A 127,786-nucleotide genomic window follows, 5' to 3' on the forward strand; every position below is an offset into this window, starting at 1 on the left:
TCTCTTTCGTATGGCTCAAGGGTCAACTGCTCCTGCGGCTTCATATTCTCCTGTTGCATCTTTTTCACTTCGGAGGCAAACACGGCCTCGGCTGAGGCTGTGGAGTCAATGCAGTTGGCCTAAAGAGGAGAAAGGACTAATGTCTACACCAGGGCTTTGGGCTGTTTTCCTCTTGTGCGCTCTTTAAACCAGATGTTTTCATTATTAATTCAAGTAAAACTCAGTGCTATGGTTCTAATGTGTCCTCCAAAGTTCATGTGTTGGAAACTTAACCCTTAAATGCAACAGAGTTGAGAGGTGGGACCTTTGAGAGATGATTCAGGTCATGAGGGCTCTCCCTTCCTGAAGAGAGTAATGCTATTATCACAAGAGTGGGTTCCTGATTAAAAGGATGATTATGCCCCCTTTCTATCTTGCTCTCATCCTTCTGCCAATGGATTACAGCAAGAAGGCCCTCGCCAGATTCAGTCCTCCAGTCTTGGACTTTCCAGCCTTTGGAACTGGAAGCCAAATCAATTTCCATTCATTATAAATTACCCAGTCTAAGGCTGGGCGTGGTGGCTCACGCCTGTAATCCCAGCACTTTGGGAGGCCGAGGTGGGTCAATCACGAAATCAGGAGATGAGATCATCCTGGCCAACACGGTGAAACCCTATCTCTACTAAAAATACAAAAATTAGCTGGGTGTGGTGGCACACACCTGTAGTCCCAGCTACTCGGGAAGCTGACGCAGAAGAATCGCTTGAACCCAGGAAATGGAGGTTGCAGTGAGCCGAGATCGCACCACTGCACTTCAACCTGGTGACAGAGTAAGACTCCATCTCAAAAAAATAAAAATAAAAATAAAAAAATTACCCAGTCTATAGCATTCTGTGATCGCTGCATAAAATGGGATAAGACACTTGGGTTTAGGAAATGTGATAAAAGGCTTAATTAAAGAAGTTTTTGGCTGGGTGCAGTGGCTCGTGCCTGTAATCCTAGCACTTTGGGAGGCTGAGACAGGCAGATTGCCTGAGCTCAGGAGCCTCCAGACCAGCCTGAGCAACATGGCGAAACCCCGTCTCCACTAAAAATATATAAGTTAGCCAGGTGTGGTGGCACACACCTGTAGTCCCAGCTACTTAGGAGACTGAGGCATAAGAATTGCTTGAACCTGGGAGGCAGAGGTTGCAGTGAGCTGAGATTGTACCACTTCACGGCAGCCTTGGTGACAGAGCGAGACTCTGTCTCAAATTTAAAAAAAAAAAAGAAAAGTTTTTAGTTTGTTTTGGATTTGAAGCAGGAAGCCTTAAACAGTCCTATTTATCTAAAAGCCAGTGCTTAAATTTTATACCCAGGAATTGTTCGGTTTATTTCTACTCCCTCTTCTTTAATAATAGTAATAATGCAGTTGAGAATAAAACAGATGTAGCAAAAGGCTAACAAATGGTGAACCTTGTGAAGGGTGCATGGGAGAGTTCTCCATTATTTCCAAATAAAAATGTTGTGAAAGATGCACCTAGCTTTTATCTAGTATCTATTCTATGCCAGGATCTTTTCTAAACGCTCCATATTATACTGACTAATTTGATCCTGTCATCCACCCTGAAAAAGACTAGACTAGTATTTCTATTTCATAAGTGAGGAAACTGAGGCATATAGGTTAAGTAACTTGCTCAGTCACACAGCAGGCTGGAATTAAACTCAGATGGTCAGACTCAATTTGGCACTTGACCACTGCACTCTCCTGCCTCTTTAAATCCAAAGCTATAGTTTTGCAGACTTGGCCCCTCTGTTTTGGGTGGCTATTTGACAGATACAGATAGAGAAGATACCTCCCTAGAACACTGCCACCCCATCTCAGACTCTTCCAAACCCCGCACCTTAATGGAAATCACAAAGTGTCCTCCATTACGCAGGAAGGTGTGGGCATTCAGGGCCACAATCCGGGTCTGGTCTGGCTGGGCCACATCAGCAAAGATCACATCCACCATTGCTAAGGAGAAAGGAGCAGCAGTTAAAAGTTGGAGTCACAGGGATCACCCCAGATCCTCCCATGGGGCCTATGCCCATCACCAGCAGGTTCCTGGGAGATTCTCCCTGCCTCCAGTTTCACTCCCCACCTCCACTGGTCCCCCTCCCTCCAGTGTCCCAAGATGAGTCCAAAACCCACAGTCACATCATTCATCCACTCTTCTTGTAAACCATGGTTGCCACCTACTCTGTGGCCAGCCCTGGGCCGGGCGTGGGGGACATAGAGACGAGTCAGACCCGGACCCTGCCCTCGAGACGCTCCCGGGTCTGGTGGGGAGACAGACACGTCATCAAAAAGACAAGTAAGAGTGAGTGAGCACTTATAGGCAAGAGTGTCCGCAGGACTGTGAAATGAAAACAAGTTGCAGAACAAAGGGGATGGTATGAGTGCATGGGAAAAATAAAACACAGAAAGAAAAAGGAGCAGAATGAAAAATAATGTTTGTAAGGCAGTGTGACTTTTCAAAAATGAAAAGGTGGTATAATGAAAACTGATTATTTAAAACCTGGGAAAAGGAGACATCAAATTGTTCTCATCAGTTACTTCTCGGGGTGGTTTATAAGGCTTTTCAACTTTTATATTATACCTTTGAATGTTTTTTTAAACCAAGTAATTAATATTCACAGTGAGCACCTCCAGATCAAGCCATGCTTAGTTTTCTGGGCTATGCTCTCACCAGACAACGATAAGGACCCCCAAAAGGAGGCTTTTTATGCAGGGGCAGTGTAATAAATACAGGACGCAGGAAGTACAGGAGACCTAGGAGATGGGGGGGAGACTGAAGGAGAGGAGGTTGGCCCTCCAAGGGTGGCTTCCAAGACTCTGAAGCCAAGCTGCCACCTCCACAACCTCACCTAGCTCCCCTTACCCCTTTCTATTCCTGCAGACTCAAGAGGTCTGCTCATCCACTCCAACTCCATCCGAATCAGAGGTCCACTGGCTTCTTCCAGGAAGCCTGCGGTGGCCTGTCTTACCCCACCGGGGCCACCCCCAGACCCCTCACCGATGAGCATGCGGTATTTGTGCGGGTGTCGAGCATCCTCGATCACAGGAATGATGTTGGTCCTCTTCTTGGCCAAGTTAATGAGGTCACGGCCAGAGCGGTGGGAGAACTCGACTGCATAGACTAGACCATCCTAAAATAAATTAAAAATTAATGAACAGTGATGCTAGTTCTCATGCATGGAGTGCCTACTTTAGGCCCATACACTATACACAGCATCTCTTCCAACCCCCAAATCAAAACCCTACCATATAATGACTATTGTTATCATGTCCATTTTTCACATGAATAAACTGAGGTCCAGACATAAAGTCACTGGCCAAGGGTTATTCAGCAAGTAGCAAAAGTACCCAATCCCATCTGCCTGAGAGCCCAGGTTCCCAATAGAGGCTTAAAACCAGGAAGCCAAGGCACAGAGATGATGTAACAATGGGCCAACCACTGCTCTAAGCACCTTTCAGAAATTAACTCATTTAATCTTCACAAGTCTATGTTCCAGACAGGTAAACTGAGGCTTGGATGGGTTAGGTAACTTGCCTGATTAAAGTCTGAGGTTTTTGTTTTTTTTTTTTTTTTGAGTCTCGCTCTGTTGCCCAGGCTGGAGTGCAGCTGTGCGATCTCAGCTTAGTGCAACGTCCGCCTCCTGGGTTCAAGCAATTCTCCTGTGTCAGCCTCCCGAATAGGTGGGACTACAGGCACACGCCACCACACCCAGCTAATTTTTGTATTTTTAGTAGAGACGGGGTTTTACCATGTTGGTCAGGCTGGTCTCAAACTCCTGACCTCAGGTGATCCACCTGCCTCGGCCTCCCAAAGTGTTGGGATTAAAGGCATGAGCCACCTCGTCTGGCCAAAGCCTGAGGTTTTAAGGCACTACACTTAACAGCTTATAAACACGTAAAGTAACAAAGGGTAACAGAGTGGGACACGTGGGTGCCAGGGGCCCTCTAAATGGGAAGCCTATACAGGCTCAGAAACCATGAGATCTCCTGGTTCTTTCTAAAGAAACCAGAAGAGCAGGTTTTAGCAGCATAAAATTTTAAAGAGGCCCATCAAATCAAATAGTCTGGTATCTATACTCCCAGTTGTCTAAGGTTGGTCACCCCACACCCACGTCTCTTCCCTTGAGGCCAAGAACCCAGGAGTGAGGTTGAGTGACATTATCTGGTTTAAGCCACTCCTTTTACTCACAGGCACTGTGACAGAAAAGGGCCTGGCCCTAAGTCACACAGCACAGGCAAGCAGTCAAACCCTGATATTCCAAGCTGGCAGAGGGGAGGCAGCCTTTACCTCCTGCCTCTCCATCTACTCACTCACCGGACCAACGATGTCAGAGACATGGGAGACCGTGGTGCCCGAGGCAGCCCCGAGGTAGAGAACCTTAGCCCCCGGTTTGATGTGGATCTGGTCCACACCACCCAGGATTGCTGCTGCCAGCTTGGAGCGGAAGGGGTTCCAGGCTCGGTACTCAATTTTGTCATCTCCTTCCTAGATGAGAGATGGGGACGGAAGTCAGTGCTAGGCTCTTCTGCAGGACCTCACTGCCTTTAACCCTAGGACCCTTGAAAGGAACTGGGCTGTCCTATCACTGCACAAGAACTCAACATGAGTAAAGAGCAGTGACCATGCACATGCTGTCGCTGCCCTCTCATGGAGGTGACTAACCCAAAGGGCAGCAACAGAGAATAAACACAAACAGTAACAGTAAAACCAGCACTCGTTCAACAAACATGCACTGTGCCAGCACCTACTGTGTGCCAGACCCTGCTCTAGGCGCTGGGGATACAAAACAAGGATCCCTGCCCAAAAAGTGTAAGTATTCACCGAACTAACTAAATATAACATGGCATATGAGATGGTGACAGGTGTTAAGGAGAGAAGACAAAGCCAGGAGAGAAGATACGAAGTTTGGGAAGCAGGGCAAGGAGGAGGTGAAAATGGGAAAAGGGGCCAGGGAGGGGCTGAAAGGCAGATTCCAAATCAGACCTGAAGGAGGCAAGGGGCCCTTCAAGTTATCTGAGGAAGGACATTCCCACAGAGCGATTAGGAAGGCCCCAAGGCAGGCACGCCCTGGCCTCAAAGAAAATGACATAGGATAACAGGACAGGGGAGGGCGGCGAGGGATGCCTTGACCGGCAGAGTGGTATGAGGCAGCCTGGAGAAGCAGATGATAAGGACGCAGCCTCCCACAGAGCTGGGAGTGGGAACAGCAAGGCCAGGGTGACTGGAGGACACTTGGTCAGAGGGTTAGTGAAGGAGACAAAGCCAGGGGGGGCAGGGAGGGGGAACTAGAATGCACAGGGTCTTGGAGGCCTGAGTGAAGACTCACGAGTCTAACTGGAAGGCAGTGGGGAGTCACAGAAGGCGGATGAGGGAGTAGACAGTGTGGTTTACATATTATGACAATCCTCCAGCTGTCACATGCAGGACACATGGTGAGGGCAGACACAGACTACTGGCTACACCCTCAGCTGCGACCCTGGTGGCTTGGACAGGGACCCAGTTCTCACCGAAATCGAGACTCTCTTCTCTCCATAAACTGATTCCCCAGGGACCAGGTTCTTGGTGACCAGTGCATCTTCCTTTCCTCGACAAATGAAGACACCTGGGTGAGGGGATCAGAGCAGGGGTGAGGACCCCCAGCCTCTCCCTGCCCCGAAGCTCAGCCGGCTCCCTGCCTTCCTCACTCACCCTCATGCCGATGCGGCTCCACCATCACATTCTTCCCCGACTGGTTTCCTCTTTTTCCTCCCCGACCACGACCCCGGTTGCCACCAGAATGGAAGCCTCCACCTATAAAAGAGAGGTACAACAGGAAAGAAAGATCCTGAATCTCTGCCCTCCCCACTCCCCGCCTCAGGAAGACCTCCTCTGTAACCCCTAGCCAATCTTACCACCTCTTCCTCCTCCTCCACCGCCGCCGCCGCCGCCGCCTCCACCTCCTCCTCGTCCACGACCTCTAAAGCCTCCGCCTCGACCTCGGCCCCCGCCAAAGCCCCCTCGGCCTCCACGACCGCCACGGTCACCAAAGCCCCCTCGGCCGCCAAAGCCACCCCCACGGGGACTGAAACCTGTGGGGGAAACAAAATAGGAATCAGGGCAATGAAGCTTAAAAGGTTAAACCACCTTGTACCCAGGAATACCTCTCAGGTGAGAAACCTGAAATACATGTGCCCGTGTACAGCAGAACACATTTCCAAGAATGTCCACAGCAAAAGAAAAGTGAAGACTAACCCAAATGCCCATCAATAGAATGGGCAAATAAAATAGAAGACATTCACAATCAAGATCACGAAAATGACCTTCAGTTATACACAACAGACTAATAAATGTTAAAATCATAATAATTTTTTTTGCTTAGTGCTTTTTTTTTTGAGACAGGGTCTCGCTGTGCCGCCCAGGTTGGAGAGCAATGGCACAATCATAGCTCACCACAGCCTCGAACTCCTGGGCTCAAGCAATTCTCCTGCCTCGGTCTCTGAAGTAGCTAGATTACAGGTGTGTGCCACTACTCCCGTAGTGTAGAGATGGGGGTCTCACTATGTTGCCCAGGCTAGTCTCCAGCTCCTGGCTCAAGTGATCCTCCTGCCTTGGCCTCCTGAAGTGCTGGGATTACAGGTGTCAGGCACCACACCCAGCCACAATCATATTGCCCAAGAAAAGGAGCAAGGGAATGAGAAATGTAAAACTCATGATATTGGTGAATGGGAAGGAGATATTAATATGGGGTTGGGATAGGGGAGTACATGAATAGATGTAGGTTACTGTTAATATCCTGGTTTCCTTGGTTGCATAGCAGATTCACAGAATTCATTCCATGTCAATATTAATTACTGTGAAGAGTGAGCCCTGCATACGAGCACATGCTATGACAATAGGGCCCCCTAGACTCTGCAAATGTCTTCATGCTCTCCCACTCCTGACCTTAGAGCTGGAAGAAAAGTATTAACCCCAGCCCCAAAACAGAGGGGAATACAGGATGATGTCAGCCCTAACTCATCTCCCTGCTTCCAAGCTTTAAGAAGTCCCTCTCAGCTCAGGGGAAAAACAAGAAAAAGCAGAACAAACTGTCATTTAAGGATAGGCTGCACTTTACAAGTAGTTTGCGATTTGTCAATAAGATCGAAATGTTTAAGAAACAATAGACTCAGACAGGCTTTATTCTTACCAGTTCAGGACAGCAAACACCATTAGCACAAAACAATGTTTAAAACAGAACTCTGGTGCTAACAGATTCAATATTTTCTGTGATTTGATTTCAAAAACTCAGAAGTACTAAATCACACAAGTTAAAAAAAAAGTTGGAAAACTAGTGGTTTAAAATTATCTCACATTCTCACATGATGTAATCTATTCAATCATAAGCTTGCTTTTTTTTTTTTTTTTTTTTGAGACGAGTCTCACTCTGTTGCCCAGGCTGGAATGCGGTGGCACGATCTCGGCTCACTGCAAGCTCCACCTCCCGGGTTCACACCATTCTCCTGCCTCAGCCTCCCAAGTAGCTGGGACTACAGGCGCCCACCACCACGCCCGGCTAATTTTTTTGTATTTTTAGTAGAGATGGGGTTTCACCGTGTTAGCCAGGATGGTCTCAATCTCCTGACCTCTTGATCCGCCCGCCTCAGCCTCCCAAAGTGCTGGGATTACAGGCGTGAGCCAGCGAGCCGGTCTTGCTCATGTTTTTTGTAAAGATACATTATGATCTCGTCCTACGAACCCTTCATGCACCTTAATGGTATTAAAGATAAAAAATGTGTCTTAACAGCCATTCCTAATTTAATCTTTAAAAATGAACGGTTTCATTTTCAAAACTCCCAAACATAACCAAAAGTTGTTTACTTTTAATCTTCTACTCCCTCTACAGTCCACTTTTCACACAGCAGCTAATACATGCTATTTTTAAAACAGCAAGTAAGAGCTCATCATGCCCTTGCCCAAATCCCTCCAGTGGTTTTCCACCACATCCAAAATGAAATAAAAATTCCTTTCCCTGGCTTACAAAGCCTGAAATCAAAGCCTAAAATCTTTAGGCTTTAAATTCTGATTTCATTGTTCTGGGCGCAAGGTCTTCCCCTAAAGCTCTCCAGGTGACTCCAAGGTGCAGCCCACATTAAGAATCATCATCCTAAGGATCTGGCCTGTGCTGACTTCCCTGACTTCATTCTCTTTATGCTGGGCCCCATGCTCTTCCCCACCGAGCATACACAGTCCAGCTTCTAAATCTTTACCACATGCTGTTCCCACTGCCCGGCTCCTGCAGACGTGTGCATGGCTCACTCGCTCCTTCACTGCATTCTGGTCTCTGATAAAATGTTAGTTCCCCAGAAGGGCCTACTTTGGCCACAATACCCTTACCCTGCTTTATTTCCCTTCGAATCAATTATCACACATGGCATTTTTAATATTATTACTGCCTGCCTCCCCGACTAAGATCAAGCTCCAAATGGGCAAGGATTTTTAACTGTTTTGGTCACCATCGCATCCCCAAAACCCTGCACAACATCTGGCACAAACTATGGGCTCAATAAATGTTAAATGAGCACTGAGCTGATGATTCTTAAACCCTGGGCCCGGCCTCAAGGAGAAAGCACCTTCTGTTTGTTCAGAAAGCACATGATCCATCAGATGGTGACCAGGGAAGTGCCGGTCACTCCCCTCAAGTATCCCATATGGAGAGATAGGCAATGTTGTTGCCACTCTCAACCCTAGTAAGGAAGGTTCATAGGGGTCTTGAAAATTTCATCTGTAAGACATGGAGACAATACAGTGCCAGGCCACGCGCCGTGGCTCATGTCTGTAATCCCAGCACTTTGGGAAACCCAGGCAGGCGGACAGTTTGAGGCCAGGAGTTCAAGACCAGCCTGGCCAACATAGTGAAACCCTGTCTCTACTAAAAATACAAAAAATTAGCTAGGCGTGGTGGCGCTTGCCTGTAATCCCAGCTACTCAGAAGGCTGAGGCACAAGCATCAATTGAACACAGGAAGTGGAGGTTGCAGTGAGCTGAGATGGTGCCACTGCACTCCAGCCTGGGTGACAGAGAGAGATTCTGTATCAAAAAATAAAAATAAAAAAAATGCAGTGCCCATCCTATAGAGTTGTAAAGATTAAATGACTTGTACACACAAAGCACTTCACATATATACTATCTAGCACCTACTTTGAACATCATCATTCAAACTCAGGGGAAAGAGTCTCCTCTTCCCTCTTCCTGTACCAAATGTACCAAAAGTACCCACTCCTCAGAAAAAACACATGTTCACACAAACTTTTCCAGTTAGTTCTTTTTTCATCTTTCTATTAAAGATGAAAATGTAACTTTTAATAGCTACTCCTAATTTGATCTTTTAAAATGAACAGTTTCCTTTTCAAAACTCCAGAACATAACCAAGAGTTGTTCACTTTTTATCTTCTACTCCCCCTACAGTCCACTTTCCACACAGCAACTAATAAGCGCTGTTTTTGAAACAGCAACTCATGATATCAGCATTTTCTTGCCCAAACCCTCCAACAGTTTTCCAAGGCCAGGACCTTCATTTAGGGGAGATGCCACAGCTAGGCTTATGAAAGTCTTAACCCAGGCCTAACAGAAAGGAAGTATTGGCATGTGCTTGGGGCGGAGTGGGCATGAGTGTAAACTTTCAATCCCAGATACTCAAAACATCTCAATCCATTTCAGGTCCTGGAGCTTTTGGGGAAAAATGTACCAAAAGTACCCACTCCTCAGCAAAAACACATGTTCACACAAACTTTTCCTGTAAGTTCTTTTTTTGGGGGGAGGGGTCCACAAACCCCCTGATTTAAAATCTGCTCTCTTTCCACAGCCTTCTCCATCTCAAAAATGGCAATTCCATCCTTCCGGTTACACACCCCCAAACCCTTGGTTATCCTTGACTCCGCTCACACACCCACATACAATCTGTTGGTTCTGTCTTCAAAAGCATGTAAAACTGTCAGCATGTCCACTGCTCCCATCCTGGTCCACCACACCATCTCCTAGATTACAGCAACAAGCTTCCCACCAGTGTGCCTGCTTCCACTTTTGCCACCCTGAGGTCTTTCACATATCGAAGCAAGAATCCCTTTTAAAAATGTCAGACTGCACCACGCCTCTGCTCAAAAATCTCCCAAAGGGTTGTTTTCTCACTCAGGCTAAAATCCTTACTAAAGAGCTAACACCTGACAACTTTTACAACTTCACATTCTACCACACAATGGAGGAAGGCTGGAAGAAGGGGTATCCTCCATTTATGAGGGAATCACAGACCAGAATGCCTGCAGGCAAGCCAGGATCTCAGCATACCTGGCCTACAATCCCCCACCCCACTTCATCAAGAAATCCCCAAACACGGAAGAGAAAGGGAACTTGGGAGAAGGGCACAGACCCACAAATCTCCTGCCAGGTGACCCCCATCTCTCCACACAAACACACACGCAAAAGAAAAAGAAAGCCTGTACTAGGAAAACAGACCCTTTGGGCCATGGTGGAAATTCTCCAAACTCAATGAAGCAAGTTCTCACACAGATGAGTGGGGGTTGGGCAGGCCAGATAGAGGAAGTGCTCAGACACCACCGAGGATTCTAATTTTGTTCTCTTTGAGAAAGATAAAGGTAACAATTAGAGCCAATACTATTATATGTCAAGCACTGTGCTATTTTTTTTTTAACGTCGCTTAATCCTAACTGGCGCCATTTTATTGATGAGAAAACAGAGGCTCAGAAAAGTAAAGCCACTTGCCCAAGGTCACACAGCAGGCTAAGAAGCTGAGCAAGAGCTGAAACACTGAACTGAGGCCCTTCTGCTGTCAAAGCCAGGACCCCCTCATCATTCCACCGTGAAGGGAGTGGGTTCAGCAGAATCTAGTGGAAAATCGAAAGAATAAAACTACTTACCTCCTGTGACAACCACCCGCCCCACCACCCCACTCTAATGCCAAGCTTGTTAAATCTCGCCCCGGAGGTGGAAATCTTAATCCCCAAATCTCCACTCCATCCCCGGGGATCCGCCCCCCTGTAAGTGCAGAAGGCGGGAAAGTGAGCCGGAGAGCGCCGCACACGGCCAACCGGGGAGTCCTCATCCACTCCGGCCCACTCGGAAAAGCTGGGTTGCGGGATAAGGGGATGGTGGTGGTAGCAGCAACAGGGAAGGCAAATGGGGACTTCCCACACACAGCTCCAGGACCCAAGGTCAGGAACTCTCCATCTCCGACCCACGCCTGATTCCCAAAACACGCCCAGTGATCCAAGACTCCAGATGCCTGGATCCAGACTCTAGCCCAAGACCCTTGAGTGCCGCCTCCTGCCCAATATCCAAAATCCCCATTAGACGGCCTCAATGAGACGAACCCCACGTCAAGACCCCCAATGCCAGGCCCACGGCCTTCTTCGACTCACGACCGTGACCTCTGAAGCCAGTCACAAACCCCTAGACCTGCTGGAATCAGAATCCCCCTTCCCACATGAGACTGGAACCCGTGCTCAGAACCCCTGCCCCCAGGCCAAGGCCCCACCCCTCCGATTCTGGCCTGGCACCCGGACTCCCGCCCGGCCTCCGTCCCTGACCCCGGACCCTCACCCCAGCCTGACCTGGCTTCATGGCGAGCCCTGGTTTGTGCGGCTTCGGAGTCCGCGGCGTTCACAACTCCACGAGTCCGGGGCTTTCGCACGTGGAAAAGAGCGCAGGCGCGCAGGGAGGTACGCCGCGTGACGCAACCACGTAGCCCCGCCCCCGGGCCCCTTCCCCCGCCCGGAGCTGGGCGCACGCGCAGTGGGCGTGGATTCTCGAGCCTATGGAAACGCTGTCCGCTGCCCTCACGCTCTGCTTTCCCAGCCTTTGCCTGTGCAGCGGTCGCCCTGAACTCGCTTCCGGTTTCCTCTTCCCCCGTGCGAGCACCCCAATAATCAGGGCTCATAGCGAGGCCTTCGCACGGGCTGTGCCCTCTTTTGTATTCCTAGCTAAATCCCTCTGGCCCCTGTACACCCAAAAAGTCTTCCCCGATAGGTTTCCGGCTCCAAGAACAGTGACCGACTCTGGGCTTCCATTCATACATCTGAAAAACATTTACAGTGCACCTCGTGTGTACCAGGCGCTGTTCTAGGAGCTGGGAATACAGCGGTGTACGAGACATAAAAATCTCCACTCTCCTGGAGTTCATCTTTTTAATGGAGGAAGTAGACACCAAACATGTTGAATGTTAGAAGGCGATAAGTGCTTTGGAGAAAATAACAGCAGGGAAAGGGGATAGAGATTTTGGAGGGCAAGTGATTTTTGTTTTTTTGGCACGGTGGTCAAGGAATGAATGCATCAGGAGACTTTTTTGAGCTAAAGAGCTGAAGGAAGTGGGAGTGAAGCATGCACCTATCTAGGGGAAGAGAGTTCCAGGCAGGGAAGAGATCTGCAGATGCAGAGGCCTTGAGGAAGGAAAGATATGGGAAGTTGGAGAGACAATGAGGAGGGTGGGTGGGGCAAAGTGAGCAAGGTGGAGAGTAAAGTGGGTGGGGCAAAGTGAGCAAGGTGGAGAGTAAGAGGAGATAAGGGCGGGTAGCTAACAAGGGCAGATTGTGCGGAGCTTTGTGTGGACATAATGAGGACTTAGATGGAACCATGGAAGGGTTCCAAGCAGAGAAGGAATGTGATCTGACACAGGTCCCTCTGGCTGCATGTGGGAAGCAGACTCAGGCGTGAGGGTGGAAGCAGGAAAACCAAGGACTGGCTGCTGCCGTGAATCAGAAGAAGACAAGGATGGACAAGATCAGAGTGGGGGCAGAGAGCGGCGTCAGGGGTCAACAGATTCTGCTTAAGTATTAAGAATTGTGTGCTTTGTAATTGTATAATATCAATATCCATCCCTATATTCATTCTGCAAAGCAAGACAACTGCTGTGATGAGAAGTTACTGAAAAACTCCAGAAGAACCTACCAGTCCAGAGCCTAGATGTTGACTCTGTTCCATTCACTGCTCTATCACTCTAGGCCTAGGACAGGCCTCTGGGTGCCCAGTAAATGTTTGTTGAATGAATGGATGGCCTCATACCGTTGTGAGTTCTCTGTGTACAGTGTTCCAGCTGTGGAATGCCACCAATTTGCACAGAAACATTCCTGAAAAATTCTTTAGATATTATGATGGAAAATCTGCTTAAACTTTTCAGAACCGGTCGGGGCAGTGGCTCACGCCTATAATCCAGGCACTTTGGGAAGCCGAGGCAGGAGGATCACTTGAGCCCAGGAGCTTAAGGCCAGCCTGGGCTACAGAGTGAGACCTTATCTTTACAAAAAAATTAAAAATTAGCTGGGCATGGTTGCTTGCACCTGTAGTCCCAGCTACTCAAGAGGCTGAGGCAGGAGGTTCCTTTGAGCCCAGTAGGTCGAGGCTGAAATAAGCCATGACTGCACCACTACACTCCAGCCTGGGTCACAGAGCAACACCCCTGTCTCAAAACAAAAACAAAAACAAAAACAAATTTTTAAAACTATGAGATGAAATAGTTGAGTCTATTCTGGATTTCTAGATGTGCAATGATTCCAGTGGGTCCAGTTCCAGATAATGTTACCTATTTCACATGGATTTTACTATTTGCTTTCTAATTAATACTTTTTTTTCTAAAGGACAAAAGTACTCAGAGTGCAGTGCAGGTTTAGGGGATTCCAGCCCTATTTCTTGGAATCCTGGCACCATCTCCTGCTTCTGAGATACTTTGCCTGCCAGCTTGCTCTGAAGACCTGAAATTGGCTCTATCGGTGAGTAATTAGTGGTGGAGGTGCCTGCTGGTCTTGTGCTGGGGACACAATGGTGGCTAAAACAGCCCCGGGTCCTGTCCTCCTGGAGCTGCCAGTCCAATAGGAGAGACAGACAGGTTCCCAGACAGTGTAAGCCCAGAGGGGTCGGGGCTGGGACAGGCAGAAGGGTGGGAGGGCGATGGGGGAGGCCCAGGCAGAGAGGTGGGAGGGGGATGGAGGAGACACTGGCAGGCAGGGCAGGGCAGGGCAGGGATAGTGAAGCCCTTGAGGGCTTTTCCCAATATTCCCCATTTCCTCAACTCCCTCTGAACCTTCCTGTGACCTTCTTGCTCTAAGCAGGACTCTGCCCTGAAGACCTCCCTTTCCAAGCGGGGCTGTTTTCTCCTTCTCGGCCCTCATGTCCACTGGATCTGTAGATGGGAGAAGAGCGTCCTTGCTCCTCACTGGCACTTCTAAACCATTGTCTCTGCCTCCTCCCTGAACCCCTAGGTCTGAAGCTTACACAGTCACACTGTAGCACCTGCTCCCCTTTGTGCTGCTAGACCCATTGACTCCCAAGTCACCTCTGCTCACCTTATTTAGCTCCAGGCTCACTGTCACCCACACCACTCCCATCATTATTCTTGGTGATTTTCAAATTCAGGTAAATGATCCATTTACCACTCTGGCCTCTTGGTGCCTTGACCTCCTCTCCCTCACTGCGCTTGTCCTCCACCCAACCCTTCTTTCCTATGATCACACCTAGACCTCGTGCTGGGAACACACAACAACACATAACTGTGACAGCCCCAGAGGTCCCAGCCTGGTGGGGGAGAAGGACCCATTCTAGATGGCAACAGCCCCATAAACCACAGCCCCTACAGAATCTCAGCTCCATGCATCTCACGCTCTGCCCGTCACCTCCTGTCTCTCCAGCTCACTCCTTCTAAAGATTGCACCAGGGAGCCTTCAGCCCTAACCATCCATTAAGCTGTCTGAGTTGTTGCTATCCCTCCCCGCATCATGGCCACACCACTCTCAACTACCCAGCCAGATTCCCCACCATCATTATCACCACACCTTTGCATACCTCCAAACTATGAATTGAATTCAACCCTCCACTTATTCTGCACCTGCACCCCTGGCAGCTGAATGTGGATGGAGAAAAATACAGAATCACCCTGGCTGGTCTCAGTTTTGATTCATGACTACAAACCCAAATGCTTAATGCTGACCAGCAATCCTATCACTTGCCCCTAGTCTATTCATTCTCCATTTTTTCCCACCCTGTTAATGATATAGATAACACGTTGCCATGGGCTGAATTGTGTCTCCCCACAATTCACTTGTTGAAGTTCTCACCCCCATTGTTATGGTATTTGGAAGTGACAGCATTGGGAGGGTTTAGGGTTGGAGGAGGTCATGAGTGTAGAACCCTCATTATGGGATTAGTGATTTTATTATTATTTTTTTTTTTTGAGACGGAGTTTTGCTCTTATTGCCCAGGCTGGAGTGCAATGACATGATCTCGTCTCGCGGCAACCTCCACCTCCCAGGTTTAAGCGATTCTCCTGCCTCAGCCTCCGGAGTAGCTGGGATTACAGGCATGAGCCACCACGCCCAGCTAATTTTGTATTTTTAGTAGAGACGGGGTTTCTCCATGTTGGTCAGGCTGGTCTCGAACTCCTGACCTCAGGTGATCCACCCGCCTTGGCCTCCCAAAGTGCTGGGATTACAGGTGTGAGCCACCGTGCCCGGCCAGGATTAGTGACTTTTTAAGAGGGAGAGAGGGAGAGATGCAAGACAGGAAGAGGGCCCTCACAGAGAATCACATCAATCAGCACCTCCATCTTGGACTTTCCAGCCTCCAGAGCTGTAAGAAATAAATCCCTGTTATTGGAACCATTCAGTCTATGGTATTTTAAGACAGCCCACACAAACACACATGTATTAATTTTTTAAACTTCATTAAGGTATAATTTACATACCATAAAATTCACCCATTTTTGCTTGGCGCGGTGGCTCATGCCTGTAATCCCAACACTTTGGGAGGCCAAGGCAGGCGGATCACAAGGTCAGCAGTTCGAGACCATCCTGGCCAACATGGTGAAACCCCGTCTCTACTAAAACTACAAAAATTAGCTGGGTGGGATGGTGCGTGTCTGTAGTCCCAGCTACTCAGAGGCTGAGGCAGGAGACTCGTTTGAACCGGGGAGGCAGAGGTTGCAGTGAGCCAAGATCGCGCCACTGCACTCCAGCCTGGCGACAGAGTGAGACTCCGTCTCAAAAAAAAAAAAAAATTCACCCATTTTAATTCTATTGTTCATTAAATTTTGATAAATTTACAGTTGGGCACCCATCACCACAATCCAATTTCAGAAAACTGCCAACACCCCATTTCATACAAATGCAATCATACAATATGTAGCCTTTTTTTTTTTTCACTTAGCATAATGTTCCACATTGTTGCAAATTTCTTTTTTATGGCTGAGTATTTCATTCTCTGGAATTTCACTGGTCTGTTCATCTGTTGATGGGCTTTTGAGTTGTTTCCAGTTTGGGTTATGATGAATAATGCTGCCATGAACATTCATGTACAAATATTTGTGCAGATTTACTCTAATTTTTCTTGGGACAAGCCCTAGGAGTAAAATGGCTGAGTCACATGCTGAGCATGTTTACCTTTTGAAGAAATGGGAACACTTTTTTCCAAAGTGATTGAACCTATTTTATTTGTTTTAGTTTCTTTTTTTTATTTTTTTGAGACAGGGTCTTGCTCTGTCACCCAGGCTGGAGTGCAGCGGCATGATCATAGCTCACTGCAGCCTTGATATCCAAGGCTCAAGCAATCCTCCTGCCTCAGCTTCCCAAGTAGCTAGGACTACAGGCGCGCGCCACCAGGCCTGGCTAATTTTTGTGTTCTTTCTAGAGACGGGTGTCTCACTATGTTACCCAGCTGGTCTCAAACCCCTGAGCTCAAGCAATCTGTCTGCCTCGGCCTCCCAAAGTGCTGGGATTACAGACGTGCACCACTGCACCCAGCCCAGACCCATTTTTTTTAAGAATTATTTTACACTTTCTCCTCTTTCTTCAAACCTTAAAACTTTCTCCTCCCTTCTCACTCTTTGTTGTTGACCTTGCTTCCAAGGAGATAGAAGCAATGACAAGAGAACACCAACATCCTTCTATCCCAATACCTATCAGCAACCCCGCACCTGTTACCGTGTATGCTGGCTTCCCATGTGTGACTGTGGATGACTCTGTTACCCATCGCAGTGCCTAGCTGTGTGCAGGTTTGTTATATAGGTAAATCTGCACACGTACCCCTTATATAGGTAAATTGTGTGTCACGGGTTTGATGTACAGACTATTTTGTCACCCAGGCAATAGGCATAGTACCTGATAGATCGGTTTTCTTTTCTTTTCTTTTTTCTTTTTTTGAGACGGAGTCTTACTCTGTCGCCCAGGCTGGAATGCAGTGGCGTGATCTCGGCTCACTGCAACCTCCGCCTCCTGGGTTCAAGTGATTCTCCTACCTCAGCCTCCCGATTAGCTAGGACCACAGGCACATGCCACCACGCCTGGCTAATTTTTAAAATTTTTTTGTAGCAATGGAGTCTCACTGTGTTGCCCAGGCTGGCCTGTAACTCCTGGCCTCAGCCTCCCAAAGTGCCACATTGCAGGCATGAGCCACCACTCCCAGCCATAACATTCTGTATTTTGGCAGAGGTTTGGGTTCATTTCAAAACCACAGATTTATTCTTTAGATGTGTACATTTCACTGTATGTGAATTTTACCCCCAAAAAGGAACTGTACACAAACTTGAGCTCCAGTTAATGCTATGTGTGCTGAAGTATTTAGAAGGAAGCATAATGATGTCTGCAATTTATTTTGAAGTGTGTGTGTGTATATATATACAAATATATATAAATATATATACACGTATAAATATACATATACATATATAAATATATATACACACACACATATATATATATATATTTTTTTTTTGAGATGGAGTTTCGCTCTTGTCGCCCAGGCAGGAGTGCAATGCTGAGATCTCAGCTCACTGCAACCTCTGCTTCCCAGGTTCAAGCGATCCTCCTGCCTCAGCCTCCTGAGTAGCTGGGATTAGAGGCACCTGCCACCACACCCAGCTAACGTTTGTATTTTTAGTAGAGATGGTGTTTCACCATGTTGGCCAGGCTGGTCTCGAAAACCTGGCCTCAGGTGATCCGCCTGCCTCGGCCTCCCAATGTGCTGCAATTACAGGCGTGAGTTACCACACCTGGCCTGAAATGTGTATTTTAAAAGAGGGATCAAAGGCTGCATGAAGGGATGGATCAACGGATGGATACATAATAAAACCAGTATAGCAAAATGTTAATTACAGACTCTACATGGTGGGTAGATGGGTTGTCTCCATTTATTTTGTGCTGCCATAACAGAATTCCTGAGACTGGGTGATTTATAAGGAAGAGAAATTTTATTTCTCACAGTTCTGGAGACTGGGAAGCCTAAGACGAAGGCACCAGCATCTATCTGATGTTGGGTGAGGCCCTTCTTGCTGTGTCCTTACATGGCGGCAGGCAGAAGGGCAAGCAGGGACGAACACTGTGTCACCTCATGGCAGAAGATCAGGAGAGAAAAAATCCAATCCCAAGGATTACAGCAGTGTTAATCCACTCATAAGGATGCAGCCTGAGCCCTCAGGACTTAAACACCTCCTATTAGGCCCCACCTCCCAACACTGTTGCACTGGGGGTTAAGTTTCCAACGCATGAATTTTGAGGGACACTTTCAGACCATACCAGGAGTGCTGACTGTATATTTCTTCAACCTTTCTGCATGTTTGAAAAGGGAGGAGAGGGCCGGGCATGGTGACTCACACCTGTAATCCCAGCCCTTTTGGAGGCTGAGGCAGGTGGATCACGAGGTCAGGAGATTGAGACCATCCTGGCTAACACGGTGAAACCCCATCTCTACTAAAAATGCAGAAAATTAGCCGAGCGTGGTGGCGTGTGCCTGTAGTCCCAGCTACTCGGGAGGCTGAGGCAAAAGAATCACTTGAACCCAGGAGGCGGAGGTTGCAGTGAGCCGAGATCATGCCTGTAATCCCAGCTATTTGGGAGCCTGAGGCAGAAGAATCGCTTGAACCCGAGAGGCGGAGGTTGCAGTGAGCCGAGATTGCGCCACTGCACTCCAGCCTGGGCAACAGAGTGAGACTCTGTCTCAAAAAAAAAAAAAAAAAAAAAAAAAAAAAAAAAAAAAAAAAGAAAAGGGAGGAGAGGGATTTAAATAGGTGCAACACAGAGAACTTTTAAGGCATTGAAGCCATTCTGGATGTCACTCTAATAAAGCATGCACATTATGACACAGAACGTGCACCACCAAGAGTGAACCCTAATGTAAGCTATGGACTTTGGGTGATGAAGACTGTCAATGTGGGTTCATTGATGGTAACAAAGGTGACACTCTGGTGCTTGACACTGACAGCAGGGGAGGCTGTGCATGGGTGTATAGTATGGGGCCGGAGATCTAGGGGAACTCTCCATATGTTCCACTCACTTTTGTTGTGAACACAAAATTGCTCTTTAAAAAAGTCTTATTTTAAAAATTGGACAGGTGTGACAGCTCATGCCTGTAATCCCAGCACTTTGGGAGGCCAGGAGAGGAGGATCGCTTAAGCCCAGGAGTCCAAGACCAGCCTGGGCAACATAGCAAGACAGGAATAATCTCCCTGTCTCTACAAAAATACAAAAATTAGCTGGCATTGTAGCACACACCTGTAGTCCCAGCAACTCGGGAGGCTGAGGTGGGTGGATTGATTGAGCCCAGGAAGTTGAGGCTGCAGTGAGCCGAGATTGCACCACTGCACTCCAGACTGGGCAACAGAGTGAGATCATGTCTCAAAAATATAAATAAATAAAAATTTTAAAAATAAAAATTTACCTTCAAGGCCAGGGATGGTGACTCCCACCTGTAATCCCATTGGATGTCCAATGACCAAGGCAGGAGGATTGCTTGAACCCAGGAATTTGAGGCTGCAGTGACCTGTGATAGCAACACTGCACTCCAGCCTGGACAACAGAATGAGACCTTGTCTCAGGAAAAAAAAAATACATTAAAATCCACTGGAAAACAACAAGGACAACTTTTCTTGGCTTCACGTTCTCCTCTAGCCATCACCTCCATTTCTCTGGGTTCTTTTTTTTTTTTTTTTTTTTTTTGAGACAGATTCTCGTTCTATTGCTCAGGCTGGAGTGCAGTAGCACGATCTTGGCTCACTGCAACCTCCACCTCCCAGATTCAAGCAATTCTCCTGCCTCAGCCTCCTGAGTAGCTAGGATTACAGGCGCCCACCACCACACACCACACCCGACTAATTTTTGTATTTTTAGTTGAGATGGGGTTTCACCATGTTGGCCAGGCTGGTCTCAAACTCCTGGCCTTAGGTGATCCACCCGCCTTGGCCTCCCAAAGTGCTGGGATTACAGGCGTGAGCCCCCCCACCCGGCCTCGCTGGGTTCTCTATAACTAAACTCCTTGAAAGAATTTTCTGTACTTAACTGTCCTCACTTCTCCTCATCTTTTCTCTTGGACCCATTCCAGTCAGGCTTTCCTCTCCATCACTCTACCAAAATAGCTTTTCTCAAGGTCACCAAGGTCCTCCATATTGTTAAAGCCAGTGATCAATTTCCTATCCTCATCTTCCTTGACCATCAGTGGCATTTGACACTGCCTCCTGCTTAATATGCTTTTTCCACTTATCTTTCAGGACTCCCACTTTTTCCTAGAGCCCTCCCACCTCACTAGCCACCGTCTCTATTTCTTCACTAGCTCCCCTCATCTTCCCGGTCTTGTTTCCTTAGGGTGCCCCAGGGCTCGTGCTTCAGCCTCCTTCTCTTTTCTATCCATACTGCTCCTCTGATGATCCAACCATTCTTTTCATTGTATTAAAAACTGGCAACTCCCACATTTATCTCTCAAGCCTAAACTTCTTCCTTGAATTCCAGACTCACATGTCCAACTGCCTAATTGACATTTCTACTCTGATGTAGACATGCATTAACAAATGCATGTAGGCCGGGTGCGGTGGCTTATGCCTGTAATCCCAGCACTTTGGGAGGCCGAGGCGGGTGAATCCTCTGAGGTCAGGAGTTTGAGACCAGGCTGGCCAACATGGTGAAACCCAATCTCTACAAAAATACAAAAATTAGCCAAGCACGATGGCAGGTGCCTGTAATCCCAGCTACTCGGAAGGCTGAGGCGGGAGAATCGCTTGAACCTGGGAGGCAAAGGTTGCAGTGAGCCAAGATCACACCATTGCACTCCAGCCTAGGCGACAGAGCAAGACTCTATCTCAAAAAAACAAAACAAAACAAAATGCATGTAATTTGCATGCACTTGGTGGTTTAAACAACAAATTTGCTGTCTTAAACCAACAGAAATTTATTCTCTCAAAGTTGTGGAAGCAAGAAGTCCAAACTCAAGGTCAAGGCAGCGACGCCCTGCCTCACTGCCTTCAAAAGCTCGATGGGAAAGTCCATTTCTTTCCTTTTCCAGCTCTTAGGGACTGCTGACATTCCTTGGTTTGTGGCGGCATCACTCCAATCTCTGTCTCCATCTTCACTTCGCCTTCTCTGTGCTTGCTTCCCTCTTACAAGGATACACGAAATTGGCCAGGCACAGTGGCTCACGCCTGTAATCCCAGCATTTTGGGAGGCCAAGGCGGGTGGATCACCTAAAGTGATCCCAGCTACTCGGAAGGCTGAGGCAGGAGAATCGCTTGAACCCGGGAAGTGGAGGTTGCAGTGAGCCGAGATCGCACCATTGCACTCCAGCCTGGGTGACAAGAGCTAAACTCCATCTCAAAAAAAAAAAAGACAAGAAAAAGGATACAAGTAATTACATTTAGGGATCACCCAGATAATCCAATCCAGGATAATCTCCCTGTCTCAAGAGTCTTAGCTTAATCACCCCTGCAAAGACCACTTACCCACATAAGGCAATATTTGCAGGTTCGAGAGATTAGGCTCTGATATCTTTGCGGGGGTGGGTGCATTTTTCAACCTACCACAAAACATCTCAAACTTAATAGTAGGTGCTCAAACACATTTATTTATTCATTGATTTATTTTATTTTTTATTTTGTACAGATGTTGTCCAGGCTGGTCTCAAACTCCCAGACTCAAGCGATCCTCCCACCTCATCCTCCCAAAGTGCTGGAATTATGGTGTGGGCCATCGTGCCTGGCAAAAACACATGTATTGAATGAATGAAGGAATGTCCACAGCAGGGTCATAAGAGCTAGCATTGAGTACACCTGTCAGCAAAAGATCAAATTAGAACCAAGTGTGCAAAACTTTGTGGAGGCTGTTATGACTAGGACCTTGATGACTTGATGAATTTTCTTTTTAACTTACATAACAAAATTTTAAACTTTTCACAAAAAGTAGAGAATATGAGAAGTCCCCATTTATTCGCCACCTGGCCTCAACAACTATTAACATGTAAAACAGCCTTGTTTTATCTATTGCCCCTCCATCTTTTTATTTTTTTCTGGAGTATTTTAGAGCAAACCTCGATAATATGCCATTTCACTTCCAGGTACTTAAGTATGCATCTCTTAAGAAAAAGAAGAGAACATCTTCTTCCATTATCACACCTAACAAAATTAACAAGAAATCCTTTTTATAATCTAGTAGCCAGTCTATATCCATATTCCCTCAATGGTTTAAAGTATGTGATTTAGGCTGGGCACGGTGGGTTACACCTGTAATCCCAGCACTTTGGGAGGCTGAGGGGGGAATGGATCACCTGAGGTCAGGAGTTTGAGACCAGCCGGGCCAACGTGGTTAAATCCCATCTCTACTAAAAATACAAAAATAAGCTGGGCATGATGGCAGGCATGTGTAATCCCAGCTACTCAGGAGGCTGAGGCAGCAGAATCACTTGAAGCTGGGAGGCGGAGGTTGCAGTGAGCCAAGATCGCACCATTGCACTCCAGCCTGTGCGAAAAGAGCAAAATTCCATCTCAAAAAAAAAAAGAAAAAATGATTTAAAAAATTACTGCTGGCTAGGCATGGTGGCTCTCATGCCTATAATCCCAGCACTTTGGGAGGCCAAGGCGGGTAGATCACTTGAGATCAGGAGTTCGAGACCAGGCTGGCCAACATGGTGAAACCCCATCTCTACTAAAAATACAAAAATTAGCCAGGTGTGGTGGCGCACACCTATAGTCCCAGCTACTCTGGAGGTTGGGGCATGATAATCACTTTAACCTGGGAGGCAGAGGTTGCAGTGAGCCGAGATCACGCCATTGCACTCTAGCCTGGGCGACAGAGACTCCATCTCAAAAATAAATAAATAAATAAAAAATTACTGCTTGTTTAAATCAGGATCAAAACAAAGTCCCTTCATTTGGTGTGCTCTCTCTTGCATGCACACATACATATAAGCTTTTTAGCCAAGAGTCTTCAGAGATTATAATTTATTTATTTGTTACATAGAGACAGGGTCTCACTATGTTGCCTAGGCTGGTCTTGAACTCCTGGCCTCAAGCAGTGCAACCTGGCCTCCCAAAGCGCTGGGAATACAGACAGGCATGAGAAATGCCAGGCTATAATTTATTTACTTTAGATCTTTTCTGGGGGGAGTACAACATGCTAAGAGAAAAGTACATGTAACTATGGTTTTATGAAGTATCACAAAGGGAAGAAACCACATGACCGCCACTCAGGTCAATAAAGAGAACATGACTAGTACCCCCAAATTCCCCTTTTGGCTCTACTCTTAGGGGTCTTTTCACGTGTACACTGTTCTAACCTTGCTTCCTTCACTTCATAATATATTATGAAGATCACCCCAGAACAGTTTATAGAGATCTTTCTTATATTTCATTTATCTGGATAGTAGTCTGCTGTGTAGATGAAACGTCGTTTAGTCAACCAGTCTACAAACAGAAAATTGACTTAGTTGTTTCCAGTCTTTTTTCCTTACAAAGAGTGTTGCAGTGAGCAACCTGGGCTCATTACTGGTGGAAGGTGTCCAGGTTCTGGGCGTTTTGAACAAAGAATTGGACAAAACGCACCAACGAAACAACCAACAAAAGAATGAAGCGAAGAAAGCATACATTTATTGAAATGAAAAGTACACTCCACAGGGTGGGAGCAGGCTGAACAGACACACTCCAGAGACCAGGAAGCAACCAATCAGAGGCTGAAGTGAAGGTACAAAGTTACACCCTATGCAAACGTCTGATGGGTCGCGGGAGGGGACCAATCAGAGGCTGAAGTGAAGTTACAGAGTTACACCCCTATGCGAATGAAGACTAGGCCCATGACCAGTCTGACTGGTTGTGGGAGACTACCAATCAGAGGCACTTTCCATCTTTCATTGGCCACGCAGAAAGGGGAAGGGAGGGGAGGAGAGGGGAGGGGAAGCCCGCCTGGGTTGGGGGTTGCAATGGGAGTAGCCTCTGATCCTTTTGTTACTTGGGTGTGGAAAGTTGGGATTTTCCTTTTGATTCCGTTCTAGGAAGTCAGTGCAAATCAGCCTTAGGTTTCCTGCCTCTAGACTCTATTCTCCTGCCTCAGCTTACATCCTTTTATTGCCAATGTATCTTTAAGTTGGATTCCTAGCAGTGAGATCACTGGATCAAAAGATAAATGCAGCCGAGCGGGGTGACTGCTCACGCCTGTAATCCCGGCACTTTGGGAGGCTGAGGCGGGTGGATCACTTGAGGTCAGAAGTTCAAGACCAGCCTGGCCAACACGGTGAAACCCCGTCTCTACTAAAAATACAAAATTAGCTGGGCATGGTGGCGCACGTCTGTAATCCCAGGTACTTGGGAGGCTGAGGCAGGAGAATCGCTTGAACCCGGGAGGTGGAGGTTGCAGTGAGTCGAGATCCCGCTACCACACTCCAGCCTGGCTAACAAAATGAGACTCCATCTCAAAAAAAAAAGGAAAAATTTTAAATACACCTGCAATCTTGTTAGACACTGCCAAATGTCCCTTACGCATTGGACTTACACATTGTGCATTCCCACTGGTAACACAGAAGAGTGTTCTTTTTCTCATAGTCTTGTCAACAAATTATATTGTCTAATTTTTGTGACTTTGCTAATGGGTGAGAAGTAGTATCGCAGGGTAGTTTAATTTGCATTTCTCTTTATATGAGCAGAATTGGACATTCCTTAGGTTTTGTTTGTTTGTTTGTTTTTGGTTGTTGAGACAGAGTCTCGCTCTGTCACCCAGGCTGGAATGCAGTGGCACGATCTTGGCTCACTGCAACCTCTGTCTCCCCGGCTCAAGCAATTCTCCTGCCTCAGCCTCCTGAGTAGCTGAGATTACAGGCGTGTGCCAGCATGCTCGGCTAATTTTTGTATTTTTAATGGAGACGGGTTTTCACCATGTTGGGCAGGCTGGTCTCGAACTCCTGACCTCAGGTAATCTGCCCACCTCAGCCTTCCAAAGTGCTGGGATTGATTACAGGCGTGAGTCACGGCACCCAGCCACCTCCTTAGGTTTTAAGGCAATTTGTATTTCCTTTTCTATGAACTATTCCAATCGTTTGCATATTTTTCTATTGGAATGTTGCTTTTATTCTTTATTTTTAGGACCTCTTAATTCTTTTTCTCAAAGGGAAATTGATCCCAGGCAATGGTTGACAGCAAAATTCAATAGAAAGCACTGGCTATGGTAGAGGACACATCTGGATTCAAATCTGGGCTCCATTATTTACAAACTGTTTGCCCTTGGGCAAGTTATTTAACTTCACTGAGCCTATTTGTCTATTCCCGTTTCACAGAGTAATTATGAAGTTCAGAAATGCTGTACACAAAGAACATGACAGATTGTATGCATTCGACATGTTTAGATTTCTCCCAATTGCCTGTTTATATCCTCAACCCATTTTTTTCTTTTCTTTTTTTTTTTTTTTTTTTTTTGAGACAGAGTCTTGCTCTGTTGCCCAGGCTGGAGTGCAGTGGTGTGATCTTGGCTCACTGCAACCTCTGCCTCCCGAGGTTCAAGCGATTCTCCTGCCTCAGCCTCCAGAGTAGCTGGAATTACAGGCACATACCACCACGCCCAGCTGATTTTTGTATTTTTTAGTAGAAATGGGGGGTGTCGCCATGCTGGCAAGGCTGGTCTCGAACTCCTGACCTCAGGTAATCTGCCTGCCTCAGCCACCCAAAGTGCTGGGATTACAGGTGTGAGCCACCGCACCTGGCCAACCCAGTTTTTTCTAATTGGGTTCTTGTCTTTCTTATTGAAGGATCTCTTTGCATATTGTGGATATTAATCTTTTGTTAGGTTTGTTGCAAAGCTTTCCTGCAAGTTTGTTTTTACTTATTTATTCATTCATCCAATATATACTGAGCACCTACTATGTGACAGACTGTGCTAGGAGCCGCAAATAAAGTAGTGAATGAAGCAGATACTGTCTCTGCCCTTAAGTTATTTCTAATTGGAGAGAAAATCAAACAAAATTAATTATAAAGTGTGACAAAGGCTAAGAAGGAATTTAGCAAAAGGGTGGGACAGAAGGGGATCCACTTTTGGTGGGGTGGTCATGAAAGGCCTCTCTAAGTTAATTAACATTGAAGATGACATTGAAAGATGAGAAAAAGCCAGTCATGTCATGAGTGGAGGGACAAGCATATTATAAAGGACTGAAGTGGCAAAATTTGGCACATTCAATAAATTGAAAGATCACATTCCCAAATCATAATTGACAAGGAGGATAGTGATAGGAGATGAGTCAAGAGGTTGGCAGGGGCCTCACAGGACAAGGTGAAGAAATTTGATTTTATTATAAATGTATATAATTATTATACATATTATATAATATATATATTTATATGTATAATCATTTTTTTTTAAACGACAGGATCTTGCTCTGTCACCCAAGCTAGAATGCATGGCGCAATCATAGCTCACTGTAACCTCAAACTCCTGGGCTTAAGCAATCCTCCCACCTCAGCCTCCTCAATAGCTGGGACTACAGGCCTGCACCACCACGTTTGGCTAATTTTTAAATTTTTTGTAGAGACAAGATCTTGCTATGTTGCCCTGGCTGGTCTTGAACTCCTGGCCCCAAGTGACCTGTTTATATTTTAAGGAAGATTCTCATGGCAGCTGTGACAATGGATTACAGAAGAGAAAGAGCGGACAGTAGGCTACCGTGTTGTTGACAGAAGTTAGGATAATGGCTTGTACCAGGTGGTGACAGTGAGCATAATAAGAAAGGTAGATTTCAGGTATGCTTTTTGTTTGTTTTTTTGTCGAGATAGAATCTTGTTCTGTTGCCCAGGCTGGAGTGCAGTGGCACAATCTTGGCTCACTGCAACCTCTGCCTCCCAGGCTCAAGCAATTCTCCTGCCTCAGCCCCCCGAGTAACTGGGATTACAGGCACCCGTCACGATGCCCGGCTAATTTTTATATTTTTAGTAGAGACAGGGTTTCACCATGTTGGCCAGGCTGGTCTCGAACTCCTGACCTCATGATCCGACCATCTGAGCCTCCCAAAATGCTGGGATTACAGGCGTGAGCCACCGTGGGGCCTTGGGTATGTTTTAAAACAGTTCAACATGATTTGTTAAGGAACTGAGTGGAGGACAAAGGAGAGGGAGAAATCAAAAATAATTCCCCTGGCCGGGAACGGTGCCTCACGCCTGTAATCCCAGCACTTTGGGAGGCCGAGGTGGGCGGATCACAAGGTCAAGAGATCAAGACCATCCTGGCCAACATGGTGAAACCCTGTCTCTATTAAAAGTACAAAAATTAGCTGGGCGTAGTGGCACTTGCCTGTAATCCCAGCTACTCGGGAGGCTGAGGCAGGAGAATTGCTTGAACCCAGGAGGCAGAGGTTGCAGTGAGCCAGGATTGTGCCGCTGCACTCCAGCCTGGCGACAGAGCGAGACTCCATCTCAAAAAAAAAAAAAAAATAATAATAATAATAATAATTCCCCTATTTTCTTGCTGCTGAACTTACTGGGTGGTAATTGTGCTATTTAAGGAGGTAGGGAAGACCCTCATGGGAAGGGGACAGATTTGAAAGGAAACCAAGACTTCAGTGTTTTACTTGTTGGTTGCATTAACACATTAAATCTTCACTCCAGCTATATAAGTACTATCATTAACTCTACTTTAAAGATGAGAAAACTGATCCAGAGAGAAATTAAGTAACTTGCTAGGGTTATAAGTGATAAAGCCAGAATCTATTGATCTTTCTCCATTTTCCACTCCTTCCCTCCATCCAATCATTTATCTTCTCTTTTTATTGAGACAGGGTCTCACTCTGTTGACCAGGCTGAAGTGCAGTGGAATAATCATGGCTCACTGCAGCCTCAACCTCTCAGGCTCCAGTGATCCTCCCACCTCAGCCTCCCAAGTAGCTAGGAATACAGGCAAGTGCCACCACGCCCAGCTAATTTTTATATTTTTTGTAGAGATGGGGACTCACTATGTTGCCCAGGCTGATCTCAAACCCCTAGGCTCAAGCAATCCTCCTGCCCCAGCCTCCCAAAGTGCTGGGATTACAAGCATGAGCCACTGTGCCTGGCCATTTATCTTCTCATCCATCCACTCTTCTAATCACCTATTGCCTCATCTTCCTAGTTCTCCACACACCATTTTCTCAATTCACCCATCCATCTCTTCATCCACCCATGCAATCATCCATCCATCCTCCCAGCCCCCAATAAATATTCATCACGTGCCAGATTCCCCAGGCACCTGATACCTGCTGTGCAGGAGGAAAGTCAGGGATGAGAAGGCATGAGACAGACACAATGACATGCAGCTTAGCTTAAGATATTTATTCAATGCTCTCACATTTGGCCTCTGTGACCCAGAAAAGCGGTAGAGCAGGGTAGGAGCACATGATGCATCCTTCAGCCACTGCAACCTCCAGAGGGATCAGGTCTTCTTCAGGAAGTCTTCATTCCTGGTGGATGACTGATCAGCCATAACTGATCAGTCATAACTGCAAGAGACAGACATTTAGCACCTCTGCTTGCAGACTAAACACCCATCCTGACTGCCCTCATCCCATGAGGATCCAGGTGCCTTTGCCCCAAGAAGCCTGGTTTCCATACTACATCCCTCACCATGGGGAGAAGTCCTGTGCTCTCCATTTCTCCATCACTGGCTTCTCCTGGGAGTCATGCCAATCATTGGTCTGGTCCCCGTCGAAGTTTCCACAGGCCCCACACAGTTTCCCAGCATGGTCATCGCTGACAATCACAGCCACCTTCCCGTTGGCTCCAAGCCACACCTGGACCCCTGCCTTCTGGCGGACTAGCAGGGAGCCATCAGGTGTACGACTCACGGACACAGATGCTAACTTCTCAGCTGGGAGATCCACTCGGAGACCATTCACCTGGTGGGGGATGCCCAGCAAACACAGAGGTGAGGCCACAGCCACAGAATAGCGGGGTGTTACCAGGATGGAGGATGGAGACCCCAAACAAGATAAGTTCATGGAGCTAAATCAAAGAGGCAGGTGCTGAAAGAGATGAAGACCTGGATGTCTGCACTATTTGAAGCAATGGATACTTGAGAAGATAGCTGGAGATCTGGATAGACGGATAAAAGGATGGAAAGAGGAGGGATGGAGAGAGAGACCCATGGATCTACATAACACCCCAAAGTCGGTGGGGGAAGCACTTTGTACCAGACAGATAAGCAAACAAACAGACAATCAAACCCCAGGGTCATCCTTATGGTTCTAGTTTTCTTTTTCTTTTCTTTTTTTTTTTTTTTTTAAGATAGGGTTTTGCTTTGTCATCCCAGCTGGAGTGCAGTGGTGCAATCACAGCTCACTGCAGCCCTGACCTCCTAGACTCAATCAATCCTCCCACCTCAGCCTTCTGAGTAGCTGAGACTACAGGACTACAGGTGTGTGCCACCACACCAGGCTAATTTTTGTATTTTTTTGTAAACATGGGGTCTCACTATGTTGTCTAGGCTGGTCTTGAACTCCTGGATTCAGGTGATCTGCCTACCTCAGCCTGGTTCTAGTTTGCAAAATAAAACAAACTTTGAGCACATCCTGTAAGTTACTGGTTCCCTAACCAAAACAGTGTTATCTTTTATTTTTGCAATGCTGATGTCTGAAGATAAGTAATGACTTTAGCAAATATAATAATCGTGAGAAAATTACTTTTTCTTCATCATAGGCTGCAGATCCAGTAACTTTGTGAGTTTTTTCCTTTACATAACTGTTGTCTATGTTAGTTGGTGAATTAACCCTTCTAAAGTTAGATTCCCTAGAGAAACTTCCTTAAAAGACTTGTCTTTTTTTTTTTTTTTTTTTTGTAAATCCTTCTTTTGTTTGTTTGTTTTTTGTTGTTGTTGTTTTGTTTTTTGGTTTTGGTTTTAGTTTTTTTCCTGAGATAGAGTTTTGCTCTGTCGCCCAGGCTGAAGTGCAATAGTGCGATCTCAGTTCACTGCAACCTCCGCTTCCTGGGTTCAAGCGATTCTCCTGCCTTAGCTGGGACAACAGGCATGTGCCACCATGCTCAGCTCATTTTTGTATTTTGAGTAGTGACAGGGTTTTGCCATGTTGGCCAGGCTGGTCTCTAACTCCTGACTTCAAGTGATCTGCCCGCCTCGACCTCCCAAAGTGCTGGGATTACAGGCATGAGCCACCATGCCTGGCCCTCTAAATGCTTTTGTATCTGAGTTTTCCTCTGCCAGATGACTGGAGAGATAGGTAGATAGGTCTGAAAAGACAGATGGGTGGTTGGGTGGGTGGATGGATGGAGGGATGGAGGGATGGAGGGGTGGATGGGTGGATGGGTGGATTGGTGGGTGGATGGATGGATAGATGGATGGGTGGGTGGATGGAAGAAAGAAGGAAGGGAAGAAGACTAGAAGGAAGGAAATAGGAAAAAGAGAAAGGGGGTAGAATAGATGCTGGAAGGAAGGAGGGGAAAAGGGAGGATGGGTGTAGTGAAAGACAGATGAAGACTAGTGGATGGAAAGTCTCAGTAGGGTGCAAGCTTTCCAAGTATAATGACTGAGTCCGAGTCATCTCTGTTACCCAGCACATGGCCTGGCACAAAAGGAGCAGGGCTGAGTTTATTCACAAAACCAACCTTTTACTGAGTACCCTCTAGGTGCCATGCCCTGATCTGGGTACTGGGAACAAACTGGTGACCAAGATGGACAAGATCCCTGCCTACCTGCGGCTTATAGTCCAGTGATGAACAAAGATGCTGAGCATCTTCTGGGAGTTTCCTTCTAGGAGTCTGGAATTTTGGTAGGTGGATACCAAAACCCCAGGCACTGAGACTCTAATGAATTTCCCTGGCAGATGACATTTCATGTTTCAACACAACTTTGTTGCTGGAGGAATTAAGCACATCCTGTGTGACTCTACCGAGAAAGGGCTCTCGGAAGCTTGCACCTGATTTCCCCTGGACTTTATGTGATGCACCTTTTCCCTGTGTCAATTTCACTTCGTATCTTTTCCCTATGATACATCTTAGCCCTAAGTACAACTAATGCTGAATCCTGTGAGTCCTAGTGAATCACTGAACCTGGGGGTGGTTATGGGAAACCCTGACACATTATGTGACCCCCACCCCCAGCCTTGGACAATCACAGAACTTCCTCCCTAAAGTCACAGTGATTGGCTCCAGGGATGGGCATGTAACCCAAACTGGCCCAGTGAGATATCATCCTGGGTCTTTTATTGAACCATTTTCTGTTAAGGTAGCTAAGCTGGTGGGGTGTAGGCCTGGACAGCTGGGCGGGGGTCATCTTTACCCCTGTAAGTGGAAAGCCTGTTTGAGAATAAAGCTGATTTGCCAAATAGCAAGTCTCAAAGATGGAAGTACAAATTTCTGATAATATTGCCAGGGCACCTAGAACCAGCCATTCCTGAGGCTCTATCCTGGGATTTTCTAGCTACATGGACTAATAAATTCAATTTTGCTTAAGGCAGTTTGAATTTGGTTTTAAGTCACTTGCAACCCACAGAGTCTCGATTCATACTAATGTCAAAACTATTAAGTTACTTGAGTATGTTTTTGCTCCTCTAGAACTCAGCCAGAACAGAGGGACCAAGTTTGAAATATTGAGATAAATACAAATCCAGAGACTAAACCGAAGAGACCTGGATAAAGAAAACAGATCGCAAGACAGAAAGGAAGCCAGGAATGTGGGGACACTGTAATCAGAAGAGCAAAAGCCCAGGGAAGACATTCCCTACCCCCTACTCACAAACTTACCCACACACCCTTGTTTGGAGTCAACGTCACCATCCCATCCTGGAAGAAGATGTGGACCTGGCCCACAGCCTCAGTTTTGCCATGGCAGATCTGGACTTCAGCAAGTACACGGTACCAGGGGATGGTATTCTGTAGTCCTGGGCAGCGGGAAGAGAGCTCATAGACACCAGGAGAGGTGGTGGCACCACGGGCCCCATCAAAGGTGGTGAGGTTGGCACCCACAGACAGGACACAGAGACCACGGGTGGCCCAGCAGTTCCGGGCTTCAGCCTTGACCTCACATACACGGCCTGGTGGGCAGCCAGCTGCCTGGCATGTCAGGCCGGAGCTTGAGGAACAGGAACAGTGCTCGCTGCAGTCTGAGGTCAGCAGGGAGGAGTTTACCTGCGCACAGAAAGGGGCCAGGTTATGGTGGTGGGATGGATCGCAAAAATGGCCACACTCCTTGAACCCTCTGTATCCATGCAGAGTGACTTTACAGACTCCCATTAAGAAATAGTTTATTTCCCCCTCCCTATGAATCTGGGTTGGCCGTTAGACTATATTTAGGTCAATGAAACACAGAAGAAGCAATGTTGTGACATGTTTAAGCCTAGACCTCAAGAGACCTTACAGCTTCTCTTTCCTTCTCTTTCTCTCTCTCACATACACAGAATCCTGCCCAGCCACCATGAGAACAAGCCTGGGCTAGCTCCCTAGAAGATGAGTGACCCCATGGAACATAGATAACTCTTCCAGCTCAGGCCACCCTAGACCAGGCAGCCTTCAGCTGACCCACCAGGTGACTACAGATATTATACATGAGTAAGCCCAGAGGATAGCAGAAGAACCACCCAGCCAAGTCCAGCCTAAACTGCAGTCACAAAATTGCAAACTAAATGAATAATTGTTTTAAGCTACAACGTTTTGGAGTGATCTGTAACCCAGCAAAAGCTAACTGATACAGGTAAGAAATGAAGAAATGTAATTAACAAAATAAATGCCATCTCTACAATGATGATTTCCACATCTCTAGGCCAGACCTCTCCCACGAAGGCCAGACTCACAAATCCAAGACTTCTGGCATAGGCAGAGGGGTCAGGGCAGAGATGGGGAAGCATAGGGAGCTGAGGGGTTCAGAGGAGGCACATAACCCAGCCTGGGGGATCAAGGATGGCTTCCAGTAGGCAGTGAGACCTCAAGGAAAGAGCAAAATTTGGCTCCATTTGCAAGCAATGCAAGTTAGTGCTGCATGTTAATGGCTAGCCTCGGGCTGGCTTCTCCATGTCACAATTTCTTCATCTGTAAAATGGGGAAATAGTCATAGTATCTATTGCATAGGATTGTTGTGATTATTAAATGAATTAACATCCAGAACATGGCCGGGAGAGGTGGCTCATCCCTGTAATCCCAGCACTTTAGGAGGCCAAGGCAGGAGGACTGCTTGAGCCCAGGAGTTTGAGACCAGCCTGGACAACATAGCGAGATCCCATTTCTACAAACAAATTAAATAATTAAATAGTTAGCCAGGGATGGCAGTGTGAGCCTGTGGTCCCTGCTCTCAGGAAGCTGAGGCAGAAAGATCACTGGAGCCCAGGAGTTTGAGGCTGTAGTAAGCCGTGATCATGCCACTGCACTCCCGCCTGAGAGACAGAGTGCAATCCTATCTCAATAAATAAATAAATAAATAAATAAATAATAACACCCATAACAAACATGGTGCATAGTAAGAGCTCAAAAAATTATTAACAAGAATAAATCCTTCAATTTAATTCATATTATTAAACAATTATTAGCTGGGCTACCTATTTGCACTGTTGTAAACTGCTATTTCTTTTCTTTTTGACATGGAGTCTCCATCTGTTGCTCACGCTACAGTGCAGTGGCACAATCTCGGCTCACTGCAACTTCCACCTCCCGGGTTCAAGGGATTCTCCTGCCTCAGCCTCCCGAGTAGCTAGGACTACAGGCGTCCGCCACCATGCCCAGCTAATTTTTGTATTTTTAGTAGAGACGGAGTTTCACCATATTGGCCAGGCTGGTCTTGAACTCCTGACCTTTTGATCCGCCCGCCTTGGCCTCCTAAAGTGCTGGGATTACAGGTGTGAGCCGCCGCGCCCCGCTGTAAACTGCTCTTTCTTTCTACCGAGTGTGATGAACATGCAGGGCAAGGCCCAGCGCTCAGTGGGTATCTTTCCTGTATAATCGGGCCTGATCCTCAGACACCTATGGTACAAAGATGGTTATCAGCCCCATTTTACAGGTGAAGAAAATGAGGTTCAAGGAGGGGCCAAATGATGCCCCCGCCCCAAGGTATCAGGTCCTAATCCCTGTAATGAGTAAATGTCACCTTATATGCGAAAAGTGTGTTTGCAGATGTGATTGAATTAAGGATCTTAAGATGGAAAATTTCTCCTGGATTATCTGAGTGAGCCTTAAATGCAATCACGTGTATCCTTATAAGAAGGAAGCAGAGGGAGATGCTATGACACACTCAGAAGAGGAGGCAGAGGTTGGCGTGATGTGGCCACAACCAAAGAAAACCTGCAGCAACCAGCAACTGGAGGAGGCAACGAACAGATTTTCCCCTAGATTTCTTTTTTCTTTTCTTTTTTTGACATGGAGTCTCGGTCTGTCACCCAGGCTGGAGTGCAGTGGCGCGATCTCGGCTCACTGCCACCTCCGCCACATGGGTTCAAGTGATTCTCCTGCCTCAGCCTCCCGAGTAGCTGGGATTACAGGCACGCACCACCACGCCCGGCTAATTTTTGTATTTTTAGTAGAGACAGGGTTTCACCATGTTGGTCAGGCTGGTCTTGAACTTCTGACGTCGTGATCCGCCCGCCTCAGCCTGCCAAAGTGCTGGGATTACAGGTGTGAGCCACTGTGCCTGGCTCTTTTCCTTTTTTCTTTAGAGGTAAGGTCTTGCTCTGTCACCCAGGCTGGAGTGCAGCAGCATGATCATAGCTCACTGCAGCCTCCAACTCCTGGGCTCACGCCATTGTCCCACCTCAGCCTCTTGAGTAGCTGGGACTATAGGTGTGCACCACCATGCCCAGCTAATTAAAAAAAAATTATAGAGATGGGGTCTCATTATGTTGCCCAAGCTGGTTTTGAATTCCTGGGCTCAAGTGATCCTCCCGCCTTGGCCTTCCAAAGGGCTGGGACTGCAAATATGAGCCACTGGGCATGGCCTCCCCTAGATTTCTCTGGAGGGAGTGCCACCTTGCCAACACCTTGATGTCAGCCTAGTATTCCTGATTTCTGACTTTTGGCCTTCAGAACTGTGGGAGAATGAATTTCTCCTGTTTAAGCTGCCACGTCTGTGATAATTGGTTACAGAAGCTGCAGGAAATTAATAGGGGGAGGCTGCCTGCATCAAGTCACACAGCTGGGAGATGGCGGTGCCTCCTCTGTCCCCAGCCTTGAAGAGATCAGCACAGAAGCTCTGGGTCTCTCTCAAGCTCTTCTACCCTCTCTGCCCACCCCAAGCCCCTACTCACCGGCAAGTATCGGCCATTATGGGTGCAGCCACAATCTTGGACAGGGATGCAGACACCCTGGGAAAGCAGGAAGCGGTCGTCGCACTCACAGCCCTCAAAACAGCGGGTGGTGCAGCCTGTGAGGCCAGAGAGAGCCGCACAGGAGCCCTGGCAGGTGCGTGTGCAGATGGAGTAGTGGCTGTGGGCAGGGCACTGGAGCGCTGCAGAGAGAGGAGGCAGGGCCAAGTCACACCTCCAAAGGGTCCTGGATGACCAATGGGGCCTACTGCACACCCAGCCCTGTTTTAGGCGGCGCTGCGGACACAAGTATTGAGAAAAGCCTCAACCCCAGTCCTACAGAGCTCACTTCCAGTGGGACAGACAGGAATAGCCCAAAGTGAACATGCTGCATCAGGGAGTGTAGACAGAGGGGTCAGGGCAGGGATGGGGAGGCACAGGCAGAGGGGTCAGGGCAGGGATGGGGAGGCACAGGCAGAGGGGTCAGGACTGGGGTTAGGGGCACAGGCAAAGAGGTCGGGGCCAGAGTGGGGCGCAAAGGCAGAGGGGTCAGGGCCGGGATGGGGAGGGCACACACAGAGGGTTGAGGGCCGGGGTAGGGGGCACAGGCAGAGGGTTCAGGGCCGGGGTCGGGGGCACAGGCAGAGGAGTCAGAGTTGGGACAGGGGGCTGTATGGACCCAAGGGAAATATCTGTGGTAAGTCCCTGGTCTCTGGCTAAGCAACTGGTGGATGGTGTGGCTGTTCTGCAATGCCCCCACCAGGTTTGGGGAATGAGCATCAGGCTGGGGGTGAAATGCTGACTTTTATTTGGGAACACAGCAGGTAAGAGGGACGGTAAGGACACCCAGGGGAAGGTGTCCTGGACACCCTAACAATTACCACAGACTTTGTAGCTTAAACAGGAGAAATTCATTCTCCCACAGTTCTGAAGGCCAGAAGTCAGAAATCAGGATCACTGGGCTGACAGTCAGGAGAGAGTTCAGGGTTTGAGACAGACAGACCAGGTCCATGGTCAACAATGAGAACAAATCTAAGGCCGCGGGTGTGGGCGACAGCCCTGGGTATAGGTCCTGCCCAGGGGAGACCTGGCTCTGACCTGGAGCCGAAGGGGCCATTGCTTTTTCCTGAGAGTCTCTGGTGATGTCCCTCCCATGGGGAATTGAATGAGAGGTACAGTCCTAGTTTAGGGGGTGTTTAGTAGCCTGCAGCCTTGTCTTGGGAGGATCCACGGGGATATGGTCTTGTCGGGAGTAGAAGGAGGGTCTGTGTGAGCCATAGATCTCCCAACCCATCCAACTCTCCCTTTCAGGTCACTGCGGAAAGAGTCCAGAATAGAGCACTGGGGAAGAAGTGAATTTGAGGTTTGAGGAGAGTGGGCTCGGATAGGAGGCTGAGAAGGAACAGTCAGAGGGGCAGCAGGAAAGCCAGTGGACTATGCCGTGGGAGAAGGAGGTGTGTGCGTGTGGGGTGGGAGGGGGTGGGGAGGGAGCGCTTTTACAGGGAGAAACCACTCTGACATGCAAATAGAAGGAATGGGCCAGGAGGGGCCCCTACACCTGGTCTAGAGTCCTGTGAGGGACCCACAGACACTCACGGCAGAAGCTGTCTGTCCTCCAGGGCTTCACGGTCATGCCAGCTGCCTGACAGGCCGCCGTGTAGGCTGCCAGGCTGCGGCACAGGAAGGCTTTGTCACCCTTTTGCGCACACAGGTCATATACGCATTGGCGGAAGTACTCAGAGGGACTCAGCACCGCCTGGCAAGTCGCGAAGGGGCCCTGGGGGTTCCGGAGCTGCCCGCAGGCCTCGTTGCTCTCATAGGGTGCAGTCTCCTCTGCCAAGCACACTGGGCAGCCTTGGGGCCCGCAGCCCTCGCCACAGCCCTTGGAGGAGCCGGGCGCCCGCCATGCAGCCCCGAAGGTCTCCACACTGGACGCTGCCGAGCCATTGGGCAGGACAAAGTCGTCACTCCAGTTGCCATTGAAGTTCCCACAGAGGCCACAGAGCCGTCCACGGAAGGGGCTGGGGATGGACATGAGGAGGTGGGCATCGCCATCAAAGAGAAGCCGCAGCCCCTTGGTCGTCTGCAGAACCATGTTTCGGCCCTCGGCGGTCACCCGCACGCGGCCCACAGCCACAGGCAGGGCCACAGCCTCGCCGTCCACGGTGACCTGGGTGGAAGGGTCGGGTGGGTCAGGAACTCACAGAACCACGGGCAAGGCTGTCCTGTCCCACTCCCAGGGCAGAGCTGCATCTCCCTCAGTCCCATTAACGTCAGGTCATGTTTCCCTTAAACTTCTTGGGCCCCAGGCCTGGCGTGGTGACTCACACCTGTAATCCCAGCACTTTGGGAGGCCCAGACAGGTGGATCACTTGAGCCCAGGAGTTCGAGACCAGCCTGGCCATCACAGCAAGACCTCATCTCTACCAAAAATAAAAAATTAGCTAGGCAAGGGGGGCTGAGGTGGGAGGATTGCTTGAGCCCAGCAGGTTGAGCCTGCAGTGAGCTGTGATCACGCCAATACACTCCAGCCTGGGTGACAGAACAAGACCCTGTCACAAAACAAAACAAAAATCTCCCAGGGTGGGACCATTCACCAGACCTTCCAGGGTAGGGCCCAGAGTTCCCAGGTTGGAGGAATGTCCCTCTCATACCTACAGGGTGGGGTCGTATCTCCCTCAGAACCCCCTAGATGGGGCTGTGTTGCCTTCAGACCCCCAGGGCAGGCTCACATGGACTCACCTGCTGCCCCCGAGCTAGGCTCACAACCTGGCCAGCCACAGTAACCAGGAGGCGTTGGAGATCTCCAGCTGCATTCTTCTCAAGCACGATGGAAAAGTCCTCGTCCCCAGGCTTTGGGTGGCAGACTTGGGCCAAGACATAGGAGCAGGAGCCATGCAGGTCGTAAACACGGCCATCAAGGGTGATGTAGTGGATGCCCCCATTGGCCAGGCAGCGGCCACAGCCCGTGGCATGACAGGCCTGGACACCATCCTCTAACCGGCACTCCTCATGGGGCCCACAGGCCGCGCCCTCCTGGCAGGTGACATGGCCACCTGACCCACACTCACAGCGCCGCTCACACTCAGGGCCCGGGTAGAAGACCTCACCCAGCGGGTAGTAGCGGCCATCGTGGAGGCAGCCACACTGGCCCACGGGTACGCAGGTGTCACCACTGAGCACGAAGCCAGCATTGCAGACACAGCCTTCACGGCAGGCCGACTCACAGCCCTCGGGTGCCGAGAGGCTCGGGCAGCTCACGGGGCAGGAGTCACCGCAGAGCTTGTAGTGGCTGTGGGCAGGGCACTGCAAGGCTGTGGGGACAAGGTGGGCATGAGCCAGGTAGGTGTTCGAGTCGGGTCTGGGGAGGCCCTGAGTGGGAAAACTGCTCAGGTCAACTTGGGTGTCTCTGTGTATGCACATGTGATCCAGGACATCTAACTGGGGGACTCAGTGTGGGACCTGGAATGGGAGGGGACATGCCCTGGTCTCTCTGACCAGGTTATGTGTTAGCTTGACCAAATATTTCTAAAGATCAAATGACTCTGCTCGCCTGATTTTTATTTATTTATTTTTTTTTAAATTTTTTTTTGAGACAGGGTCTCACTCTATCTCACCCAGGCTGGAGCGCAGAGGCGCGCTTACTGCAGCCTCCACCTCCTGGGCTCGAGTGATCATCCCGCCTCAGCCTCCCAAGTATCTGGGACTACAGGCATGAGCCACCACATCTGGCTAATTTATTAGTAGTTTTCTGTAGAGATGGGGTCTCACTCTGTAACCCAGGCTTACCTGGGAGAAATGGATCACTTATATCTGTTTGGGATATTCAAGATCAGAACAGACGATGGTTATCTCAGGGTGTGAATGTGACTGGGGTATGGGGCCACACGTATCTCAGGGTATGACTCTGCATGAGGGAACCCAGCTGTGGGTGTCTGACCTGGAGCATCTCCCAGAGTCCTTTTGACATGGTCTGTCTCAGGGTGTGCCTGGGTAAAGCTGGCAGAATACAAGTGACCAGGAGACCTTGCCTGAAGGGAACCACCTAGGACTATCTAACCATGCATCTGTGTGGATCTGCCCGGGGTTATGTAAGGGTCCTGATTCTATCTGAGTGTATCTAACCAGTTAGTCTCAGTATAAAATCTGAGCAGATACCACTGAAGGTATGTGACTTATTCTATGTGACTAGGAGGATTTCAGTGTGTGCAACAGACCAAGGGCCTCTGACCAGCAGTAACTCACTAGGTCTTCCTAACCAGGGGTACCTTGCTGTGTGACTGAGGCAGGGTCAGCCATCCCAATCTACATGCCTTGGATATCTGAGAGCATGGATCACCAACCCCCAAGAGTGTCCTGGACCCCAGGTTTCTGACTAGGTGTTTCTTTTCTTTTTTTCTTTCTTTCTTTCTTTTTTTTTTTTTTTTTTTGAGATGGTGTCTCACTCTGTTGCCCAGGCTGGAATGCAGTGTGACATCATGGCTCACTGCAACCTCTGCCTCCTGGGTTCAAGTGCCTCAGCCTCCCGATTAGCTGGGATTACAGGTGCTGCCACCACGCCCAGATAAATTTTGTATTTTTAGTAGGGACGGGGGTTTCACCATGTTGACTAGGCTAGTCTCAACTTCCTGACCTCAGGTGATCCGCCCGCCTCGGCCTCCCAAAGTGCTAGGATTACAGGCGTGAGCCACCATGCCCACACTCTGACTAGGTGTTTCTAACTGACTCTTTCTCACTGCAGTACCTGACTTGGGGCATTTCAGTGTGTGAGTGCCAAGGTGTTTCCTGACAGGAGATACCGAGCTCAGAGGAAGGAAGGAAGGTGGCCCCGCAGCCCCATGGAGGAGGAAGGGGCTGCTGTCCTACAGTCCTGGGAAGGAAAGGGAGAGACCCGACCATGTGGACCATGCATGGAGCAGTACTCACGACAGAAGTCCGGCCGCCTCCACTCGCGGAGTTGGGCCCCAGCGGCCTGACAGGCTGCCACGTAGGCGGCCACTGCAGGACAGAGGCCTCCAGGATGGCCCTGAACTTGGCAGGCGTCCAGCAAGCAGCCCTGGAAGTACTGCGCGGGCGGCACAAGGCCGTGGCAGGGCGCCAGCGGGCCGTCGGTGGCGGAGATCACGCCGCAGGCATCCGGGCCGCCGAAGGACTCCTGCTGCTCTGGGGTGCACGGCGACGGGCATGGCTTGGACACACATTCTCCGCAGCCCTGGGCGCCGCCCACCTGCCATCCGGCGGGCTTCCCGCCCACAGGCTTCAGGTCGTCTGCGGGGTCCTGGTTGTAGTTCCCGCATAAGCCACAGAGGGAGCCCGCATATGCCGCCGGCACGCGCAGGCGCACGAAGCTGTCCCCATCGAAAGCCAGCGAGAGCCCTGAGGTTGTGGTCACCACCACGTCGGCGCCGCTCAGGTGTGCGTGCAGGAGCGCGTCCAGCTGGAAGGGCAGAGCGACGAACACGCCGTCCACCTGCGGGCAGGAGGTGGAGGGGGGACGGTGAGTGGAGAAAACACGGGTTTGAATCCTGGCCCCACCAACTACTAGCTGTGGGACCCAGAGCATGTCACCTCCCCTCTGAAAATACTAATGAGCATCTATAGTCCAGGCCTGGTGGCACAGCCTGCAATCCCAGCACTTTGGGAGGCTGAGATGAGAGGATCGCTTGAGGCCAGAAGTTCAGACCAGCCTGGGCAACATGGTGAAACCCCCATCTCAACAAAAAAAATGAAAAATTAGCCAGCGTGGTGGCGTGCGCCTTTAGTCCTGCCCACTCGGGAGGCAGAGGCCAAGGCGGGAGGATGGATTGAGCCCAGGAGTTCCAGGCTGCAGTGAGCCCTAATCCTGTCACAGCACTGCAGCCTGGGCAACAGAGTCAGACTAAGAAAAAAAAAGAAAAGAAAAGCAAGAAAGAAAAAAAGAAAAGAAAAACAAAGAGCCTCTATAGGCTCATGTCACTGACTCCTCATCCTTCTCTAAAACAGGTACTTATCTTAGACCAGTTGACAGAGGAATACACTAGGCTCAGAGAGGAAGAAGCCGCTGTGCCAAGCCATCAGGCTCCTAGACCTATACTCTGACCCTTCCATCATGCCCCAGCTAAGCTGTGAAAGGTGCCCAGGGGAATGGTGAAGCCCTTACCATCTCAGGCAACCCCAGAGCTGGCACCTGCTCCTGTCTGGCCCACAGCCCTCCTCACCTGTAGCTGCCGGGGCCAGCGGGCACTCAGTGTCAGGCTGTGGTTGTAGATTTGCAGGGTGACACTGCGGGTGTAGCTGACAGCCTGGCTGCCCCGGTGCTCGTTGGCTACAGTGACAGTGAAGTTCTCAGCCCCCAGGGGTTGTCCGTGGCAGGGTGCACTCAGCAGGTACTCGCAGGTGCCTTGGAAATCGAATCGGTGCCCATCCAGAGTGATGTAATGGGGGTCACCCCAGGCCTGGCACTCGGCTGTGCTGACGGGCTGGCAGCCGTGCTGGCCGGATGGCAGGAGGCCACACACTTCACCCAGCCCACAGCTGGCAGGTGTGCAGACCAGCGAGCCACCCCCAGGCCCGCAGCGGCACCTCTGGGAGCAGGTGCCATCAGCCCAAAACTCACTGCCCGCCTCGTGGTAGGTGCCATTGGCCCAGCAGCCGCAGCCGTTGTTGAGGGGAACACAGCGGTCAGCACTTAGCACGAAACCCGCGTCGCACTGGCAGCCCTCCACACAGGGGCCCTCGCATACGGCTGGGGTCGTAAGGGGTGCAGGGGACGGACAGCTAGCCGGGCAGGGTGGGCCACAGACCTCATAGTGGCTGTTTTCTGGGCAGGTGATCTCTGTGGGCAGATGAAGGAGCAGGAAGGAGAGAAACAGAGAGAAGGGTGTCAGGGGTGGGGTCCCAGGACAGGGTGGGAGGAGACAGAGAGAGACACCAGGGAGCAGACAGAGAAAGGGGGAGACACAGAGCAAGACACAGAGAGAGGACACAGAGAAAGAAATGGGAGAAGGTGAGACACCAGGAGACCCAAGCAGAAACTGAGGGAGATAGAGAATGAGAAACAGACAGATAGAGACAAGCAAAGCGAGGCCCAGAGACGATCACCAAGAGACAGAGAGACAAACAGAGAAAAAAGAAAACAAAGAGACCCAGAGGGACCAGAGTGAAACCAAAGCAGCCCCGAAGAGACGGGAGCCCGCCCCCGACCCCGCCTCTGCTCCCCCAGCACTCACCACAGCCGACCTGTGCCCGCCAGTCTTCGATGACAACCCCAGCAGCCTGGCAGGCAGCCACGTAGGAAGCCAGCGCCTTGCAAAGAATGTCATGGGCCCCACCACCCATGCAGACGTCCAGAACACAGCCCTTGAAGAAGCTCTCAGGTGGCACATGAGCATGGCAGGTGGTGAAGGGGCCCCCTGTGCCAGGGGCCAGGGGTCCGCAGAAGCCAGGGCCCTCGTACTGCTCCAACCGGTCCTCAGGGCACGTTGGGCAGGACCCCTGACATTCGTCCCAACACAGTGGGTCCCAGCCTGGGGCTCGCCAGCTGCCGCCCCAGATGGGTATGGAGGGAGCCAGTGTGCCATTAGGGAAGACCTGGTCATTGTTGGGGTTGCGGTCCATGTTACCGCAGAGCCCGCACACTGCGCCATGATAGCTGCTGGGCAGGGTCACGTCTACCCGCCAATTCCAGTCATAGCTGACTTGCAGTCCAAAGTCAGCCACCAGCAGTGCCTTCGATGCACCCTGGGTCACTGAAATCCGCCCGTCGGCCACGGAGACAGGCAAGGCTGTCAGCACACCGTTCACCTGGGGGAAGGAGGGAAGGCAAACGGGTCACTGGAGGTTTTACAGACCCAGCTCTGGCCCTCTGCCTCCCCTTCTCTCATCCCACTGGGGGCTGGGAGAGGCGAAGGCCTTCGCCCGATAGTTGGATTGTCATCTGACACACTGTGGACAGTTGTTCTAGCCCAGGTCTTGGGGAATGCAACCTCACTTTACTTTTTCTAGATCTTCTCCCTTCATCTCTATCTCCCTCCCCTGTCTCTGTGTCTCTGTCTCTCTGTCTCTCTGTCTCTGTGTCTCTCTCCCCCTGTCTTCACCTAAGGCTATATCACTTGGTCTTCTCTCTCTCTCTCTCTCTCTCTTTCTGTCTCCTTGTCTGTCTCTCCCTCCTCTTCCCTTCCTCCCTCCCACCCTCATTCTCTGTGTGTCTGTTCCACTCACTCACCATCATTTATCCAGTGTCCACTCTGTTCCATCCCTCATTTTCTCTCTGTGAGCTACCATCAAGCTCTATCTCCATTTCCCCGGGCAGAAAGGATAGCCCATCTGTCTCCTCTGACCTCCCTACATATCTCCCTTCCTTCCTTCCTTCCTTTCTCTCTTTCTTCCTTTCCTTTCTTTCTTCCTTTCCTTTCTTTCTTTTCCTTCCTTTTTTTTTTTTTTTTTTTGAGACAGATGCTCACTCTGTCACTCAGGCTGGAGTACAATGTGGAAATCCTGGCTCTTGCAACCTCTGCCTCCGGATTCAAGTGATTCTCCTGCCTCAGCCTCCAGACTAGCTGGGATTACAGTAGCGCTACCACACCCAGCTAATTTTTGTATTTTTAGTAGAGATGGGGGTTTCACCATATTGGCCAGGCTGGTCTTGAACTACTGACCTCACGTGATCCACCCACCTCGGCCTCCCAGAGTGCTGGGATTACAGGCATGAGCCACCGCACCTGGCCCGATCTCCCTGTATTTTTCTCCATGTCCTGGTCTCTGGGCCTCTCACTTGTTCCCTCACAGACACTCAAACGACTGTTCACCTGGACTAGACTCTGAGCTCAGCATGTGACATGCACCACCTTGCTGTGGGGCAGGCCCTGATACGATGCCCACTTCACAGATGAGGCCTACCAAGTGAACTGCCCAGCATCACACAGCTCATAAGGAGGAGAGGCTGGATTCAAACCCAGGTCTATAAAAAAGGCAAATGCTGAGGTCCTACGTTAAAGCCCTTAGCAAGGGGCTAGGCTCCTTTAATTCCCAGTAACAGGGTGATATTTTTGCTGCAATTATTCTTTTTGTTGACAGTTTGTTTCAGGCCCAGGTGAAGACAAAGAGCCTTGAGCTGCTAACTGTGGTCGTCAGGATCCCTCCTGCCCTCCCGGGGACCTCAGGGGACCATCCTGCCACACATACCCGGACTTTGCCGATCTCGTCCTTGTGGATGGAGATGTTGGTGCCGAGGGCAGTCACAGTGACGACTCTCACGTAGGACACAGCAGGGTTGCCCCGGTTCTCGTTCTTGGTGGTGACAGTGAAGGGTGTGAGGCCCTGGGTGCTGACCCCCGGGCAGCCAGTTGTTGCCAGCACATAGTTACAGGTGCCCTGGAAGTCAAACTTCCGGCCGTCAAAGGAGTGGTAGTGTGGGTCGCCCCATAGCCAGCACGTGGCCTCATAGTTGGGCAGGCACACGCCCTGGCCACCCTGCTCCTTGCACGTCTCCTGTGGCCGGCATGTCACGCCGTGGCACGGGTCTGGGGACAGAAGAGGGAGGAGGACCTTGAGGGGCTGCCCATTGTAAAGGATGGCCACTCCCTCCACATCTACCCCAGTCTGTACCAGGGATCTCAGGGTTACTGCAGGCAAGACCAGATTCCAGAGTCCTCATGTCTAGGACCTACTTCCTATAGTTTGCTTTTATATTTTCTTTTGTTTTGTTGGTTTTTTGAGATGGAGTCTTTGTCTGTCACCCAGGCTGGAGAGCAATGGTGCAATCTCAGCTCACTGCAACCTCTGCCTCCTGGGCTCAAGCGATTCTCCTGACTCAGCCTCCTGAGTAGCTGGGATTACAGGTGCCCGCCAGCATGCTTGCCTGATTTTTGTATTTTTAGTAGAGACAGGGTTTCACCATGTTGGCCAGGCTGGTCTCAGGCTCCTGACATCAAGTGATCAGCCAACCTTGGCCTCCCAGAGTGTTGGGACTACAGGCGTGAGCCACCATGCCCAGCCTGCTATTTTCAAGACCAGCCCCTGGGAGTCCCACACGTCTGACACTGAGGCCCCATGGTGGACTGTGTCTAAGTCTCGGCTGTCAAAGGTCCCATACCTGAGACCCGGGCCCCAGAGGCCCCTACAGCCAAGACCCAGTACCTAGAGTCCCCCTACCTCTGAGACTGAGGCCCTGCCATTTGCTGTGTGAGACTGAGGTCCTGGAGTCCATGCACCTAAGACCAAGGCAAAGACCAAGGCTCTGGGTCTGTGTTTAAGGTGCAGTTTCCATGGTGCCCTTGCTTGAGAGTTCACCCTGTTCTTGTATTTTAAGTTTTATAAGAACCTCACCCTCTTCACTTACATAGGCTACGGCTGCTTTCACACCACAGTGGCAGAGTGAGTAGTTGTGATCTAGAAGGTATAGCGTGCAAGCTTAAACATTTACCATCTAGCCCTTTAGAGAAAAGGTGCACTTGACCCCAGTTGAGATCTGTGCCCCAGGGGTCCTTGTGTCTGCGATGCCAGCGCTGAGAGCATTCATGTCTGAGACGCCAGCCCCAGGGTTCTCTGTGTTCAAGACCTGGGCCCCAGGCCAGGTGTGGTGGCTCAGGCCTGTAATCCCAGCACTTTAAGAGGCTGAGATGGGAGGATCGCTTGAGCCCTGGAGTTTGAGACCAGCCTGGGCAACACAGTAAGACCCCATTTCTACAGAAAAATTAATAAATGAGCCAGGCATGGTGGTGTGTGCCTGTGGTCCCCCACTACTCGGGAGGCTGAGGTGGGAGGATTGTTTGAGCCCAGGAAATCGAGGCTGCAGTAAGCTACACTACACTCCAGCCTGGGCGACAGAGTGAGACCTTATCTCAAAAAAAAAAAAAAAAAAAAAAATCTTGGCCTCAGGGTCCCCCATACCTGAGATCTCAGCCCCCTGGACGTCTCCACATTTGATAGAAATTGGTCTCCAATTTCTCCAGGTCCTGGAGGCCTCTGTGCCCAAGACTAGGGCCCTGGGTGATCTTCTGGCAAGAGCCCAGTGCCAGGGTCTCAGCAGGATTTGAAACGTTTGAGACCCTAACTAGCTAAGTCTCATGGCCTGGGTCTTCCTCAGTGCAAGACCCCATCCCTGAGGGTTGCTGTATTCAAGACGGTAGCCTTGAGGGTGTCTCACTGCTGAGGCCCTGTCCTGGAGGGCTTCTGTGTCCGAGACCCTGTTGCTACTGTTACTACATCTGTGACCCCAGCTTGTGGAACCCCTGTGTGGGAGGGGCCAGTCTTCAAATGTCTCCTTCCTCCTGTGTCCATGATCTATGTACCTCCTCTCAGCTTCAAATACACCCACGGAGTTAAGCTTTGTCAACAGAGGGCGCTGGAGAGTCACTGCAGGAGGGAGGGGCTCCTGGTCTGGCTTCCAGCCAGTTTGGCCCTTCCAGCTCTGGCCAGGGTGTGGGGCCACACTCAGCGAGTTCCACTGGCCCCAGCTGGCTTCCCAGTGAGGGGTTCCCTTCTTGCCAAGTCCAGCCTGCAGAAACCTCTGTGCCACCCAGTGGGCTACAGCTGCAGTGAGACTGGACTCAGCCTTGGGGCTGATTCTCCCCTCCTTGAAGAGGAGGGGCCAATGTCTCCCTTCCATGAGGCCTCTACCTGAGCCCTAGAGTGGGGGCTACTTCCTTTGTGTGCTTTGGTGGTATTCCTATTTAGTGTTCTCTTTACCGTTTCTTATTTCTGTTTATTTATTTGTTTGTTTGTTTGTAAAGAGACAAGGTCTTGCTGTCTTGCCCAGGCTGGAGGGCAGTGGTGCAATCATAGCTCACTGCAGCCTCGAAATCCTGGGGTCAAGTGATCCTCCTACCTCAGCCTCCTAAATAGCTGGGACCACAGGCGTGCGTCACCACGCCTGGCTAATTTTAAATTTTTTGGGGAGACCGGGGTCTCGTTATGTTGCCCAGGCTGGTCTCAAACTCCTGGCCTCAAGCGATCCTCCCAAAGTGCTGGGTGTGTGAGCCACCGCACCAGGCCCTCTTTACCCTTTAATAGTTAATCTCTTATTAATAAGTAAATGATTCTTTAATTAAACTTTCCTCATTCAAATGGCCGTACACTTTTTGTCTCTCAACTAGATGTTGAGTGATATACCCCCCATTCCTGGGAGTCCCCATTATCCTGCTCATCAGCCCTGAGAGTCTTAGCCCCCACCCCTTGGTGCTGGAGCTCCTATTCTCTTATCCTTGGGGGGAGGAGGGTTCTCTGCTCTTCACCCTAAGAAATAAGCCCTGGAGGTGGCTGTGTCCCAGATTTAGTCTGAGGGGTTCCCACATTGGAGACTATACCCCTAGAAATCCTGATCTTCCAGTTAAGAGGGGTCCCCATATCCAATGTCCTGCCTTGGTGGGGTCTCTGTGCCTCAGACTCAGAACTCTGCTCTCTGTCCCTGCTCCTGGGATACCAGTCTTTCCCCTGCCCTGTGCTGCTAGTGTCTGAACCCCAAGCCTAATCCCACACATCAGTGTTCTGCTCACGATGGCCCTCTAGGCTGCTGCTCTTGTATTCTAAAGTCTTATAGGAGCCTGACCTCTTCACTTACATAGTCTATGGCTGCTTTCATGCCACAATGGCAGAGTGAGTAGCTGGAACAAGAACGTACAGCCTGCGAGCTTAAACATTTACCATGTAGCACATTAGAGCAAAGGCGCGCCTGTCCCTGCCTTATACCGAGGGTCTCTGACATCCACCCTGAGAAAACTACCTCTGAGGGTCCCCACAGCCTGGATTTTCCCTAAGGGTCCCTACCTCCCAAAGTAGGTGGCCCTGGCCCTGTGAAACCTGGTCTAGGGTTCCCCAGGTCTGAGACCTCAATCATTAGTCCTGTACACCTCCCGCCATGGACACCCCAGTTACACTACCCTCAGCCCCAGAGTCGCCGTCCTCCATCCCTAGTCCCATCAGCCCCAGTCCCAGCCCAGCCCAGCACCTCTGGTGACGCAGCTCAGGATGCCTCCGGAGGGCTGGCACACCTGCCCCGGCTTGCAGCTGTGTTCCTGGCACACCACGCCTTTACCCGCATGGCACGTGCACTGCTGCCGACAGTTGTCAATGAGGACTGTCTGCTCCGGCTGTGGGGAGAGAGGGCATGGCCATCAGGGACACCACGGGTGGGAGCCGACTCTCACATCTCTGGCGTTCTGGGCACAGAGGGGTTTGGCAGACATCACAGACAATGGACATCTCTTAGCAGGATGGCCCGTTGTCTGTGAAGCTGAGGCTTTGGGGTCGTTATTCATTTGTTCATTCACTTTTCTTCATTTACTCATTCATTCCAAAATATCCGCTCAATGTCTGCTGTAGGAGAAATGGTGTGACATAGTAACTAAGAGCAGATTGCCTGGGCTTGAAGCCCGTTTCTGCTGTTTCCAAACTGTGTGACTCTGGGCAAGTTACTTCACCTCTTTATGGCTCAGTTTCATGATCTGCAAATTGCAGATGATAGTAGCGCCTGCCTATGGAAGTATAACTGAGTTAATAACACATGTAAAATTCAGATAAAATGAAAAGGGTAGGCTGGGCGCGGTGGCTCATGCTTGTAATCCCAGCACTTTGGGAAGCCGAGGCAGGTGGATCATGAGGTCGGAAGATTGAGACCATCCTGGCTAACACGGTGAAACCCCGTCTCTACTAAAAATACAAAAAATTAGTCGGGCGTGGTGGCGGGTGCCTATAGTCCCAGCTACTCGGGAGGCTGAGGCAGGAGAATGGTGTGAACTCGGGAGGCGGAGCTTGCAGTGAGCCGAAACGGCACCACTGCACTCCAGCCTGAGTGACAGAGCAAGACTCCATCTCAAGAAAAAAAAAAAACAAAAAAAAATAGAAAACGGTTTCCTTTAAAACATTGAGATAGGAGAGATACGTGGGGTAAACATCAAACAAGATCCGGAGAATGTGGCTTATTTTTGAAGCTAATCACGTGATGGGTAAGTACATGGACAGTCATTGCACTATTCTCTTAATTTTTGCATGTTTGAACGTTTTCAGAATAAAAAGTTTTTAGATATGTAATGCATATATAAAAATATGCACACATAGCACTTAAAATGGTATCAGATACATAGTAAGCACTATCTACACATTTTCTGTTATTATTAATATTATTTATGTGAGGAGAACAACAGAGAGAAGGTTCCACCCCTAGGAGAGCTCACAGTCCTGCAAGGGAGACGGACATTAGACAAATACATGCTCCAGTCAAAGAAAAAGGACCAACAGGGACAGAGTGGGAGAGGGAAAGAGAGGGTGTTAGCAGCTGGTATAACCCATGAAAATCTTGTCTTTGTGGTCAGAAAGGCTCCCTTCGTCCAGACCCGGAAGTCAAAGCCACAACTTGACCCGGGGAGTCAGGGGAGGGTTTAAAGCTTCAGAGCCCATGGTCATATTTAGAAAGATCTTTACCACTGCCACGTGGAGGGTGGACCAGAGGGAGCAGAGGTAGGAGCTGGGAGGGACCCAGGTGGGAGAGGACCAGCTGGACCAAGGGAGGGCCACGGGGACGGGGAAAGGAGTGGGTACAAGAGACATTGAAGAGACTGAGTGGACTAGCTGTGGTGGCTCATGCCTGTAATGCTCGCACTTTGGGAGGCCAAGGCAGGAGGATCACTTGAAGTCAAGAGTTCGAGAGCAGCCTGGCCAATATGGCAAAACTCCACCTCTACCAAAATACAAAAAATCAGCTGGGCGTGGTGGCACGTGCCTGTACTCCTAGCTACTCGGGAGGCTGAGACAAGAGAATTGCTTCAACCTGGGATGCTGAGGTTGCAGTGAGCTTGAACCCAGGCAGCGGAGGTTGCACTCCAGCCTGGGCAACAGAGCAAGACTATGTCTTAAAAAAAAAAAAAAAAAAAAAGAGGCTCAGTGGGTCGGGCATGGTGGCTCACGCCATGAATCCCAGGACTTTGGGTGGCCAAGGTGGGAGGACGGCTTGAGGCCTGGAGTTCACAACCAGCCTGAGCAACATAGTGAGACGCCCGCATCTCTGTGTCTCCACAGGAAAATTAAAAATTCGCTGAGCTTGGTGGTGCACGCCTATAGTCCCAGGTACTTGGGAGGTGAGGTGAAGGATTGCTTGAGCCAAGGAATTCGGGGCTGCAGTGAACTATGATCGTACCACTGCCCTCCAGCCTGGGTGACAGAGTGAGAGCCTGACTCTAAAAGAAATAAATAAGAGGCCAAGTAGGCCGTGGGGCTGATGAGCAGTGGGAGGGGTGAGGCCCCATATTCTGCCCCAGATGACTAGGTTCCTACCTCATAGTAGACACCATTGTGGTAGCAGCCGCATTGCTGGATGGGCACACAGGCTTGGCCGTTGTAGAGGAAGCCGGAGTCACACTGGCAGCCCTCAGCACACCCATCTGGGCACTGCAGAGGGGCACTGAGAGCCGAGCAGCCCAGGGAGCAAGTGTCCGCGCAGAGCTCGTAGTGACTGTTCAGAGGGCACTCCATGGCTGCAAGGAGGGGTTGACGATCAGAGCCCTGGGGAGGGAGGGGCTGCAAGGCCCAGGGTCTACACCTTCTGTGCCTCAAGCTCTCCCCTCCCTGCCCCGCCGGCTCTCCCTCACTCACGACAGAAAGTTTCAGTCCTCCAGGGCTTCACGTGGCCTCCAGCCGCCTGGCAAGCACTCACATAGGCATGGATGTTGCTGCAGAGAATGCTCAGGTTCCCACCACCCAGGCAGAGATCAAAGACACAATCTTGCAAGGGACCCTGGGGATCCACCAGCTTGTGGCAGGAGGCCAGTGGCCCTGTGGGGCTGGAGAGGAGCCCACAGAACTCCTCCTTCTGATACTTCTTCTCCAGATCGGGAGGACACTCGCCACTGGGGTCGCAGCCCTCGCTCCCCGGCGGACAGGGGGTCGGCGGCCGGCAGGGAGAGTCGGGCACCACCTCCTCCCAGGAGTTGCCGAACTCATTGGCGTTGCCTGCCTGAGAGCCATTGGGCTTCTGGAAGTCATCCTTGGGGTCGCCGTTGTAGTTCCCACACAGGCCACACATCTGCTGGTAGTAGTTTCCGGGGACGGTGACCCGCACATAGTACACAAGGTCGTAGGCCACACGCAGGCCGAAGTCGGTCTCAATCACAACATCTGAACCATGCTGGGAGGCACGGATCTGGCCGTTGGCCAGCACCACGGGCAGCTTCATGTCCACACCGTTCACCTGGGAGGCGAGAGAGGCAGGCCACGCTTCAGAAAGTATACTTTGAGTGGGGGTGGGACCCTAGTTCAAGCCCATGCCTGATGCTGAAGATCTGTGTGACCTCACCTCTTGGGGCTTCACTTTTTGTATGTCTAAAGTTGGTAGAATAACAGGGCCTGATAGTCGATTGAATGGTGGTCCATAAAAGACATATTCACCCAGAATCCCGTAACGTGAGCTTACTTGGAATAAAGTTCTTTGTAGATGTAATCAGGGTAATAATCTCAACATGAGATTATCCTGGATTAAACTGGGCCCTAAATCCAATGACTAGTGTCCTTATAAGAGCCAGAAACAAAAAGACACAGAGACACACAGGAAAGGCCAGATGAAGATGAAGGCAGGGATTAGAATGGTGTTGTCACAAGCCCAGAGAACCTGGAGTCTGCAGAGCTGGAAAGGGAAAGGAAGATCCCCAAACCAGTGTCTTTTGAAGGGGTGCAGCCCTGCCGACACCTTGATGTTGAACTTCTGGCACCCAGGACTGTGGAACGTACATTTCTATTGTTTTAAGCCACCAAGCTCGTGGTAATTTGTTATGGCAGCCAGGGGAAACGAATACAGGTCTCGATGAAGTAACAAGCCTCCAGCTATCCTTTATGTACCACTTGCTGCAGTCATTAATAAGCAATGATCGCCCCCAGAGCCACTTGCCCAAGTTCAATTTCCCCCTTTACCCTCTTTGTGACCTTGGGCAAGTGAGTCACCTCTCCCTGTTTCTGTTTCCTCATCTATGAGGCGGGAATAAGGTGTTTGCCCCACGGAACTGTTGTCAGGATCAGATACATTAATATTTGTGAAGTGCTGAGAAACGTGGCTGGCATGGCATGCAGGCTTCAGGAGCATTTGCTGTTATTAGCAGCTATGAGTGGAGGTTTTTCTTTTGAAGAGTAAACAGACACCATAGGTTTTTGCTTTAAAGCATCAGCGAGTGGAAAGTTAGGCTAAATTCTTGGGGAAATGAACTCAAACCTATGAGCTGAGGACCAGTGGTTTCAGTTTAAGGTTAATAGGCACCAACAAAGCCTTGTAAATCCACCCCTGGGCTGGGCACAGTGGCTCATGTCTATAATCCCAGCACTTTGAGAGGCGAAGGCGGGAAGATCACTTGAGCCCAGGAGTTCAAGTTCAGCCTGGGCAACATATTGAGATCCTGTCTCTACAAAATAAAAAAGAAAACAAATTAACTGGGCATGGTGGTGCATGCCTGTAGTCCCAGCCACTCAGGAGGCTGAAGTGGTAGGATTGCTTGAGCCCAGGAGTTCGAGGCTGCAGGGAGCTAGGATCACACCGCTGCACTCCAGCCTCAGTGATAGAGCAAGACCCTGTCTCTAAAAAACTAAATAAATCAACCCCTGATTAACACGCTTGCTCACCCTTCCTTATCACAGATAGTGCACACTGGATTCTTCTGGAAATGTGAAGAATCAGAGGAGAAGGCAGGAGAAAGACATGCTCCTGGCTGAGTCTCCTAAAAAGATGGTCAACTGCCACACTTCCCAAGCAGGGCTGGGAGGTGGGTAAGGGCAACTGACTTAGCCTTGCCTCAGTTTCCTCAGCTGTAAACTGGGAGATAATAAGAGCTCCCACATTTGTAGAGAAGCTGGGGGATTCAGTAAGTGTGGGGAAAAGAAAGAGAGATCAGACTGTTACTGTGTCTACGTAGAAAGAAGTAGACATAAGAAACCCCATTTTGGGGCTGGGCGGGGTGGCTCACGCCTGTAATCCCAGCACTTTGAGAGGCTGAGGCAGGCAGATCAAGAGGTCAGGAGATCGCGACCATCCTGGCTAACACAGTGAAACCCCGTCTCTACTAAAAATACAAAAAAAATTTAGCCGGGCATGGTGGTGGGCCCCTGTAGTCCCAGCTACTCGGGAGGCTGAGGCAGGAGAATGGCGTGAATCCAGGAGGCGGAGCTTGCAGCGAGCCAAGATCGTGCCACTGCACTCCAGCCTGGGTGTCAGAGTGAGACTCCGTCTCAAAAAAAAGAAAAAAAGAAACCCCATTTTGTTCTGTACTAAGAGAAATTCTTCTGCCTTGAGATGCTGTTAATCTGTAACCCTAGCCCCAACCCTGTGCTTGCAGAGACATGTGCTGTGTTGACTTAAAGTTTAATGGATTTAGGGCTGTGCAGGATGTGCTTTGGTTAAATAGTGCTTGAAGGCAGTATGTTTGATAAAAGTCATCACCATTCTCTAATCTGGAGTACCCAGGGACACAATACACTGTGGAAGGAAGGCCACAGGGACCTCTTCCCAGGAAAGCCAGGTATTGGAATGTCTCAGTGTAAAAGCCAATTGTATGTTCTATTTACTGAGATGGAGAAAACCGCCTTAGGGCTGGAGGTGAGACATGCTAGTGGCTATACTGCTCTTTAATGCACGGAAGATGTTTGTGTACATGCACATCAAAGCACAGCACCTTTCCTTAAACTTATTTATGACACAGAGACCTTTGCTCACATGTTTTCCTGCTGACTCTCTCCCCACTATTACCCTACTGTCCTGCCACATCCCCCTCTCCAAGATAGTAGAGATAGTGATCAATAAATACTGAGGGAACTCAGAGACCAGTGCCCGCAGGGGTCCTCCATATGCTGAGCGCAGGTCCCCTGGGCCCACTGTTCTTTCTCTCTACTTTGTCTCTGTGTCTTATTTCTTTTCTCAGTTTCTCATCCCACCTGACGAGAAACACCCGCAGGTGTGGAGGGGCTGGCCCCCTTCAGTAAGAAGCAAATACAAGAACACCAACAACTCCTATGTATTTAGGCGCTGTATGTCAGGGGCTATTCTAGGAGCTTGGGAAACATTAGGGAATATATTCAATTAAGTCCTGCATGTCGGCCAGGCACAGTGGCTCATGCCTCTAATCGCGGCACTTTGGGAGGCTGAGGCCGGCAGATCACTGAGGTCAGGAGTTTGAGACCAGCCTGGCCAACATGGCGAAACCCCGTCTCCACTAAAAATACAAAAATTTGCTGGGCGTAGTGTTGCGCACTTGTAATCCCAGGTACTCTGGAGGCTGAGGCAGGAGAATCACTTGAACCTGGGAGGCAGAGGTTGCAGTGAGCCGAGATCACGCCACTGCACTCTAGCCTGGGTGACAAAGCGAGACTCTGTCTCAAAAAAAAAAAAAAAAAGTCATGCCTGTCCAGTTCACCAGATTAAGTCAGTAATTGATCAGCACCTTCGCCAATACTGCTACTAGAAAAACAGCTGCGTGTCTGTGTTTCAGTGGGGTATCAGGGGAAACCCGTCCACTGTAACTCAGATGCCAGTCTCCACATGAGACCAAATCTTCTCGGTAAGAAAAGCACTGCAGAGCAGCACGGGGTTCAAGCTCCACCTTTGCTGGGGGGACTATGGGCCAGTGATGGGCCATCCCACTCTGAAAAATAAAGCAAATCATGGTGCCTGCAGCTCCTGTTGCAAGGATACAGACACCATGGACATGAAGTGCCTGGCAGCCAAAAGGTCTGCAGTCAGCTGTATAGGAACTATAGCTGCTGTTGTTGTAGTTAAGGGGGTGATAGTGTCACCCACAGATTGTCCTCTGTCCATGAAGCTTCTCCAGCCTTGCACTTTCCCAACCTCTGATGGCACCACATCCTGCCAATGAGTGGCGGACTAGGGAGGTGAGTAGGGCAGAATCCAGGATTGAGGTGGGGAGAGGATGGAGTGGGAGGGAGGAAAGGGTGGGAGAGATCTGGAGAGAAAAGTCAATGCACGGAGGTGATGAAAGAGTGGAGACTGAGGGACAGAGACGGGGGAGCAGCTCCCAAGTCCCTGATGACACCTCCCTCATTGGCTTCCCACTCTGGGTTCTGACTGGTATCTTCTGTCTTCAGGGAACCCAGGCCTCGCACATGCACTCTCATCTCTGTGCCCCCAACTCCTGGGCTGAGCGCTGCCTGTGCCCCACCCACCCACAGGCCCCTCGCCCCCTGCTCCCCATCTGCTCTCACCGTGACCTTCCACTGTCTCTGCTCCAGCCGCAGGGTGAAGTTTGCCACCTGGACAGTGATCACCCTGGTCACACTGACTCGCCCATTACCCCAGGCCACGTTCTCCTGCAGGACAGCAAACCGATGCAGGCCAGGCCGGGTGCCGCAGGTCTGAGCCAGCACATACACGCAGGTGCCCATGAAGTCGAAGCGGCGGCCATCGAAGGTGGTGTAGTGGGGGTCTCCCGACGCCTGGCAGGTGGTAGAGCCCACGGCCACGCAGCCCAAGCTGCCACCGGATGGCCGGCAGGCCTCGTGCGGGCCGCAGCTGGAGGGCTCACAGGACACCTCGCCGCCCTCCCGGCAGTGGCAAAGGGAATCACACCCAGGGCCAGGGTAGAAGGTCTGGTCCAGCAGGTAGTAGCGGTCATCGTGGAGGCAGCCACACTGGCCCACAGGTACACAGGTGTCACCACTGAGCACAAAGCCAGCATCGCAGACGCAGCCTTCACGGCAGGCCGACTCACAGCCCTGAGGTGCCGAGAGGCTCGGGCAGCTCACGGGGCAGGAGTCACTGCAGAGCTTGTAGTGGCTGTGGGCAGGGCACTGCAAGGCTGTGGGGACAAGGTGGGCGTAAGCCAGGTAGGTGTTTGAGTCGCGGTCTTGGGAGGCCCTGAGTGGGAAAACTGTTCAGGCCAATTTGGGTGTCTCTGTGTATGCACATGTGATCCAGGACATCTAACTGGGGGACTCAGTGTGGGACCTGGAATGGGAGGGGACATGCCCAGGTCTCTCTGACCAAATATTTCTAAAGATCAAATGATTTTGCTTGGCTGATGTTTTTCTTTTTTGAGACAGGCTCTCAATCTGTCTCACCCAGACTGGAGTGCAGAGGCACAATCACAGCTCGCTGCAGCCTCCACCTCCACCTCAAGTGATCCTCCAGCCTCACCCTCCTGATTAGCTGGGACTATGGGAGTGAGCCACCACGTCCGGCTGATTTATTTTTATTTTTTGTAGAGATTGGGTCTCACCATGTAAGCCAGGCTTACCTGGGTGAAATGGATCACTTATATCTATTCGGGGTATGCAAGATCAGAACGGACTATGGGTATCTCAGGATGTGAATGTGACTGGGGTATGGGGCCACATGTATCTCAGGGTATGACTCTGCCTGAGGGCACCCAGCTGTGGGTGTCTGATCTGGAGCAACTCCCAGAGTCCTTCTGACATGGTCTGTCTAAGGGTGTGCCTGGGTGAAGTTGGCAGGATACCTGTGACCAGGAGACCTGCCTGAAGGGAACCACCTAGGACTATCTAACTATGCATCTGTGTGGATCTGCCCAGGGCTATGTCAGGATCCTGATTCTTTCTGAGTGTAACTGACCAGTTAGTATAAAATCTAAGCAGATACCACTGAAGGTATGCGACTAATTCTATGTGACTAGGTGTATTTCAGTGTGTGCAACAGACCTGGGCCCTCTGACCAGCTGAAACTCACTAGGTCTTCCTAACCAGGGGTACCTTGCTATGTGACAGAGGCAGGGTCACCCATCCCAATCTACATGCCTTGGATATCTGAGAGCATGGATCACCAGTCCCCAAGAGTGTCCTGGACCCAGGGTTTCTGACTAGGTGTTTCTTTTCTTTCTGTTTTTCCTTTTTCTTTCTTTCTTTGTTTTTCTTTTTTTGTTTGTTTGTTTGTTTGTTTTTTGTTTTTGAGATGGAGTCTCTGTCGCCCAGGCTGAAGGGCAGTGGCACCATCTCGGCTCACTGCAACCTCTGCCTCCTGGGTTCCAGTGATTCTCCTACCTCAGCCTCCCGATTAGATGAGATTACAGGCACCCACCACCACACCGGGATAATTTTTGTAGTTTTAGTAGAGGTGGGGTTTCACCATGTTGGCTGGGCTAGTCTCGACCTCCTGACCTCAGGTGATCCGCCCGCCTCGGCCTCCCGAAGTGCTGCGATTACAGTCGTGAACCACGGCGCCCACACTCTGACTAGGTGTTTCTAACTGACTCTTTCTCACTGCAGTACCTGACTTGGGGCATTTCAGTGTGTGAGTGCCAAGGTGTTTCCTGACAGGAGATACCGAGCTCAGAGGAAGGAAGGAAGGTGGCCCCGCAGCCCCATGGAGGAGGAAGGGGCTGCTGTCCTACAGTCCTGGGAAGGAAAGGGAGAGACCCGACCATGTGGACCATGCATGGAGCAGTACTCACGACAGAAGTCCGGCCGCCTCCACTCGCGGAGTTGGGCCCCAGCGGCCTGACAGGCTGCCACGTAGGCGGCCACTGCAGGACAGAGGCCTCCAGGATGGCCCTGAACTTGGCAGGCGTCCAGCAAGCAGCCCTGGAAGTACTGCGCGGGCGGCACAAGGCCGTGGCAGGGCGCCAGCGGGCCGTCGGTGGCGGAGATCACGCCGCAGGCATCCGGGCCGCCGAAGGACTCCTGCTGCTCTGGGGTGCACGGCGACGGGCATGGCTTGGACACACATTCTCCGCAGCCCTGGGCGCCGCCCACCTGCCATCCGGCGGGCTTCCCGCCCACAGGCTTCAGGTCGTCTGCGGGGTCCTGGTTGTAGTTCCCGCATAAGCCACAGAGGGAGCCCGCATATGCCGCCGGCACGCGCAGGCGCACGAAGCTGTCCCCATCGAAAGCCAGCGAGAGCCCTGAGGTTGTGGTCACCACCACGTCGGCGCCGCTCAGGTGTGCGTGCAGGAGCGCGTCCAGCTGGAAGGGCAGAGCGACGAACACGCCGTCCACCTGCGGGCAGGAGGTAGAGGGGGGACGGTGAGTGGAGAAAACACGGGTTTGAATCCTGGCCCCACCAACTACTAGCTGTGGGACCCAGAGCATGTCACCTCCCCTCTGAAAATACTAATGAGCATCTATAGTCCAGGCCTGGTGGCACAGCCTGCAATCCCAGCACTTTGGGAGGCTGAGATGAGAGGATCGCTTGAGGCCAGAAGTTCAGACCAGCCTGGGCAACATGGTGAGACCCCCATCTCAACAAAAAAAATGAAAAATTAGCCAGCGTGGTGGCGTGCGCCTTTAGTCCCAGACACTCGGGAGGCAGAGGCCAAGGCGGGAGGATGGATTGAGCCCAGGAGTTCCAGGCTGCAGTGAGCCCTAATCCTGTCACTGCACTCCAGCCTGGGCAACAGAGTCAGGCTAAGAAAAAAAAGAAAGAAAGAAAAGCAAGAAAGAAAAAAAGAAAAGAAAAACAAAGAGCCTCTATAGGCTCATGTCACTGACTCCTCATCCTTCTCTAAAACAGGTACTTTTCTTAGACCAGTTGACAGAGGAATACACTAGGCTCAGAGAGGAAGAAGCCACTGTGCCAAGCCATCAGGCTCCTAGACCTATACTCTGACCCTTCCATCATGCCCCAGCTAAGCTGTGAAAGGTGCCCAGGGGAATGGTGAAGCCCTTACCATCTCAGGCAACCCCAGAGCTGGCACCTGCTCCTGTCTGGCCCACAGCCCTCCTCACCTGTAGCTGCCGGGGCCAGCGGGCACTCAGTGTCAGGCTGTGGTTGTAGATTTGCAGGGTGACACTGCGGGTGTAGCTGACAGCCTGGCTGCCCCGGTGCTCATTGGCTACAGTGACAGTGAAGTTCTCAGCCCCCAGGGGTTGTCCGTGGCAGGGTGCACTCAGCAGGTACTCGCAGGTGCCTTGGAAATCGAATCGGTGCCCATCCAGAGTGACGTAATGGGGGTCACCCCATGCCTGGCACTCGGCTGTGCTGACGGGCTGGCAGCCGTGCTGGCCGGATGGCAGGAGGCCACACACTTCACCCAGCCCACAGCTGGCAGGTGTGCAGACCAGCGAGCCACCCCCAGGCCCGCAGCGGCACCTCTGGGAGCAGGTACCATCAGCCCAAAACTCACTGCCCGCCTCGTGGTAGGTGCCGTTGGCCCAGCAGCCGCAGCCGTTGTTGAGGGGAACACAGCGGTCAGCACTTAGCACGAAACCCGCGTCGCACTGGCAGCCCTCCACACAGGGGCCCTCGCATACGGCTGGGGTCGTAAGGGGTGCAGGGGACGGACAGCTGGCCGGGCAGGGTGGGCCACAGACCTCATAGTGGCTGTTTTCTGGGCAGGTGATCTCTGTGGGCAGATGAAGGAGCAGGAAGGAGAGAAACAGAGAGAAGGGTGTCAGGGGTGGGGTCCCAGGACAGGGTGGGAGGAGACAGAGAGAGACACCAGGGAGCAGACAGAGAAAGGGGGAGACAGAGAACAAGACACAGAGAGAGGACACAGAGAAAGAAATGGGAGAAGGTGAGACACCAGGAGACCCAAGCAGAAACTGAGGGAGATAGAGAATGAGAAACAGACAGATAGAGACAAGCAAAGCGAGGCCCAGAGACGAGCCCCAAGAGACAGAGAGACAAACAGAGAAAAAAGGAAACAAAGAGACCCAGAGGGACCAGAGTGAAACCAAAGCAGCCCGAAGAGACGGGAGCCCGCCCCCGACCCCGCCTCTGCTCCCCCAGCACTCACCACAGCCGACCTGTGCCCGCCAGTCTTCGATGACAACCCCAGCAGCCTGGCAGGCGGCCACGTAGGAAGCCAGCGCCTTGCAAAGAATGTCATGGGCCCCACCACCCATGCAGACGTCCAGAACACAGCCCTTGAAGAAGCTCTCAGGTGGCACATGAGCATGGCAGGTGGTGAAGGGGCCCCCTGTGCCAGGGGCCAGGGGTCCGCAGAAGCCAGGGCCCTCGTACTGCTCCAACCGGTCCTCAGGGCACGTTGGGCAGGACCCCTGACATTCGTCCCAACACAGTGGGTCCCAGCCTGGGGCTCGCCAGCTGCCGCCCCAGATGGGTATGGAGGGAGCCAGTGTGCCATTAGGGAAGACCTGGTCATTGTTGGGGTTGCGGTCCATGTTACCGCAGAGCCCGCACACTGCGCCATGATAGCTGCTGGGCAGGGTCACGTCTACCCGCCAATTCCAGTCATAGCTGACTTGCAGTCCAAAGTCAGCCACCAGCAGTGCCTTCGATGCACCCTGGGTCACTGAAATCCGCCCGTCGGCCACGGAGACAGGCAAGGCTGTCAGCACACCGTTCACCTGGGGGAAGGAGGGAAGGCAAACGGGTCACTGGAGGTTTTACAGCCCCAGCTCTGGCCCTCTGCCTCCCTCTCTCTCATCCTACCGGGGGCTGGGAGAGGCCAAGGCCTTCCCCCGATAGTTGGATTGTCATCTGACACACTGTGGACAGTTGTTCTAGCCCAGGTCTTGGGGAATGCAACCTCACTTTACTTTTTCTAGATCTTCTCCCTTCATCTCTATCTCCCTCCCCTGTCTCTGTGTCTCTGTCTCTCTGTCTCTCTGTGTCTCTGTCTCTGTGTCTCTGTCTCTCTGTCTCTCTGTCTCTGTGTCTCTGTGTCTCTCTCCCTCTGTCTTCACCTAAGTCTATATCACTTGGTCTTCTCTCTCTCTCTCTCTCTCTCTCTTTCTGTCTCCTTGTCTGTCTCTCCCTCCTCTTCCCTTCCTTCCTACCTCCCTCATTCTCTGTGTGTCTCTTCCACTCATTCACCATCATTTATTCAGTGCCTACTCTGTTGCATCCCTCAGTCTCTCCATGTGAGCTGCCATTAAGCTACATCTCCATTTCCTTGGGCAGAAAGGATAGCCCATTCCTCTCCCCCAATCTCCCTATATTTCTTTTTCTTGATTACTTCTTTTTTTTCAGACGGAGTCTCACTATGTCACCGAGGCTTGTGTGCAGTGTTGCAATCTCGGCTCTTGTAACCTCTGCCTCCCAGGTTCAAGCAATTCTCCTGCCTCAGCATCCTGAGTAGCTGAGAATTCAGGAGCATCACCACACCCAGCTAATTTTTGTATTTTTAGTAGAGACGGAATTTCACCATGTTGGCCAGGCTTGTCTCGAACTCCTGACCTCAGATGACCCATCGGCTTTGGTCTACCAGAGTGCTGGGATTACAGGCGTGAGCCACCGCGCCCAGCCCAATATCCCTGTATTTTTCTCCATGTCCTGGTCTCTGGGCCTCTCACTTGTTCCCTCACAGACACTCAAACGACTGTTCACCTGGACTAGACTCTGAGCTCAGCATGTGACATGCACCACCTTGCTGTGGGGCAGGCCCTGATACGATGCCCACTTCACAGATGAGGCCTACCAAGTGAACTGCCCAGCATCACACAGCTCATAAGGAGGAGAGGCTGGATTCAAACCCAGGTCTATAAAAAAGGCAAATGCTGAGGTCCTATGCTAAAGCCCTTTCCAAGGGGCTAGGCTCATCTAATTCCCAGTAACAGGGTGATATTTTTGCTGCAATTATTCTTTTTGTTGACAGTTTGTTTCAGGCCCAGGTGAAGACAAAGAGCCTTGAGCTGCTAACTGTGGTCGTCAGGATCCCTCCTGCCCTCCCGGGGACCTCAGGGGACCATCCTGCCACACATACCCGGACTTTGCCGATCTCGTCCTTGTGGATGGAGATGTTGGTGCCGAGGGCAGTCACAGTGACGACTCTCACGTAGGACACAGCAGGGTTGCCCCGGTTCTCGTTCTTGGTGGTGACAGTGAAGGGTGTGAGGCCCTGGGTGCTGACCCCCGGGCAGCCAGTTGTTGCCAGCACATAGTTACAGGTGCCCTGGAAGTCAAACTTCCGGCCGTCAAAGGAGTGGTAGTGTGGGTCGCCCCACAGCCAGCACGTGGCCTCATAGTTGGGCAGGCACACGCCCTGGCCACCCTGCTCCTTGCACGTCTCCTGTGGCCGGCATGTCACGCCGTGGCACGGGTCTGGGGACAGAAGAGGGAGGAGGACCTTGAGGGGCTGCCCATTGTAAAGGATGGCTGCTCCCTCCACATCTACCCCGGTCTGTACCACGGATCTCAGGGTTACTGCAGGCAAGACCAGATTCCAGAGTCCTCATGTCTAGGACCTACTTCCTATAGTTTGCTTTTATATTTTCTTTTGTTTTGTTGGTTTTTTGAGATGGAGTCTTTGTCTGTCACCCAGGCTGGAGAGCAATGGTGCAATCTCGGCTCACTGCAACCTCTGCCTCCTGGGCTCAAGCGATTCTCCTGACTCAGCCTCCTGAGTAGCTGGGATTACAGGTGCCCGCCAGCATGCTTGGCTGATTTTTGTATTTTTAGTAGAGACAGGGTTTCACCATGTTGGCCAGGCTGGTCTCGGGCTCCTGACATCAAGTGATCAGCCAACCTTGGCCTCCCAGAGTGTTGGGACTACAGGCGTGAGCCACCATGCCCAGCCTGCTATTTTCAAGACCAGCCCCTGGGAGTCCCACATGTCTGACACTGAGGCCCCATGGTGGACTGTGTCTAAGTCTCGGCTGTCAAAGGTCCCATACCTGAGACCCGGGCCGCAGAGGCCCCTACAGCCAAGACCCAGTACCTAGAGTCCCCCTACCTCTGAGACTGAGGCCCTGCCATTTGCTGTGTGAGACTGAGGTCCTGGAGTCCATGCACCTAAGACCAAGGCAAAGACCAAGGCTCTGGGTCTGTGTTTAAGGTGCAGTTTCCATGGTGCCCTTGCTTGAGAGTTCACCCTGTTCTTGTATTTTAAGTTTTATAAGAACCTCACCCTCTTCACTTACATAGGCTACGGCTGCTTTCACACCACAGTGGCAGAGTGAGTAGTTGTGATCCAGAAGGTATAGCGTGCAAGCTTAAACATTTACCATCTAGCCCTTTAGAGAAAAGGTGCACTTGACCCCAGTTGAGATCTGTGCCCCAGGGGTCCTTGTGTCTGCGATGCCAGCGCTGAGAGCATTCATGTCTGAGACGCCAGCCCCAGGGTTCTCTGTGTTCAAGACCTGGGCCCCAGGCCAGGTGTGGTGGCTCAGGCCTGTAATCCCAGCACTTTAAGAGGCTGAGGTGGGAGGATTGCTTGAGCCCTGGAGTTTGAGACCAGCCTGGGCAACATAGTAAGACCCCATTTCTACAGAAAAATTAATAAATGAGCCAGGCATGGTGGTGTGTGCCTGTGGTCCCCCACTACTCGGGAGGCTGAGGTGGGAGGATTGTTTGAGCCCAGGAAATCGAGGCTGCAGTAAGCTACACTACACTCCAGCCTGGGTGACAGAGTGAGACCTTATCTCAAAAAAAAAAAAAAAAAAGATCTTGGCCTCAGGGTCCCCCATACCTGAGATCTCAGCCCCCTGGACGTCTCCACATTTGATAGAAATTGGTCTCCAATTTCTCCAGGTCCTGGAGGCCTCTGTGCCCAGACTAGGGCCCTGGGTGATCTTCTGGCAAGAGCCCAGTGCCAGGGTCTCAGCAGGATTTGAAACGTTTGAGACCCTAACTAGCTAAGTCTCATGGCCTGGGTCTTCCTCAGTGCAAGACCCCATCCCTGAGGGTTGCTGTATTCAAGACGGTAGCCTTGAGGGTGTCTCACTGCTGAGGCCCTGTCCTGGAGAGCTTCTGTGTCCGAGACCCTGTTGCTACTGTTACTGCATCTGTGACCCCAGCTTGTGGAACCCCTGTGTGGGAGAGGCCAGTCTTCAAACGTCTCCTTCCTCCTGTGTCCATGATCTATGTACCTCCTCTCAGCTTTAAATACACCCACGGAGTTAAGCTTTGTCAACAGAGGGCGCTGGAGAGTCACTGCAGGAGGGAGGGGCTCCTGGTCTGGCTTCAGCCAGTTTGGCCCTTCCAGCTCTGGCCAGGGTGTGGGGCCACACTCAGCGAGTTCCACTGGCCCCAGCTGGCTTCCCAGTGAGGGGTTCCCTTCTCGCCAAGTCCAGCCTGCAGAAACCTCTGTGCCACCCAGTGGGCTACAGCTGCAGTGAGACTGGACTCAGCCTTGGGGCTGATTCTCCCCTCCTTGAAGAGGAGGGGCCAATGTCTCCCTTCCATGAGGCCTCTACCTGAGCCCTAGAGTGGGGGCTACTTCCTTTGTGTGCTTTGGTGGTATTCCTATTTAGTGTTCTCTTTACCGTTTCTTATTTCTGTTTATTTATTTGTTTGTTTGTTTGTAAAGAGACAAGGTCTTGCTGTCTTGCCCAGGCTGGAGGGCAGTGGTGCAATCATAGCTCACTGCAGCCTCGAAATCCTGGGGTCAAGTGATCCTCCTACCTCAGCCTCCTAAATAGCTGGGACCACAGGCGTGCGTCACCACGCCTGGCTAATTTTAAATTTTTTGGGGAGACCGGGGTCTCGTTATGTTGCCCAGGCTGGTCTCAAACTCCTGGCCTCAAGCGATCCTCCCAAAGTGCTGGGTGTGTGAGCCACCGCACCAGGCCCTCTTTACCCTTTAATAGTTAATCTCCTATTAATAAGTAAATGATTCTTTAATTAAACTTTCCTCATTCAAATGGCCGTACGCTTTCTGTCTCTCGACTAGATGTTGAGTGATATACCCCCCATTCCTGGGAGTCCCCATTATCCTGCTCATCAGCCCTGAGAGTCTTAGCCCCCACCCCTTGGTGCTGGAGCTCCTATTCTCTTATCCTTGGGGGGAGGAGGGTTCTCTGCTCTTCACCCTAAGAAATAAGCCCTGGAGGTGGCTGTGTCCCAGATTTAGTCTGAGGGGTTCCCACATTGGAGACTATACCCCTAGAAATCCTGATCTTCCAGTTAAGAGGGGTCCCCATATCCAATGTCCTGCCTTGGTGGGGTCTCTGTGCCTCAGACTCAGAACTCTGCTCTCTGTCCCTGCTCCTGGGATACCAGTCTTTCCCCTGCCCTGTGCTGCTAGTGTCTGAACCCCAAGCCTAATCCCACACATCAGTGTTCCGCTCACGATGGCCCTCTAGGCTGCTGCTCTTGTATTCTAAAGTCTTATAGGAGCCTGACCTCTTCACTTACATAGTCTACGGCTGCTTTCATGCCACAATGGCAGAGTGAGTAGCTGGAACAAGAACGTACAGCCTGCGAGCTTAAACATTTACCATGTAGCACATTAGAGCAAAGGCGCGCCTGTCCCTGCCTTATACCGAGGGTCTCTGACATCCACCCTGAGAAAACTACCTCTGAGGGTCCCCACAGCCTGGATTTTCCCTAAGGGTCCCTACCTCCCAAAGTAGGTGGCCCTGGCCCTGTGAAACCTGGTCTAGGGTTCCCCAGGTCTGAGACCTCAATCATTAGTCCTGTACACCTCCCGCCATGGACACCCCAGTTACACTACCCTCAGCCCCAGAGTCGCCGTCCTCCATCCCTAGTCCCATCAGCCCCAGTCCCAGCCCAGCCCAGCACCTCTGGTGACGCAGCTCAGGATGCCTCCGGAGGGCTGGCACACCTGCCCCGGCTTGCAGCTGTGTTCCTGGCACACCACGCCTTTACCCGCATGGCACGTGCACTGCTGCCGACAGTTGTCAATGAGGACTGTCTGCTCCGGCTGTGGGGAGAGAGGGCATGGCCATCAGGGACACCACGGGTGGGAGCCGACTCTCACATCTCTGGCGTTCTGGGCACAGAGGGGTTTGGCAGACATCACAGACAATGGACATCTCTTAGCAGGATGGCCCGTTGTCTGTGAAGCTGAGGCTTTGGGGTCGTTATTCATTTGTTCATTCACTTTTCTTCATTTACTCATTCATTCCAAAATATCCGCTCAATGTCTGCTGTAGGAGAAATGGTGTGACATAGTAACTAAGAGCAGATTGCCTGGGCTTGAAGCCCGTTTCTGCTGTTTCCAAACTGTGTGACTCTGGGCAAGTTACTTCACCTCTTTATGGCTCAGTTTCATGATCTGCAAATTGCAGATGATAGTAGCGCCTGCCTATGGAAGTATAACTGAGTTAATAACACATGTAAAATTCAGATAAAATGAAAAGGGTAGGCTGGGCGCGGTGGCTCATGCTTGTAATCCCAGCACTTTGGGAAGCCGAGGCAGGTGGATCATGAGGTCGGAAGATTGAGACCATCCTGGCTAACACGGTGAAACCCCGTCTCTACTAAAAATACAAAAAATTAGTCGGGCGTGGTGGCGGGTGCCTATAGTCCCAGCTACTCGGGAGGCTGAGGCAGGAGAATGGTGTGAACTCGGGAGGCGGAGCTTGCAGTGAGCCGAAACGGCACCACTGCACTCCAGCCTGAGTGACAGAGCAAGACTCCATCTCAAGAAAAAAAAAAAACAAAAAAAAATAGAAAACGGTTTCCTTTAAAACATTGAGATAGGAGAGATACGTGGGGTAAACATCAAACAAGATCCGGAGAATGTGGCTTATTTTTGAAGCTAATCACGTGATGGGTAAGTACATGGACAGTCATTGCACTATTCTCTTAATTTTTGCATGTTTGAACGTTTTCAGAATAAAAAGTTTTTAGATATGTAATGCATATATAAAAATATGCACACATAGCACTTAAAATGGTATCAGATACATAGTAAGCACTATCTACACATTTTCTGTTATTATTAATATTATTTATGTGAGGAGAACAACAGAGAGAAGGTTCCACCCCTAGGAGAGCTCACAGTCCTGCAAGGGAGACGGACATTAGACAAATACATGCTCCAGTCAAAGAAAAAGGACCAACAGGGACAGAGTGGGAGAGGGAAAGAGAGGGTGTTAGCAGCTGGTATAACCCATGAAAATCTTGTCTTTGTGGTCAGAAAGGCTCCCTTCGTCCAGACCCGGAAGTCAAAGCCACAACTTGACCCGGGGAGTCAGGGGAGGGTTTAAAGCTTCAGAGCCCATGGTCATATTTAGAAAGATCTTTACCACTGCCACGTGGAGGGTGGACCAGAGGGAGCAGAGGTAGGAGCTGGGAGGGACCCAGGTGGGAGAGGACCAGCTAGACCAAGGGAGGGCCACGGGGACGGGGAAAGGAGTGGGTACAAGAGACATTGAAGAGACTGAGTGGACTAGCTGTGGTGGCTCACGCCTGTAATGCTCGCACTTTGGGAGGCCAAGGCAGGAGGATCACTTGAAGTCAAGAGTTCGAGAGCAGCCTGGCCAATATGGCAAAACTCCACCTCTACCAAAATACAAAAAATCAGCTGGGCGTGGTGGCACGTGCCTGTACTCCTAGCTACTCGGGAGGCTGAGACAAGAGAATTGCTTCAACCTGGGATGCTGAGGTTGCAGTGAGCTTGAACCCAGGCAGCGGAGGTTGCACTCCAGCCTGGGCAACAGAGCAAGACTATGTCTTAAAAAAAAAAAAAAAAAAAAAGAGGCTCAGTGGGTCGGGCATGGTGGCTCACGCCATGAATCCCAGGACTTTGGGTGGCCAAGGTGGGAGGACGGCTTGAGGCCTGGAGTTCACAACCAGCCTGAGCAACATAGTGAGACGCCCGCATCTCTGTGTCTCCACAGGAAAATTAAAAATTCGCTGAGCTTGGTGGTGCACGCCTATAGTCCCAGGTACTTGGGAGGTGAGGTGAAGGATTGCTTGAGCCAAGGAATTCGGGGCTGCAGTGAACTATGATCGTACCACTGCCCTCCAGCCTGGGTGACAGAGTGAGAGCCTGACTCTAAAAGAAATAAATAAGAGGCCAAGTAGGCCGTGGGGCTGATGAGCAGTGGGAGGGGTGAGGCCCCATATTCTGCCCCAGATGACTAGGTTCCTACCTCATAGTAGACACCATTGTGGTAGCAGCCGCATTGCTGGATGGGCACACAGGCTTGGCCGTTGTAGAGGAAGCCGGAGTCACACTGGCAGCCCTCAGCACACCCATCTGGGCACTGCAGAGGGGCACTGAGAGCCGAGCAGCCCAGGGAGCAAGTGTCCGCGCAGAGCTCGTAGTGACTGTTCAGAGGGCACTCCATGGCTGCAAGGAGGGGTTGACGATCAGAGCCCTGGGGAGGGAGGGGCTGCAAGGCCCAGGGTCTACACCTTCTGTGCCTCAAGCTCTCCCCTCCCTGCCCCGCCGGCTCTCCCTCACTCACGACAGAAAGTTTCAGTCCTCCAGGGCTTCACGTGGCCTCCAGCCGCCTGGCAAGCACTCACATAGGCATGGATGTTGCTGCAGAGAATGCTCAGGTTCCCACCACCCAGGCAGAGATCAAAGACACAATCTTGCAAGGGACCCTGGGGATCCACCAGCTTGTGGCAGGAGGCCAGTGGCCCTGTGGGGCTGGAGAGGAGCCCACAGAACTCCTCCTTCTGATACTTCTTCTCCAGATCGGGAGGACACTCGCCACTGGGGTCGCAGCCCTCGCTCCCCGGCGGACAGGGGGTCGGCGGCCGGCAGGGAGAGTCGGGCACCACCTCCTCCCAGGAGTTGCCGAACTCATTGGCGTTGCCTGCCTGAGAGCCATTGGGCTTCTGGAAGTCATCCTTGGGGTCGCCGTTGTAGTTCCCACACAGGCCACACATCTGCTGGTAGTAGTTTCCGGGGACGGTGACCCGCACATAGTACACAAGGTCGTAGGCCACACGCAGGCCGAAGTCGGTCTCAATCACAACATCTGAACCATGCTGGGAGGCACGGATCTGGCCGTTGGCCAGCACCACGGGCAGCTTCATGTCCACACCGTTCACCTGGGAGGCGAGAGAGGCAGGCCACGCTTCAGAAAGTATACTTTGAGTGGGGGTGGGACCCTAGTTCAAGCCCATGCCTGATGCTGAAGATCTGTGTGACCTCACCTCTTGGGGCTTCACTTTTTGTATGTCTAAAGTTGGTAGAATAACAGGGCCTGATAGTCGATTGAATGGTGGTCCATAAAAGACATATTCACCCAGAATCCCGTAACGTGAGCTTACTTGGAATAAAGTTCTTTGTAGATGTAATCAGGGTAATAATCTCAACATGAGATTATCCTGGATTAAACTGGGCCCTAAATCCAATGACTAGTGTCCTTATAAGAGCCAGAAACAAAAAGACACAGAGACACACAGGAAAGGCCAGATGAAGATGAAGGCAGGGATTAGAATGGTGTTGTCACAAGCCCAGAGAACCTGGAGTCTGCAGAGCTGGAAAGGGAAAGGAAGATCCCCAAACCAGTGTCTTTTGAAGGGGTGCAGCCCTGCCGACACCTTGATGTTGAACTTCTGGCACCCAGGACTGTGGAACGTACATTTCTATTGTTTTAAGCCACCAAGCTCGTGGTAATTTGTTATGGCAGCCAGGGGAAACGAATACAGGTCTCGATGAAGTAACAAGCCTCCAGCTATCCTTTATGTACCACTTGCTGCAGTCATTAATAAGCAATGATCGCCCCCAGAGCCACTTGCCCAAGTTCAATTTCCCCCTTTACCCTCTTTGTGACCTTGGGCAAGTGAGTCACCTCTCCCTGTTTCTGTTTCCTCATCTATGAGGCGGGAATAAGGTGTTTGCCCCACGGAACTGTTGTCAGGATCAGATACATTAATATTTGTGAAGTGCTGAGAAACGTGGCTGGCATGGCATGCAGGCTTCAGGAGCATTTGCTGTTATTAGCAGCTATGAGTGGAGGTTTTTCTTTTGAAGAGTAAACAGACACCATAGGTTTTTGCTTTAAAGCATCAGCGAGTGGAAAGTTAGGCTAAATTCTTGGGGAAATGAACTCAAACCTATGAGCTGAGGACCAGTGGTTTCAGTTTAAGGTTAATAGGCACCAACAAAGCCTTGTAAATCCACCCCTGGGCTGGGCACAGTGGCTCATGTCTATAATCCCAGCACTTTGAGAGGCGAAGGCGGGAAGATCACTTGAGCCCAGGAGTTCAAGTTCAGCCTGGGCAACATATTGAGATCCTGTCTCTACAAAATAAAAAAGAAAACAAATTAACTGGGCATGGTGGTGCATGCCTGTAGTCCCAGCCACTCAGGAGGCTGAAGTGGTAGGATTGCTTGAGCCCAGGAGTTCGAGGCTGCAGGGAGCTAGGATCACACCGCTGCACTCCAGCCTCAGTGATAGAGCAAGACCCTGTCTCTAAAAAACTAAATAAATCAACCCCTGATTAACACGCTTGCTCACCCTTCCTTATCACAGATAGTGCACACTGGATTCTTCTGGAAATGTGAAGAATCAGAGGAGAAGGCAGGAGAAAGACATGCTCCTGGCTGAGTCTCCTAAAAAGATGGTCAACTGCCACACTTCCCAAGCAGGGCTGGGAGGTGGGTAAGGGCAACTGACTTAGCCTTGCCTCAGTTTCCTCAGCTGTAAACTGGGAGATAATAAGAGCTCCCACATTTGTAGAGAAGCTGGGGGATTCAGTAAGTGTGGGGAAAAGAAAGAGAGATCAGACTGTTACTGTGTCTACGTAGAAAGAAGTAGACATAAGAAACCCCATTTTGGGGCTGGGCGGGGTGGCTCACGCCTGTAATCCCAGCACTTTGAGAGGCTGAGGCAGGCAGATCAAGAGGTCAGGAGATCGCGACCATCCTGGCTAACACAGTGAAACCCCGTCTCTACTAAAAATACAAAAAAAATTTAGCCGGGCATGGTGGTGGGCCCCTGTAGTCCCAGCTACTCGGGAGGCTGAGGCAGGAGAATGGCGTGAATCCAGGAGGCGGAGCTTGCAGCGAGCCAAGATCGTGCCACTGCACTCCAGCCTGGGTGTCAGAGTGAGACTCCGTCTCAAAAAAAAGAAAAAAAGAAACCCCATTTTGTTCTGTACTAAGAGAAATTCTTCTGCCTTGAGATGCTGTTAATCTGTAACCCTAGCCCCAACCCTGTGCTTGCAGAGACATGTGCTGTGTTGACTTAAAGTTTAATGGATTTAGGGCTGTGCAGGATGTGCTTTGGTTAAATAGTGCTTGAAGGCAGTATGTTTGATAAAAGTCATCACCATTCTCTAATCTGGAGTACCCAGGGACACAATACACTGTGGAAGGAAGGCCACAGGGACCTCTTCCCAGGAAAGCCAGGTATTGGAATGTCTCAGTGTAAAAGCCAATTGTATGTTCTATTTACTGAGATGGAGAAAACCGCCTTAGGGCTGGAGGTGAGACATGCTAGTGGCTATACTGCTCTTTAATGCACGGAAGATGTTTGTGTACATGCACATCAAAGCACAGCACCTTTCCTTAAACTTATTTATGACACAGAGACCTTTGCTCACATGTTTTCCTGCTGACTCTCTCCCCACTATTACCCTACTGTCCTGCCACATCCCCCTCTCCAAGATAGTAGAGATAGTGATCAATAAATACTGAGGGAACTCAGAGACCAGTGCCCGCAGGGGTCCTCCATATGCTGAGCGCAGGTCCCCTGGGCCCACTGTTCTTTCTCTCTACTTTGTCTCTGTGTCTTATTTCTTTTCTCAGTTTCTCATCCCACCTGACGAGAAACACCCGCAGGTGTGGAGGGGCTGGCCCCCTTCAGTAAGAAGCAAATACAAGAACACCAACAACTCCTATGTATTTAGGCGCTGTATGTCAGGGGCTATTCTAGGAGCTTGGGAAACATTAGGGAATATATTCAATTAAGTCCTGCATGTCGGCCAGGCACAGTGGCTCATGCCTCTAATCGCGGCACTTTGGGAGGCTGAGGCCGGCAGATCACTGAGGTCAGGAGTTTGAGACCAGCCTGGCCAACATGGCGAAACCCCGTCTCCACTAAAAATACAAAAATTTGCTGGGCGTAGTGTTGCGCACTTGTAATCCCAGGTACTCTGGAGGCTGAGGCAGGAGAATCACTTGAACCTGGGAGGCAGAGGTTGCAGTGAGCCGAGATCACGCCACTGCACTCTAGCCTGGGTGACAAAGCGAGACTCTGTCTCAAAAAAAAAAAAAAAAAGTCATGCCTGTCCAGTTCACCAGATTAAGTCAGTAATTGATCAGCACCTTCGCCAATACTGCTACTAGAAAAACAGCTGCGTGTCTGTGTTTCAGTGGGGTATCAGGGGAAACCCGTCCACTGTAACTCAGATGCCAGTCTCCACATGAGACCAAATCTTCTCGGTAAGAAAAGCACTGCAGAGCAGCACGGGGTTCAAGCTCCACCTTTGCTGGGGGGACTATGGGCCAGTGATGGGCCATCCCACTCTGAAAAATAAAGCAAATCATGGTGCCTGCAGCTCCTGTTGCAAGGATACAGACACCATGGACATGAAGTGCCTGGCAGCCAAAAGGTCTGCAGTCAGCTGTATAGGAACTATAGCTGCTGTTGTTGTAGTTAAGGGGGTGATAGTGTCACCCACAGATTGTCCTCTGTCCATGAAGCTTCTCCAGCCTTGCACTTTCCCAACCTCTGATGGCACCACATCCTGCCAATGAGTGGCGGACTAGGGAGGTGAGTAGGGCAGAATCCAGGATTGAGGTGGGGAGAGGATGGAGTGGGAGGGAGGAAAGGGTGGGAGAGATCTGGAGAGAAAAGTCAATGCACGGAGGTGATGAAAGAGTGGAGACTGAGGGACAGAGACGGGGGAGCAGCTCCCAAGTCCCTGATGACACCTCCCTCATTGGCTTCCCACTCTGGGTTCTGACTGGTATCTTCTGTCTTCAGGGAACCCAGGCCTCGCACATGCACTCTCATCTCTGTGCCCCCAACTCCTGGGCTGAGCGCTGCCTGTGCCCCACCCACCCACAGGCCCCTCGCCCCCTGCTCCCCATCTGCTCTCACCGTGACCTTCCACTGTCTCTGCTCCAGCCGCAGGGTGAAGTTTGCCACCTGGACAGTGATCACCCTGGTCACACTGACTCGCCCATTACCCCAGGCCACGTTCTCCTGCAGGACAGCAAACCGATGCAGGCCAGGCCGGGTGCCGCAGGTCTGAGCCAGCACATACACGCAGGTGCCCATGAAGTCGAAGCGGCGGCCATCGAAGGTGGTGTAGTGGGGGTCTCCCGACGCCTGGCAGGTGGTAGAGCCCACGGCCACGCAGCCCAAGCTGCCACCGGATGGCCGGCAGGCCTCGTGCGGGCCGCAGCTGGAGGGCTCACAGGACACCTCGCCGCCCTCCCGGCAGTGGCAAAGGGAATCACACCCAGGGCCAGGGTAGAAGGTCTGGTCCAGCAGGTAGTAGCGGTCATCGTGGAGGCAGCCACACTGGCCCACAGGTACACAGGTGTCACCACTGAGCACAAAGCCAGCATCGCAGACGCAGCCTTCACGGCAGGCCGACTCACAGCCCTGAGGTGCCGAGAGGCTCGGGCAGCTCACGGGGCAGGAGTCACTGCAGAGCTTGTAGTGGCTGTGGGCAGGGCACTGCAAGGCTGTGGGGACAAGGTGGGCGTAAGCCAGGTAGGTGTTTGAGTCGCGGTCTTGGGAGGCCCTGAGTGGGAAAACTGTTCAGGCCAATTTGGGTGTCTCTGTGTATGCACATGTGATCCAGGACATCTAACTGGGGGACTCAGTGTGGGACCTGGAATGGGAGGGGACATGCCCAGGTCTCTCTGACCAAATATTTCTAAAGATCAAATGATTTTGCTTGGCTGATGTTTTTCTTTTTTGAGACAGGCTCTCAATCTGTCTCACCCAGACTGGAGTGCAGAGGCACAATCACAGCTCGCTGCAGCCTCCACCTCCACCTCAAGTGATCCTCCAGCCTCACCCTCCTGATTAGCTGGGACTATGGGAGTGAGCCACCACGTCCGGCTGATTTATTTTTATTTTTTGTAGAGATTGGGTCTCACCATGTAAGCCAGGCTTACCTGGGTGAAATGGATCACTTATATCTATTCGGGGTATGCAAGATCAGAACGGACTATGGGTATCTCAGGATGTGAATGTGACTGGGGTATGGGGCCACATGTATCTCAGGGTATGACTCTGCCTGAGGGCACCCAGCTGTGGGTGTCTGATCTGGAGCAACTCCCAGAGTCCTTCTGACATGGTCTGTCTAAGGGTGTGCCTGGGTGAAGTTGGCAGGATACCTGTGACCAGGAGACCTGCCTGAAGGGAACCACCTAGGACTATCTAACTATGCATCTGTGTGGATCTGCCCAGGGCTATGTCAGGATCCTGATTCTTTCTGAGTGTAACTGACCAGTTAGTATAAAATCTAAGCAGATACCACTGAAGGTATGCGACTAATTCTATGTGACTAGGTGTATTTCAGTGTGTGCAACAGACCTGGGCCCTCTGACCAGCTGAAACTCACTAGGTCTTCCTAACCAGGGGTACCTTGCTATGTGACAGAGGCAGGGTCACCCATCCCAATCTACATGCCTTGGATATCTGAGAGCATGGATCACCAGTCCCCAAGAGTGTCCTGGACCCAGGGTTTCTGACTAGGTGTTTCTTTTCTTTCTGTTTTTCCTTTTTCTTTCTTTCTTTGTTTTTCTTTTTTTGTTTGTTTGTTTGTTTGTTTTTTGTTTTTGAGATGGAGTCTCTGTCGCCCAGGCTGAAGGGCAGTGGCACCATCTCGGCTCACTGCAACCTCTGCCTCCTGGGTTCCAGTGATTCTCCTACCTCAGCCTCCCGATTAGATGAGATTACAGGCACCCACCACCACACCGGGATAATTTTTGTAGTTTTAGTAGAGGTGGGGTTTCACCATGTTGGCTGGGCTAGTCTCGACCTCCTGACCTCAGGTGATCCGCCCGCCTCGGCCTCCCGAAGTGCTGCGATTACAGTCGTGAACCACGGCGCCCACACTCTGACTAGGTGTTTCTAACTGACTCTTTCTCACTGCAGTACCTGACTTGGGGCATTTCAGTGTGTGAGTGCCAAGGTGTTTCCTGACAGGAGATACCGAGCTCAGAGGAAGGAAGGAAGGTGGCCCCGCAGCCCCATGGAGGAGGAAGGGGCTGCTGTCCTACAGTCCTGGGAAGGAAAGGGAGAGACCCGACCATGTGGACCATGCATGGAGCAGTACTCACGACAGAAGTCCGGCCGCCTCCACTCGCGGAGTTGGGCCCCAGCGGCCTGACAGGCTGCCACGTAGGCGGCCACTGCAGGACAGAGGCCTCCAGGATGGCCCTGAACTTGGCAGGCGTCCAGCAAGCAGCCCTGGAAGTACTGCGCGGGCGGCACAAGGCCGTGGCAGGGCGCCAGCGGGCCGTCGGTGGCGGAGATCACGCCGCAGGCATCCGGGCCGCCGAAGGACTCCTGCTGCTCTGGGGTGCACGGCGACGGGCATGGCTTGGACACACATTCTCCGCAGCCCTGGGCGCCGCCCACCTGCCATCCGGCGGGCTTCCCGCCCACAGGCTTCAGGTCGTCTGCGGGGTCCTGGTTGTAGTTCCCGCATAAGCCACAGAGGGAGCCCGCATATGCCGCCGGCACGCGCAGGCGCACGAAGCTGTCCCCATCGAAAGCCAGCGAGAGCCCTGAGGTTGTGGTCACCACCACGTCGGCGCCGCTCAGGTGTGCGTGCAGGAGCGCGTCCAGCTGGAAGGGCAGAGCGACGAACACGCCGTCCACCTGCGGGCAGGAGGTAGAGGGGGGACGGTGAGTGGAGAAAACACGGGTTTGAATCCTGGCCCCACCAACTACTAGCTGTGGGACCCAGAGCATGTCACCTCCCCTCTGAAAATACTAATGAGCATCTATAGTCCAGGCCTGGTGGCACAGCCTGCAATCCCAGCACTTTGGGAGGCTGAGATGAGAGGATCGCTTGAGGCCAGAAGTTCAGACCAGCCTGGGCAACATGGTGAGACCCCCATCTCAACAAAAAAAATGAAAAATTAGCCAGCGTGGTGGCGTGCGCCTTTAGTCCCAGACACTCGGGAGGCAGAGGCCAAGGCGGGAGGATGGATTGAGCCCAGGAGTTCCAGGCTGCAGTGAGCCCTAATCCTGTCACTGCACTCCAGCCTGGGCAACAGAGTCAGGCTAAGAAAAAAAAGAAAGAAAGAAAAGCAAGAAAGAAAAAAAGAAAAGAAAAACAAAGAGCCTCTATAGGCTCATGTCACTGACTCCTCATCCTTCTCTAAAACAGGTACTTTTCTTAGACCAGTTGACAGAGGAATACACTAGGCTCAGAGAGGAAGAAGCCACTGTGCCAAGCCATCAGGCTCCTAGACCTATACTCTGACCCTTCCATCATGCCCCAGCTAAGCTGTGAAAGGTGCCCAGGGGAATGGTGAAGCCCTTACCATCTCAGGCAACCCCAGAGCTGGCACCTGCTCCTGTCTGGCCCACAGCCCTCCTCACCTGTAGCTGCCGGGGCCAGCGGGCACTCAGTGTCAGGCTGTGGTTGTAGATTTGCAGGGTGACACTGCGGGTGTAGCTGACAGCCTGGCTGCCCCGGTGCTCATTGGCTACAGTGACAGTGAAGTTCTCAGCCCCCAGGGGTTGTCCGTGGCAGGGTGCACTCAGCAGGTACTCGCAGGTGCCTTGGAAATCGAATCGGTGCCCATCCAGAGTGACGTAATGGGGGTCACCCCATGCCTGGCACTCGGCTGTGCTGACGGGCTGGCAGCCGTGCTGGCCGGATGGCAGGAGGCCACACACTTCACCCAGCCCACAGCTGGCAGGTGTGCAGACCAGCGAGCCACCCCCAGGCCCGCAGCGGCACCTCTGGGAGCAGGTACCATCAGCCCAAAACTCACTGCCCGCCTCGTGGTAGGTGCCGTTGGCCCAGCAGCCGCAGCCGTTGTTGAGGGGAACACAGCGGTCAGCACTTAGCACGAAACCCGCGTCGCACTGGCAGCCCTCCACACAGGGGCCCTCGCATACGGCTGGGGTCGTAAGGGGTGCAGGGGACGGACAGCTGGCCGGGCAGGGTGGGCCACAGACCTCATAGTGGCTGTTTTCTGGGCAGGTGATCTCTGTGGGCAGATGAAGGAGCAGGAAGGAGAGAAACAGAGAGAAGGGTGTCAGGGGTGAGGTCCCAGGACAGGGTGGGAGGAGACAGAGAGAGACACCAGGGAGCAGACAGAGAAAGGGGGAGACAGAGAACAAGACACAGAGAGAGGACACAGAGAAAGAAATGGGAGAAGGTGAGACACCAGGAGACCCAAGCAGAAACTGAGGGAGATAGAGAATGAGAAACAGACAGATAGAGACAAGCAAAGCGAGGCCCAGAGACGAGCCCCAAGAGACAGAGAGACAAACAGAGAAAAAAGGAAACAAAGAGACCCAGAGGGACCAGAGTGAAACCAAAGCAGCCCGAAGAGACGGGAGCCCGCCCCCAACCCCGCCTCTGCTCCCCCAGCACTCACCACAGCCGACCTGTGCCCGCCAGTCTTCGATGACAACCCCAGCAGCCTGGCAGGCGGCCACGTAGGAAGCCAGCGCCTTGCAAAGAATGTCATGGGCCCCACCACCCATGCAGACGTCCAGAACACAGCCCTTGAAGAAGCTCTCAGGTGGCACATGAGCATGGCAGGTGGTGAAGGGGCCCCCTGTGCCAGGGGCCAGGGGTCCGCAGAAGCCAGGGCCCTCGTACTGCTCCAACCGGTCCTCAGGGCACGTTGGGCAGGACCCCTGACATTCGTCCCAACACAGTGGGTCCCAGCCTGGGGCTCGCCAGCTGCCGCCCCAGATGGGTATGGAGGGAGCCAGTGTGCCATTAGGGAAGACCTGGTCATTGTTGGGGTTGCGGTCCATGTTACCGCAGAGCCCGCACACTGCGCCATGATAGCTGCTGGGCAGGGTCACGTCTACCCGCCAATTCCAGTCATAGCTGACTTGCAGTCCAAAGTCAGCCACCAGCAGTGCCTTCGATGCACCCTGGGTCACTGAAATCCGCCCGTCGGCCACGGAGACAGGCAAGGCTGTCAGCACACCGTTCACCTGGGGGAAGGAGGGAAGGCAAACGGGTCACTGGAGGTTTTACAGCCCCAGCTCTGGCCCTCTGCCTCCCTCTCTCTCATCCTACCGGGGGCTGGGAGAGGCCAAGGCCTTCCCCCGATAGTTGGATTGTCATCTGACACACTGTGGACAGTTGTTCTAGCCCAGGTCTTGGGGAATGCAACCTCACTTTACTTTTTCTAGATCTTCTCCCTTCATCTCTATCTCCCTCCCCTGTCTCTGTGTCTCTGTCTCTCTGTCTCTCTGTGTCTCTGTCTCTGTGTCTCTGTCTCTCTGTCTCTCTGTCTCTGTGTCTCTGTGTCTCTCTCCCTCTGTCTTCACCTAAGTCTATATCACTTGGTCTTCTCTCTCTCTCTCTCTCTCTCTCTTTCTGTCTCCTTGTCTGTCTCTCCCTCCTCTTCCCTTCCTTCCTACCTCCCTCATTCTCTGTGTGTCTCTTCCACTCATTCACCATCATTTATTCAGTGCCTACTCTGTTGCATCCCTCAGTCTCTCCATGTGAGCTGCCATTAAGCTACATCTCCATTTCCTTGGGCAGAAAGGATAGCCCATTCCTCTCCCCCAATCTCCCTATATTTCTTTTTCTTGATTACTTCTTTTTTTTCAGACGGAGTCTCACTATGTCACCGAGGCTTGTGTGCAGTGTTGCAATCTCGGCTCTTGTAACCTCTGCCTCCCAGGTTCAAGCAATTCTCCTGCCTCAGCATCCTGAGTAGCTGAGAATTCAGGAGCATCACCACACCCAGCTAATTTTTGTATTTTTAGTAGAGACGGAATTTCACCATGTTGGCCAGGCTTGTCTCGAACTCCTGACCTCAGATGACCCATCGGCTTTGGTCTACCAGAGTGCTGGGATTACAGGCGTGAGCCACCGCGCCCAGCCCAATATCCCTGTATTTTTCTCCATGTCCTGGTCTCTGGGCCTCTCACTTGTTCCCTCACAGACACTCAAACGACTGTTCACCTGGACTAGACTCTGAGCTCAGCATGTGACATGCACCACCTTGCTGTGGGGCAGGCCCTGATACGATGCCCACTTCACAGATGAGGCCTACCAAGTGAACTGCCCAGCATCACACAGCTCATAAGGAGGAGAGGCTGGATTCAAACCCAGGTCTATAAAAAAGGCAAATGCTGAGGTCCTACGTTAAAGCCCTTAGCAAGGGGCTAGGCTCATTTAATTCCCAGTAACAGGGTGATATTTTTGCTGCAATTATTCTTTTTGTTGACAGTTTGTTTCAGGCCCAGGTGAAGACAAAGAGCCTTGAGCTGCTAACTGTGGTCGTCAGGATCCCTCCTGCCCTCCCGGCGACCTCAGGGGACCATCCTGCCACACATACCCGGACTTTGCCGATCTCGTCCTTGTGGATGGAGATGTTGGTGCCGAGGGCAGTCACAGTGACGACTCTCACGTAGGACACAGCAGGGTTGCCCCGGTTCTCGTTCTTGGTGGTGACGGTGAAGGGTGTGAGGCCCTGGGTGCTGACCCCTGGGCAGCCAGTTGTTGCCAGCACATAGTTACAGGTGCCCTGGAAGTCAAACTTCCGGCCGTCAAAGGAGTGGTAGTGTGGGTCGCCCCACAGCCAGCACGTGGCCTCATAGTTGGGCAGGCACACGCCCTGGCCACCCTGCTCCTTGCACGTCTCCTGTGGCCGGCATGTCACGCCGTGGCACGGGTCTGGGGACAGAAGAGGGAGGAGGACCTTGAGGGGCTGCCCATTGTAAAGGATGGCTGCTCCCTCCACATCTACCCCAGTCTGTACCAGGGATCTCAGGGTTACTGCAGGCAAGACCAGATTCCAGAGTCCTCATGTCTAGGACCTACTTCCTATAGTTTGCTTTTATATTTTCTTTTGTTTTGTTGGTTTTTTGAGATGGAGTCTTTGTCTGTCACCCAGGCTGGAGAGCAATGGTGCAATCTCGGCTCACTGCAACCTCTGCCTCCTGGGCTCAAGCGATTCTCCTGACTCAGCCTCCTGAGTAGCTGGGATTACAGGTGCCCGCCAGCATGCTTGGCTGATTTTTGTATTTTTAGTAGAGACAGGGTTTCACCATGTTGGCCAGGCTGGTCTCAGGCTCCTGACATCAAGTGATCAGCCAACCTTGGCCTCCCAGAGTGTTGGGATTACAGGCGTGAGCCACCATGCCCAGCCTGCTATTTTCAAGACCAGCCCCTGGGAGTCCCACACGTCTGACACTGAGGCCCCATGGTGGACTGTGTCTAAGTCTCGGCTGTCAAAGGTCCCATACCTGAGACCCGGGCCGCAGAGGCCCCTACAGCCAAGACCCAGTACCTAGAGTCCCCCTACCTCTGAGACTGAGGCCCTGCCATTTGCTGTGTGAGACTGAGGTCCTGGAGTCCATGCACCTAAGACCAAGGCAAAGACCAAGGCTCTGGGTCTGTGTTTAAGGTGCAGTTTCCATGGTGCCCTTGCTTGAGAGTTCACCCTGTTCTTGTATTTTAAGTTTTATAAGAACCTCACCCTCTTCACTTACATAGGCTACGGCTGCTTTCACACCACAGTGGCAGAGTGAGTAGTTGTGATCCAGAAGGTATAGCCTGCAAGCTTAAACATTTACCATCTAGCCCTTTAGAGAAAAGGTGCACTTGACCCCAGTTGAGATCTGTGCCCCAGGGGTCCTTGTGTCTGCGATGCCAGCGCTGAGAGCATTCATGTCTGAGACACCAGCCCCAGGGTTCTCTGTGTTCAAGACCTGGGCCCCAGGCCAGGTGTGGTGGCTCAGGCCTGTAATCCCAGCACTTTAAGAGGCTGAGGTGGGAGGATTGCTTGAGCCCTGGAGTTTGAGACCAGCCTGGGCAACATAGTAAGACCCCATTTCTACAGAAAAATTAATAAATGAGCCAGGCATGGTGGTGTGTGCCTGTGGTCCCCAGCTACTCAGGAGGCTGAGGTGGGAGGATTGTTTGAGCCCAGGAAATCGAGGCTGCAGTAAGCTACACTACACTCCAGCCTGGGTGACAGAGTGAGACCTTATCTCAAAAAAAAAAAAAAAAAAAGATCTAGGCCTCAGGGTCCCCCATGCCTGAGATCTCAGCCCCCTGGATGTCTCCACATTTGATGGAAATTGGTCTCCAATTTCTCCAGGTCCTGGAGGCCTCTGTGTCCAAGACTAGGGCCCTGGGTGATCTTCTGGCAAGAGCCCAGTGCCAGGGTCTCAGCAGGATATGAAACGTTTGAGACCCTAACTAGCTAAGTCTCATGGCCTGGGTCTCCCTCAGTGCAAGACCCCATCCCTGAGGGTTGCTGTATTCAAGACAGTAGCCTTGAGGGTGTCTCACTGCTGAGGCCCTGTCCTGGAGGGCTTCTGTGTCCAAGATCCCATTCCTATGGTTACTACATCTGTGACCCCAGCTTGTGGAACCCCTGTGTGGGAGAGGCCAGTCTTCAAATGTCTCCTTCCTCCTGGGTCCATTATCTGTGTACTGCCTCTCAGCTTCAAATACACCCACGGAGTTAAGCTTTGTCAACAGAGGGCGCTGGAGAGTCACTGCAGGAGGGAGGGGCTCCTGGTCTGGCTTCCAGCCAGTTTGGCCGTTCCAGCTCTCCCCAGGGTGTGGGACCACATTCAGTGAGTGCCACTGGCCCCAGCTGGCTTCCCAGGGAGCGGTTTCCTTCTTGCTAAGTCCAGCCTGCAGAAACCTCTGTGCCACCCAGTGGGCTACAGCTACAGTGAGACTGGACTCAGCCTTGGGGCTGATTCTCCCCTCCTTGAAGAGGAGGAGCCAATGTCTCCCTTCCTTGAGGCCTCTACCTTAGCCTTAAAGTCAGGGCTACTTCTTATATCTGCTTTGGTGGTATTCTTTAGTGTTCTCTTTATCGTTTCTATTTCTATTTATTTATTTGTTTGTTTGTTTGTTTGTAAAGAGACAAGGTCTTGCTGTCTTGCCCAGGCTGGAGGGCAGTGGTGCAATCATAGCTCACTGCAGCGTCCAACTACTGGGCTCAACTGATCCTCCCAACTCAGCCTCCTGAATAGCTGGGACCACAGGCGTGCATCACCACGCCTGGCTAATTTTAATTTTTTTGTGGAGACAGAGGTCTCGCTATGTTGCCCAGGCTGGTCTCGAACTCCTGACCTCAAGTGATCCTCCCAAAGTGCTGGGTGTGTGAGCCACAGCACCAGGCCCTCTTTACCCTTTAATAGTTAATCTCCTATTAATAAGTAAATGATTCTTTAATTAGACTCTCCTCATTCAAATGGCTGTGTGCTTTCTATCTCTCAAATGGATGCTGAGCGATATACCCCCCATTCCTGGGAGTCCCTGTTATCCTGCTCATCAGCTCTGAGAGTCTTAGCCCCCACCCCTTGGTGCTGGAGCTCCTATTCTCTTATCCTTGGGGGGAGGAGGGTTCTCTGCTCTTCACCCTAAGAAATAAGCCCTGGAGGTGGCTGTGTCCCAGATTTAGTCTGGGGGGTTCCCACATTGGAGACTATACCCCTAGAAATCCTGATCTTCCAGTTAAGAGGGGTCCCCATATCCAATGTCCTGCCTTGGTGGGGTCTCTGTGCCTCAGACTCAGAACTCTGCTCTCTGTCCCTGCTCCTGGGATACCAGTCTTTCCTCTGCCCTGTGCTGCTAGTGTCTGAACCCCAAGCCTAATCCCACACATCAGTGTTCCGCTCACGATGGCCCTCTAGGCTGCTGCTCTTGTATTCTAAAGTCTTATAGGAGCCTGACCTCTTCACTTACATAGTCTACGGCTGCTTTCATGCCACAATGGCAGAGTGAGTAGCTGGAACAAGAATGTACAGCCTGCGAGCTTAAACATTTACCATGTAGCACATTAGAGCAAAGGCGCGCCTGTCCCTGCCTTATACCGAGGGTCTCTGACATCCACCCTGAGAAAACTACCTCTGAGGGTCCCCACAGCCTGGATTTTCCCTAAGGGTCCCTACCTCCCAAAGTAGGTGGCCCTGGCCCTGCGAAACCTGGTCTAGGGTTCCCCAGGTCTGAGACCTCAATCATTAGTCCTGTACACCTCCCGCCATGGACACCCCAGTTACACTACCCTCAGCCCCAGAGTCGCCGTCCTCCATCCCTAGTCCCATCAGCCCCAGTCCCAGCCCAGCCCAGCACCTTTGGTGACGCAGCTCAGGATGCCTCCGGAGGGCTGGCACACCTGCCCCGGCTTGCAGCTGTGTTCCTGGCACACCACGCCTTTACCCGCATGGCACGTGCACTGCTGCCGACAGTGGTCAATGAGGACTGTCTGCTCCGGCTGTGGGGAGAGAGGGCATGGCCATCAGGGTGGGAGCCGACTCTCACATCTCTGGCGTTCTGGGCACAGAGGGGTTTGGCAGACATCACAGACAATGGACATCTCTTAGCAGGATGGCCCCTTGTCTGTGAAGCTGAGGCTTTGGGGTCGTTATTCATTTGTTCATTCACTTTTCTTCATTTACTCATTCATTCCAAAATATCCGCTCAATGTCTGCTGTAGGAGAAATGGTGTGACATAGTAACTAAGAGCAGATTGCCTGGGCTTGAAGCCCGTTTCTGCTGTTTCCAAACTGTGTGACTCTGGGCAAGTTACTTCACCTCTTTATGGCTCAGTTTCGTGATCTGCAAATTGCAGATGATAGTAGCGCCTGCCTATGGAAGTATAACTGAGTTAATAACACATGTAAAATTCAGATAAAATGAAAAGGGTAGGCCGGGCGCGGTGGCTCATGCTTGTAATCCCAGCACTTTGGGAAGCCGAGGCAGGTGGATCATGAGGTCGGAAGATTGAGACCATCCTGGCTAACACGGTGAAACCCCGTCTCTACTAAAAATACAAAAAATTAGTCGGGCGTGGTGGCGGGTGCCTATAGTCCCAGCTACTCGGGAGGCTGAGGCAGGAGAATGGTGTGAACTCGGGAGGCGGAGCTTGCAGTGAGCCGAAACGGCACCACTGCACTCCAGCCTGAGTGACAGAGCAAGACTCCATCTCAAGAAAAAAAACAAAAAAACAAAAAAAAAAACAGAAAACGGTTTCCTTTAAAACATTGAGACAGGAGAGATACGTGGGGTAAACATCAAACAAGATCCGGAGAATGTGGCTTATTTTTGAAGCTAATCACGTGATGGGTAAGTACATGGACAGTCATTGCACTATTCTCTTAATTTTTGCATGTTTGAACGTTTTCAGAATAAAAAGTTTTTAGATATGTAATGCATATATAAAAATATGCACACATAGCACTTAAAATGGTACCAGATACATAGTAAGCACTATCTACACATTTTCTGTTATTATTAATATTATTTATGTGAGGAGAACAACAGAGAGAAGGTTCCACCCCTAGGAGAGCTCACAGTCCTGCAAGGGAGACGGACATTAGACAAATACATGCTCCAGACAAAGAAAAAGGACCAACAGGGACAGAGTGGGAGAGGGAAAGAGAGGGTGTTAGCAGCTGGTATAACCCATGAAAATCTTGTCTTTGTGGTCAGAAAGGCTCCCTTCATCCAGACCCGGAAGTCAAAGCCACAACTTGACCCGGGGAGTCAGGGGAGGGTTTAAAGCTTCAGAGCCCATGGTCATATTTAGAAAGATCTTTACCACTGCCACGTGGAGGGTGGACCAGAGGGAGCAGAGGTAGGAGCTGGGAGGGACCCAGGTGGGAGAGGACCAGCTGGACCAAGGGAGGGCCACGGGGACGGGGAAAGGAGTGGGTACAAGAGACATTGAAGAGACTGAGTGGACTAGCTGTGGTGGCTCATGCCTGTAATGCTCGCACTTTGGGAGGCCAAGGCAGGAGGATCACTTGAAGTCAAGAGTTCGAGAGCAGCCTGGCCAATATGGCAAAACTCCACCTCTACCAAAATACAAAAAATCAGCTGGGCGTGGTGGCACGTGCCTGTACTCCTAGCTACTCGGGAGGCTGAGACAAGAGAATTGCTTCAACCTGGGATGCTGAGGTTGCAGTGAGCTTGAACCCAGGCAGGGGAGGTTGCACTCCAGCCTGGGCAACAGAGCAAGACTATGTCTTAAAAAAAAAAAAAAAAAGAGGCTCAGTGGGTCGGGCATGGTGGCTCACGCCATGAATCCCAGCACTTTGGGTGGCCAAGGTGGGAGGACGGCTTGAGGCCTGGAGTTCACAACCAGCCTGAGCAACATAGTGAGACGCCCGCATCTCTATGTCTCCACAGGAAAATTAAAAATTCGCTGAGCTTGGTGGTGCACGCCTATAGTCCCAGGTACTTGGGAGGTGAGGTGAAGGATTGCTTGAGCCAAGGAATTCGGGGCTGCAGTGAACTATGATCGTACCACTGCCCTCCAGCCTGGGTGACAGAGTGAGAGCCTGACTCTAAAAGAAATAAATAAGAGGCCAAGTAGGCCGTGGGGCTGATGAGCAGTGGGAGGGGTGAGGCCCCATATTCTGCCCCAGATGACTAGGTTCCTACCTCATAGTAGACACCATTGTGGTAGCAGCCGCATTGCTGGATGGGCACACAGGCTTGGCCGTTGTAGAGGAAGCCGGAGTCACACTGGCAGCCCTCAGCACACCCATCTGGGCACTGCAGAGGGGCACTGAGAGCCGAGCAGCCCAGGGAGCAAGTGTCCGCGCAGAGCTCGTAGTGACTGTTCAGAGGGCACTCCATGGCTGCAAGGAGGGGTTGACGATCAGAGCCCTGGGGAGGGAGGGGCTGCAAGGCCCAGGGTCTACACCTTCTGTGCCTCAAGCTCTCCCCTCCCTGCCCCGCCGGCTCTCCCTCACTCACGACAGAAAGTTTCAGTCCTCCAGGGCTTCACGTGGCCTCCAGCCGCCTGGCAAGCACTCACATAGGCATGGATGTTGCTGCAGAGAATGCTCAGGTTCCCACCACCCAGGCAGAGATCAAAGACACAATCTTGCAAGGGACCCTGGGGATCCACCAGCTTGTGGCAGGAGGCCAGTGGCCCTGTGGGGCTGGAGAGGAGCCCACAGAACTCCTCCTTCTGATACTTCTTCTCCAGATCGGGAGGACACTCGCCACTGGGGTCGCAGCCCTCGCTCCCCGGCGGACAGGGGGTCGGCGGCCGGCAGGGAGAGTCGGGCACCACCTCCTCCCAGGAGTTGCCGAACTCATTGGCGTTGCCTGCCTGAGAGCCATTGGGCTTCTGGAAGTCATCCTTGGGGTCGCCGTTGTAGTTCCCACACAGGCCACACATCTGCTGGTAGTAGTTTCCGGGGACGGTGACCCGCACATAGTACACAAGGTCGTAGGCCACACGCAGGCCGAAGTCGGTCTCAATCACAACATCTGAACCATGCTGGGAGGCACGGATCTGGCCGTTGGCCAGCACCACGGGCAGCTTCATGTCCACACCGTTCACCTGGGAGGTGAGAGAGGCAGGCCACGCTTCAGAAAGTATACTTTGAGTGGGGGTGGGACCCTAGTTCAAGCCCATGCCTGATGCTGAAGATCTGTGTGACCTCACCTCTTGGGGCTTCACTTTTTGTATGTCTAAAGTTGGTAGAATAACAGGGCCTGATAGTCGATTGAATGGTGGTCCATAAAAGACATATTCACCCAGAATCCCGTAACGTGAGCTTACTTGGAATAAAGTTCTTTGTAGATGTAATCAGGGTAATAATCTCAACATGAGATTATCCTGGATTAAACTGGGCCCTAAATCCAATGACTAGTGTCCTTATAAGAGCCAGAAACAAAAAGACACAGAGACACACAGGAAAGGCCAGATGAAGATGAAGGCAGGGATTAGAATGGTGTTGTCACAAGCCCAGAGAACCTGGAGTCTGCAGAGCTGGAAAGGGAAAGGAAGTTCCCCCAACCAGTGTCTTTGGAGGGGGTGCAGCCCTGCCGACACCTTGATGTTGAACTTCTGGCACCCAGGACTGTGGAACGTACATTTCTATTGTTTTAAGCCACCAAGCTCGTGGTAATTTGTTATGGCAGCCAGGGGAAACGAATACAGGTCTCGATGAAGTAACAAGCCTCCAGCTATCCTTTATGTACCACTTGCTGCAGTCATTAATAAGCAATGATCGCCCCCAGAGCCACTTGCCCAAGTTCAATTTCCCCCTTTACCCTCTTTGTGACCTTGGGCAAGTGAGTCACCTCTCCCTGTTTCTGTTTCCTCATCTATGAGGCGGGAATAAGGTGTTTGCCCCACGGAACTGTTGTCAGGATCAGATAAATTAGTATCTGTAAAGTGCTGAGAAACGCGGCTGGCATGGCATGCAGGCTTCAGGAGCATTTGCTGCTATTAGCAGCTATGAGCGGAGGTTTTTCTTTTGAAGAGTAAACAGACACCATAGGTTTTTGCTTTAAAGCATCAGCGAATGGAAAGTTAGGCTAAATTCTTGGGGAAATAACTCAAACCTATGAGTTGAGGACCAGTGGTTTCAGTTTAAGGTTTACTAGGCACCAACAAAGCCTTGTAAATCCACCCCTGGGCTGGGCACAGTGGCTTATATCTATAATCCCAGCACTTTGAGAGGCCAAGATGGGAAGATCACTTGAGCCCAGGAGTTTAAGGTCAGCCTGAGCAACATATGGAGATCCTGTCTCTACAAAGTAATAAATAAATAAATAAATTAGTCAGGAGCAGTGGTTCACAACTGTAATTCCAGCACTTTGGGAGGCCAAGGTGGGAGGGTCTCTTGAGCCCAGGAGTTCGAGACCAGCCTGGGCAACATAGCAAGACCCCTCTCTATACAAAAAAAAATTGGCCGGGCGTGGTGGCTCACGCCTGTAATCCCAGCACTTTGGGAGACCGAAGCGGGTGGATCCCGAGGTCAGGAGATTGAGACCATCCTGGCCAACATGGTGAAACCCCCATCTCTACTAAAAATACAATAAAGTAACTGGGCATGGTGGTGGGTGCTTGTAGCTGAGGCAGGAGAATCACTTGAATCCGGGAGACAGAGGTTGCAGTGAGTCGAGATCGTGCCACTGCACTCTAGCCTGGGTGACAAAGCGAGACTCTGTCTCAAAAAAAAAAAAAAAAAAGTCACGCCTGTGCAGTTCGCCAGATTAAGTCAGTAATTGATCAGCACCTTCGCCAATACTGCTACTAGAAAAACAGCTGCGTGTCTGTGTTTCAGTGGGATCTCAGGGGAAACCCCTCCACTGTAACTCAGATGCCAGTCTCCACATGAGACCAAATCTTCTCAGTAAGAAAAGCACTGCAGAGCAGCATGGGGTTCAAGCTCCACCTTTGCTGGGGGACTATGGGCCAGTGATGGGCCACCCCACTCTGAAAAATAAAGCAAGTCATGGTGCCTGCAGCTCCTGTTGGAAGTATACAGACAACACGGACATGAAGTGCCTGGCAGCCAAAAGGTCTGCAGTCAGCTGTATAGAAACTATAGCTGCCGTTGTTGTAGTTAAGGGGGTGAGAGTGTCACCCACAGATTGACAGATTGTCCTCTGTCCATGAAGCTTCTCCAGACTTGATCTTTCCCAACCTCTGATGGCACCGCGTGCTGCCAATGAGTGGCAGACTAAGGAGGTGGGTAGGGCAGAATCCAGGATTGAGGTGAGGAGAGGATGGAGTGGGAGGGAGGAGAGAGTGGGAGAGATCTGGAGAGAAAAGTCAATGCGGGCAGGCGCAGTGGCTCATGCCTGTAATCCTAGCGTTTTGGGAGGCTGAGGCGGGTGGATCACAAGGTCAGGCGTTCAAGACCAGCCTGGTCAACATGGCCAAACCCTGTCTCTACTAAATACAAAAATTAGCCAGGTGTTGTGGTGGGCGCCTGTAATCCCAGGTACTTGGGAGGCTGAGGCAGAAGAATCCATTGAACCCAAGAGGCAGAGGTTGTAGTGAGCCCAGATCGCACCATTGCATTGCAGCCTGGGCAACAGAGCGATACTCCATCTCAAAAAAAAAAAAAAAAAAGAAAAGAAAAGAAAAGAAAAAAGAAAAGTCAATGCATGGAGGTGAAGAGAGGGTGGAGACTGAGGGACAGAGTAGGGGGAGCAGCTCCCAAGTCCCTGATGACACCTCCCTCATTGGCTTCCCACTCTGGGTTCTGACTGGCATCTTCTGTCTTCAGGGACCCCAGGCCTCGCACATGCACTCTCATCTCTGTGCCCCCAACTCCTGGGCTGAGCGCTGCCTGTGTCCCACACACCCACAGGCCCCTCGCCCCCTGCTCCCCATCTGCTCTCACCGTGACCTTCCACTGTCTCTGCTCCAGCCGCAGGGTGAAGTTTGCCACCTGGACCGTGATCACCCTGGTCACACTGACTCGCCCATTACCCCAGGCCACGTTCTCCTGCAGGACGGCAAACCGATGCAGGCCAGGCCGGGTGCCGCAGGTCTGAGCCAGCACATACACGCAGGTGCCCATGAAGTCGAAGCGGCGGCCATCAAAGGTGGTGTAGTGGGGATCTCCTGACGCCTGGCAGGTGGTAGAGCCCACGGCCACGCAGCCCAAGCTGCCACCGGATGGCTGGCAGGCCTCGTGCGGGCCACAGCTGGAGGGCTCACAGGACACCAGGCCGCCCTCCTGGCAGTGGCAAAGGGAATCACATCCGGGGCCAGGGTAGAAGGTCTGGCCTGGTGGGTGGTAGGTGCCCTGGTGTACGCAGCCACAGGAGGCCAGGGGCAGGCAGGACTCACCACTGAGCGCAAAGCCCTCATCGCACACGCAGCCCTCATGGCATTCTGAGCCACAGCCCCCGGGCACTGGGAGGTCTCCACAGGACAGCGGGCAGCCATAGGAACACGCCTCATAGTGGCTGTGGGGTGGGCAGCTCAGTGCTGCAGGGAGAGGAGACATCAAGATCAAGAATTCCTGTTCCCAGGTCAGGAGATCAAGACACACTCACACACAAGCGGTCCCCCAACAGATTCGTACGCACACACAGATGCTCAAAGACACTCACACACAAGCGGTCCGCCAACACATTCGTATGCACACACACACTCAAACACACTCACACACAAGCAGTCCCCCAACACATTCGTATGCACACACAGATGCTCTAAGACACTCACACACAAGCGGTCCCATTGCAGGGAGCTTGGGGAACACATTACATCACAGTTAATCTGATCCTGATAATTAATATTCTTTCCCAATTTAACTGTGGTTTGGAGTTATCTATTATACTTTTTTTTTTTTTTTTTTTTTGAGATAGGGGTCGCTCTGTTACTCAGGCTGGAGCACAGTGGTGCTTGCTATCACGGCTCACTGCAGCTTTGACGTCCTGGGCTCAAGCAATCCTCCCACTTCAGCCTCCTGAGTAGCTGGGACTATAGGCGTGCACCATCATGCCTGGCTAACTTTTCAAATTTTTTATAGAGATGCGGTCTCGCTATGTTGCCCAGGCTGGCCTCAAACTCCTGGGCTCAAGCAGTCCACCTGCCTCAGCCTCCTGAAGTGCTGGGATTACAGGAATGAGCCACCACACCCAGCCTTCTATTATGTCTTTAATGACCTTATTCAAGTTGGATACATGGTGTTGATATGTGGCATATATTTTAAACATGCATATGCATATATTTGTGTGTGTTTGTATAATCTATGCAGTATTTGTGAATGCAATACTTTTAGCTTCTTCCTTCTATAGCAGTAATTAAATTAAAATATTTAGCCAGTGTTATAAAGAAAAAAAAAAACCTCCCTGCTCCCCTCCCCAAACTCCAGTCACTCCATAAAAAGCAAATCTAAGTGACTAAAACTAAACCACATTAAATCTCTATCTGTGCTGTCAAATATAGTAGCCACTAGCCGCTTGTGACCATTTAGATGTAAGTTAATTAAAATGAAACAAAATTGAAGATTTAGCTCCTCAGTCACAACAGCCTCACTGCAAGTGCTCAGCAGCCACATGTGACCTGTGGCGACCTGGTATGTATTTGAACAGCTCAAATATGGAGCTGTCATCATTGAAGTTCTGCTGGGTGGTGCTGTTCTGAAGCTAACATCCAGCTTACAGGAGAATCATGGGGACACAGGGACAAGTTCAATAACACTCCAAAATAGCAACTAGCCAGATCCCAAAAGTATGAAATTCTGCAGGATAAATAACCTATCTTTCCCAGTAAATAAGTGACATAAACAAAAGGAAGAGCTGGATGGAGGGATAGCTATGTGATAAGGCAAATGAGTGAATTAGAATTAGAGTGTAGAGGCCGGGCGTGGTGGCTCACACCTATAACCCCAGCATTTTTGGAAGCCGAGGCGGGAGGATCACTTGAGGTCAGGAGTTCGAGACCAGCCTGGCCAACATGGTAAAACCCGTTTCTACTAAAAATACAAAAATTAGCTGGGCATGATGGCACACATCTGTAATCCCAGCTACATGGGAGGCTGAGGTGGGAGAATCGCTTGAACCCGGGAGGCGGAGGTTGCAGTGAGCTGAGATCGTGCCACTGCACTCCAGATTAGGCGACAGAGTGAGACTCCATCTCAAAAAAAAAAAAAAGAAAGAAAAAAGAAAAGAAAAAGAATTAGAGTGTAGAGTCCAGGTGGTAGGTTTATGGGTCTTCACTGTAAAATTCTTTCAACTTTTTTGTATATTTGACAATTTTCGTAATACTATGTTGGGAGGAACAAAGGAAGTAAATTCTGACAGAGTAAAAGCAAAGAGGTAGATCAATCCAATGCAGTATGTGTATTTGGTTTGGTTCTAGAGCCAAACAAAATAGAAAAAAAACCTTTTTTTTTTAGACAGTTGGGAAAATTTGAACCCAGATTGGGCTTTACATGATGTTAGGGAATTAATGTTATTTTTGTTACTGGTAATTACCACATGGCCTCATATCTCTTTCTTTCTTCCCTCCTTTTTTTTTTAGAGACAGGGCCTCACTGGAGTGCAGTGGCACAGTCTCGGCTCACTGCCACCTCCACCTCCTGGGCTGAAGATATTCTCCCACCTTAGCCTCCTGGGTAGCTGAAATGATAGGCACTAGTCACCATGCCCGGCTTATTCTTTATTTTTATTTTTGTAGAGACTGGGTTTTGCTATGTTGCCAGGCTGGTCTTGAACTCCTGGCCTCCAGTGATCCTTCCACCTAGGCCTCCCAAAGTGCTGGGATTACAGGCATGAAAAGCAAAGTCCTGTGCCTTAAAAGTCCTTTTTTGTTGCCGAATAGCAGATGCTTACTGAAGTAGTTAGAGAAGAACTCATCTGCCTAGAATTTGATCTAAAATATTCTACCAAAAAAGAGGGGGTGGAGTGAGAGGTAGAGGAACTAAGAATGGCAAAATACCAGTAATTGTTCAAGCTGGGTCAGGCCTCCATCTGCATATCTAAGATCTCATGATCCAGTCTTCTAGAACTTCCAGGGGGTACAAGGAAAAGAGTAGTTTTAAGGAAACAAGAGATTCTCAATTTCCGCAGAGGCCACAGAGTCTGATAATTAACAGCACAAAATCAGGAGCCAGCCTGTTCAAATCACCCCACCGGCTGTGTGACCTCAGGCTAGTTCCTTAACATCTCTGTGGTTCAGTTTCCTCGTCTTGTAAAATAGGAATAAGAGCAATTCTGCCTCACGGGGTGGTTGTGAGGATTCAATGAGAAACCCTTAGAACAGGACCTGCCCAGTGGGATGCGTGTCACACAACTGCTAGCTGGAATTATACGTGTTCTCGCTAAAAGGACAGCCCAAGAATGCTCTGTTAGAGGAGCATTCCCACTTCCCATTGTCCACCTGTCCCCTTCACAAGCATGCTTCCTCCACTTTACAGAGGAGAACAGTGCAGTCCCCCACCCATCCTGAATCTTTTTTTTTTTTTTTTTTTTTGAGACAGAGTCTCGATCTGTGGGCCAGGCTGGAGTGCAGTGGTGCGATCTCAGCTCACTGCAATCTCTGTCTCCCAGGTTTAAGCAAAGATTCTCCTGCCTCAACCTCCCAGGTAGCTGGGATTATAGGCGCTCGCCACCAGGCCTAGCTAACTTTTGTATTTTTTGTAGAGACAGGGTTTTGCCATATTGGCCAGGCTGGTCTCGAACTCCTCACCTCAAGTGATCTGCCCGCCTCAGCCTCCCAAAGTGCTGGGATTACAGGCATGAGCCACCACACCCGGCCCCATCCTGAATCTTAACACATGGCACACTGCCCTGGGGTGTGAAACCTCTGAGGACATAAACGGACAATTTCAAATATTCCTATCGCTGTGAATACAACGAATGCTGAATCATTATTGAGTAATAAATTAAAAGGAGGGCCTAATAGAATTGGCTGCTCACAGATAATAAAAAATAAATTTGTGGTGTCTCACTGTGTGCCTTCCCTATGACTCAGAAGGGGTTCAGAGCATGGAGTGATGTTACTCCACCTGCACTCCGTCCACTCCTACCCACTTATTAATATCATGTAAGCCAGGAGCTGTGGCTCAAGTCTGTAATCTCAGCACTTTGGGAGGCCAAGGTGGGAGGATGGCTTGAGCCCAGGAGTTTGAGACCAGCCTGGACAACATAGCGAGATCTTGTGTCTACAAAAAATAAAAAATTAGCCAGGCATGGTAGTGTGCACCTGTAGTCCCAGCTACTCAGGAGGCTGACACAGGAGGACTACTCGAGCCCAAAGATTGAGGCTACAGTAAGCTGTGATCACACCACTGGACTCCAGCCTCGGTGACAGGATAATACCTTATCTCAACAATAAATAAATATCATATCTACAAAAATAAAAGATAGAATTAAAATTGATGCTGAACCCTGTCTCATTCTAACAATATATGTGAAATACTGGGTGGGAGTAAGCTCACTGAGTGATGCCATTACAATGGCCATTATAATTTACTTCTGTTTAATATTTTTATCAATTGTGTGCAAACAATACTTGCAATTATATCTTACTCCATTAAAAAAACCCCTTAGAGTCTTAGAGTCTCAGGAATTTCTAAAACTTCTTATATCTTTTATAAGAGGGCTGTTTTGTCCTGGGAGGTTTCACACGCCAGGGCAACACGCCACGTGTTAAGATTTGGGATGGGTGGAGACTGCATTGTTATTATTTCATTTTATTTTATTTTATTTTATTTTTTTGAGACAGAGTCTCGCTCTGTTGCCCAGGCTGGAGTGCAGTGGCTTGATCTCGGCTCGCTGCAACCTCTGCCTCCTGGGTTCAAGCGATTCTTCTGCCTGAGCCTCCCGAGTAGCTGGGATTACAGGCACCTGCCACCACACCTGGCTAATTTTTAGTATTTTTAGTAGAGACGGGGTTTTACCATGTTGGCCAGGCTGGTCTCAAACTCCTGGCCTCAGATGATCCGCCCACCTTGGCCTCCCAAAGTGCTGGGATTACAGGTGTGAGCCACAGCACCCAGCCTGCACTGTTTTTCAGAAACAGGCTCTTACTATGTTGCTCAGGCTGGTCTCTAACTCCTAGCCTCTAGGGATCCTCCCACCTCAGCATCCTGAGTAGCTAGGATTATAAAAATTCTGAAATCTTGTCATAGATGTGTATGTTTGTGGCAGAGAAGTGTGATGAGGATCGTGACACAGGCTGCCAATGGTCATGTCTTGACTCTGGGCATGACCATGGCGCTTGCTTTGGCCAATGGGACATTGGCAACCATGATACCAAGTAGAGCCTTGGAAAGTGCTTGCACACTGGGGCTTGTGTGCTCTTAGGAATCTTGAGAGCACCTTGGGAAGAAGCCTCGGCTCACCTGCTGGAAGATGAGACCAAGTGGAGCAGAGAAAAGAAGTCTCAGCTGAGGGCCCCCCAAACCAACCAGCTTGACAACTGCCAGATGTGTAAAATTACCCGGCCTCGGCTGAGCCTCCAACAGACTGCAGAGATCAACCAAGCTGGCCCAGGCTGGGAGAACAGCTCAGCAGCCCCCAGAATCATGAGAAAGAATAAATACTTGGCCGGGCGTGGTGGCTCACACCTGTAATCCCAGCACTTTGGGAGGCTGAGGCAGGCAGATCACCTGAAGTCAGGAGTTCGAGACCAGCCTGGCTAACATGGTGAAACCCCCATCTCTTCTAAAAATACAAAAAATTAGCCAGGCATGGTGGCACACGCCTGTAATTCCAGCTACTTGGGAAGCTGAGACAGAAGAATCACTTGAACCCAGGAGGCAGAGGTTGCAATGAGCCGAGATCACGCCATTGCACTCCAGCCTGGGCAACAGAGTGAGACTACATGTCAAAAAATAAATAAATAAATAAATAAATAAAAATAAACACTTGTTTTAATGCACTCAGCTACTAAGCCTTGGGTTGTTTGTTATGCAGCAAAAACCAACTGATACAGTGATTTTAACAAAAGACTTCCATGGATTCAAGTGTGTTACATTAGGTTAAATTCTGTTAGAACTAAAAACCATTAGAAAATCAGTTCAGAAAGGCAAGGATTTGTTTTCTTATTCTCTCCCCCATTGTATCTGGAGTGTTTAAAATAGTGCCTGGAATACAGAAGGTATTTTTGAATGTTTTGAATATTTGTTGAATAAATGAATGTAAGTTGAAGGAGAAAAAGGAATGATATATTTATCCTGTATTTTTCAGTGGACAATGATGCGTACCACTATGTGCTATGTATCTGTTGAATACATTTAAAAGAGGAGCATAAGTCAAGTAATAGTTTCATTTTGAAATATCAATATTATGCTGATAATTGTGGAAACTAAATGATGGATATATGCTGGCTCACTATCCTAGTTTACTTTGGGTATGTTTAAATTTTTCCCGAATAAAAACGTTCTTAAGGCTATGCGCAGTGGCTCATGCCTGTAATTCTAGCACTTTGGGAGACCGAGTTGGGCGGATCACTTGAGGTCAGGAGTTCGAAACCAGCCTGGCCAACATGGTGAAACCCCGTCTCTACTAAAAATACCAAAAAAATTAGCCAAGCATGGTGGCGGGCGTCTGTAGTCCCAGCTACTTGGGAGGCTGAGGCAGGAGAATTGCTTGAACCCAGGAGGCGGAGGTTGCAGCAAGCTGAGATTGTGCCACTGCACTCCAGCCTGGGTGACAGAGTGAGACTCCATCTCAAAAAAAAAAAGGGTTCTTAAAAGTCAAAAGTTACCATTTGTTAGAAATTATACGTTTTATGATTATTTCAGGTGAAAAACTAGACATGTATGCTTCTATTAATTCCAAAATTCAAAAACTTTAGAAGTCAGAATAGTGGTTACCTCTTGGGGTTGGGAACCTAGATTTTTTTTTTCTTGAATTTGGGACGGTTCACACAAATTTGTTCTCTTGGTGAAAACTGATCAAGCTGTTAGCTTATGATATGTACATATTTTTAAGTATCTGTATTATATTTCAATAATAAATTTTTAAAATTAAAAATCAGGTGAGAGGAAACTGGTACGATGGCTCACACCTGTAATCCTAGTATTTTGAGAGGCCGAGGCAGGAGGATTGCTTGAGCCCAAGAGCTTGAGACCAGCGTGGGAAAAATATCAAAACCCTGTCTCTGTAAAAAATTTGAAAAATTAGCTGGGGATGGTGGTGCAAGCCTGCCGTTTCAGCTACTCAGGAGGCTGAGGCAGGAGAATCACTTGAGCCCAGGAGTTCCAGGCTACAGTAAGCTATGACTGCACCACTGCACTCCAGCCTAGGCAACAGAGCAAGACCCCATCTTAAAAAAAAATCAGGTGAGAGGATGCATGGCTTTTCAAACTTCTTTCATAGGCAAGCAAAGGTGTTGGAAAATTATTCATGCACCCACCTCTGAAACAAGGGCTCTCAAACTGACTGCCCAAGGGGTCAGGCAGATGTAAATAAGTGAGGTAGGATAGATGGGGATCAAAAAGAACCAGAGAGGGGATGAGACTCCTAATGACAATACTGTTGCTCATATCTCAATGACAGCTGTTATGTGGGAATCACACCCTGGGCCACCAGGTGTACTCAGTCATTTTACAAATACCAACTGCCGCTGGGCACGGTGGCTCACGCCTGTAATCCCAGCACTTTGGGAGGCTGAGGTGGGTGGATCACGTGGTCAGGAGATTGAGACCATCCAGGCCAACATGGTGAAACCCCATCTCTACTAAAAATACAAAAATTAGGTGGGCGTGGTGGCGTATGCCTGTAATCCCAGCTACTCTGGAGGCGGAGGCAGGAGAATAGCTTGAACCAGAGAGTCGGAGGTTGCAGTGAGCCGAGATCGTGCCACTGCACTCCAGCCTGGCGACAGAGCAAGACTCCATCTAAAAAAAAAAATACCAACTGCATGCCCACCATCCGTGATTTTCCAGCTATCATGATCCTAGGTGTGTAACTGAACCTTTCTGAACCTCAATTTCTTCATCTGTTAAATGGGTATAACCACAATCCCTACCTCATAGGGCTATTATAAGGATTAAATGAATTAATGATATTTATACATTAATGAATATATATATAAGGCTGAGTCCCCCAGTTGCCACTTCTGGTACTCACGGCAAAGTTCTTCGCTCCTCCAGGGGTGCACTGTGGCTCCAGCAGCCTGGCATGCAGCAGCGTAGGTGGCCAGTGCGTCACACAGTGGCCCAGACTGGCCTGGCAGCAGGCAGTGGTCATAGACACAGTCGCGCATGGCACCCTGGGGGTCCAGCTTGCTGTGGCACTCCCGGAAGGGCCCCTTGGGGTCGGCAAGGATTCCACACTCATTCTTGCTCTGCAACTGCTGGGCTACCAGGGAGTCCAGCTTGGGACAGTCACCCGGTTCAGTTGCTCCACAGCCGGGCCTCGTCTCTTCTTGCCAACTGTTCCCAAAGGCCAGTGCATTGGCAGCTTGACCCCCACCCCGCAGAGCCAGGTCGTCAGCTGGGTCCCCGTTGAAGTTCCCACAGAGTCCACACAGGGCCTCAGCATAGCTGCTGGGCACCTTGGCAGTCACTCGTGCATTCCAGTCATAGGTGACAGTCAGGCCAAAGTCCGTGCGCACGACGGCGTCCCTGCCCTGGCGGAACACCTGCACCTGCCCATCTGCTGCTTGGAAGGGCAGGTACTGAAGGATGTCATCCACCTGGGTGGAGATGCAAGAGGGCTATCTGGTAAGGGTATTCACAGCTCTGTGGCCCACCCTTCAATTCACTCACCTCTAGCTACCCTGACCTCCTTGCTATTCTCTTGGACATATTATGCTCAGTCCCACCTCAAGGCCTTTGCACTTGCTGTTGCCTCTGCCTGGCTCACCATTCACCCCTCTTCATTCTTAAAGCACCAGCTTAAATCCAAATCCCTCACCCACGGCCTTCAAAACCTACATGATCTGTCTATCTCCCCATTACCTCCCTCGCCTCACCTCTTCTCACTGTCCCTCTCACTCAGGCTGCTGCAACCATACTAGCTTCCTTTTTTTTTTTTTTTTTTGACAGGGTCTCACTCTGTTGCCCAGGCTGAAGTGCAGCAGCGCAATCTTGGCTCACTACAACCTCTGCCTCCTGGGTTCAAGCGATTCTCCCTCAGCCTCCCTAGTAGCTGGGATTACAGGTGTGAGCCACTGCACCTGGCTAATTTTTTTTTTCTATTTTTAGTAGAGAGGGGGTTTTACCATGTTGGCCAGGATGGTCTCAAACCTCAGATGATCCACCCGCCTCCGCCTCCCAAAATGCTGGGATTACAGGCATGAGCCACGGCGCCCAGCCACTAGCTTCCTTTTTAAAATAGAGACGGGGGTCTCACTCTGTCACCCAGGCCAGAGTGGAGTGGCATGATCATAGCTCACTTCCTAGCACTTCAGGAAGCTGAGGCGGGAGGGTCACTTGAGCCCAGGAGTTGGAGACCGGCCTGGGCAACTTAGTGCGACTCTGTTCTCCACAAAAAGGAAAAAGGAAAACGAAAAAAATAAAATCTTCTAACAGGCCTCCCCCACCCCCAGGCCCACCCAGAAATCCAAGTCTTCAGAGGGTATTTCCTGCCCCATCACCCAGCCCTGGGCGCCACGTCGCTCACCAGCACTTGCCCGGGGTACTCCCGGCGCACGGCCACCTTCACCCCGCGGGCCTCCACCCGCACGGCGCGCGTGTAGCTCACAGTCTGGCTGCCCCGATGCTCGTTTTCCACCAGCACCCGGAAGGCGGGCAACGCTGCGTTCTGGCCGCATGAGCCGACCAGCAGGTACGTGCAGGTGCCCATGAAGTCGAAGCGCCGGCCGTCGAAGCTCACATAGTGTGGGTCCCCGGACCCCTGGCAGGTCCCGAAGCGATCGGGGTAGCAGCCCAGGAGGCCGTTCTGGACGCTGCAGCGCTCACCCGCCGGGCAGCCCTGCGTGTCGCGGCAGGTCACCTGATGGGTGGCACCGTTGCAGGTGCAGCGCCTTTGGCACAACTCGTCCGCCCACACCTCCTGGCCCGGAGCGAGCTGGAGACCCTGGAAGGTACAGCCGCACGACGAGGCCGGCACGCAGGCGCCGCCGCTGGCCACGAAGCCTGGGAGGCACACGCAGCCCTCCACGCAGGGGAGCCCGGAGCAGTTGGACGGCGCCGCAGCCCCGTTGCAGGAGGCCGGGCAAGCAGGGCCGCAGAGCTCATAGCGGCTGTTGGCTGGGCAGGACAGGGCTGCGGGGAGATCAGAGAGGGTGGATCAGGCCCGCGTAGCAGGGGCTGTCAAAGGGCTCCCTGTCGGGGACAACGCTCAGGAATTCCCTCCCCAAACCCTGCTTCTCTCTCAGAGCTCGCCATCTCAGATAATGGCACTGCCATCCTTCTGGGTGCTCCTGCGCCACACCCCAGCGATGCAGTTAATCTCCACCCCGCCAACCCCCTAACGCTCACTGGACAACCAATCTGTCAGCAAGTCCTGTGAGCTCCATATTCAAAATCTACCCAGATTGGCCCGGAGTGGTGGTGCAGGCCTGTAATCCGAGCTACTCAGGAGGCTGAGGCAGAAGAATCGCTTGAACCCGGAAGGTGGAGGCTGCAGTGAGCCAAGACCTCACCACTGCACTCCAGCCCGGGCGCAGAGCAAGACTTTGTCTCAAAAAAAAAAAAAAAAAAAAATTCCACCCAGTTACAGAATCTGCCTCTGGTCCTATCCACCGCAGCAGCCTCCTGCCTGGGCTCCCTCCTGCCCCCACAGCCTGTTCTCACACCAGCCCGAGGAATCTGGGAACGTCTGGGTCAGATCAGGTCCCTCCCCGTCTCAGAGCACTCCTGTGGCTTCCTCTCACTCAGGGTAAACGCCAGAGTCTTCCCCATGCCCCAGGAGGCCCTGTGCCATCTGTTCCTCTCACCTCTCAGCCCTCGCCTCTTCTCCCTCTCCCTCGGGCTCACTCTGCCCCAGCCCCAGCTGCCTCCTCCTCCCGGGTCCTCACGCTCCCACCTCAGGGCCTTTGCATTGGCTGTTCCTTCTGCCTTCCCTTTCCGCAGAAAGCCCACTGGGGCCCAGGTGGCCTGGGTTCAAATCCCAGATCTCTCATTCTCGGCCACTGACTCCAATCTCCCCATGCCTCAGTTTCCCCATCAGTAAGATGGGATAATGTAGTCGAGACCTCACAGGGTTGTTGTGGGGATTAAATGAGTCACTCTATGGGGAAACATTCTGTGGACGTCACTGTTAGTTAGTACTTAGCTGACTCCATTGCCTGACCCTGGTCTCAGCTCCAATGTTACCTGCCCAGAAAGGCCTTCCCTGATCACCCTATTCATGAGCTTCACAGTCACTGTCATTGAATGAACTTGTTTCTTTGCCTCTCTGAAGATACTTCCTAGTTCATCTGCTCACTGTCTGTGTTCCTCCCCTCCCGCTAAGAGATAAGTTCTACGGGAGTGGGGACCTGATCTGTCTCAATCACTGCTGAGTCCCCAGCACCAAGGACAGGGCCTGGTGCACAGCAGGTGCTCAGGAAATACTGCAGAAATGAATGGGAGAATAAATGAACTCTCTGATTCCTATTTTGCACCAGGCATGGGGTTGGGGGGGTGCTTACTGGGCAGTGGGGACACAGCACTGGCCAAGACAAACACCTAGTGGCCTCTATGTCTGCCCCATACTTACTTCCCCTCCCTCTGGGCCTGGGCCTGGATGCCTCTTCCTCCCTCCCACCTGTCCTTTCTGCCTCTGGGACATGTCTCTAGGAGCCTCACTCACAAGGGCAGGAACAGATTTATGCTGGTCCTCACTGTGTCTTCAATATCATTAGCATGCACAGGGGGCAGGCAGGGGTTCAAGGAATGCTTGTGGAATGAATGATTAAGCAGACAGACACCTGGCTAAAGAGCCTGGACTTTATCTAGAGGGCAATGGGAGTCATGGGAGGGCTATAGGCAAAGGAAGAGACATCACGTCTCTGTGTTGGGATTCTGCAGACAAGAATTCCCGTCCTGCCAAGCCTTTGAGCATGCTGTTCTCTGGGCCTGCAACTCACTTCCTCCTCTTTCTCTTGGCAACTTCCAGCCCCTCTTATGGGTTTCAAATTGGACATCCCTTTCTCTAGAAAACCCTCCCTGACCACCCCTGTTCCCCAGGCTGGGCCGGGATCCTCCTCTGGTTTCCCATAGCCCCACTGACTTCCTCCATCCTGGCCCCAACCGCTCTGCCTTTGTCCCCCCCAATCCCAGCCCTGACTCATCTGCCTGTCTCTCTCCCATCCTGGCCCCAACCCATCTGAGTGGGCCTCCCCATCCTGCCTGGACCCCTCCAGACTGTCAATGTCTAGTGAAATGTCTCTCCAACCTTAGGCTCATTGTGGACAGAGCTGGCTGTCTTGGCCATCACTAGGCCCCTGGCATTGCCCAGCACCAGGCTGAACCACAATAACTTCTCAGATATTGAGCAGATGCTAGGGATCTCCTGCCCCTCACTGTATGCTCCCAGCCCCCACCCAGGGCATCACTCACGGCAGTTGGCTGGTGATCTCCAGTCCCCAACCGAGATGCCAAGCTCCAGACAGGCCTGGGCATAGGCGCTGAGGCCACGGCACAGGCTGAGCCGCTCCCCACCAACCACACACAGGTCATATACACACTGCTCCAGGAAGGGCCTGGGGTCCAGGGTGTCATGGCAGACAGCAAAGGGGCCATCGAGCTTGGTCAGCATGCCACAGAGTCGGTCACCCTCATAGTGTTGGGCCTGGCCTGGGGTGCAGGCGGGACAGTTGTTCTGGCAGCCATCCTCACACAGGTAGTCCCCATCATCCAGCTTCCAGCTACTTGCGAACTCCACAGCATCAGGAGCCAGAGCCCCATCAGGCGTGAGGAAGTCGTCTGCTGGGTCACCATTATAGTTGCCACACAGCCCGCACACTTGGTCTTGGAAACGCGCGGGCAGGCTGAGTGCCAGCTGGCAGTCCCAGTCATAAGTGACCACCAGCCCAAAGATCAGCTCCACCACAGCCCGCGGTCCGCTCTGGTACACACGCAGGCGACCCTCGCTCAGGGAGACTGGCAGGCGCGAGCGCTGGTTGTCAACCTGCAGAGCGGGTGAAGAGGAGGTGGTCAGGCCCCTGTGCCATCTGGCCTCCAGCCCTCATCTCTGAGCCTCCCACCTGCTCCCCTGCTCTGGCTGCACTGGGACTCATTATTTCTGCTACTGCCACCATCACAGACCTTGCCTCTTGCAGTACCTGTGGCCTGAAATGTTCTTTCTGCAGACGTGCATGTGACTCACTCCTGTACCTCCTATAAAATATTTGCTCAGTGAGGTGCCCCTCTGCCTGGTCACTGCAACATCTGGGAAGTGAGAAGCACCTCTACCCGGCCGCTCCACTTCCAACGTCTGGGAAGTGAGGAGCGCCTCTGCCAGGCTGCTGTGCAACCCTCCAAGTGTGAAGTGACAGCCTTGTGTGTGGTATTTCTGCCCTCCCCAAGTTTGCATTTTCGACATTAAAGTCTACTTTTTAATTAAAAGTTTTAAATTGGAGAATATAAAAAAAGAGTATTTGCTCAAATGTCACTGACTCAAGCCTTCCCTGACTGCCCTATTTATGATTTTATTTTATGGTTTGTTTGTTTTGTTTTGTTTTATAGAGATGAGGTCTTGCTATGTTGCCCAGGCTGATCTCAACTCCTGGCCTCAAGCAATCCTCCTGCCTCAGCCTCCCAAAGTGCTGGAATTACAGGCATGACCCATGGGACCCAGCCTATACCCCTTTTTAAATGGCAGCCTTGGGCCGGGCACAGTGGCTCACGCCTGTAATCCCAGCACTTTGGAAGGCTGAGGTGGGTGGATCACTTGATGTCAGGAGTTTGAGACCAGCCTGGTCAACATGGTGAAACCCTGTCTCTACTAAAAATACAAAAATTAGCTGGGTGTGGTGGGGCATGCCTGTAATCCCAGCTACTCAGGTGGCTGGGGCAGGAGAATTGCTTTAACCCAGGAGGTGGAGGCTGCAGTGAGCCAAGATGGTGCCAAACAGAGTGAGACTCTGTCTAAAAAAAAAAAAAAAAAAGGCAGCCTCTCCCTACTCTATATCCTCCTTCCCTGCTTTCTTTTTTTTTCTATAGCGTCTGGCCTTCTGAAATATAATTCACAAATTGACCATGTTTATCATCTGTCTTACTCCATCAGAATGGCAGCTCCACAAAGACAAGGGTTTGGGTCTGCTTTGATCACTGCTTTATCCCCAGTGCATAGAACAGGGCCTGGTAGAATCCCAGGCACTCACTAAGTGAATTAAGTCACTGCTGCATTTAATAAACATTCACTGGGCACTCACTCTGCGCCTGGCCTTGGGCTGGGAGATCCTGGGAATACGAAGGTGGCAGAGACAGCCGCAGGCCCTACCCTCATGGGGCTCCCAGTCCATTGGGAGAAACAGACACATCACCAGACAGTGAGAGCTCAGAGGGGTCAGGGCAGAGATGGGAGAAGCACAGGCAGAAAAGTCAAGGCCAGGATCAGAAAGGCCCAGGCAGAGGGGTCAAGGATGGGATAGGGGAGGCACAGGCTGAGGGTTCAGAGCTGGGATAGTGGGGAGATAGGAGGCTGTGAAAACCTAGAAAAATGGCCAGATCTAACCTTGCTGGTCAGGGAAGGCTTCTCAGAGGAAAGAATAGTTGTTCTGAGCCTTAAAGGACCAGTAAGAGAGAGAGCCAGGAAAACCGGGAGGGAGCAGGATATTCCCATTCAAATGTCCTGAGTGGACAGAGATCCTGGCCAGTCCATCTGGCTTGGTGTTATAGGCTCAATATCTGTGTCTCCTGCAAAGCCCACATGTTGAAATCTTAACACCCAACATGACGGTATTAAGAGTGGGGGGAGGCCTTTGGGAGGTGATTAGGTCATGAGGGTGGCACCCTCATGAATGGGATTAGTGCCCTTACGACAGAGGCCTCAGAGAGCTCTCAGGTCCGCTTTCCACTGTGTGAGGATACAAGGAGAAGTAGGCCATCTGCAACCTGGAAGAGCACCCTCACCTGAACCTGGCAGTGCTGGTGACCTCATCTTGGACTTCCAGCCTCCAGAACAGAGAGACAAGGTTGTGTTGTTTATAAGCCTCCCAGGCTCTGGTGTTATAGGAGCCTGAAGTCTGACTAAGAACCAGGAGATAAGAACTACGTCTCTCTGTGCCCTGGGGCATCATTTTTTTTTTTTTTTTTTGGAGATGGAATCTTGCTCTGTCACCAAGGATGGGCTGCAGTGGCACGATCTCCGTTCACTGCAACCTCTGCCTCCCAGGTTCAAGTGATTCTCCCACCTGGGATTACAGGTGCCTGCCACCACGCCCAGCTAATTTTTGTATTTTTAGTAGAGATAGGGTTTTGCCATGTTGGCCAGACTGGTCTTGAACTCCTGACCTCAAGTGATCTGCCCACCCCTGCTCAGCCTCCCAAAGTGCTGGGATTACAGGCATGAGCCACTGTGCTCAGCCTCTTTTTTTTTTAATTAATAAAAAAAAATTTTAACTAGAGATGGGGTCTCATTATGTTGTCCAGGCTGGTCTGCAGCTCCTGGCTCAAGCAATCCTCCCACCTCGGCCTCCCAAAGTGCTGGGATTATAGGTGTGAGCCACCACACCCAGCCTGGGCATCTCTTTCTTACTCTTTCCTTACACATTCTCTGAGCTGTGCCAGAGCTGAGACTTGAAGTGGAGAAAGTCTTAGCCAAGAGGATGGAATATGACAAAAGGAGCAACAGGAGAGAGGACAGCATGAGCAATGGCCCAGAAGGAAGACAGAGCATTCACTCATTCCGGCTCCCAGCAAAGCTTCTGTGAGTCCCACTGCGTGGCCTGCTCTCTGCCAGCTGGTGCTTTAGACACTGTAGTGATGGAGACAGGCCATGGCCCCATGCTCAGAGCTCTCAGTCCAGGATGGCTGCTCAAATCTGTCTCTCCCCTAAGTCCAGTGATCTCCATTTTAATTTTTCTATTTTTTTATTTATGTATTTTTTTGAGACAGTTTTGCTCTGTCGCCCCAGCCTGGAGTGTAGTAGCAGCATCATAGCTCACTGCAGCCACGACCTCCTGGGCTCAAGCCATCTTCCTGTCTCAGCCTCCCAAGTAGCTGGGACCATAGGCAGGCCGCCACCACACCCAGCTATTTTTTTTTTTTTTTGGTAGAGATAGGGTCTCCCTATGTTGCCCAGGCTGGTCTCAAATTTCTGGGCTCAAGTAATCTTCCAGCCTCAGCCTCCCAAAGTACTGGGATCACAGGTGTAAGCTACCACACCAGGCCAATCTCCATTTTTAGATGACACAAATAATATTCGTTCATTACAGGCGGGTGTCCGTCCCAGCTCCGGCCTGCCAGTGAGCTTCTACCGCCATGGACCTGTTGTTTGGGCGCCAGAAGACGCCAGAGGAGCTACTGCGGCAGAACCAGAGGGCCCTGAACTGTGCCATGCGGGAGCTGGACCGCGAGCGACAGAAATTAGAGACCCAGGAGAAGAAAATCATTGCAGACATCAAGAAGATGGCCAAGCAAGGCCAGATGGATGCTGTTCGCATCATGGCAAAAGACTTGGTGCGCACCCGGCGCTATGTGTGCAAGTTTGTATTGATGCGGGCCAACATCCAGGCTGTGTCCCTCAAGATCCAGACACTCAAGTCCAACAACTCAATGGCACAAGCCATGAAGGGTGTCACCAAGGCCATGGGCACCATGAACAGACTGCTGAAGTTGCCCCAGATCCAGAAGATCATGATGGAGTTTGAGCGGCAGGCAGAGATCATGGATATGAAGGAGGAGATGATGAATGATGCCATTGATGACGCCATGGGTGATGAGGAAGATGAAGAGGAGAGTGATGCTCTTGTGTCCCAGATCCTGGATGAGCTGGGACTTAGCCTAACAGATGAGCTGTCAAACCTCCCCTCAACTGGGGGCTCGCTTAGTGTGGCTGCTGGTGGGAAAAAAGCAGAGGCCACAGCCTCAGCCCTAGCTGATGCTGATGCAGACCTGGAGGAACGGCTTAAGAACCTGCGGAGGGACTGAGTGCCCCCTGCCACTCCAAGATAACCAGTGGATGCCCAGGATCTTTTACCATAACCCCTCTGTAATAAAAGAGATTTGACACTAAAAAACAAACAAACAAACAAAAATATTCGTTCATTACAGAAAACAGAAAATGCACATGAGCAAAAATGAGAAAAGAAAATCACCCTGTAGGCACACACATATAAATGTATAGATCCTGTTGAGTTTTTTCCTACCTTTAGATATATTTACACTTAAAAAAAAAAAGACCATGCTGAAGTCACTATTTCATTAACTCCTCTCCTAACAATGTCTTGTGAGTATCCTACTATGATTCTGACAGTAGCTCTACACCTTTGTCAAGTCACTGACCTCTGTGAGGATCTGACAAAAAAAAAAATAGAAGGCCGGGTGCAGTGGCTCATGCCTGTAATCCCAACACTTTGGGAGGCCGAGGTGGGCGGATCACAAGGTCAGGAGATCAAGACCATCCTGGCTAACACAATGAAACCCCAGCTCTACTACAAATACAAAAAATTAGCCGGGTGTGGTGGCATGTGCCTGTAGTCCCAGCTACTTGGGAAGCTGAGGCAGGAGAATTGCTTGAACCCGGGAGGCGGAGGTTGCAGTGAGCCAAGATCATGTCACTGCACTCCAGCCTGGGCAACAGAGCAAGACTCCGTCTCAAAAAAAAAAATAAAAATAAAAAGTAGTTTTTCAGAGAGAGGTATAAAATTCTGTATATAATTTCAAGGGATCTGAAGTCCGCCTGAACTTGCGCTCAACCCCTCCAGGGCTGAAGAACACCTACTTTCACCAACTGATTATTAATTGCAGAGATCTACCTGCACACTCACAAAATCAGGGAGGTACAAGAATATTTATTGCAGGTCAGATACAGGGGCTCACACCTCTAATCCCAGAACTTTGGGAGGCCAAGGTGGGAGGATCACTTGAGACTAGCCTGGGCAACATAGCGAGACCTTATCTCTACTAAAAATAAAAATACTTAGCCCAGTATAGTGGCATGCGACTGTAGTCCCAGCTACTTGGAAGGCCAAGGCTGGACGATTGCTTGAGCCCAGGAGTTTGAGGTTGAAGTGAGCTATAATCACACCACTGCACTTCAGCCTGGGCAACAGGGCAAGACCTTGTCTCAAAAAAAAAAAAATCAAAAAAATATTCATTGCAGTATTGTTTGTAATAGTGAACAATGTGTCCATCCACAGGGGACTGGTTGAATGAACTATGGTGTTCATATCCATATAAAGAATTGTGCAGATGTTAAAAAAAATAGAGGCTCCCTCTGCATTGATAGAGAAACTGTTCCAGAATATATTGCTAAATGCAAAAAGCAAAGTAGAGAACACAACATGTATATATACATACATATACATGTATATATGTGTGTGTATATATGTATATATATATAAAAATATATACTCTCTCTCTCTCTCTCCATATATATATATATTTTTATATATATATTTATATATATATATATTTTTATATATATATATTTTTATATATATATATATATATATATATGGAGAGAGAGAGAGAGAGACAGAGTCTCACTCTGTCACCCAGGCTGGAGTGCAGTGGCGCAATCTTGGCTCACTACAACCTCCGCCTCCTAGGTTCAAGCGATTCTCCTGCCTCAGCCTCCCATGTAGCTGGAATTACAGGCATGCGCCACCACGCCCAGCTAATTTTTGTACTCTTACTAAAGATGGGGTTTCGACATGTTGGCCAGGCTGGTCTCTAACTCCTGACCTCAAGTGATCCACCCACCTAGGCCTCCCAAAGTGCTGGGATTATAGGCATGAGCCACTGTGCCTGGCCCTGAAGTTATTGAACAGGCAAAACTAATCTATGCTGGAAAAAAAAAAATCAGAACTGTGATCATCTCCAGGAGTAGGTTGGGGACTGTTTGGTAAGGCATATGAGGGAATTTTCCCAGGTGATAAAAATATTCTGTATCTTAATGGGCAATTTGGTTACACATTTGCCAAAGGTGAACTATACAATTAAGATTTGTGATTTTTGTTATATATAAATTTCACCTCCAAAATCAGCCAAAAGAAGTGTGAAAATATTGTATTCTAGTTAATGACATGGTGAAGTCTTTTGGGTGATATGTACTCATGTCTGGAACTTTGAAGTGCATAAAAATAAGAGAGATTGTGGAATGGACAGAGGGATGAACCGATGGATCAGTGTGTGATCAGTCAAGAAGAGTACAGTGTTTAGAATCTAGATGATTGGCACCTGTAATCTCAGCACTTTGGGAGGCTGAGGCAGGCGGATCAGTTGAGGCCAGGAGTTCCAGACCAGCCTGGCCAACATGGTGAAACCCCTCTCTACAAAAATACAAAAATTAGCCGGGCATGGTGGCACATGCCTGTCATCCCAGCTACTCGGGAGGCTGAGGCAGGAGAATCGCTTGAACCTGATCCTGCTGCTGCACTCCATCCTGGGTGACAGAGCAAGACTCTGTCTCAAAAAAAAAAAAAAAAAAAGAAAACTCTAGGCGATTGGCCTATGAGCATTCACTGTATAAGAATTTCAACTTTGTACATTTTAATATTTTCATAATAACATGGTGAGAAAAAAGGAAGTAACTGCTCTAGGCTGCTGTTATTCATATGAACTGAATAGAAATGCATTTACCAGAGTCAGGACAGCTGAGGGATTAAGAACAGCGACTCCAGAGCCAGCATGCCTGTGCCCTTAGCTCCACCTCTTACTAGCTCTGAGCCCTGGGGAAGGCACTAGCCTATCTCAACCTCAGTTTCCCAATCTGAACATGTTCATAATAATAATGCCTCCTGCACTGAGTTTGTAAGCATTAAATTCATTAAGATGAGAAAAGTGCTAAGAAACATATCTGGTGCATAGCAGGTGCTCATTAAATTTAGTTATTTGGTCAACGTAAATCCCCCATTGCTGGATAATTTTTTGTTTGTTTGTTTTTGTTTTATGCTATTATAAACCATGTTGGCATTTTTCCCCCCAGTCTCTGTCTCTGAATATCCTTTAAATTTCTAGACGTGGGATGGCTGGAGGGCAGGGTTCTAAGGTCCTGCTACTGATTTTCAAATCCTCCTCCCCACCCGCCAACTCCATGGCCCACTTCTCTGCACCCTGGTTTGAGGTCGGCCATTGGGCTTTGCCTCCGCCTTCGGACCCGCAGCTCACGGATGTTAACCCCCCAAAGCCTCCAGGTACTCACCAGGACGAAGCCAACTTCACCACGGGTCAGCGACACGGAGTGGCTGTAGGCGCGCACAGTGACGAGGCCCACGTAGGAGACGCGGCGGCTGCCCCGGTGCTCGTTCTTGGCTTCCACGCTGAAGGCGGGCAGGGTGTCGTCCTCGCTGCACAGCTCCGCCATCGTGTACGAACAGGTGCCCATCATGTCGTAGCGACGGCCGTCGAAGGTAGTGTAATGGGGGTCGCCCTGGGCGCGGCAGACAGCGGTGGACTCCGCCACACACCCGGCCTTCCCGCCTACCACCTGGCAGCGCTGCCCGGCTGCGCACTGCACGCCTTCGCAGGAGGGCTCCGCTGGGGACAGTACAGCTGGGGAGGGAAGGGAACGGTGAAAAGAGAGAATCAGAAGTGTCCGCGGGATTGTAATCCCAGCACTTTGGGAGGCCAAGAGGGGCGGATCACTTGAGGTTAGGAGTTCGAGACCAGCCTGCCCAACATAGTGAAACCCCATCTCCATTAAAAATGCAAAAATTAGCAGAGCGTGGTGGCACATGCCTGTAATCCCAGCTACTCGGGAGGCTGAGGCAGGAGAATCTCTTGAACCCAGGAGGCGAAGGTTGCAGTGAGCTGAGATGGCACCACTGCACTCCAGCCTGGGCGACAAAGCGAGACTCTGTCTCACAAAGAAAAGAAGAAGAAAGAAGAGAAAGAAGAAAGAAGAAGAAGGAAGAAGAAAGAAGAAAGAAGAAGAAGGAAGAAGGAAGAAGGAAGAAGAGAGAAGAAAGAAGAAGGAGAAGAAGAAGAAGAAGAGGAGGAGGAGGAGGGAGGGGGCAGGAGGAGGAGGAGGAGGAGGAGGGAGGGGGCAGGAGGAGGAGGGAAGAAGAAGGGGGAGGGGGGAGGAGGAGGGAAGAAGAAGGGGGAGGGGGGAGGAGGAGGGAAGAAGAAGGAAGAAGGAAGAAACCGCTTCAGGCTTCAGAGGGAGGCATCCTGGAGCCCACCTTGCCTGGGAAGCTTGAGCAATTCGCTCACAACTGCCCATTTTTGCCCATTTTAAAGGTGGGGAAACCGAGGTCTGGAACCCTACAGGGAGAGAGTTGCTCAGGCCTCTCTGAAAGCCCCAGGTTTTCTGATTCTCCAGTTTAACACAGGGCAGCCTAGAAGAAGGGAAGGCAGTAAATAAGAAAATGCAGAAACAGTCATTAAAATGTTAATTTGTGTTTTTCTCTCCCCCTTTTCCCCTCTTCCCTACCTTCCCTCCAGGGTCAAAAAGAGCTAAGGGATTTTTTTAAGAACAGAAAATGGAAAACAGGCTTCAGCAGGATGAAAAGGACTATGGAGTCAGGTCGCCTAGGTAGGAATCCTGGCTCAACCAACTGGCTCTGAGACACTGGGCAAGTGGTTTTAAATTCCCTCTGCCTCAGTTTCCTCATTTGTAACATGAGGGGTGATAATAATACCTCCTTCGTAGGGATCTTGGTGGGGGGTGTTAGGATTAAATAAGCTAAAACTCAAGAAAGCTTTAGAACTGAACCTAGGTGTTAAATGGAGTGTTACCCATTATAATTAATCACCCACCGCTCCCTCATTCTATTTCTCAAGCCCAAAGTGGCTCCTTGAAGTTGGGTGGCTTCCATGCCTTGGAGGGGAGGGGAGGGGCATTTTTGCCAGGTCCAGGAACACCAGAGTCTTAGCGTGGCAGGGACTACATGGGAAGAAACAGCCTTTTCTCCATCTGCTTCCCAGTCCTCACAAGTTTTTGCAGCTGGGTGTGGTGGCTCAGGCCTGTAATTCCAGCCCTTTGAGAGGCTGAGGCAGGAGGATCGCTTGAGCCCAGGAGTTTGAGACGAGCCTGGGCAACATAGCAAGCCCCTATCTCTACAAAATATAAATTAAAAATTAGCTGGGTGTGGTGGTACATGCCTATAGTCTCAGCTACTTGGGAGGCTGAGGGAGGATTGCTTTAGTCCAAGAGTTCGAGGCTACAGTGAGCTGTGATCACACCACCGCACTCCAGCCCGAGTGACAGAGTGACACCCTGCCTCTAAAACAAAAAAAAGTTTTGAGGGAGAAGCAGTTATCCCCATTTTACAGATGTGGAAACTGAAGCCCAGAGAGATGAAGTCACTTGTCCAAGATCACACAGCACAGCTGGGATTTGAACCCTGGGACCCTGTACTACACTGACAGCATCTCATGGGCTGAGCCTGAGGTCACACAAACTGCCAGGTCATATACATTAACTATGTCAAAAACACGTGAAACACCTAGAAAGATTGCAAGATACTCCCCCTCCCCAACACGTAGTTATCTTATTATCATACATTTCGACCTCCTAAGTTTGGGTATCAACATTCCTACATGAGGTGTGGAGAGTGGCTTAGCAACTGGTGTGGCTATGTCAGTTCCTAAAATATCAAAATATTTCCAAACTGGTTGGTAAGAAACTGCTGACCTGACTGTCCCCCACAACCCCAAAGATCCCTCCTTCTCAGCACCCTGGCTCTCCCCTAGGGCCCTTTCCAGAACAAACCAACAGACAGGGGCTGATGCCAGCATGATGGGGGCTTCAGGACCCTGTCACAGTGCTCTGGCTGCTGTCTCTTCTGACTGGTAGTGCCCCAGCTCTCCCTGGTTGCTAAATATTTAGAATATTGTTTCTGGAAGGATGGGAGGGGCTGAGAAGACTTGAGGAAGGATGTCTCGGAGAAGGGAAATGAGGGGAGGACAACCAGGATCCCGAAAGCCACAGAGGAGTAGGTGGGTGGAAAAGCGGTCACCAGGCGGACAGGAGCAGGAGACATTTTCCATTACTCACTCCGGCCACAATCAGCTGCTGTTGCGTAGCCTACAGCCTTGGCCAGCCCGAAGGTGAGCAGCCCGAAGTTGGTAGTGGCCTCGGCCGTGTGGATCGTGTCAGCTGTGCCGAGCTCCACTTCAGCATACGAGAACTCACTGCCTGGCACAGCCTCCCAGGTGAGCTTGGCCCCCACTGCATGCCCATCTATGGTCAGCCCGCTGATAGACTTCGTCTGTGCCACTACCAGGGCCACGCCCTCAGAGCCTGGTACACTCTTGATCACATAGGCAGGGCAGTAGGCCGCCACATCTGGGATCAGGACCAGGTAGGGGTCATAAGTCACTTCATTCCGTATGGCACCTGTGCCAAACAGCAGGACCTGGATGCCAACATTTGCAGACAGGTAGAGTGGCCGGGATGGCCGGACCTCAAACTCTACCACATCACCTGCCTGGAGCCCACGGGAGCCAGTGATACCCCCGTGGTTGTAGGTCAACTTTGTAGCCTGGCTGGCCACAACGAAGGCTAAATCATAGCGAGACTGGGAGGCCAGCGTGGGTACTACATAGTGGGTGCCCCAGGCAGATGTGGGTAGCAGCTGCTCGACCACATGGTTGCAGGTCGTATGTTTCTGTGCACAGCTGTGGCCAGAGAGGACAGCCACGGGGCTACTAGCTGTGACCTTTGACCCTGAGAGATCCATTGAGCTCTGTAGCTGGGCCACATTGTAGGGCTGTAGAGTCACTCTTAGGACATCGCCTGCTGGATAGAACTTGCCGTTGAATGTCACTGACCCCTTCAGCGTGACACTGACCGAGGCACCTGCGGCACCGGCCACCACGGCAAACTCCTTGACATTCCTGGCTGAGGTGCCGGGGGGTGTGAGCACAAAGTACTCGGTGCCTAGGGCCTGGATGGGCCGCAGCAGTGTCAGCTCCGCTGTGTCAGGCTTGGCATTTAGTGCCTGCACAGAGATGGCATAGTCAGAATGGATCACCACCGCATGCTGGAAGATCTTGCTGCCTATCATCTCAGCCTTGGCACTGATGTTGACCATGACCGACTCCCCAGGCCTCACTGTGACCTTCTTTGAGGTGTTGTCTGCCTGGCTGAGGATGGAGACTGAAGCGGGGCTCTCTGACAGACTGGAGATAAGGAGGCGGGGGTAGGCCTTGCTGTAGGCCAGCTGATAGTTCTGCAGGAAGGCTGTGAGGAATTCCTCTCTGCCAGTGTTCTTGAGGTCCACTGAAGCCTCTTGGGTCAATCCTGGTTGAGAAAATACAGTTGTGGGTCCACTTATCCAATCCTCCCCACTTTTGCTCTACACCCAGAAACATGTTGAAGTATTAACTTGGGCTTTCCCCCACCACCCTTCTCTTTCCTTTCTTCTGATTCATGCAGCTTTCATCTACAAGCCTTCCTGGCTTTTGTTTTTCAAAAATCTAAACACCTTAGACAGGGCCCTCAAACTCAAATGCTGATGGGGCCAGGCAAGAAATATAAATGTGTGAAACAGTCCCAGAGGGGCGACTGTGGAACTGAAGCACTCCTACACCATCTAAAGTGGGTTGTTGCTTATGCAAATCAATCAGTGTGATACATCTTATCAACAGAATAAAGGACAAAAACTATGTGATCACTTCGATTGATGCCAGAAAAGCATTTGATAAAATTTAACATCCTTTCGTGATAAAAACTCTCAAGAAAGTAGATACGGAAGGAACACACCCCAACATGATGAAAGCCATGTACAACAGATCCACAGCTGGTATCATACTGAATGGGGAAAAACTGAAAGCCTTTGCTCTAAGATCTGGAACACAGCAAGGATGTCCACTTTCACCACTATTCTTCAACATATTATTGTTAGTCCTAGCTAAACCACTTAGACAATAGAAAAAAATAAAGAGCATCCAAACTGGAAAAAGAGCGGTCAAATTATCTTTGTTTGCAGATGATACAATCTTATATTTAGAAAAACCTGAAGACAGTTGGGCTTGGTAGCTCACGCCTATAATCCCAGCACTTTAGGAGGCCGAGGTGGGTGGATCACCTGAGGTCAGGAGTTTAAGACCAGCCTGGCCAACATGGCGAAACCCAATCTCTACTAAAAAAAATACAAAAATTAGCTGGGTATAGTTGCACATGCCTGTAGTCCCAGCTACTCGGGAGACTGGGGCAGGAGAATCTCTTGAACCCAGGAGGTGGAGGTTGCAGTGAGCCAAGATCACGCCACTGCACTCCAGCCTGGATGACAGAGCAAGACTCTGTCTCAAAAAAACAACTTTGGCTGGGTGCAGTGGCTCAAGCCTGTAATCCCAGCACTTTGGGAGGCTGAGGTGGACAGATGAAGAGGTCAAGAGATTGAGACCATCCTGGCCAACATGGTGAAACCTGTCTCTATTAAAAATACAAAAAAAAAAAAAAAATTACCCTGGCATGGTGGCAGACATCTGTAATCCCAGCTACATGGGAGGTTGAGGCAGGAGAATCCCTTGAACCTGGGAGGTGGAGATGGTAGTGAGCTGAGATGGCACTATTGCACTCCAGCCTGGGCAACAAGAGCAAAACTCCATCTCAAAAAACAAAACAAAACAAAACAAAACAAAACAAAAAAAACAGAAAACCTAAAGACTCCTAAAGACTTTATCAAGAAGCTATTAGAACTGATAAACAAATTCACTAAACTTGCAGGATACAAAATCAACATACAAAAATCAGTAGCATTTCTATATGCTAACAGCAAACAATCTGAAAAAAAAAAAGGAAAGTAATCCCATTTACGATAGCCACAAATAAAATAAAACACCTAGGAACAAACGAAAGAAATGAAAGATCTCTACAATGAAAACTATAAAACAGTAATGAAAGAAATGGAGGAGGACACACACCAAAAAAAAAATGGAAAGATATTCCATGTTCATGGATTGGAAGACACAATATTGTTAAAATGTCCATACTAACCAAAGCAATCTACCGATTCAATGCAATTTCTATAAAAATACCAGTGACATTCTTCACAGAAATAGAAGACTAATTTCAAAATTTATGTGGAAACACAAAATACCCAGAATAGCCAACACCATCCTGAGCATAAAGAATAAAACTGGAGGAATCACATTACCTGACTTCACATTATACTACAAAACTATAATAACCAAAACAGTGTGGTACCAGCATAAAAACAAACACATGGACCAGTGGAACAGAACATAGAACCCAGAAACAAATCCACCCACCTACAGTGAATTCATTTTTGACAAAGATCCCAAGAACATACACTGCATTTATTGAAGATAAATGGTACTGGGAAAACTGGATATCCATATGCAGAAGAGTGAAACTAGACCCCTATCTCTCACCACATACAAAAATCAAATCAGAATGGATTAAAGACTTAAATCTAAGACCTCAGACTACGAAACTACTACATGAAGACATTTGGGAAACTCTCCAGTTCATTGGTCTGGGCAAAAATTTATTAAGTAATACATCAAAAGCACAGGCAACCAAAGAAAAATGGACAAATGGGATCACATCAACCTAAAAAGCTTCTGCTCAGCAAAGGAAACAATCCACAAAGTGAAGACACAACTGATAGAATAAGAGAAAATATTTACAACCCATCTAGCTAAAGCAATTAGACAAGAGAAGGAAATAAAGGCACCCAAGTTGGAAAAAAAAAAAAAAGAAGTCAAATTATCCTTGTTTGCAGATGATATAATCTTATATTTTAAAAAAACCTAAAGACGCCATCAAAAAGCTATTAGAACTGATAAACAAATTCACTAAATTTGCAGGATACAAAATCAACATACAAAAATCAGTAGCTAATTTGCAGGATACAAAATCAACATACAAAAATCAGTAGCATTTCTAGATGGTACTGACAAGGGATTAATAACCAGAATATAAAAGGAGCTCAAACAACTCAATGGGAAAAAAATCAAATAATCTGATTTGTGTGTGTGTGTGTGTGTGTGTGTGTGTGTGTGTGTGTGTGTGTTTGAGATGGGGTCTTGCTCTGTCACCCCATGCTGGACTGCAGTGGCACGATCTCAGCTAACTGCAACCTCCGCCTCCTGGGTTCAAGTGATTCTCTTGCCTCGGCCTTCCAAGTAGCTGGGATTACAGGCATGCACCACCATGCTCGGCTAATTTTTGTACTTTTAGTAGAGACAGGGTTTCCCCATGCTGGCCAGGTTGGTCTCGAACTCCTGACCTCAAGTGATCCACCTGCCTTGGCCTCCCAAAGTGCTGGGATTAGAGGCGTGAGCCACCACGCCCAAATTAATCTGATTTTTAAATGGGCAAAAGATCTGAATAGACATTTCTCAAAGAAGACATACACATGGCCAGCAGGTATATCAAAAAATGCTCAACATCACTAATCATCAGAGAAACGCAAATTAAAACCACAGTGAGATATCATCTCACTCGAGTTAAAATGGCTTTTATCCTAAAGAAAGGCAGTAATGAATGCTGGTGAGCATGTGGAGAAAAGGGAACCCTCTTACACTGTTGGTGGGACTGTAAATCAGTACAATCACTGTCGATAATAGTATGAAGTTTTCTCAGAAAACTAAAACTAGAACTACTGTATGATCCAGCAATTCCTTTCCTTCCAAGTCAGGAAGTCAGTATACGTAAGAGACATCTGCTCTCCCATGTTTATTGCAGCACTATTCCTAATAGCCAAGATATGGAATCAACCTAAGTGTCCATCAACAGATGAGTGGATGAAGGAAATTTGGTACATACAAACAATGGAGAATTATCCGCCATAAAAAAGAATGAGATCACCCGGCAAAGTGGCTCACACGTATAATCCCAGCACTTTGGGAGGCCAAGGCAGGTGGATCACTTGAGGTCAGGAGTTCGAGAGCAGCCTGGCCAACATGGTGAAACCCCGTCTCTACCAAAAATACAAAAATTAGCCAGGAATGGTGGCATGTATCTGTAATCCCAGCTACTTGGGAGGCTGAGGCACGAGAATCACTTGAACCTGGGAGGTGGAGGTTGTAGTGAGCCAAGATCGCGCCACTGTACTCCAGCCTGGGCAACAGAGTGAGACTCGGTCTCAAAAAAAAAAAAAAAAAAAAAAAAAGGGAATGAGATCCTGTCATTTGCAACAACATGGATGGAACTGGAGGACATGATGTTAAGTGAAATAAGCCAGTACAGAACGACAAATTTCACATGTTCTCACTCATATATGGGAGTTTAAAATTTTTAACTGATGAACTCATAGAAATAGAGAGTAAAATGATGGTTATGATGTTTACCAGAGGCTGGAAAGGATAGTGGGGACTGGGGGGATAAGTAGATATGGTTAATGGGTACAAAAATACAGTTAAACAGTTAGATAAAATGGATAAAATCTAGTATTTGGTAGCAGAACAGGATGATTATTGTTGACAATAATTCATGGTATATTTTTAAATAACTGAGAGTGGAATTGGAATGTTCCTAACAAAAAGAAATGACAAATGCTTGAAGTGAGGGATGCCCTAGTTACCCTGATTTTATCATTACACACTGTATGCCTGTATCAAAATATCACAGATACCCCATAAATGCAGACAACTACTATGTACCCATAAAAATTAAAAATTTTAAAAATATATAAACTAGTAAAAAAAAAAGTGGATTGTTGGTACTAGCTTTCACCTGTTATAATGAAAGAATGTGAGCTTTTTAAAATTGTAAGACCTTCCTGTTTTTCCTTTTTTTTTTTTTCTTTTGAGATGCAGTCTCGCTCTGTCACCCAGGCTGGAGTGCAGTGGCGCGATCTCGGCTCACCACAACCTCTGCCTCTCAGGTTCGAGTGATTCTACTGCCTCAGCCTCCCGAGTACTGGGACTACAGGTGTGCGCCACCACGCACAGCTAACTTTTGTATTTTTTCTTTTTCTTCTTTTGAGATGGAGTCTCACTCTGTCACCCAGGCTGGAGTGCAGTGGTGCGATCTTGGGTCACTGCAACCTCCGCCTCCCGGTTTCCACGCCCAGCTAATTTCTGTATTTTTAGTAGAGACGGGGTTTCACCATGTTGGCCAAGCTGGTCTCAAATTCCTAACCTCAGGTGATCCGCCTGCCTCGGTCTCCCAAAGTGCTGGGATTACAGGTGTAAGCCACCATGCCTGGCCGTTCTTTCTGTTTTTAAAGAGAAAGTGGCTATCTGAATTTTCATGTGAAATCTCCAACCCACAATTGTTTTAAGCACTTTGGGGCTCAAGGTGGATGTACTCTGCTGCCAGTGTATGATTTCCATCTTTTTACAAACTGGAGTGCAGTGGCTTAAACACAACACACTGCAGCCTCAACCTCCTGGGCACAAGGGATCCTCCTGTCTCAGCTTCTGGTATAGCTGGGACCACAGGCACGCACTATGTGCCTGGCTCATTTTTTTATTTTTTTCTACAGGCAGGGTCTCACTTTGTTGCCCAAGCTGGTCTTGAACTCCTGGGCTCAAGTGATCCTTCTGCATCAGCCTCCCAAAGTGCTGGGATTACAGATGTGACCAACTGTACCCAGCTGGTTTTTGTCTTAATAGGACTTGTGGGGGCCAGGCGCGGTGGCTCTCGCCTGTAATCCCAGCACTTTGGGAGGCCAACACGGGTGGATCACTTGAGGTCAGGAGTTCATGAGCAGACTGACCAACATGGTGAAATTCCATCTCTACTAAAAAAACAAAATTAGCCGGACATGGTGGGATGGGGCGCCTGTAATCCCAGCTACTAGGGAAGCTGAGGCAGGAGAATTGCTTGAACCCAGGAGGTGGAGGTTGCAATTAGCTGAGATTGCACCATTGCACTCCAGTCTAGGCAACAAGAGTGAAACTCCATCTCAAATAATGATGATAATAATAATAATAATAATAATAATAATAATAATAATAATGGGACTTGGGGGTTTGTGAAAAGGGGATAAAGAGAAGAAGGGGATTATGGAAGAGTGGATGAATTGTCTCCTAGAAATAGATGGCAGTGGGGGCTTCTGACCACCCCCAACTTGGAAAAGCATCCCTGGGGCTGAGGAGAGAGAGAGAGGTCTAATGAATCTTGAAGAGAGTGTGGGGGCTATGGAATGACCACCTTCCATATAAAGGGGGCCTTGAAGGATATCCCAGGGGGCCAGGGGATCAGGAACAATGGACATTTCAAAAGTAACCTAGATGGATGCTGACTGGTGATGAGAGGGCCCTCATAGCTCATCCTCCCCCCAGTACTTTGGCTTTATCTAAAATTTTAGTTCTGGACACATCCCTGGGAGAACTGGGGACAACATCCTCCAAGATATGACTTTCGTGAAATTTTCCATCAACTCAGCAGAATGAGGCTCAAAGTCAAAACCTTAGTTGAGTTGCAGAAAACCAAGAAAGTTCTTGCACACTTGAGTTTGGGGACTAAGGTTTTTACCTGTGCTCCCATCCAGAAAAGGGTGAGAATTGGTGAATTCTACCACATCCCTCTGCAGAGCCTAAGGGCCTCTCTCCTGTCTCAGCTAGCCTGGGGTGACATGTGGAGGAGGTACACATGGAAGGCCTGGACCCACGCAGAGTTCCCCAGATTGGAACAAGGACATGGAGAGGGTCTTGGTCTGACTTACCCCACAGGAGGGTTGCTCCAGCCCAGAGTATCCACCAGCTCCATAGGGCACCCATGGCTGCAGTAGGAAAAGAGAAAGGATCATAGAAGGCTGATCCACCGCCTCTGCTGTAGACTGTCCTGGGCAGAGGGGCCCACTCTCATGACAAGGGCCACCTGGGAACATGAAGGCTGAGGTGGGGAAAGAAGTCAAGCAGATTGGGCCAGGGGGTATGGATCCAAGGACCAGTGTGTGTGTATGGGGGAGGCTGGCTGTCCAGTGGGTCTGGAGGTGGGGTGGGGAGGGCAGAAGCCAGGGAGGGGGTGGAGAGTTGGCTGTCTTGTGGGTCTAGGGGTAGGATGAGGAGGCCTACAGCCAGGGGCAAGAGTAGGGGACCTGCCGTCCCACTTCCAAAGGGGACCCCAGCCCTTCTCACCTGCAGGTCCCTGGGGCTGCAGGGCCAGCCCTGTGGCAGGGCTATATAGTGGAGTTTCTGGGCCACACCCTGGGCCACGTGCCAGGCAGATGATGCCAACTTCCTGGAGGAGGCTGCCATCCTCAGGGCCAGATGAAACGGGAAACTGTGAAGGCCTGGGAAGGAGGGACGGTGATTCTGGATGCCTGGGTTCCAAGAAGGGAGTGAGGACAGCTGGTGGCCACTCCCTGGAAGCCTTCTGGAAAGTTTGGTCCTGGAAGGGTGGGGTCCCTGAGGGAGACAGCTGGGGAGCAGGCAGCTGAGCACCTGGGTCCCTGGGTGGAGGTGGGGTGGAGTGGGGGTGTGGGCAGCGAGGGCAGGAGGTGGCATGTGGTCATATTTGCTGGTTTAGCGGCTAGATTCCTTCCTTTGGCTCCTGCCAGGAACAACGAGGGACCCATATCCGGGTCCTGGTTCCTCCTCAGTCCCCACAGGCTGGGGAGTTCCTAGCCACCCACATCCTGCTTCCAGACACCACTAGGGGCAGGTGTCTGGGATGGGCAGGAGTCTGAGGCTATGGAGTGGGACACAAGACCTCCACTGCAGCCCAGCGGGGCCTCTGCGGTTTCTCATCTGCAAAACGGGAACACCAAAACCAGCCTCTCTGGGCATCTTTACGTCCCAGAGATGTAAAAAAATTCTCAAGGACTGTAGAGCTGGGGGGCAGCCTCTTCTGGTGTGGGCGCAGGCCAGGATGCAGGTGGGCACTGGGACTGAGGCGGTGTGTGAAGAAGGGACAATGGCCTCTGTTTCCTGGTTCCACACAGACACCCAGATTCTACTTCTGATCCCAGACACCTGCACCTCAGTGGCGCTGGAAACAGGATATAGGTGGCCAGGGACTCCCCAGCCTGTGGGGACTGAGGAAGAGCCAGGACCTGTTGGTTTTGGAGGTTTTTTTTGTGTGTAGAGAGGGTTTGCTCTTAGCAGGGGCTAGCTGAACAGGTTTAGGGGACTCTGTGCCTCTCCATCACCCCAGAATTTGCCTGAGATGGGAGGTGGAGGTCTAGGTTGCACACAAGGAGCAGAAGAATGAGCTGAAAGTTGGGCTTTCTCAGCTGGAGTCAGCTCCTCTGAGGAGCTGGCCTGACCCATGCCCTGCCTGCCTTCTCCCTGACCTGGGATCTCATTGTTTGCTGGGGGAGTCTCCCCTGGGACCAGCAGCTGCAAAGCCTGGGTGCTCTCTTGGACCAACACCCTAGCAGCTGCTGCCCCTAGGGCTCCTCCTCTCTTATCACAGGAGCCTGGGCCTCTGGGAGGCCAGAGCAGATGCGGGGGCTTCTCTCTCCCTGGAGCTCCAATCAATCCTCACGCCCACCCAAGAAACGTTCCCGGAGGGAAGGATAAAGGCTCAGAGTTGACTGGGACATAAAGTCAACCAGGAAAATGAAGTGAGTAAATAGAAGACTGGCTAAAAGCCAGAGATAACAAGAAACAAGCAGGGGCAGGGGACCCACAGGAAGTGGAAGCTTTGGGAAAAGGATGCCTGGGTCCCTGAGGGGTCTAAAAGTTGGTGGAAGGGGCTGCTGGGTCCCTGAGAGAGAGAAGGACTGGGAGGAGGAGACGTCGGGATTCCTAGGAGGAAACAGCAATTACAAACCAAGATGCGAAAATTCTCTGTGTGAGGCCAGGCGCAGTGGCTCAGCTTATAATTCCAGCATTTTGGGAGGCTGAGGCAGGAGGATTACTTAAGGCCACGAGGAGACCAGCCTGGTTCAAGACCAACATAGTGAGACCCTGTATCTACAAAAAAATACAAAAATTAGCCAGGCACGGTAGTGCATGCTTGTAGTCCCAGCTACTTGGGAGGCTGAGGCAGGAGGATCACTTGAGGCCACAAGGTCAAGACCAACCTGGGCAACATAGTGAGACCCTTTCTCTACAAAAAATACAAAAATAAACTGAGTGTGGTGGTGTGCACCTGTAGTCTCCACCATTCAGGAGGCTAAGGTGGGAGGATTGCTTGATCCTAGGAATCTGAGGCTGCAGTGAGCCGTGATCATGCCACTGCACTCTGGCCTGAGGAGGAAAAGAAAAAAGAAAATAAAATCCTCTGTGTGCGATACCCCTCTTGTAGTCTGAGGCACTCAGAGACAAATGGGAGGTGAAGGGAAAGAATCAGGGTGAGTTTCATGGGTGTTTCTGGCCCTCAAGTCTCTCTAAGCCTTGGGGTTTCCCCTGGTTGATCACAGAAAGAAGCTTCCTGCTTTCAAAATTCATCATCACTCTCCATAGCCAGAGTCCCCAGAAATGGCGTGGTTGTGGTGGGAGATCTCACAAATTAATACTCTGTATGTGACAGTCCCCTTGGGTCTTCTTTCTCACTCCTTTTAAGGCCCAAGTGGTGTGTGTGTGTGTGCGTGTATGTGTGGGTACACACCCCTGTGCTTTACCCTGTATTATATCAATTCTCAGGAAACCCTTTGGTGACCCGGGAAATAAACTCTGGGGACACTTCCTTATGGTCAGAGAAATTGCATCCATCCCTCCACTGGTAGCCTTGCTCTAAGCCCAAACAAGGATATTTGTGTATCTGAGCCTTTCGGCCTCTCCCTGCTTATCTGCCTCTGTCTCCCTGCAGCATGTGCACTGGCTACACCATCCCAGACCCCTGGGCTCCTCTGACTAGTCTTGGCTTTATAGACCGGAGCACAGTGGGAGAGAATTTACTCTCTCCAGCTAAATTTCAGGCTTGTGGGCAATTTCTAACTTAATTCCTTTACGCTCTGGATCCCACAATCCAACTTCCATAGGCACTGAACGTTTTGCTAAACTCTCCAATGACTCATTATTTGCCACTTGCCTCTAGTCCCTTCCCTGTAACATTTGACATTCACACTTCCTCTCTGCCTATAATAATTGAAATTCTATAGGAGATATTCTCTGATCATAATGGAATCAGCCTGAAACAAATAACAGAAAAACAGGAAAATCTCCACTCACAAGGATATTGAGCAACTCACTTCTAAATAATCCATGGGCCAAAGAGGAAGTATCAAAAATACATAGAATTAAATGAAAATGAAAAGAAGATATTTCAAAATACGTGGGACATAGCTAAAGGGAAATTTATGGCATTAAATATTTACATTAGGAAAGAGGAAAGTTCTCACACCAATATTCTAAGCTCTTCTTACACAAGAAAGTAGTAAAAGACCAAAACAAACACAAAGCAGAAGAAAGGAAACAATAAAGAGCAGAAATTAATAAAACTGAACATGAGAAAATCAATGAAACAAAAGAACTACTTTGTTGTTGTTGTTGTTGCTAACAAGAGCAAGGCTTTGAATTTCCCAAATGTATTTGTGGATTTGTCTATTGTTGAATAGAGCATTCTATAAATATCAATTAGATCCTGTTGATTGATGCTGTTATTCAGTTCTTTGATATTCTCACATATTTTATCCCTGGTAGTTCTATCAATTTGGTGAGAGTGAGGTTTTTAATTCTCCAACTATATTTGTGGACTTGTCTATTTCACCTTTCAGCTCTATCAGTTTTTGCTTCATGTACTTGAATCTCTGTTGTTTGGTACATATACCTTAGGATTGCAATGTCTTGGCAGAATGATCCTTTGTTTTTAGCAATGTTTTTCGCTCTGAAGGAAAGTATTTTCGTATTAATATAGTACTTCCTTCCTTTTAAAAATTTATATTTAAAATTTTATATACATATATATATATATATATATATTTTTTTTTTTTTTTAGACAGAGTCTCGCACTGTTGCCCAAGCTGGAGTGCAAGGGCATGATCTCGGCTCACTGCAGCCTCTGCCTGCCAGGTTCACGCAATTCTCCTGCTTCAGCTGCCCAAGTAGCTGGGATTATAGGCACCTGTGACCATGCCTGGCTAATTTTTGTATTTTTAGTAGATACGGGGTTTCACCATGTTGACCATGCTGGTCTTGAACTCCTGACCTCAAGTGATCTACCCGCCTTGGCCTCCCAAAGTGCTGGGATTACAGGGGTGAGCCACCGTGCCCAGCCTAAAATTTATACTTATAATAATATAAATTAATAAAATTAATCTTTGTCTATTCTTTTATTTTCAACCTACCCATGTTGTTATATTTGGAGTAAAGTTTTTTGGAGACAGTATCCAGTTGGATCATTTTTTAAATCCACTCTACCAATCTCTGGCCTTTTATTTCATGTAAACAGATAGACTATTTACATTTAAAGTAGTTATTGATATGTTTGGACTTAAGTTTAACATTTTAATATTCATTTTCCATTTGTTCCATTTCTCATTCTTATTTTTTCTTGCATTCCTGTGAGTTACATGAGCATTTTTTAGCATTCCATTTTGATTTATATTATTTTTGAATACATAATTTGTAGAATTTTCTTAGCACCTGCTCTAGTACAATATACATATGTAACTGATTATAATCCAACTTATGAATATTTTACCACTTTGATTGAAGTGTTGAAACTTTACATCCATATAGGTCCTTTTACCCTCCCACTTATACATATGTGTGTGTGTATATACATATAACTATTTTAAGTATTGTCTCTTCCTATAGACATCAGATAATACTATAATTTTTTCTTCAACCAACTACGATTTTTAAAAACTCATGAGAAGGGTAATCTGCTATATTTATCACTATTTTTGTCCATTCTGCTCTTCTTCCTTTCTAAAGTTCTGAGCCTTTTCCTGTAATCGTTTGGAGTTTGGGGAACTTCCTTTAGTCATTCTCTAAAAATAATTCTGCTGATGACAAAGTCTTGTAGTCTTCCTTCATCTAAAAGCTTTTTATTTCTTCTTCATACCCCGTAGATAGTTTTGCTGGATATAAGATTCTCATCTGGGCACAGTGGCTCACGCCTGTAATCCCAGCACTTTGGGGGGCTGAGGTGGGCAGATCACAAGGTCAGGAGTTCCAGACCAGCCTGGCCAACATGGTGAAACCCTGTCTCTAATAAAAGTACAAAAATTAGCCGGGCATGGTGGCGGGTGTCTGTAGTCCCAGCTACTTGGGAGGCTGAGGCAGGAGAGCAGGAGAATCACTGGGAGGTGGAGGTTGCAGTGAGCCAAGAGCACACCACTGCACTCCAGTCTGGAGGACAGAGCGAGACTCTCAAAAAAAAAAAAAAAAAAAAAAAAAAAAGATTCTCAGCAGATAGTTATTTTCTTTCAGCACTTGAGCACTTGAAGAGTATTGCTCCAGGCTTTCTTCTCCATGGTTTTTGATAAGAAATTTTTTGTCATTTGATCAGTGTTCCCTATAGACGATTTATAATTCCTCTCTAGCTGCTTCCAAGATAGTTTCATTGTTTGTTTGCCTTTGTTTTCATAAGTTAGTTATACTGTGTTTTGGCATAGAATCCCTCAGATTTATTCTGTTTAGCTTCTTGCATCTGTAGGTTTATGTCTTTTGCCAAATTTGGGAGGGTTTGGTCATTATTCTTCAAATATTTTTCAGCCCCACTTTCTTTTCTCCTTCTGTTAATCTGATAATACAAATGTTAGCTATTTTATAATTGTCCTGCAGGTTCTCTGAGCCCTTGTTAGTCATTTTCTTTTTCTCTTTTTTAAAGTTGATTGTCTCTCTGTTTTTTGGATTGGGTAATTTTTATTGTTCTATCTTCAAGTTCACTTCTTATTTCCCTTGTCATAGTTACTCTGCTCTTGAGCCTTTCCAGTGAGTTTTTATTTTAGTTATTGTATTTTTCAGTTTTATCATTTTCATTTGTTTCCTTAAGAACATATTTTCCATTTCTTTGGTGAGATTTTTTTTCTTTCCCATCTTTGCAAGGAATTTCTACTTGCTTGGTGAAACATTTTTATGATGGCTACTTTAGATCTTTGTCAGATAATTCCAAAATCTGATTCATCTCAGTGTTAGATTGTTGATTGGCTTTTCTCATTCAAGTTGTGATTTTTCTGGTTGTTCATATTATGTATGATTTTTTAATTATATCCTGGACATTTCTGATATTATGAGAGGAGACCCTGGATCCTATTAAACTCTTCCATTTTAGCCATCACTCTTTTTAGGTTAGCATGCAGGTCCTGGCCTACTTTTGTGTGCTGTGATTCCAATGACAATTTAGTTTTCAGAGCCCTTGCATTATTATTCTGGTCTATTTCATTTGCCTGGTGCTGGTTGAGCTCACACCCAATTCCTGTTAGTACCACCAATGGAGGTTAAAAGCATTTTCTCGGGGCCTGCTTGGTGCTGCTAGGTTAGGAGTAGGAGACACTGGCACAAAAGGGTGGAGAGTACTTCCCTGGGCTGTGTGGTGCCAGCAGGGCTCTTCCTTCATCTCTGCCATCCACCAGGGTGGGGAAAGCACCTACCTGGGTGCTTTCTGCTGCTGGATAGGGGGCTGGGGAGACGCTGGATCTAGACCACCTCCTGTCATTGGGTGAGAAATTGAGAGATGCTGGGCCACTGAGATGTTTCTCGAGTTCTAAGGCCCCTTGTCAGTTTTCCTTCTTTTTATCTTTCAGAGTCCTCTTAAGAATGTCTATTATTCCAGGGATTTTAGCAGAGAGGAACCAGGAAAAATAAACCTATGTCCTCTTGACAGAGATGTTACCATCACCCTGGCTTGTTGTAGTCTCCTAAGACAGAAATCAAGTGAGATTACCAGACACAGTATTAAAGAGAAAAAAAGAAAGTTTATTTCAGTTTGTGCAGAAGGGAGGTCAGCACCATGAAAGGAAAAGGGTAGGCTGCTCCCCACAGGGAGCAAGTCGATCTGTCTTGTAGGGGTCCAGATGCCGTGATGTGCCTGTCATCATGTGTTAACAAGGGATTTCTTGGCGCCTGCACAATGGTTCAACATGCTTTTTCATACATTGCGTGTAACATTGGCATTTTAAATCTCTACCTCTGAGCATGAAATAAGGAAAATATCACTGTAAGTTGAAACTTAAGCTGTTCCTGTGGCTTCCTGGGGAAGTCCCTAAGTCCCTAAAGCAGGAACTTGTGGTTAATAGCTTCTTGGGCCTCTGATGCTGACTGACTGGAGATTAGGTATAGAACAGGAATTAAAAGAAATAAAGAATGTGTAAGCAAAACTTAGTTGTATGTAAGAAAACCCAATTCCCCCTGAGGAAGAGAAAGAGCTGGAGTCCTTTAAAATTAACTGCCTGTTTTTCTGTGGCTAGTGAGCCTTATCTCTCCCTTTCCCAGGCATTTTGAAGACTCTGTTTCTCTAGCTGTGCAACTGCAAGATCACTAGACAGATAATCTCAAGTCATAAAACATGCTGTTCCTCGAAAAGAAATGATATAATGCATGTCTCAATTGAATGACTGTCTTTGTTTCTCACTTCTGTGATATGCTTCCCCCCGCACAGATCTCCCCCGGCCCCACGAAATGCTTAAAAGGTAGCTTAACTCTTTGTTCAGGGCTCAGTC

At 50.2% G+C, this 127,786-nt stretch overlaps 3 protein-coding genes and 1 long non-coding RNA gene across 5 annotated transcripts in view; 2 read left to right on the top strand and 2 right to left on the bottom strand.

Annotated features, from left to right (window-relative positions):
- Positions 1 to 11,740, bottom strand: part of FBL (fibrillarin) — an 11,977-nt gene extending 237 nt beyond the window's left edge. The window contains exons 1-8 of one of the 2 annotated variants that reach the window (XM_002829219.5): positions 11,603 to 11,740; positions 5,912 to 6,088; positions 5,709 to 5,810; positions 5,528 to 5,622; positions 4,335 to 4,505; positions 3,018 to 3,150; positions 1,863 to 1,975; positions 1 to 119 (exon numbers count right to left, since the gene is read on the bottom strand). The exon at positions 1 to 119 is cut by the window's left edge and continues 27 nt beyond it. In XM_002829219.5, the coding sequence (XP_002829265.1) occupies positions 1 to 119; positions 1,863 to 1,975; positions 3,018 to 3,150; positions 4,335 to 4,505; positions 5,528 to 5,622; positions 5,709 to 5,810; positions 5,912 to 6,088; positions 11,603 to 11,612 (920 nt within the window). In that variant the 5' untranslated portion in view covers positions 11,613 to 11,740. The remainder of the gene's footprint in view (positions 120 to 1,862; positions 1,976 to 3,017; positions 3,151 to 4,334; positions 4,506 to 5,527; positions 5,623 to 5,708; positions 5,811 to 5,911; positions 6,089 to 11,602) is intronic. The other variant, XM_009232589.4, reaches the window with a different exon arrangement.
- A 16,799-nt stretch (positions 11,741 to 28,539) lies between these two features.
- FCGBP (Fc gamma binding protein) lies at positions 28,540 to 120,853 on the bottom strand. Its single transcript, XM_024238152.3, has 37 exons — positions 120,369 to 120,853; positions 119,954 to 120,010; positions 112,363 to 113,610; positions 109,567 to 109,916; positions 101,814 to 102,384; positions 98,929 to 99,533; positions 97,432 to 97,999; positions 89,241 to 89,833; positions 85,843 to 86,437; positions 85,525 to 85,724; positions 83,212 to 83,353; positions 79,451 to 79,788; positions 77,519 to 78,092; positions 76,509 to 77,125; positions 75,236 to 75,779; positions 73,035 to 73,627; positions 68,436 to 69,030; positions 68,118 to 68,317; positions 65,797 to 65,938; positions 62,039 to 62,376; positions 60,107 to 60,680; positions 59,097 to 59,713; positions 57,824 to 58,367; positions 55,623 to 56,215; positions 51,024 to 51,618; positions 50,706 to 50,905; positions 48,385 to 48,526; positions 44,622 to 44,959; positions 42,668 to 43,241; positions 41,657 to 42,273; positions 40,386 to 40,929; positions 38,202 to 38,773; positions 37,056 to 37,629; positions 35,463 to 35,662; positions 31,981 to 32,364; positions 28,852 to 29,123; positions 28,540 to 28,727 (listed from the first exon to the last, which is right to left on the bottom strand). The coding sequence occupies exons 2-37, from the start codon at positions 120,006 to 120,008 to the stop codon at positions 28,718 to 28,720; spliced, it is 16,218 nt and encodes a 5,405-aa protein (XP_024093920.3). The 5' UTR covers positions 120,009 to 120,010; positions 120,369 to 120,853; the 3' UTR covers positions 28,540 to 28,717.
- LOC134760646 (uncharacterized) lies at positions 40,868 to 57,833 on the top strand. Its single transcript, XR_010138492.1, has 2 exons — positions 40,868 to 40,956; positions 57,639 to 57,833. It is a non-coding gene; the product is annotated as an uncharacterized LOC134760646 (long non-coding RNA).
- LOC100440909 (charged multivesicular body protein 2a-like) lies at positions 105,640 to 106,450 on the top strand. The gene has a single exon (XM_054540432.2). The coding sequence runs from the start codon at positions 105,681 to 105,683 to the stop codon at positions 106,347 to 106,349; it is 669 nt and encodes a 222-aa protein (XP_054396407.2). The 5' UTR covers positions 105,640 to 105,680; the 3' UTR covers positions 106,350 to 106,450.
- Positions 120,854 to 127,786: the final 6,933 nt, after the last annotated feature.

The sequence above is a fragment of the Pongo abelii genome, chromosome 20, assembly GCF_028885655.2.
Source record: "Pongo abelii isolate AG06213 chromosome 20, NHGRI_mPonAbe1-v2.0_pri, whole genome shotgun sequence".
Lineage (NCBI taxonomy): Eukaryota > Metazoa > Chordata > Mammalia > Primates > Hominidae > Pongo > Pongo abelii.

Coding starts and splice junctions, on each gene's coding strand:
- LOC100440909 (XM_054540432.2), top strand. CDS start 105,681: ATGGACCTGTTGTTTGGGCGCCAGAAGACGCCAGAGGAGCTACTGCGG.
- FCGBP (XM_024238152.3), bottom strand. CDS start 120,008: ATGGGTGCCCTATGGAGCTGGTGGATACTCTGGGCTGGAGCAACCCTC. Junction 75,780..76,508: donor GCTGGCCCCGGCAGCTACAG/GTGAGGAGGGCT, acceptor TCCTGCCCGCAG/GTGGACGGCGTGTTCGTCGC. Junction 40,930..41,656: donor GCTGGCCCCGGCAGCTACAG/GTGAGGAGGGCT, acceptor TCCTGCCCGCAG/GTGGACGGCGTGTTCGTCGC.